We start from the raw sequence: 144,179 nt of genomic DNA, 5'->3' as shown, positions 1-144,179 counted from the left end.
TTCTTTCATGTTTATGATATAAACTGAGAAAAGCAAATGCTCTTCCACAAAGCATACATTTATGATGTCCATCTCCACTGTGCATTAACACGTGATTTCAAAAGCCTGTGAGAGAATTGAAGGTTTTTCCACATTCCTTACAATCATTGGGTTTCTTTCCAGTGGGAGACCTTTCATATGTTCCAAAAGAGTGCTGATAACTGAAGGCTTTCTCATATTGCTTATGTGTATATGGCTTTTGTCTACATTCCTCATAGTCAGATGGTTTGTGTGCAGTGTCAGCTCCAATGAGCCTATTAGAAGAAGAATGATCAACGGAGACTTTTCCAAACACACTGCTTTCACATGGTTTTACTCTAGGAGGATTTTTCTTGTTCACCGTGTCATCTGGAACCTGGTTGAGAGTTTCTCCACACTGACTACACTCTTTACTTTCAAAGACTCTCTCCTCAATAAGACTTCTTAGTTTTCTCCTGGGATTTTTACACTGATTTTCAATGTTCTGATCTTTCCATTTTTTTCCTATAGCTGCCAGGTTCCTGAAGGTTTCCTGCATCACATCTTGTAGAGATTCTTCTGGAAAGGACCCAGCAAAGCCCATTCCTCCAGGGTGAAGTTCACAGCCACATCCTCAAAGGTCACTGAGTCCATTTCTCGGCCTCTAGGAATCCCAGCATCCTGTCTATGGTGCTTGTGACCAGTGCAGGTCACAGGGTAGATGACAAGGTGACAGAAGCTGTGGTGAAGGAACTTGTGGCCTCTTGGAGCTGCGAAGATGGAACCGCAAGCACAGCAGGTGTGACCCACACTGCAGGGGAGAGAGGTTGAAGGTCCCAGATTGGTTTTGACAGAATGACTAGGCTCATCTTACACAGTATGGTCAAGAATTTCATCTAGAAAAACAAGAACTAATGTTCTGTGAAATTTCAGTGAGATATTTAAATTTAGGAACATTATAGCAATCTAAAGAATCAATAGTTATTTTGATCACATTTTATAGGTTTGTAAGAGAAGAGACTGTTTCTTATCTACCTTCCCCTTAGACCTCAAGCTCCTTGATGTCAGGTAATCTATCTTATTCCTGGTTTGGTCTCCTGGACCTTGAACATCGCCTAATGCATAGTAGATGCATAACAAGTATTTGTTGAATAAGAAAATGAATGAATGAATTAGTACATGGATGAACAGCTCATAATAAAATTATTCTATTTTCATTCTCTTAATTTATACTGTGGTGTGATGAGCCATCAAAGTCTTTGAAAACTTAATGCAAATCTTAGTTTTTCATAACTCTCTATATTGAGCAAGTGAGAAGATGTGCACTTTTCCATCACGCATGCATACATGTTTGCCCACACTGACAAAGAACATGGATAACTCATTGTATTGGAGGGAAAAATCAATCAGGAGTGTTTGTTTTCACTGCAAACATCACCAGGAACAAGACTGTTGCTGTGCATTTACTGATGAAATGTTTAAGGGGCAGCTGTAGATAATTTGAGTCTGTGCTTCCAGATCACAGAACTCTGCAGTCACTTAAGAGACAGCAACACTGTTTGTTTCTGTTTGTTTTAATCTCACACTAGAGCTTTCCTTGCTCCAGTGTCATTTTAATATTATTTCCTTACCAAGGTCATCAGTGAAAACCACCTGGTGTTGGGGTCAAAGATTAATCACAGGCAGAGCTTTCATTTGGGTGGAGGTGAGCATGGCTACTATGAACTTTGCAGATTATCTGCTATAGAACAAAAAGCACTGGTTTAGGCATTGGGAATGTATTATTTATTTATCTTTTGCTGCCTAACAAATTATCCCCCAAATTAGCATCTTAATACAAAATGTATTTATTATCTCAAATATCTGTGAGTTAGGAATATGGACAAGGCTTCACTGGGTCCTTTGGCTAAGGGTCTCTCACAGGGTCACAAACAAGGTATTGGCTGTGACTACAGTCATCTTAAAGATTGATGGCTTCTAAGCTCACTCACATGGTTGTTGGCAGGATTCCTTTCTTCATGGGCTGTTGGACTGAGGGCCTCAGTTTCTCTCTGCATGTTGACCAGACACAGACCTCAGTTTCTTGCCACATTGGTCTCTGTGCCACAAGGCCGAATCAGAAGAATGAGGACAAGTGGTTAGAGGAGGAAGAAAAGAGACATTTTATTACCTTGTTGGCAAACAAGGAGAATGGAGACTCCTATCTGAAATGCCATCATCCTAACAATAAGCAGAAATACAGAGCTTTTAAAGGATGGGTTCTCAGCTTCAGGCAACTACTGTTCAACTATAGTTAATGGTGCTGACAGTCCCATCTCTGCTGAAGACAATCTCTCAGTGACCTCTACCCAGGACCTCCCTTTACCAGGTCTGTGATGAGCCTTCTCCTTTAGCTCAAATAACAAAAGACTCACCCTGCCCCTCCCAACCACTGGCCTGAGGCAGGGATGCAGGCTTTAGTCCCCAAAAAGGAGTGGAGGAGAAAATATTTTTTGCTGTTTTTTCAGGCCATTCCCTTTGTTACATATTTACATTTCTCTAAGAGTCTACTCAGTTCTCCTTTGACTTCTGTCTAGCTTCCCCTCAACTCGTGTCTTTTACTTACTCAGTTTTCTGCTTTCTCACTATTTTAATTTGTCATGGTCCTTTGTGACCTGGATCCTACCTTCTGACATTTCCTATATGCATCCTTTCAACAATTGATGTATTGCTTTATCCCTCAGTGTAAATTCCTGAGAAAGACAATTTTTTTTTTTATTTCGGCATATTATAGGGGTACAGATTTTAAGGTTTCAACAAATGCCCTTTCCCCCCAATTGTATTGCTCCAGATCATCTTTTCATGTCAGGTTTTTTGGGAGGTGCAGAGGATCAAGACAGGCTGACTGTAAGTGATTGTATACTCATCCTCTAGTGTTTTCAATACCTTATATGTGAAGGAACAAATCCAAGGACTATTTCTGGTGGGTCCAAAATGCTTCTACTTCCATCTTAGCCTTTTCCTTCTTTCTTATTGATAAACAATAGTGCACAATGAGATAAAAATCTGGAGTAGGGTACAAATATATGATCTGTGTCCTAAACTGTATAATAAAGACAGGAATCCAAACAGGAGGAAAACTTAATTCAAGTGTCTTGAGTGATTTGTTCTATTGATGAATTTTGAAAACTATGACTTTCTGACCTCCCCCATCTCACCCCACCCTGAAGTATAGTGAGCAGAGAATCATCTGAATTACATTCAGTGAGGTTTCAGTTGATTTCAAATGTTGATTGATTTCAGCTAAATTGAAACTTTTGCTAAGTCTCTGTTGACTTCCCAGCTTACCGTGCAAGTCACAGCAGAGAACACAGGTCGCTGAGAACATATTCACTTTATTCTGGAGTAAGGATGGAGAGTGCCTCTAGCCATACATGCGCGCACGCGCACACACACGCATGCATGGGCACATCTGTTTTTGTATTTCCCTATTTTTGTTGAAAATAGTCCTAGCCTACAACGTAATTTCATTGATGTGTTACCTTGGTAATTAAATGAAAATTCATTGATCCTTTTCTCATCCTTGCTTGTTGATATTTATTTTCTTTTTAAAATCCCCTCAGGCTTTGTTTCTTTCAGAAAATCTTTTGCGACTTGTTTCCATAGTTGGACTGATAACCGATTATCAATTATTGATTACAAATTGATTATTTGCTTTGAGAGCCCAAAGAGAGTTGAATATTTTAAAATACAGTCTCTTTATTTCACAGGGCTCTTGATTTTACAGTCTCTTTATTTACAGGGAATTTTACTGAGGCTTGGTAAAACTAAGTGGCTTGCCCAACATCATGGAGCTAGTTGGAGTCCATATTTTCTCATTATAGATTTAAAGACCTATATACCTTAATTAATCACTTAACAAGGTATTATTGAATATCTCCTCTCTTCTCAATTTTAGTTTATAACCTATTAAGGAGCTATGATATAGCAATGGAAATTAAAAATAATTTTTATTTTTTTAACCAAAAGTGCTACTTTGGCCCTCAAATATGTAGGGCTTAGATTTCACAACAAGATCTCCCACTGTGGTAGTCACGGGTATCCACTGATCAGATGTCCAAAGTTCTACTGTGGTTCTTCAATCACATTGAAATATATCTTCTTGCTATTGTTGGGGTGCAGGGAATGATACCCCAAAGTATGGTGCTTTGACATGCTGAACACTTTGAATTAAAAGAAATTGGGGGCCTTAGAAGCTGCCTCAGAACCAAAGACTTTTGAACCTCTTTTTCCTTCTCTCCCTCCTCCTCTCAAGCACAAGGAGGAACTCTCTCTAGAATTTCCTTATCACTAAGGAGATTTCTTTTTAAAAGAAATGTAACTGTCTTAAGACACCCTCCCTAGGAATCTCATCAAATAACAACAGGAAGATTAATCACTAAAGAGGAGAAGAGACTACAAGTCATTACCACTCTCAGATAGACTTTTAATCTACTCTTCTGAGGGCAGTTCCAAAAGATTACCTGGAGACTTTAACTACATAAGAAGACAACCTTTGTTCACAGGGCAATTCCACCCTAACACCTCCCTGTAACTTGCCTGTCCCATTTAGTTTCCTAAGAAAATTGTTTACAAGGTAATATCTGCCTCCAAGGGTCTAAAAATCATTAACTACCACTCTAAAATTGCCTATAGCCCCCCTCCCATTTCCCTCTTCCCTATGAAGAGGGTATTCAGGACTCAACTGTCTATCCCTTTTTAAGTCTCATATTGGCATGATTCCCATGTTCTTGTGCATGTTAATAAATTTGTATACGTTCCCTCCTGTTAATCTTTCTATTGTCTGTTTGTTCAAACCTACAGAGGGAAAGTTTGAACTTCCCTACTACTTAAGCTAGTTCACCATAACCTATTGCTTCTATCCCATCTTCTTCTCAAGACAGCTTAGACTCCTTGCTCTGAAATAAAACATGTCCTACCCCCTTTGCACCTGTATTCATGCTGTTCCCATCCTCTCTTTTCCACTTGCCAAAGACATTTATAATGCATCTCAGGATCCTTTGTTTCATTCCAGCATCTTCCATCTACTGTAGTCTGCAGTGATCTCCTTTTACTTGGAGCTTCCATAATAGGCAGAATGTTTCTTTCACCCATGCTTTCTACTACTTTAAAATCATATATGGGTATAAGCCTTGTCTCTAACTAAACAAGAGGCTCCTTGAGGGCAATAGTGATAATAGTTTCTATTGTGATTCTCATGACTCTTGGCATAAAAAGCTGAATTTGATAATAATTAGAAGACTCTTATAAGGTTTAGTTTGAGGTGACAGAATAGCAGAGATATATTGAATTTGCCCTGTGGTACAAGACAGGATAACTAGGAAATTGAGTTTATGAAACATTATTCATTCATTCATTCTTTCACATGTTCATTGACCCTCTGTTATATTCTAGGTACTGATCTTACTCTATGAATAAAGGATATCCTTCTTAATGCTTACAATTGCACCAGAAAAAATAAGTCCATGTAATTTTGGATGGATAATGTTTCTACATATTATAAAAATTTCTTTTTTATCTTCTTTTTATTATTCCACAAAAAGCCCAAATCTGTAAAGAAATTTTTCTTTTTTAATTCCCATTTTCTGCCTATTCAATTAGATAGGCAACTGTGTTTTCATTTTTGGGGGTGATATATGAGAAGGGTTGAAAAACAGAAGTAGTCCACATACTTTTCTGACTTTAATTTCCAAGAGGCTAACTTTTTAGGATCTCCATGACATCCTCAGGATATCCTAGTGAGTTATTAGAGAAGATAAAGAGAAGCTTACTTATATTCAGGATTTTACTTATATTCAGAGTTTTGGAAAAGCATAGGGAAGAGAGGTTCTCTTTTCTCACAGACTAGAAATTTATTGTCCTGGGGTTGGGAAAACAAATAAGAAAGAGAGCCTAAGGATCTTGGAATAGCTTAAATCTACAACCTGCTTCCTGGCCATTCTGTGAGCATGACCCCAAAGCTGATTGGCTCAATGGTGCATTTTAAAGACGAAATAGAAAACTATGCCCCTGTTCCAATGGTAATGTTGTCTGAGATGAGGAATGACTTCGCAGGAGCCTTCATGGATCATGACTGAAGATCACATGGTCATTTTAAGCCCTTCTTACTACCTGCCTCCAGTCAATGTTTTGTCCCCAGACATGAGAAGCCTGATACAACATTGAGGAGAAAGTAGGGAACTACAGGAAGTGCAGAGGCTTAGTAATCTGTTAACCTGTTTGAATAAGGATTTGGAGTCAGAAATTAAATTGAAGTAAAAAAAAAATAAAAAGTGATAATTTGTGTACACTTAAGACCGTGGATAGAAGTATATTTCTGCTTTGTACATTAGTGTCACATTACCATCTGTCTTAGTTCATTCTGTGTTCTATAAAGGAACACCTAAGGCTGTGTAATTTATTAAAAAAAATATTCTGCTGGTTGGAAAGTTCATGATTGGGCATCTGCATCTGGTGAGGGCCCTAGGCTGCTTCTACTGACCGGGGAAGGTTAAGAAGTGCCTGTATGTGCAGAGATCACATGGTGAGAGAGGAAGCAAGAGAAAGAGAGGTACAAAGGTACTAGGGTCTTTTTAACAACTAGGTCTCCTGGGAACTAATAGAATGAGAACTTACCCTCCAGGGAAGGCATTCATGAGGGATCTGACCTCTTGACCTGAACATCTCTCACTAGGCCCCACTTCCCAACACTGCCACACTGGAGATTAAATTTCAACATGAGATTTGGTGAAGACAAACAAACCATATGCAAACCATAGCACCATCTGATAAAATGTTCCCTTTGGGAAGCCCAGATAATTAAAACAAATGTCTCCAGTTGTAATCTGGACAATTGTAGCATAAAGAAATATTATTAAAAACTTTAAAATCTACTCCATTTTGGACATTATATAACTTGTCCACTATACTCCAATATCGACAATGTCCTCAATGAACCTTCCTTCAAATATCACTTGAGAACCTGTCACCAAAACAACCAAAGCAAAGAAAGAAAACAATTAAAAAATCTGCTGAAAGCAAAACTTGTTAAAAAATCAGATTTACTCATTTCACAGTAAGTGATGATGGCCAGCCTAGGGAGGAAACTTCCTTCAATTAGTTGACACATTCTTTTTGTTGCTTTGAGAGATGTTCTAGAGGGTATTGTGATATAGGGTTTTATTTGTTCCCTATAAAATCCCTCACTTTTGGACATGTTTACAAATAAATTTTTAATCCAGTTGTTTAAAATTAGTGATTGATTGGCTAAGTCCATTTTTCTCTCTTGCTGAGTGGTAGCCCCACGTCTACACACTACACTAGATATGAGAGGGTTCACTTAGCATGCCCATGGCAAGGTAACCAGAATTGAGAACTCTTGTACATGGCTGCCTATCCCATTTGGAAAGCCCAGGATATGAATGTGTTTAGGACATGTGTGGAAGAAAATTTACCTTTTTGTTTTTGCACACCAGCCATTCCTATCAACACTGTGTTCTTCAGTCAAGCATCCTAAGGAAAAAAGTCCTACAGGTCAACTATCAGAAGTCAAAGGAGAACATATTTATCAAGTGGAGCAAGATCTGTTTTTAGCTAATAATTATGTCATCACTAGTCCTTACATCAAATACCTGAACTTTTGTACCAATACCACACTGTTTTGGTTGTGATAGCCTTGTAATATAGCTTGAAGTCTGTGATGCCTCTAGATTTGTTCTTTTTGCTTAAGATTGCTTTGGCTATTTGGGCTCTTTTCTGGTTGCAAACAAAGTGTAGAATTATTATTTCTAAATCTCTGAAGTATGACATTGGTAATTTGATGGGGATTGCATTGAATTTGGAAATCACTCTGGATAGTATGGACATTTTAACAATGTTGATTCTACCTATACATGAGCATCATGTGTTTTTCCATTTGTTTGCATCCTCTGCAATTTCTTTCCTCAGAGTTTCATAGTTTTTCTTATAGAGATCTTTCACCTCCTGGGTTAAGTATATTCTTAGGTATTTTATTTTCTTTGTAGCTATTGTGAATGGTATTGAGTCTTTTATTTGACTCACAGCTTTACTGTTATTAGTAGTTATTAATATATAGAAATGCTACTGATTTATGTACATTAATTCTCTGTCCTGAGATTGTGCTGAATTTATCAATTCCAGGAGACTGTTGGTGGAATCATTCAGGTTTCATAGATACAAGATAATATCATCAGTGAAGAGTGATAGTTTGACCTCCTCTCTCCCCATTTGGATACCCTTAATTTCTTTCTCTTGCCTGATTGCTCTGGCTAGGACTTTCAGCACTATGTTGAATAGAAGTGATAATAGTGAACAGAACAGAGGACCCAAATATAAAACTATCTACCTACAACAAACTGATCTTTGACAAAGCAGACAATAATGCACACTGTGGAAAAGAAACCCTATTCAATAAATAGTGCTGGGAAAATTGGATAGCCACATGCAGAAGAATGAAACATGACCCCTACCTCACACCACTCATAAAAATTAATTGAAGATGAATAAAAGACTTACATATAAGGCCTGAAACCATAAGAATTCTAGAAGAAAATGTAGGAAAAACTCTTCTATTGGCCTAAGCAAAGAATTTATGACTAAGACCCCAATGGCAAATACGGCAACAACAAAAATTAATAAATGTGATTCGGTTAAACTAAAAAGCATCTGCACAGCTAAGAAAACAATCAACAGAGCAAATAGGCAATCTACAAAAAGAGAGAGAATATTCACAACCTATACATCCAATACAGAGCTAATATCCAGAATTTACAAAGACCTCAAGCAAATCAGCAAGAAAAAAATAAACAACCCTATTAAAAAGTGGGCAAAAGACACGAACAGAAGCATCTCAAAAGAAGAAAGACAAATAGTCAACAAACATTTGAAAAAATGCTCAATGTCACTAACCATCAGGGAAATGCAAATTAAAACCCCAATAAGATATCACCTCATCCCAGTTAGAATGACTTTTATTAAAAAGTTCAAAAACAATAGATACTGGCATGGATGCAGAGAGAAAGGAATTCTTATACACTGTTGGTGGGATGGCAAATTAGTACAACCCCTATGGGAAACAAAATGGAGATTCCTCAAAGAACTAAAAGTAGAACTACCATTTGATCAATCCCACTATTGGGTATCTACCCAAAGGAAAAGAAGACTTTTCATCAAAAAGACACCTGAGCTAGAATGTTTATTGCAGCACAATTCACAGTTGCAAAGATATGGAATCAACCCAAGTACCCATCAATTCATGAGTGGATTAAAAAAATGTGGTATATGTATACTATGGAGTAGTACTTAGCCATAGAAAAGATGAATTAATACCTCTTGCAATAATGAAACTGGAAACCATTCTCCTAAGTGAAGTATCTCAATAACAGAACACCACATGCACTCACTATTAAATTGGAACTAACCCATGAACACACATCTACACAGAGGGAAGTGAAACTCAGTGGAAATCAAGTAGGGGGGGTAGAAGGAGGGAAGGGGAGAAAACCTACCTAATGTGTTCAATGAACACTACTTGGGTGATGGGCACACCTATAGCTGGGACTCAAGCATTACAAAAGCAATCTATGTAACCTAAAACATTTGTATCCCCTTAGTATTTGGAAATAAAAAAACAAAATACCTGAACTTATCCAGTGTATATAGAAACTGCTTTGCTAAATATCATTTTTACTCCAAAGGAAGGATTTACATGGTAAGCTTGAGTGAATATTCTCTAATGTGAGTAGAATTGGCTGTCATAGTGACAAGAGAAGGAAAATTTACATTTTTAAAAAGCCATTTTGAAATTTCATTATGCATGTAGAATTTATTTTTCCCTTAACCTCTCCTCAATGGAAAGATGAAACTTATTCAGTCTCTTATTGATACTATGGTTGAGTTGCTAAATATGAGTATTTAATTTGTAACTTATAAACCCCTTGTTGGCATTTTAGTCCCTCAAAAGGGCTTCTTGCTACTCTAATAAGATTTTGTTCTTACCTCTTCCCCCAGCCACTCCACCTCCCAATCAGTATGTATTTCTTTTGTATTGGTATTAATACAATCTAAGGGAAAGTGTGCACAATGATATCTAAGAAAATTGAGTAAAGTTTTGAAGACTGTTTTTGCTTCTATTTGGACCTAAGACAACAAAAACAAAAGTATTTTTAAATTGGAAAACATTGATTGTAAAAGGAAAGCATACTGCCTCAGGCCAGAGTACGGAAACACACACACACCCACACACACACAGGCACACACACATATACTCATAAACCTGAATGGATGACCATTGTTTCATGCCCCTGCAAACCATACTTTCTGGCCTGAATGCTTGAGTAGTTTGCCATTTTCTCACAGGTTTGGTATCTCCATATTGTGGTTACAGCTCATAAGCGTGGTTTGTAATGTAATTTTCTCCAAATTTATATTGGTGAAACCAACTGCCCAGAAAAATATGAGTTAATTTCGGGGCTATAATCCAATATTGGAATGTTAATGGCATTGAAGAGCTTCTAATCCTTCCAAATGAGGTCATGACGTATCAGAGCTAATAGGCCATCTTGAAAAGATCCCAAGAACCAGGTCTCTGGGCAATGGTTTCCAAACTAGATAGCATCCATTCAGGATATTTTCCATCTCAATTTAGGAAACAAATGAATAATTGTTATTTTGAAAGAAGACATCACACTTGAGCATTCTGAGGATTATATATTTTAAGGGACTACTAATTACTACCACTTGCTTTTTAATCCTCAAATATGTCTATTGTGATCTTTGCTGGTTTTTAAAAAGTATCAACATATTTAATAAGGTGCACTGATCATACATGTAAATTTTTATGAATCAGATCAAAATATAGAAGATTTCTAGTACCCTGCAAGGCTACCTCATACCCCTTCCCAGTAAAGGCCCCCTCCCCAGAGATAATCAGGATTCTATCAGCTATCAGTATTAATTAGCTTTGCCTGTGTATGAGCTTCATATAAAGAAAATTATACACTATGTGCTATTTTAGGTCTGGTTTCTTCCACTCATCATTAAGTTTGTGAGAGCCATCATGTCTCTGCATGTTGTTGTAGTTCATTCTCTTTTTATTGTTGTATATTATTCTATTATATAAATATACCACAATGTATTAATATATATCTTTCTGCTTATTGATAGGCATTTGGGTTGTTTCAAGTTTTGGCTATTATGAATAAGGCTACTATAAACAAGTTTGTACACGTCTTTGGAACACAGACATGCATTCACTTTTCTTGGTTATATACCTAGGAGTTGAATTGCTGAATCATGTTTATCTTAAGTAGATGCTTATTTAGGTTAAGTATATGAGATCTATGTTTTAAAGTGGCTTTACCAATTTACACTCCCACCAGTAATATATATGAATTTTTCAGTTGCTTCACATCCTTGCCATCATTTGGTATTATCAATCTTATTAATTTTGGCCCTCTGTCAGTGTGTTGTAATATCTTATTGTGGTTTAAGTTTGCCTTTTCGTGATGATTAAAGAAGTTGTGCACCTTTTCATGTGCTAATAGACTATTTGAATATTCTTTTTGTAAAGTGCCTGTTCAAGTCTTTTGCACATTTCTAAATTTAGTTATTTGTCTTTTTTGTATTTATTTGTAGGGGTTCTTTATATATTCTGGGTATTAGTCATTTTTTTTTTGCATACTTAAAAATGTTTCTCCATCTGTGGCTTGCCTTTTTACTAACTTAAAGATGTCTATTGATGAACAGAAGTTCTTAATTTTAGTGAAGTCAAATTTATCAATCTTTTTTAGTACCATTTTAAAGAAAAATTTGAACCTTTTCTAGTTTCACTCATTGGCCAACAAAAAAATATAAGAATTGAATCTAGCATTATTATTGATGTGGACAATGAGAAAACTTTAAAATGTTATAAAACCAATGACTAGAATTTAAAAGGCTTTCAACATAAAATGTTGGTGAGTATGTGGAATAGCTAAAAGTCTCATTGCTGGTGGGAGTGTAAAATAGTCCATTTGTTGGTTTCTTAGAAAGTTAATCTTATACCTACCCCATGACCCCAAATTTCTACTTCTAAGTATTTACTTAGGAGAAACGAAAACACATGTACATGAAGAATCTTGTATAAGAATGTTTATAACAACTTTGTCTATAATAGCCCCAAATTAAAAATAACCCAAATATTCATCAATAGATTAGATATGCAAATTATGGTATATTCTATTCATACAATAGAATAATGCTGAGCAATAAAAAATAATGAATTACTGATACAAACAATGACATGGATGAATCTCGGAAACATTATGCTAAGGGAAAGCTTCCAGACACAGAGAATATGTTACATAATTTCGTATATATGAAGTTGTAAAACTTGCAAATTAATATATGGTAATAGAAATCAGAGCAAGCTGACAACTTTTAGTGCTAGCAAATATTGTTCTTACAGAGAAAACACTACAGAGTTGATGAACAAACAATGTAGGGGGAAAACCTATATCATCTGAAAGACAAACCCAAATCCTATGGTCAGGCAGCTTCACTTTCTATTTGAGGACATCAAGATGGCAACTTTTATTATTAGCGCCCCAGGAAATATAAACCATGTGTGTCTGTGTTACATGCTTTATTCTCCGGCACACAAGGGCATTTGGAAGGTTTTGGCTCGTAGGAAACAAGGCAGTGTGGCTGTTGGGGAGGTGACAGTCAGTCGAAAGGATGAAAGGACTGGAATGGAGGTACACCCCAAGATGAAAGGAAGGAGGAAGGTCCCCTCTACTACCCAAGGGAAAGTCCAATTGTAAAGGGCTTCCAAAGCTAGAATGCAAATTCTGAGAACTGTCTTATGTGGTTTTATACATTCTCTCTCACCACTTACCGACAACCATTGCTATGGCATAGATTAATCCGCACTTTATTGATCATTGTGAGCATGTACCATTGTGTGACCTCTGGACTGCTGAATTTCAGGATTCAGCTTTCATTGATGCTGGTTTCTTATTCCTTAGTCTAATTAGGACCAAGTCTTAGGGCACCATATTTTGATCTATTCTAGGTATCGCTGCAGATGGAATTATTTCCATGTTATGAGGAAATGGAAAACTAAGGCAGGAAAAACATGGTATCTGTGTTTTCCACTGCAATGTGGAAGATCCTTTGGGAGGCCTAAGGCCCACTGTTAGCATCTTTGAGATACTTTGTCTTTTCCTATGAGGTTATGTAGGAGAGGTGGGCATGGAGACTTATTCATCCAAAAGGTGAGACTCAGAAACATCAGCTGAAGGATAAGAAAACTGAGCAAGTGCATACACTGTTAGTGGGAATGTAAATTAGTATAGTCATTATGGAAAACAGTATGGAGACTCCTCAAAAAATTGAAAAGAATCTGCACGCCCATGTTTTTTGTAGCACTACAGACAATAGCCAAAATATGGCATTAACGTTAAGTATTCATCAATGGATGAATGGTTAAGGAAAATATGGTGTGTATATACACAATGAAATACTATACAGCTATAAAAAGGGATGAAATCCTATTTACAGCAACATAGATGGAACTGGAGGACATTATGTAAGTGAAATAAGCCAGGCACAGAAAGACAAATACTGCATGTTCTCAGTCATATGTGGGAGCTACAAAAAAATATGAACTCATGGAGATAAAGAATAGAATAATGGTTGCCAGAAGCTGGGAAGGGTAGTGGGGGTGGATATTGAGAGGATGGTTAAGGGGTACAAAATACCAGTAGATAGAAGTAATGAGATCTAGTGTTAATTAGCACATTAGGAAAACCATAGTTAACAACAATTTATTGTATATTTCAAAAACACAATGAAAACAGTGAAATTGGAATGTTCCTAACAGAGAAATGATGAATGCTTGAGGTGATAGATATTCCAATTGCCCTTATTTGATCATTATACATTGTATGCTTGTATCAAAATATCACATGTACTCCATAAATATGTAAAACTATTATGGATCAATTTTTTAAAAGAAACTATAATAACTAGAAAAAAAGAAAACTGAGCAAGTATTAAATCTCTCTAATGCCCAGGAGTTGGCCTGGTCCTATCAGCTAATCCTTGGTGTTGCTGGGAGCTAGCCTGGCACTCACAGCTAGGCCATGGTGTTCTCCTATTGAGCATAAACAATCTCACAGAGCACCAGCTTCACATAATCCCACTCTGTGACCATAATGGATCAAATGGATCTTACAAAGTAAGATCACCTTGTAATCACATCTAAATACAAACAAAAACAAGAGCATCGTCCAAACCCCAAAAATGACAAAACAGCCCCTTATTTGGGCTCATATAAGACAAAATAGCTGCTTTATTAATGACAGCTTTAGCATCATGCTAGCCTTCTCTCCTTTAGATAAGATTTAGTAAGATACCCAATCAAAGAATTGTCCCCATTTTCCGACAGCATCTCTAATCCAGAATAAAGTCCTGCTTCATGAACTTTTCCCCAAATCACCAACTACAAGTCTAAATACTAATCCTTTCTAACACCGTCTACTGAGATGCTCTACGGTTTCCCATCATGTTTGTGCACTCTCATTGTAATAAGTCAATAAAGGCAACTGGGTTTTACTATAGGTGTGCTCCTAGTGATCTCTACGCTGGAGGATATTAATAGAAGTATAAAGAAACTGAGTGTAATTTCTAAGACCATGATCACACCTTGGGGACAGTCTGAACACAGGTTAGTGCCAAAAACCAATTATGAGCTACTTACTGAGACTTCTTATACCTCAATCATTTTTAGCCTGGTCTCTTTGCTACTAGAAAGGGAAACAAACAAAACTTGTGTACATCCTGTAGAAGCCTTTCATTGACTATGCGCCTGTTTTAACTAAAGATGCCCAGGGGAGTCAGTCTTTAGTGGGTCTGAGAGGTTAGATATCCTTGTCAAAAACTGAAGCTCATGGATTCTGGAGAAGGACAAGTAGAATCACCCCAGGGGTTACTGATGTAACAGAAAAAAAATGTAAGAGAAAGATAGAAGGAGGCTGAGTCCTAGAATCCCTGCCTAACGTTTACACCAGGAGAAAATGCTACCTGTGCCTGAACCCTCTTCCCAGACCAGACATACAAATACCAAACTTCCTACAATGATTCTTGGTGAGCAGATAAGATACATTCCCAAGGCTCTAGATAGTTTTGTGAAGACATTGTCCTTTTGATAGGGCATTTACACTTAAAGCTACTATGTGGTAGTTAAAAATAAGGTTCTATAGTTAGAAATACCTATAATAAATATAAACCTAAAATAGTTTAAATCTGAGCTCCATCACTTACAAGTTCTTGATCTTGGGAGAGTTCCTACCTCTTTGTGCTTCAATTTAACAGAGACTCTGTAGGGTTTTGTGTTTGTGTTTGGCATGTGGTAAGCTTTCAATAAATGGTAGCTATTGTTTATATAATTGGTCTATATTTGGAAACACAATGATGTCACCTTTTCCTAGTATTTGAATATTTGTTTTAGGAGAGTTTTACATAAATGTCAAACATACAGAGTTACATGTGTACATATACACTCAAATACATATGTATACATATCCATACACATATACAGGTAAACACTTGTATTCATGGATTTTTCATGGATACTGGTCCTTAGGTGGTTAAATGTTATCAAATTATAGGGCTTGGCTTAGCTCTGGGATGAATACAAACCTGTAAAGGGCTAACGGTGACTTTGTAAATTTCCAAATCTTAACGATGATAAATTTTGCTTGGATTTTCCTGAACTATTTCCCTAAGCTTAGGTAGTTTGCTCCCTTGAATAATTTGACAGCTCCTCTTGTCATTTTACATTTTCCCACTAATTCTTAAGCTAGAAGTTATCATGATTACAAGTGCCAGCCCTCCCCAACAGTGCTTTGGCTACATGGGTCCCAAAGAATATTTAAGTATTGTAAATTCATTCCTCTCCAAAGGGGGATCTGTCTGAAAGAAGTTCCAATAAGCTATAACTCCAAAGGCCACATAGGGATAATGTTTTTCATTAAAAATAGTTTGGAATGACTGCTCATAGTTTATAGTGCTGTTTCAAAGGGGAAAATCAGGGAAACCACCTAACACAAGAGGAAATGTGATGGAGGATAAGTCGGAGTGAAAAAAGACAATAACTTTAATCAATTGTGGTTCTAAAATAGCTTGTATTTATATTTGTGAATTTGTGAAATATATATGACCATATGAATCATTGTGAGGGCCCCTCTTGGGGTCTTGGAAAGAGCCAATGCAAGCGTGGGGCCCTGAAACTTAAGCTTCTTTAGTAATACTGCCTATATCCAACTCTGCCAAACACAGATAGCTGCAGTTGCGGTTATCACTTGTTGATCCAAAGGAATGGCTCTCTAGTGGCACTGACTGGTGGGGGAGCAGGTTTAGAAGTCCCTTTCCAGGTGGTCGGCATGGATTGTGTCTATCTTATTAGCTGAATCCCCAGGGCCAGTATAATGCCTTTCACAGAAGAGGTGCTCAGTAAACATGTGCTGTATGAAGGAAGAAACTATGAATTCCACCCCCAGGGTGACAGGGATAGTGAATTTCAATGGCTTATTGAGTAAGGGATAAATGATACTGAGAATGCGCATAGCACTAAAGTTTACATGTATCTAAGTTTTCATGTATATAAGAGGTTGGTAAACCACAGCTCATGGATTGGCAGGTCAAATCTAGCCTGCTGTCTCATTCTGTAAATTAAGTTTTATGGAAACACAGCCATGCTCACTTGTTTACCTATTGTCTGGATTGTTTTTCTGCTACAGTAGCAGAGATGAGTAGCTGTAACAGAAATCACAAACTAGGATGTTTACTATCTGGCCCTTTATAGGAACAGTTTGTTAAGTCGATGTGTATTGTGACATTTTCATTTTGAGCCTCATTTCATTCCTGTGAGGGAGGTAAGTCAGGTCTTACTGTCTCCACTTGACAGTTGAAAAAAACCAAGACGCAGAGAGGCTCAATGTCTTTGTCTGGTTAGTTGTATATCAAGTAAAGAGTTGGAGTTGAACTTAAGTGCTGGGACTGGTTTGGGTGTACCACAAAGTAGGCTGCTAAACTACTTATAAATGGGCTCATGTCGTGAACTTTTAGAAATGGAAAGCAATTCTCTGAGGAGATCAGTAAATGAAACAAGCCCCAGAGTCTCTACTAAGGCTTTTGGGCAAATGTTCTAGGAGCTCGCATATCCCTCAGGCCTTACCACTTTAGTCTATTCCAGCCAACTTCCAACTGCCAATGTCTACATTTCTTTAAGTGGAAGGCCACTCTACTCTTATATGGGGCAGGCTGGAATTTCCCGGAAACAATACTCCCAGGAGAGGCTAATGACTGACAGAAGTTGGTATATAAACACCCCACCTTCCCTGCTCCTTGGGTTAAAAAAACAAAAAACAAAACAAAAAAAAAACTCAAGGCATAGGTTTTACACCATTTCTCCAAGTTTCCCTGTAGGATTAAGCTCTGGTTGCCCACAGTGGAAACTGGCTTGATCATCTTTATTGGCTACCTTTTCTCCCTTTTCACATTTCCCCACTCCGCACCTCCCAAATAAACTACTTGCCCTGTTCTCTCAGATTGTGCATCTGGGGAAACCCAAGCAAAGACAGGTTTGGATAAACGAAAGCACTTGCAGAGAAGACCAAATATTTGGCCATCTGCTAGTAGCTCAGTGTGCTGTTTCAAAGGGAAGGATGAGTCTTTCGGATGGGGTTAATCTCTTGCGATTCATTCTATTAACCCAACTACTAGTTTGCTAATGAGGGCTCACTTTTCCTGCAATCACTGGTCCTGGAATAAGCTCACCTGCCATGCGGGGAGGGAAGTGTGCGTCAGCCAAGACGCACATGGCTGCTGTTGCTGAGGCGGAAAATACTTCAGTGTCATCAATCAATGCCTTCCCCCGCTCTCAGCCGAAGGGCAATTAGTGTTACTCGGGATGAAAACTAATATAAGGCTGTGGATGAATGGGTTATTGAAGAGACTATCAAATCAGCCTGGCTGTTAGAAGTGACCAGAGGCAGTGGGAGTGCTCCTTGTCTGGGCTGGGCAACAGCTGGTGTAGAGCAGCACTCTGTCTCAGGCTTGCAAGAGGTCATTCTGCTGATGGGAAGATTAGTTATTTTTACTATTTCCTCCCTTGTGGGCTATCCTCTCACCAGACTCAGCAAATAGGGTGCACTTACTCACATGGTTGCGGCCATGTTTTCTTTTATCAAAGCAAGAAAATAGAATCCCTTCGACATAGTCACAATATTTTTTGCAAGCTTTTTGCTTTTATCCCTACCTTTGGCTGTCTCTCACATTGTCTATATTTCTCCCCCAGCCCTGCCTCATCTCTTTATCTCTGCCTCTGTCTGCTTCTGTCCCTCTTCCCTTCCTCTCTTCCAGCCCCTATCTCCCCACCTTGTTTTTCTGTCTGTTTCTTTCTTTCCTTATCCTCATTTCTCTCTTCCCCTGCCCCCCTTCCTCTGCTCTTGTTCTTCTTTTGGTCCTTGGAATATTATCTCATGTTCTGACATTCTTTAAAGTAGGTTCATTTATTGACTCCTTGATATATCCCCCAAAGAGAAGCAGTTATAGTTAAAAATCTTTCTATGTCATTTATGACCAAATAACCCAACATAAAATCAGTGAGATTCATTTTCAAGTAAAATTCCCTTTGGGGCTTTAAAAGCCTGACTCCTAAATTTCCCCAGCTAAGGAAACTGTCTGCTTCTCTGTCTTTAAACATTACCGAGGCAGCAGGGTAGCACAAAGTTTAGCCACCCTTTAGAAATAGGCTCCAAGTGTTGTCGGTTGCTCTGTTTGCCTAGAGAGGTAGGAGAAAAAGTGCTATAGTGTGAAGGGCAACTGCTGCTCACTTCTACCTGGGGCTGTGGTTTATTGACTGTAGTTCCTAGTGGGCCTCTAAAAGGAGAGAGGACATAGGCAGCTTTCATACCAGAATGGAGCCAAGATGACCACAGACTTAGTGACTAGATCTGAGATATCCCTGATATCATCACAGGACTGAGACCCAGAACTTTCAAAGAATTCCTGGTCTTGTATCATCAGCCCAGAGTCTGAAGTACCGTGTTTCCCTGAAAATAAGACAGGGTCTTATATTTATTTTTCCTCGAGAAGACAGCCTAGGGCTTATTTTCAGGGGATGTGTTATTTTCCCCTCAAAGCCTCAGCTTGCAGCACACACAGGATGGCTGGGACCTGACAGGGAGAGCTGACCTTGTTGGTGGGGCTGCCCGCACCTTTCCGGTCACCTCTGGGATAGTAGCTGTCACCATGGGGCAGATGAGAAGGGCTGCTTGTCTTCTTTACCGCTCCGTGACCAAATGCATGGGTTGTGCACATGCGCTGTGTAGCCACGCCCATCGCTAGGTCTTATTTTCGGGGTAGGGCTTCTCTTGCGCAAATGCTTAGAAATCCTGCTAGGGCTTATTTTATGGGGGGGGTCTTATTTTCGGGGAAACATGGTAGTAAAAACCTACTGGAAAGCAGTCACAGCAGGACAGATAGAGAACTCTCTCTCAAAGACTCAAAATGATCTTGCAAACTAAAATTCCAAGGAAAGTGAATAATTGTGTGTTGACAGTTGACAAAATCACCAACCAAAACCACAACTTCACTCAGGATGAAATTAAAATAATTTGTAAAAATTTTTAAAAGACTGGGTCAAAAGTACGCCTAAAAGGGTACACACTTACACGGTGGGTTCAGTGTGCACCACCTGGAGGCTGGGCACGCTTGAAGCTCTGGCATAGCGGGGTGGGGGGGGAGGGGCAAGATATGTAACCCTAACAATATTTGTACCCACAGAATATGAGATTAAAAAAAAAAGTACGCCTAAGATGATAGGTGCAACAACTAAGTTTTCATAATATAAACAAGAAATTATAAAACAAAGTAGAAAAAGGGTGGGTAGATAGGAAAGGAAACAAAACAAAACAGAATGAAAAATGTAGCTACTGGAGTTAGAGTATCAGATAAAATAAACTGAAATCTAGATGCATTTGAATAGAATTTTCATGAATTGGAAAACAATCTTGAAGAAGTCTAGAATATAGCACATGGCTACTGATACCAAATATGAAAGAACAATTCCAATTAAGATAGGTTGTGAAATATACAGGCATAATGTGAATTCCATGGGGAAAAAGAGAGGGGGAAGTTGAAGAGGCGATATTTAAAAAAATATGGATGAAAATTTTTCATAATTAACAAGAGATGTGAGTCTTCAGACCAAATGCACTTTGAGACTGAGCAGGATAAATAAAATTATACCTACCTTTAGACATATTGCAGCAGGAAGGAAGAGCAGCAAGTATAAAGAGAAAATATCTTGAAAGCTGCTAAATAAAAAAGACAGATATGAAGGAACAATTAGAAAAAGAACAGACTTCTCATTAACTATAGTTGCCAGGTAACAAAGGAATAACATATTCAAACTAGAGATTTATATGCATATAGATGTTTATTCAAGAGTGAGGGAAAATAAAAATATTTCCAGATTTACAAAGGCTGTATTTATGACTCATCAACTCTTGTTGAAAGAAATATTAAGCTATGTACACTATCAAGAAGAGAAGTGAACACGGGAATGCTTAAGATGTGTGAAATAACAATGTACAAATAAATTGATAAAGCATGCCAGTAAGCTCAATTAATGACTAAAAAACTAATTATTTTGTATAAATAAGAGTTTAAGTTTCAAAGCAACAATAAAATGATGAGGGTTGTTCAATGCATAGAGCATGCTAAAACCTCTGTCATTACAAGGAAGATAAGTAAAACTGAATAACTTTGTGTGGCTTAGAAAATTTTATGCATAAATATGTTTTTAAAAGTTGACGAGTGACCTCTAAAAAATAGAAAAAGATAAGTCCAAATACAAAATAATAAAAATAAATATAGGTTAGTTAAATATACCCAGCAAAATTCATAAACTATCAGATTGGATTAAAAACAAAAACCAAATCTGCTACCTTAATTTATAAGAAAAACTCCTAAAACAAAACCTTACCTAATGGGTTAAAATAAAGGTCTGGAAGAAAGTACATCCGATCAATATTAATCAAATTAAAACTTGGATAATAATACATGAAATAGAATTTAATTAGAAATTATCAATAGAAATATAGAGACAGATTATATCAACAAAAGTAAAATCCACCAGAAATAATAGAAAAGAAAAAAAAGAAACTCCTTAATCTGATAAAAGCTCTGTTAAAAACCTACAATAAACATTACATCTATTAGTTCTTATTATTGTATACTGTAGTACATAAAAATTGTGTATTAACATACATACAAATTAAACATATATAAAACATGTGCAAAGTAAAGAATATATTTTTAAAAGAGAATTTAACATCATTCTTAAAAGTAATCCTGCTATTTATCAATGTCATACAACCTGCATATACAGTCATTTGACTCATTGTGCTGTTCAGAGGTATTTGATACAGATAAGGTGTTTGATTTTCACAAAAACCTACAGGGTAGCTCAAAATTACTTTAAGGAAACATGGGCTGAACTTTTTCACTTTGCAAATCTCAACAGCATCTTCTTTCCGTATGATTATCTACTGGTAAATAGATTTTTCTAATTATTTTAAAAATTAATTATTATCTAGTTGACAGGTAAATTATTATTTGTTTACCGCAACACCAAAGACATTTTTGGAATGAAAGACATCACATATAAAATTAATAAGTGAGTGGCCTAATGGGAGATTTTTGTAACATCAAAAACTAGAGTCGAGGGATTAACATGTACAACATACAAGGAAATCATGCAAATCAATAAGAAAAAGAAAGGGGAAAGAGAAAAATGGGCAATTTATATGAAAAGGCAAGTCACAGAAAGATTCTAAATGAGCAAACAAGAATAAAAAAATGCTCTACCTCAGAGAATGCAAAGTAAAAGAACAATACATCTTATTCTCATTTTATTGTCAAAAAAGTAAGAAGTCAGAAAACACCAAGTGTTTGTGAAGAGGTGAGGAAATAGAAACACCCATACACTGGTGGCAGGAGTTTACACTGGTGCAGCTATTGTGGACAAAATTGTTGGAATTCTAAGAGAAATTAGGAATATTTTTGATGAACTACCAATCCCCCTCCTCTATATAGAATGTAGGTACAGCCTCATACAGACCCATTATAGTATAAGAGTAAACTTATTCATTGGAGCATGGCTTAGAAAAACAGGGAGTTGGAGGCAACCTAGCTATCCATCAATCGGAGAATGAATACATTTTAAAATGCATACTATTCAGGATTTAGAAGCCATTGCATTGTGGAAAGATCTTAAAAATATATTCTCAAGTTAAAAGAAAAAGAAACAGATGAGATCTATAAGATAATATAATTGTATAAATTTAAATACACACATTTCGTGGTTTGCACAGATGCATATGTGTCAAAGGAGATATAACCAGCACATTCAAGTGGGTTTCTGGTTGGAGTAGAGATGGAGCCATGGGGCTGCTGATTCGTAATGAGAAAAAATAAAACAAAACAAGAGAATGACCATGTATCATCATCTCATGGCGATACTATTCCCTGGTCTGGGGAATGAAAGAACTTAAATTCTATATCTGGAATTAAAAGAAAAGTGATTGATTTTTGTTGTCAGCCTTCATTCTTATCGAACTCTTTTATTAATGCCATTAATTATTCATTACAATGTCTTAATTTTTTAAGAAAACATTCATGTTAATTGGGCTCAGCTTTAATATTGTCCCCTCTTTCCATATATAACTTATTTTTCCTGTCTTATTAAATGGCCTTGCACTTTCATAATGTGTTTTAAAATATTTAAATTCTGAGAAAACAACAGTTCTGTGCTAAAGAACTCTCTCTGTGTTGTCACTAACCCTCTTAAGATAAATTCTTCTAGCACAGGCTACTCAGGGAATGATAGAGTTTTAACTTAGAACCCATTATAAGCACATTATATTGATGACACAGAGTTCACACTGTGTATCCATTAAATGAGTCTATAAATGCTGCTAATAGAGCTGCAAGACATTTAAGTTTGAAGATATTGTTTGACTGATCTAGTTTATCCATCATTGCAGAGAAGGAAGGCTGAGGTTCAGAGAGGGTAAACAACCTGCCTGATGACACATAGCTGTCGTTGTAGAGTCAGGACTAGAGCCATCCAGCACCCTTTACGTCTATCCTCCTTGAACAGGCAGAGGTACATTTACCATAAAGCTACTGAAACTCAAGCTTCAGGGCCTCTTGCTTGCCTCTCCCCCATCCCTAGCAATACATGAGCAATGTCGTGACATGGTCATAGTTTTTTGTGAAATCTGCAAAAGTAAGATATTTTAAACAGAATCAGTTAGGAGTACTCTTTCCATTCTGACTTTCTCTCCATCACACTTCCCCATCATGTTAGGGAGCAGTGGAGTGGCCAAGGATATTGCATATTTGTAATTTCATGTTATTTTTCTTAAAGAAGCCCCTACAAAGCTTGAATCCACCCTCCCTTCATTTATATGTTAATACTACCTGTCATTGATTGAGTGTTCCATGACCATTCCTGAGCCTTGCTCTTAATCCAGGAATTTGAACATACTAACAACTTACTTCAACACTGTGCTTTGCTCTCTCCCATCTGCCTCTCCCTCGTAGATTGCCACTATATTAATTTTGTGTTTATTGTTCCTTTGTTTTTTTGTGTTGTTTTGAAACATACATGTTATATGCTTTAACATAGATATATGTTTTGGCTTGCAATGAACTTTGTGAAGGCATATTGTACTTTATTTGGTCTTCACCTAACATACTGTGAGCATCTGTGGTTCAATCATTTTCACTGCTGTTTAATATTCCATTGTGTGAATGTATCATAATTGGTTTACCCATTCTCCTGTCAATGGGCATTTGGGTTGTTTCAAATTTTTTGATATTTTGAACAGGGCTGCTATAAACATTTTTATATGTATTTTTGGATAACTATGTGCAAGAGTTTTCTTTGGGTACATACTTAGGAGTAGAATTGCTGGTTCATAGAGTTTGAAAATGTTCAACGTTATGATATAATGTTATGTTTTCCAAATTATGTGGACTAATATACAATATATGACAGATGGATTAATAAGAGACTCATTGTTACACCTCCTTTTCAACACTTAATATTGTTAAGCTCCCTATTTTTCCCAATCATATGGGTATAGAATGGTATCTTCTTGCAGTCTGACTTTCCATTTCTTAATTACTAGTTAAGTTACTCATCTCTTCATGTCATTTGGAATTCTTATAATAATCTTGTAAGTTAGAGATTGTTACTACAATATGATAGATATAGAAAACGTGACACAGAAAGGTTAAGTAACATATCCAAGGTCATTCAGCTAGTAAGTGGTGGATCAAAGATGCAAACCTAGTGTAATCAAAATACTCAATACCTACAATTCTGTTATATTAACTACCCTATTTCATTCCTACAGAGTGTGTGGAATAAGAATCTTGGAGAAGTTGCTGCTCTGGATCTTGCAAGATTGACAGCCCAATCATGGTGAAGGCTTTCTTTCCACAAATTTGAATTAGTAGCCATCAATCCACCAAGGCTAATGTCTTTGCCCTTTGAGTATTTGAATTTATCAAAACAAGTCATTGCAGAAGTGAAATGACCTAATCTATGTACTCCTCTGGGTTTCTGAAGTGGGTACATTATTCTGTTTGCTTGGTGATGAATTCTTGGACTAATACTTAAATCATCCCATAAATACAGAGTGAAGCTGAGGGACCAGGAGACATAGAACTAAGAAAAAGTTGGCTTTAAAGTGTCATTGTCTGAATCATTACTCTAGCAGGAAAGAGGAAAAGATGTCATATCGTATTACAAAGATGCCCAGAATATGCAATTAAGCTAATTACTATAGTTTTTATTATTTTCTTTAAATTAGGACCTCCTCCACCCTGGACTCCAGTATCCTCCCTCCAACCCAAGGAGTGACTTGACTGGGGAGGGTGGTGTTGGATCACCAGTCCTGTCTGTTTCTTCCCTGGGCTGCTCCCAAGGAGCCAGAGTCCACTCACTCTGTGAGACACCTTGAAAGGGAGCTGTCATGGGACAGGCAATCTTCATCTATCTCTTTGCCTCAGGGACATAGGAATAGAGCAAACGAATGCTACAAATGCCCATCCTGGGCATTGATGTTTGAATGATGGGAAAAGACAACAACTGCAACCTTGTAATTTTGGATGTAAAAAATATCATAGCTTTAAGGTGTCTTGCATCTCCTCAGTCCAGGTAGCTTTCAACAACCAGGCAAGGGATAAAGGATGGGTTCCTTTAAGAAAAGTTTGAAAATAAAGATATCTGCACCTTTACCTTGGAATCTCTGGAAAGGGAAGTTCACAGGTTTTTGGACAACTTGGCTGTGGGCAGCTAGAAAGACAGGAAGGAAAGCACATTTCATTTTGAAAAAAATAACAGCTTTAATATAATTCATATGCCATAAAATTTACCTTTTAGAAGTGTATGCACAGTTTCCAGGATATTCCCAGAACTGTGTAACCATCATCACTATCTAATTTTAGAACATCTTAATTGCCTCAAAAGAAGCCCTGTACCCATTAGAAATCACTTGTATATTCTAGATACAAGTCCTTTATCAGATATATAATTTGCAAATATTTTTCCCATTCTATGCGTTGTCTTTTCATTTTCTTAATATTATCTTTGAAGTATAGAAGATTTTCATTTTTATAAAGCCCAATTTATATACTTTTGCTTTTGTCACTTATACTTTTGGTGTCATATCTAAGAAACCATTGTCTAATCCAAGGTCATGAAGATTTACTTCTGTGTTTTCTTGTAATAGTTCTATAGTTTCATCTCTTATATTTAGGTCTATGATCCATTTTGAGTTAATTTTTGTATATGATGTGAGTTAGGGTTCCAAATTCAGTCTTTTGCATGTGAATATCCAATTGACCTAGCACCATTTGCTGAAAAGACTACTCTTTTCCCCATTTAATTTTCTTGGCATCCTTGTTGAAAATGGATTGACCACAAATATAATGGTTAATTTGTAGACTCTCAATTCTGTTTCACTTATCTATATGTCTATCCATATGTGAATATCACACTGTCTTGATTACTATAACTTTGTAGTAAGTCTTTTGTTAAATTCATTCCAAAGTATTTTATTGATACTATTGTAAGTTGTGTTCTTTTTATAATTTCACTTTTGGATTGTTTATTGCTAGTGTATAGAAGTGGTCTACAGCCATACCACCCTGAATGTGCCCAATTTTGTCTGATCTCAAAAGCTAAGCAGGGTCGGGCCTGATTAGTACTTGGATGGGAAAAATACAGTTGGTTTTTGCATATTGATCTTGTAGCCTGCAACCTTACTGAACTCATTCATTAGTTCTAATAATTTTTTGTGAATTTCTTACAATTTTCTATATACAAGATTATATCATCTGCTAATAGAGATAGCTTTACATTTTCCTTTCCGATCTGGATTATATGTTTCTTTTCCTTGCTTAACTGCTTTGGCTAGGACCTCCAGTACAAGGTTCACTAGAAGTGGCAAGAACAGACATCCTTGTATTGTTTCTGATCTTAAGCAGAAATTTCACTGGTAAGTATGATTTTACTGTCAGTGATTTTAAAAATGCCTTTGATTAGCTCAAGAAAGTTCTCTTCCATTCCTAGTTTGTTGAGTATGTTTATTATGAAAGAGTGTTAGATTTTTGTCAAATGGAGATGACCATGTGTTTTTTGTCCTTCATTCTATTAATATAATGTCTGAAATTGATTTTCACATATTACACCAAGCTTGCATTCCTGGAATAGATTAGATTTGGTCATGGTATATAATCCATTTTATATGTTGCTAGATTTAGTTTGCTAGTATTTTGTTGGTATTTTTGCATCTATATTTACTTGGGATATTGGTCTACAGTTTTCTTTTTCTTTTCTTGTGATGTCTTTGTCTGGTTTTAGTATTAGGACCTTATAGAATGCATTGTGAAGTGTTCCTTCTTCTATTTTTTGGAAGAATCTGTGAAGAATTGGCATTACTTTTTCTTTAAGTGTTTGGTAGTATTCGCCAGTAAAGATGTCCAAGCTTCACTGTAGGAAGTTTCTATACTTACTATTTCAATCTCTTTACTTATTATAGGAATAAAAGGAAAATAAAAGGGAATAAAAGGAAATTGATCAGTTGCATATTAGCAATCTAAAAAAGTGGCAACAAAATTTGCTATGAACATCTCTTTTTTGGTAGTAGCTAATCTTTTTCTTTATAATTATTTTCTTCTTTTGGGAGTAGGTAATACATGTGTATGTGTGTGTGTATATATATATATACATAATATTTTAAAAATGAAAATGTGAAAAGTAAGACTCCCTCATACCCTAGCCCTCCAGATCAGACCTGGTCCTCTCACAACCACATCATCATTGCTTTATAGGTTTTGCCAGACAGAGTTTCTTCTATGTTGGTTTTTCTCAATGCTATCAGACTCAAAAGCTATAGAAAAACAAATTTAATCCCTTTTTAACTGTTCTGAAATGAAATTCACAGAAAATATAAGTTTTGATCCAAATAAATAAAAATATAAATTCAATATACAGTCCTAACTATGGTACATAAGAGAAATGAAAATAATTTACAATAAAATGTTTTTTAAAATATGTAAATGGGCATCAATGCACTAGAAGACACAATGAAGTAATCAGATTCTTGCACCTATATTTGAAGGATTTAAGAGAAATAAGACAGCATTCAACTGAATATTTTTTATGCTCTTTTTATCTTTTACATTTTGTAATAAGGGGTAGATAAATATTTGTATTAATACATATACCTAGAATATATGCCATGTATATACACTGTGAATGAGACACCTAGAAGTGAGAGATGTGTATATTGGCCAACCAAGTACAAAGAACAATTTGTCATCAGTGATGGGATTTTCTGAGATACTCAACAACTAAATATAGTCAAATAAAATCCAGTACAGTATTTCCTCATTTTAAATAGTAATTGCATTTCTGTAAAAGTTAGTGTAAAAAATACTTTTTGTTCATATACAAAATAGAATTAGAGTCTAGGTGGAATTTAAAGGTCTTGCAGGATGTGGGACATTAGTATCCTTCAATTTGGAAAAACAAAATGTCCCCGAATCCAAACAATTTGGATAAAAAGAAATTGCCCCCAGAGTGCAGGACGGTCCTATTTGTCAACAGCTGTTCAATGAGCATACAGTTGTATACCTCTCTAACAAGACAGCACATGAGACTGTTCCTGTTTGGAGGCTCTGGCTTAAATCCCAAGGCTGAAAATGCTGTATGACAGAGGCCCATGCATTTTAGAAAGACTTGCAAAGAGGTGACAAAACTAGGTCAGCAGTCATCAACTCCAACAGCCCCTAGAAGCCAGAGATGTATTAGAGGGATCCATCACAAAACTTACACTTTTTGAATTTGTTTTTAAATTTTTATTTTATTTTTTTAGGCTAGTCAAGTGAAACAGTGGGAGTGGAGAGGCAGTAAAGGAAATCTGTAGCTGGCTGTGACCAATTAGTTAGTTGTAAACACCACTGCACTCAGACCAGCCCAGAAAACTTACAGAAGCAAAGATTTCTGTTTCATTTCCTCTCTCATGCCCATAGGGGTGGGAAAGATAGGGTTCTTCCTCAACCACATTCCAAGTGAGGAGGCTTCAAAAGCAGCAGTATTTCCTGGAGAGGAGACTAGCATCATAACTCATTGGTTGGATGGGTTTAAAAGGCAGAGTTGTGGGCCCTGGAGCCACCACAGGAGCTGAGAGAGTTCTAGGGGAAGCTTGATATATGTCTCCTGGAATTGGGAGGCATCCAAATTAGTGCCTGCAGAGCAAAAAAAAAAAAAAAAAATCATCTAAGGAAAGTCAAAGGTGGGAAGGGACTGGCCAAGCCTGCAGTTGCCAGAGAAGGAGTGGAAAGCAATGGGAGTGGCTCACTCTTCCATTTTGGGAGAAAGAGTCTTCCCATGACCTCAATGGACTCTATGGAAAGCAGATGGGTTTGAGTTATCCTGATAGGACCTGCCCAATATTTTGCTATCTCAATAAGAAATTCAGCAATGAATAACCCTGGATTATTATTTTAAACATGTGCCAGTATATCTACAGGGTAAATTCCTCAAACTAGAATCCCTAGATCAAGCAGTATGTGAATTTTGATATAACTGCCAAATTATTCTCCTTAGGGGTATTATAGTTTATACTTGTAAGAGGTTCCTGTTTCCCCACATCCTCAATGACATAAGTGTTATCAAACCATGTTTATCTTTACCAATCTAATAGGTGGAAAATCTTATCTTGAGTAGTTTAGTTTGTGTTTCCTGAGTTATAAATAAAAGTTAAGCATCTTTTCATACTTTTAAAAGACATTTGCTTCTGGGTTTTGTATGTGTGTGTGTGTGAACATTCTATGTGTCTATGATAGTTAGATTATTGTTCAGCCAGTACTCACTTCCTTACCCTTCCCAGTAGAAAAGAAGGATATTCCCCTGACCCACTGATGCTGGTTTGCCCATGTAACTTGCTTTGGCCAATAAAATGTTAGCAGACGTGTCACGAGCAAAAGCTTGAACACATACCTATGTAGTTGCATTCACCCCCTTGCTATTGCCATGAGAATAATATGTCTCAAGGAGCCTACTGTTCACAGAAGATGGCTAAATACAGAGGTTCGAGCTGTCCCAGCCAACCCCCAGACCTGCAGCCTAAAACAGATACGTCACATTTCTTTTCACTACTCCAAGAGATATCTCAGGCAATAAAAAGAGGACTCTGTGCACAAACTACTAGTTTGAAATACATAGCCAGAGCAATAAGAATATCAAAATAAATGGGGGGTATGAAAAAATAGACTTTTTTTTTTGAGACAGTGTCTCTCTCTGTCGCCCTGGGTAGAGTGCAGTGGCGTCACTGTAGCTCACTGCAACCTCCAGCTCCTGGGCTCAAGCCATCCTTCTGCCTCAGCCTCCCTGGTAGCTGGGACTACAGGCATGAGCCGCTACAATGCCTGGCTGGTTTTCTTTCTTTCTTTCTTTCTTTCTTTCTTTCTTTCTTTCTTTCTTTCTTTCTTTCTTTCTTTCTTTCTTTCTTTCTTTCTTTCTTTCTTTCTTCTTTCTTTCTCTTTCTTTCTTTCTTTCTTTCTTTCTTTCTTTCTTTCTTTCTTTCTTTCTTTCTTTCTTTCTTTCTTTCTTTCTTTCTTTCTTCTTTCTTTCTTTCTTTCTTTCTTTCTTTCTTTCTTTCTTTCTTTCTTTCTTTCTTTCTTTCTTTCTTTCTTTCTTTCTTTCTTTCTCTTTCTTTCTTTCTTTTCTTTCTTTCTTTTTGGTAGATATGATCTCACTCTTGCTCAGGCTGGTCTCAAACTCCTGAGCTCAAGCGATCCTCCCGCCTCAACCCCCCAGAGTGCTAGGATTATAGGCACAAGCCACCGCGCCCCTCCCTCTTGTTAATTTTTTCATACAAACTTTAGATTCAGCTTGTATATTTCCCCCAAAAGTCCATGGAATTTTTATTGAAATTCTATTAAATTTTTAGATTAATTTATGGAGAACCAACATTTTTATAATATTGAGTCATTCTATCTAAGAATATGGTATATATTTCTTTTGTCCCTTAAAATCCTTTTTTTTTTCTTTATATAAATTTTGCACATTTCTTATTAAGCTTATTTCTTGGTATTTAATTATTTTTTTGGCCATTTGGCTATTGTAATTGTCCAGTGTATCTTGTAATTGCCTGTTATTTATTTGCATGAAAGCTATTGTTTTTTGTATATTAATTTTATACCTAGAAATGTACTAACATTCCTTATTATTTGTAATAGTTTTTTTAGTTCATTCTGTTGGGTTTTCTAGCAAAAAGATATCATTTTATCTATGAATAATGATGACTTGCCCCTCTCTTTTCCAATTTTTATGCTTTTTGATTTATTTCTCTAATTGTTTTGGCTAAATTTTTAAAAAATTAAATAGTAAGGATAATCAAAACTATCCTTGTCTTGTCTTGCTTTTAATGGGGATGCTGCTAGCATTTTTCCATAAATCATCATACTGATTTTTTTGGTTACATTTTATCAGGATAAGGAAGTAAATTCATCAGTTTGTAGTTTTTTAATAATTCATCTTAAATTGTTGACGGATGTTGCATTTTATCAAATGCCTTCTCAGATTCTATAGAAAGTATTATATGTCCTTTTTTGATTTGTCAACCTTCCAATCTCCAGCTTACATAGTCTTTTAAACAAATTTGTACAGTCCCACATTTATAAGGTAGAGTCAAACAGCATAGTCTCTAAGGAATTAGCTTCCAGCTCCTACTGTTACCCACTCCTATCACAGATATGGCTGTCAGCCTAAACATACCCATGGTCTGTTCCACAGTTCCCATCCTCCTGGATAGAGAATTCCCTGAATAAGACTCCCTGTGTCACTTTATCTTTATTTATCATCCTCTGGAATTCTGTTCTCTGATGTCCACAATCCTAAAGCTGCTGCCATCCTTTTATACCATCATCTACTCATTTCATGGTGGGAAATGCTTATTCATGAGTATTTGCCCTTCCTTTGAAAAGCAGGATGTTTGTGGTGGCTTTACACTGTGCTTTCCATAATTCCCTTCTCTGTGTGGTACAGGTTAGGGATGTCCACAATAGGAAGTTGCATGAGATGTAGAAGGCGGAAGTGAAGCAGCAGCTATGTTTACATGCCACTGTAGAGTGCCCGGCAGGTTGTCACCAATCCACTGGCTCACCTTGTCAACCACAGGGCAGTGCCTGGACACCCAGCTCATCCAACTCCTGACAAGTTCCCTGACAAGTTCTGAGGCAAGTGCATGTATAGTGCCACAGCAAAACCAGCTTTTCCTGAAGGTTACCCATGGCATTGAGGCTGGAGGTGGTGAGAGATGCATGTTCTAGCTTGGTTTTGCTTGCATCCGTGCCTGCCTCTCTTCCAACTGCTGGTCTAGGTGACCTATAGTTACTTCTGGCTTAACACTAGATGCAGAAACAGCAGCCTTGCCAGAACCACTCTACTACCCCCCAAAAGGCATGAGACTAATCCCTGTAAGAAATCCTGCAATCTACATCATGAGTCGTGTTTCTGCTGCTCTGACTGAACCCTGACTGGCTCAGATTCTCTTCTAAAGATTATTTCATTTCTCCTTATTAATGACCTCAGGAAGTCTACTGGTACAGTATTATTTGGTACAGAATCATCAAAATTTTATATATTTTGTGCCATAAGTTAAACATTGATATTAAAATGTGACTGAATCATGTTGAGGAGACTCTCTTTGTTTCTCAGGTGCTAGTGAATTATTTTTTCTGAGGGAAAGTGGTCTCCTGAGTGGAAGCCACTGAAATTGTTGGTGATGCATATTGATTCAGTAACTCCAATAATCAGATTTCAGTGAAATTACTAAATGGCTGCCCAGGGAGACCCTTGGTCAAATTCCCTCTTGTGGGAGTTTAAATTATTCTGAATTGCTGTTATTTGTCTTAACACTCGATACACAATTAGTGATTTTTCCACTCTTGTGGGAAACAAATGGGACTGGAAGACAGGACTGTTTTCTCTTGTACTTAACTAAGTCACACTGTGCACGTGTCCCCAAAGACAGTTTATATGTATTGCAATGAATGAAACATGTTCTGCTGAAATATCCCTGTGGAAGTTTTCTCTCAGGCCAGGGATGATGCCAGTTTGATGTACTGTTGTTGTTTTTACATTAGATAGGGACCTAACAGTTAGATCTTCCTCCCATGAGGTAACAGAATTGCATTTGACTGATAATATAGCCCATGCTTTCTGCTCAAAGGAGCTCAAAGGGGGCTGTAGTCTCATAGAACGGCAATGAAAATTACTCTTTGAAACTACACTGAGCAGAGAGAGAAGAGAGGTAAGCCCACAGGAAGTTGTGACCACAAACTAGATCACTGGCAGCCCAAATTCACAGTTCTTGGGTATTTGACAAAATCTGAAACCAATAATCTAGTAGTTTTAAACAGGTTTGGTAAGTGCCCACAGCTGACAGACAGAAGCAAAAGCCAATTCTTTCTACATTAGGAAATATATTCCAAATCTCCAAGGATTCCAGCAAATAAATTTTTTGAAGAATACAAGCAACAGCTATTCTTCTTTTTTTCCTTTTTTATTTCAGCATATTATGGGGATACAAATGCTTAGGTTACGTATATTATGAGTAAAGAAATAATGAAAAATGCTAGAAATTATGGTACCATGAGTGAGAATCAGCAGGAAAAAATAAGAGCAAGAAGAAACAGACCTATGAAGATTTCACAGATTAGTCACAGAATATAAAATAGATAATAATTACTATATTTTAAAAAATAATGATTAATTAAAAAATGCATGCAGGAAACAAAAAACTGGAAAATGGCCAAGCAGATTTGAAATAGAGCTTCTGAAACTTAAATAACTCACAAGAGATGTTTAATAGAAATTAGACTTATCTGAAGCAAAAAATTAATAAACTGGAAGATTTATCTGAAGAAATTAACCAGAATATATCAGAGAAAGACAAACACAAGGAAAACATGAAGGAAAGGTTAAAAGACATGGAAAACAGTGTGAGAAGACTAATTCGCATCTAATCAGAATTACAGGTGACAAAGAGAACAACAAATGGACACAGGTAATATTTGAATACACAGTATAAGAAAATAAAATCACAAGACTACCTCATTCCACAACACAGATACAAAATATTGAATAAGAAGTGCTGGATTTGATCCAGAACCACAAGATTGTCTTAGTATTTAGAAATCAATCATTGTAATTTACTACGTTAACAAGAAAACATTGAAATATCATATGTTGACTTACTAGATGCACAAATGGCATTTTTTAAAAATTCATAATTTAAAAAAATTACCCTGAATCTTTAAAACAAATTAGAATGGGAAGGAGCTACCTTAACATGATAAGAGCACCTATTATGTTAAAACATGAAATTGCTGTTTTTGTAACTCAAAAATGGTCAAACGTCACCAATTTTATATCTTTCAAACCAATACAAAAGTTACAATGAACATCATAGTCAATGGGGACAACCTAAATGCCTATCCTCCTTCCCTTTGAGTTCAGATACAAGGTGAGAGGCTCACTCATTACTTCTTTTCAACATCATGCTGATGTCCTGGTCATTCAGTAAGGCAAGGAAAAGAAGCATAAGAAAAAGGATTGGAAAAGAAGAAACAAAATATCATTATTCACATGGGGATGTAATTACATTTATAGAAAACCTAAGCCATGTACAATGAAACTCAGTGAGTTTAGTAAGATTACTTCATTTTATGTAAATATACTCAATCTATCTCTCTAATCAACTAACCTTATCAAACTCTCTTCCTGTGTCCTCCTATTTTTAACTAACAAAAAGAAATGCTATACATGTTTATATATATGTTGCTATATATGTTTTATACATATTGCTATATATGTATTGTATACATATTTGTTACATTTCTTTTAATCAATAATTTTTTTAAAATGGGGAAGGGATGGGATTCTTATGTATAGTAGTATCAAAAATACATGTACCTCAGCCAGGCGTAGTGGCTCATGCCTGTAATCCTAGCACTCTGGGAGGCTGAGGCAGGAGGACTACTTGAGCTCAGGAGTTTGAGACCAGCCTGAGCAAGAGCAAGACCCCATCTCTACTAAAACTAGAAAAAAATTAGCCGGGCCTGGTGGCGCATGCCTGTAGTCCCAGCTACTCGGGAGGCTGAGGCAGGAGGATCCCTTGAGCCCAGGAGTTTGAGGTTCCTGTGAGCTAGGCTGACACCATGGCACTCTAGCCCGGGCAACAGAGTGAGACTCTGTCTCAAAAAAAAAAATTTTTTTCAAAAGTATATGTACCTCGAATTAAATCCAACAAATGGTGTCGTATACATTATAAAACTTTAGTGAAAACTATTAAAAGAGACACATCATTAGAGAGATATGCCACATTTATGGACTGAAAAACTCAGTATTATCAAGGTATAAAGTCTTCTCAAATTGATTTTTAGTTTAATTCATAGCCATCAAAACTCTAACAATTTTGGAAATTGACAAACTGATTATAAAATTTATGTGAAAGAATATAAAGGGCCAAGAAAGGAAAGAAAGTTTTGCAGAAGAGCAAGATGGAGGACTTACCCTCCCAGATAGCAGGGCTTACTATAAAGCTATAGTGATTGACAATGCAGCATTGGCTCAGGGCTAGACAAACCAATGGAATCAGAGAGAGTCCAGAAACACGTGCATGTATGTGGATTCTCAGTACAAAACTGGAGGCTCATCAGATCACTGGGGAGAGGACAGATTTTTTAGTAATTGGTGTTGAATATGGATAAAGGAGAAATGTTGTACATTTTTTATAACTTACCCAAAGATTCATTCCAGTTGAATTAAAGAACTAATGTTGAATCTTTAAAATTAAAGATGTCTTTAAAACTCACCATAAAAATTATGAAAAGACAAGCCAGATAGTATGATATTTATAAAACATATTAACTCTGTGACGATTATATCCAGAAAAATACAAAGAATTTATAGAAAATGAATAAGGCAAAAAGTAAACAACCTAACAGAAAAATGAATATAGATTTTAAACAGACATCACACGGAGGCGGATATCCAAATGAGCAATGAACTAATGGAAAGGCCACCAACCTCATTAGTAAACAGGGAAATGCAAACTGGAACCCCAGTGAGACATCACCACACATCTCAGGGCCTCTGTTTGAAGGAAACTCTTCCTCCTCCCTTATTCTCCTCCCAATCTTAGTTCTCAGTCTTCATTGGGCCGATTCTTGAGTATTTGTGGGTATGTTGATCAAGTCCACTTATCTTTGCCTTTTTTGTGCCTGTTGGGTTGATTTAAAGAGTGATGTGACAAGTTCTCTCTCCTGGGAAAAGACATTTCATAGAGTATCTGCTTTCCTTGGCCTCTTAAAGGGATTCCACTCTAGTGAATACTGATGTTAACATATTCATATCAGCCTGGGAGGAATTTACCCTTTCTTCTCTTTGCTCTTGTGACCTTCATAAGATTCTGCGTGTGAAACACCTACAGGAAGTCGTGGTGATGGATGGAGCTCTCTGCGGCCCCTGGAGAGTGCTATGTGACCTTGCACTGCTCTTGCTCTGGGAAGCACCCTCAAAATCAGGAGACGAGGAGAATGAGGACTCTTCCGCCACTGCTGCAGTGGCCTGCGCCCCTTTAAGACCCTGGGACTAATCTCAGGCCTGGCAGTGTTTCTCAAAATCATGTAGCTTACTCTTCTGACCTTGAGGCATAATGACTGTGCTCAGGGACAGCAGGCAGGAGTGTGGCAGGAGGGCACAGGATGCAGGCATCTGGAGGAAGACAAGAGGGCGTGAGCCCCTTTAGTAGGGAAATACCACTGTGGCTTTAAGAAGGCCTCTGGGCAAGTGTCCTTGAGGACACTGCTCTAAGACCCCACATAACTCAGTTCTCCTGGTCAGCCTGTCCCCTGAAGACCCTGTGGAGGAAGTTAGAGTGTGCCTTACACTTTAGCCTACCAGCCCTGCCTACGGTTGCCTAGGGCGACAGCAAGAGCTGGTAGTGGGGACCCTCTCTTCTGGGGTGGGCGACCTCTTAGTTGACATTCAGCACCATCATAACTATTGACAGGGCCTGGGCCATTTCCGTTTGCTGTGCTGAAGTGGACACCTCAAACTTGGCCCCCACTTCCCTGGGATCCCCCAAAATGAAGGGAAGGGGCTTCTCAGTCCACCACCTCTGCCAGTAGGCATCCAACGTTGACACCTCCGTGGGCATATGCTCTATCCTGAGCTGGTTAGAGGGCCCTCTACTGGCCTGAATCCAAAAGCCTCTGAACAAGGCCGTCATCTCCTTGTCTCCTTAGAAAGGGAATCTGGGGCTTACTGCATCTGGCTACCCCAGCCTGGGGCCCCCAAAACTGACAAGGAGTCGGGATCTGCACCCACCTTTGGCAGAGCCCCACCTCCTTTTGGAGAGAGGTCCCCTAGTCAGCACTTGGCTTCCTCACTAGACTCCAGTGAGGGCCCAGGTCTCCTACCTCTGTAGAAGCCCACAGACTAAAGCCCTCACCTCTCTGAGACCTGCCAGACAGAAGTCAACACAGAGCTGTGTCCACCCTCCCAGGGCTGAGAGGAGGCACGGAGCACTGGGCAGTCCCTTTGATTATGGGTGGACCAGTCCCTTCAGTCACCTAGATAGCTGACCAGTCCTGGAACTCTATCCTCCACTTTCCTGACTCCATGGGCCTCAGATCAAGGTCTTCACCTTCCTGAAACCTCTAAGGGAAAGTCGCAGTGAGCCACACCTGGCCAAGATTGTATAGGGCCTTGCAGGGCTATCTACAAGGGTGGGACTGTATGCTATCTGGGCAGGGGCCCAGGGCAGGTGTGGGCTGTCAGCTACAAAGTCCCGTGATCTATTCCTTCACTTCCCAGCCAGACTTAGCTTCTGATGTCACTTTGCTTCTAGCACATTAACTTGCTACAGGCAAGGGACCTAGTAGGATCATTTTGTGAGCCCCTGATATTTTGAGGTGATCTGACATTGTATGCATATATAGACTATCACATTGTCACCAAATAGTCTCTTTTTCGGGGGCACAAGCTCACACCTGTAATCCTATCACTCTGGGAGGCCCAGGTGAGAGGATCCCTTGAGGTCAGGAGTTTGAGATCAGTCTGAGCAACACCGAGACCCCTGTCTCTACTAAAATTAGAAAAATTTAGGAATGTGTGGTAACACACCTTTGTAGTCCAAGAGTAGCTACAAGTCCTCAGAGGAGGCTGAGGCTGGAGGATCGCTTGAGCCCATTAGTTGGAAGTTGCAGTGAGCTATGATGATGCTACTGCACTCTAGCCTGAGTGACAGAAGAAGACCCTGTCTCAAGAAAAAAAGTCTTTTTTTTCCATACTACAATTAATTTTGATATTCTTACTGCTCTGGCTATGTATTCCAAAGCAGTAGTTTGTTCACAGAGTCCCCTTTTTATTAGTTGAGATATCTCTTGGAGTAGTGAAAAGAAATGTGAATCATCACACACCAGATCTGCCTGAGGCCAGCAGAAGTAGGGGAGTGTGGGCTTTAGACAGACTCAGACCCCAGGGCTAACACCGGCCCTGCCACAAGACACCAGTGTAAATTCAGGCATGGGGCTAATTCTGCCAGGCTAAGAATCTTCAACTGGTGAAGCAGATTTGATGAGCCCTGTCTTCTAGGACTGATGCGTGTATGCAATGTGTGCTGCGAACTCTGTACAGTGAGGGGAAAAAAGAGAGATTTTTTTTCAATGCCAGTTATTTAGTATGATTATTTGGACCCCAGATAATACCATGCACCACCCTGGGATATTTTTTTTTTAATCCAGGAGACGTTAGAGAATATGCAATGTCCTAGGACAAAGAAAACCAAATGAGGAAAAATACTGCTTGGCAAATCAAATGAAGTAATCATTCCCCACTAGATGATCATTCCTTTCATGTAGGTGTGAAGTAGACTTCTCCAGCTGGATGCACCATGAAGCTCCTAGGTCTGTCAAGGACCAACATCTTTCCTCCCCCCCACCTACCCTTGCATTTAACCCATCCTTATTTTCATTCGTTTTACCACCACCAAAAACCCAGTCCTTGTTTAGAGATTGCCACATTATGTAGAATACCTAATTGGGGTTAATTAGGGTTCCCTTTTAGTGGAGTGCTCCAGCTCCGCCAGGCCAGGGCCAAAAGGGCCAGCCCACTGGCTGCTGAGCACCCTACCACAAGAATACTCCCTGTAGTATTCTTATTCGTGGCAGGGAGCTTCTTATTCTCACACTCTCCCTGACACAAAGTGTGCACAGCACTTATTTAGTGCACTGTGTTCACCTGCACAGGCAGTGCAGAGCACAGGAGTTCTTGCAATCCTGCCCCAGGGAGGGATTTCTCCCTGTTCTACCACATCCCTAAGGAACTGTTAGGAGCAGTTTGCCATTGTAGGTGTAGTCTCTCCACTCTTTGACAGCCACCAGCTGGGGGCCTGGGCGCCCCCCTCACCATTTGAACATCCTCATGTAGCCCCACATGCAGGCTAATTTAAACTTCCCTCCCACTGAGGCACTGACTGGCAGCTTCCCAAGATCCAGCCTGCCTTGTCCCAGGGCATTGACACAGGCCTGCTTCTATCTGGAATATCCTCTCTCCTCACCACTTCCTTTTATTGTCCTTTACTTCTTACAGTGTATCTCCCCATGTAGTTGGTATGATAGTGGCTCCTGGATTTTAAAATGTTATTGGCAGGGGCTGGGTCTGCTTTGTATACACATTCCCAGAACAAGCATGAAGCCTTTCAGACAGCAGATTCTTAATTGATGTTTGGGGAACGAAGGAGCCAGTGAACCAGAGTTCTCATCAATACCGATTTATTTTCTCCTACATTCCTGAATAAGCTAAGAAAATCCTGGTTTATGTTATCCTTTAATTTTAACAAAAGACAAAACTAAAAGGAATAAGAAAAAATAAGAATTGGCAACCTTTTATTTATTTTTTCAGCATCTCAAGACTCCAGCTATTTCACTGTGGGGTTCTTTCACATTTTAAAGCAAATCCCTATTCCAGTGCTTTTTTTTTTTCTTCTGCTACATTACAATGAAAGGATTTTCATTTTGTTTTACGAAATACAAAACTATTACACAAACTTGAAAAACAGCAATAATTGTGTGATCCATGCCATTCATAAACTTAGATTTTGAATGTAAACCTCTTTAAAGGGAACACACTGGAAAAGCAGGATGAAAAGATAAACCTACAAGTTATATATTAATAAAAGGAACAAAAATGAAGATATATATTGTGCTGTCTCCAGCCCCATCTCACCCCCTATTAGCTAGAATGTTGACAGGCCTTTCCAACTTGAAAGTGAAGGCTGCCTCGGATCTCCCTAGGGTTGGGAGGAACTCCCAGAGGTGGCCCTGGCGCCAACTCTGGTTTGGGATGGCCCTTCCTCATCTTTCAAAGCCTCCTCATTTGGGGACTGGAAGGTTCTGGGAACGGTTTTAATGACCTTGGCCAAAAACTCTAGGACTTTCGTCATGCTGGTTTCAGCATGGGCCTTAGAACCCCACAGAAACTCATAGCATGGAGGATCACTGTTGGGCACCAGTCGGTATTCCAGATACTTCTCCTGCACCAAATCTTTGGTGATCAGCTTCCTGGGCTCCCCATAGATGAAATGCTCCCTCCCTTCATATAGCCCCAAGTCATTCAGGAATTCCCATATCTCTTCCTCAGAGGCACGGTCGCCATTCATGAAGATCAGGCTCAGAAGAGGCATCAGGAGCCCGTTCTTGGGGAAGCCGTCTTCGCTCATGCCCGTGTCGCTGGAAAGGTGCAGCTTGCTGACGAGCTCAAAGGAGCGACCTCTGGGGTCGACCTCCTTTAGATCAAGGCCAAACACCAGCTCCAGGCGCAAAGTGGTTTTCCGGAGGATTTCGGGGAAGTGCTCCTTGTACCTCTTGGTGACAATCTTCAGCATGTCAGCCTTCATGATGGGCTCTTTCATTTTATACTTTTCCAGCAGAAACTGCACCAACACGCCCACCTTCTTGGCCAGGGGGTCTTTCGTTGAGCTCTCAGAGGAGGGCAGGACGCCGCTTGGACGTTCCCCATCTTGGCCCTGGGCACCTTGCTCAGCCCGGGTGCCTGAAACAGCTGCAGCAGAAGAGCAGGTGGCTTGGGCACTCTCCGACTTCCCAGGAATGCCTGCGGCAGCGGCGCTCTGGGAAGCACCCTCACTAACAGCAGAGGAGGAGGATGGGGCCTCTTCTCCCCCTGCTGCAATGGCTTCAGCAGCCTCGAGACCTTGGGGTTCACCTCGAGCCTGGCGGCGTTTCTCACGGGCCCGGAGCTTACTCTTGTGACCACGAGGCATGATGATGGCAGGCGAGAGGGCACAGGATATGGACACCTGGAAGGAAAGGAGCAGAGAGTGACAGCCCCTTCAGCAAGGAGTTACCACCTGGGCTTTAACCACTTTGGTACGGGCCGCGAAACCTTGCCCACAGCCGGCACTCATAGTCCGCAAGACAGTTTGTGCTGTGCATTGACGACGAATCTGTTTTCCTCTTGTGTGATGAAGAGAGCTTTAAAGCACTGAAAGCTTGTTTTACTTTACAGGCAGCTTTACTTGTAATGTAAATCAGAATAGTTAATATATACATATATGTTTTCATTACGTTATTTTTAAATGTTCCAATTTTATTTTGATAAATGAAAAATTAGAAAAGTCATATCACGGCTGCCGGCTAAAGTCGCTGTGCACGTTCATCTGTGGCTATTGACTATAGTCAACGTTCTTACCAAAGTGGTTAAGAAGGGCCTGTGCGGGTGTCCTTGAGGACACTACTCCAGGACCCTGCAGGACTCGCTTTCTCCCAGCCAGCCTGTGCTCTGAAGACCCTGTGGAGCAAGTTGGAGTGTGCCCTGGGCTGCAGCCTGCCGGCCCTGCCTGGTACCACTCTTCTCCCACCAAGTTCCTCCTTCTCTGTTTCCTCTACAGACAGATTGGGGGGGGGGCCTCTGCCTGACATCTATGTCTGGGGCCTCCGGGGCTGAAATTGGAAGGGATTCTGAGGTGCCCCTGCAGGGTGGCACCCACACTCTTCTCAGGGTCCTCACTGTGACTCCCGGCCAAGCCTGTAAATCACCCTCTGCTCAACTGAGGCCCTCCCATCAGGTCAGGGTCCTCACCTTCCTGAGACCGCCCCCCAAAGCAAAAGCAAGCATGAGTCACCTCCAGCCATCCCTCTTCATGGCCTCCCCTGGATTGGTGCAGGGTGCAGACATTCTGTGTTGGCCCCACCGTTCAGTTATCTGGTGCATGAGGATCCCCTCAGTTCTCAGAATCCTAACTGTGGCTCCTGGCAAGAGCTTAGAAACCTCCACCAGCGGACTTTAGGCTGCGTCACCATCTCCCTGAGATGCCCTGGGAGGAAATGAGTGCTACTCGTCACGTCAAAGTGCCCAGGTCTCCCACATAGGACAGTAGGGGTGGGCTCTATGTCGACCACACACATCTCATTCAGTGTCTCACCTTGACCCCTATTAGGAAATGAGCCTCTTCCCTCTCACCAATGGGGCTTCACCCATTAGTGCAAGGGATCCAATTGTCTGAGACACCACTGTCCTGTCAGGAAATGAGAGGCCACCTCAGCTCTGCCCACGGCTTCCCAGGGCTAACAGCAGAGGTGAGACTTTGTGCAGCCTCCTCTGTTCCTGACTGGTTGTTTTCCTCATGCAGGATTTTTACTTTCACTCCCAACAGGGCCTGTGACACTCCTGTCTGGTGACCTGGAGCTAACAGTCCTTAAACCAGAGCCCTTATCTATTGAAACCTTGCAGGCTGAAGTCAGCGGGCACCTGAGCCTGTCAGCTCTGACCTGGCCTCCCTGGGGTGAGGCTTGGTGTAGCCCTCTCCACTGGGGGCTGAGTGGCCCTCATTTCCTAAATCAAGATCTTCACCCTCTGGCCGAGCACCTTGGCTATCATCTGTAATCATAGCACTCTGCAAGGCTGAGGCAGAAGGATCCTTTGAGATCAGGAGTTCAAGACCAGCCTGAGTAAGAGTGAGACCACATCACTACCAAAAAGTAGAAAAAAAAAGAGTAAACTGGGCTTGGTGGCTGGTGCCTGTAGTCCCAGTTACTTGAGAGGCTGAGACAAGAGGATTGCTGAAAACTAGGAGGTTGAGGTTGCTGTGAGTTATGCTGACCTCAAGGCACTCTAGCCCGGAAAACAGGGTGAGAATCTGTCTCAGGAAAAAAGAGAGAGAGAGAGAGAGAGAGAGAGAGAGAGATATCTTCACCTTGATCCCTGACCACTCCTTGGACTCCATACTCAACTGACCTGAAACTACGTCCATGACAACAAAGTCCTTGCTTAAATGGGACCTGAATGTGCAAGATGGTTGGGCGTGGTGGCTCACTCCTCTTATCCTAGCACTCTGGAAGGCCGAGGCGGGAGGATTGCTAGAGCTCAGGAGTTTGAGACCAGCCTGAGCAACAGCAGACACTGTACTAAAAATACAAAAATTAGCGGGCCATGGCAGTGTGTGCCTGTAGTCCCAGCTACTCGGGAAGCTGAGGCAGGAGGATTGCTTGAGCCCAGGAGTTTGAGGTTGCTGTGAGCTAGGCTGACGCCACAGCACTGGACTCAAGCCAACAGAGTGAAACTCTGTCTCAAAAAAAAAAAAAAAGAATTGGAAATTTAGGGTAAGCCACATCCCATCAAGGCCGTTTAGCGTCTAAACGGCATAACGGAAGAGGGGGGACTCCATGGCACCCCACTGTTCCCCACCAGGGTTCTGAATTCGACTTATGGCAGGACTTTCAACCGCGCACTTAACTGACCTAGGCACTCCGCCCAGACCAATGCCCTCATTCTGCAAGCTGCTACAGGGAGTCAGGGCTCCGCAGCTGGAGGCAGGAGCCCCACCAGTCGCTACCCGCGCCCAGGGCTCCCCGGTTCTCACAGCAGGCCCGGCTCTGGTGGCCCCTCTTCTGGGGGGTCCCCTTGTTAGCATTCGGGCTTCCTCACTTCTACTGGGGCCTAGGTCTCCCTCCCTCTCCCTCTGAAGAACTGCAGCCACACTTTTATTCCCAGCCCCGCTCCCCGGAGCCCGGAACCCGCGGGGAGAAGTCAGCATCACAGCTCCGTGGCCGCCCTGGGCTGGGGTCGGGGAAGGGAGCGCCGGGTGCGGGGCGACCCCCTTGGTTATCTGCAAGTTGTCCCTCAGTCCACATTCAGGGTTCTTACCTGAACACCTGGTCAGTCCTGAATTCTAGCAGCCCAAGCTCCCACGCTCCTCCGACCCAGCTCCACCACCAAGCTCCTGGCCTTCCAGAAACTTCCAAGGCGGAAGTCAGGGTACGCCACTTCCGGCCAATGTGGGGGGCAGGGGGCGGGGACTGGGGGGCGGGGGCGGGGATTGGAGGGAGAGGGAGCTGACAGCAGGGCTGCAGGGGCGGGGCTCTGATCCCCAGTCTTCTGGGAAGAGAGTCTCCTATTGGTCCTTACGTGAGCTCCAGGTGGGGCCCCAGCCTCTGTCCCCAGAACCCCGGCTGTTCCCTTTAGACGGACTCACCCAGCTCCCCTCAGTACACCTTCCGGGCAGAGATAAGGGGATCCTGAGCTGGGAGTTCTGCTTGGCCTCACTGGAATAAGAACAGAGCCCTCACAATGGATGACCCTTTCTGCTGCTGGCGGTTCCCTCATGTCACTGGAGTCCTCACCGTGACTCCCGTTGGTTCTTGGGTCTCCAGGTTCTACGGAACGTGGACCACCCCTCTAGACCAAGCGGCTCCTCTCCGTCAGACCCTCCAGGCGGAAGTGAGGGGCACCTCCACCTGACAACTCTGCCGGGGACTCCCAGATCATAGGACGGGGAGCTTGGGCCTCTGTGGTGCTCCCTCCGTTCTCCTGTGGTTGGTTCTCTCGTTCCTGCCTGAACTTCTTCACCTTGATACCTGGCTAGTCCTGGGACTCTACCTGAGCAGACCCCCTGAGCTGTTTCCCTCAAATCAAGGTCCTCACTTTCTTGGGACCACAGAGTTGGATTTAGGATAAGCCAAACCCAGCCATGACTGTTCCAGATCTCCAAGGGCTGTCAGCCAGGGCAGGACTCTGTGGGACCCCACTGTTCTGGCGCCATCCTTCCCTCATTCTTCCTTCAGGGTCAGCACCTTGATATATGCGAGAGGCTAACAGCCCTTCCTCTGCTCACTTGAATTTGCCCTCCTTACATCAAGTCTCCTGTGCTCATGGGAACCCTGAGGGATAATTGTGGGGCTGCCCAGGTTAAAAGCCCGGCCTCTCACCATCTAAGTCTGACAGCAGCCACCGGCTAGTTTCATGGGACCCACTTTATTTTAGGATATTGGTCCCCTAAGCCTTTTTTCATGGGGCTCCACAGCCTGCTTCCTGTCTCTTTCATTCATGGCTTCCTGGCAAATGCCACGTGGCTGCCAAATGCCACGTGCCTGCCATGTCTTGAGCAGTTTCCCTACTGCAAACCTCCCAGACAATGGTTCCTTGCCTCAGGAGTGAAGGGCGAGGAGGCAGTTATAGCTCAAGGCAGAGGCCCGGGGCAGGTGTTGGGCTGTCAGAGACAAAGGCAGCAGTTCTGTTCCTTCTCCTCTCTGGCCAGACGTGGCTTCTGATAGAATTTTCATTCTAATATTACTAGATTGATCTACAGGGAAGAGAGGAGCCATATGATTTTGTGCCCCTGATCTTTTCAGGTGAGCTGACATCGCATATGTAAACCATCATGTGGTCACCAAGTATTGTCTCTTTCTTTTCCATATTCGTATGTCTCACTTATTTTTGTATTCTCATTACTCTGGCTATGCATTCCAAAGCAGTAGTTTGTGCACAGAGTCCTCTTCTTATTGCCTGAGATACCTCTTGGAGTATTAAAAAGAAATTTGAATTATAACACACCAGATCTGCCTCAGGCCAGTACAAGTGGGGCAGTCTGGGCTTTAGACAGACTCAAATCCCAGCGCTAACACCAGTCCTGCCACAAGCCAGCACTGTAAACTCAGGCACGGGGGCAAATTCTGCAGGCTCAGGGTCTTCAATTGCTGAAGCTGAATTCATAAGTCCTGTCTTCTAGGACTTTGTGTGTATGCAATGTGTGCTCTGAACCCAGTACAGTGAGGGGAATGAAGAGAGATTTTTAAAATGGAACTTATTTAGTATGATTATTTCGACCCCAGACAATACCATGCATCACACTGGGATTTTTTTAATCCAGGAGACATTAGAGAATATGCAATGTCCTAGGACAAAGAAAACCAAATGAGGAAAAATAGTGCTTACCAAATCAAATGAAGTAATCATTCCCCACTAGATGATCATTCCTTTCATGTAGGTGTGAAGTAGACTTCTCAGCTGGATGCACTATGAAGCTCCTAGAAGGTGTGTCAAAGACCAACTCCTTTCCTCCCCCCCTTGCATTTAACCTATACCTATTTTCATTCATTTTACCACCACCTAAAACCCAGGCCTTGTTTAGAGATTACCACATTATGTAGAATACCTAATTTGGATTAATTTGGGTTCCCTTTTAATGCAGTGCTCCAGCCCCGCCAGGCCAGGGTAAAGAGGGCCAGCCCACTAGCTGCTGAGCACTCTATCACAAGAATACTCCCTGTAGTATTCTTATTCGTGGCAGGGAGCTTCTTATTCTCACAAACTCCCTGACACAAAGTGTGCACAGCACTTACTTAGTGCACTGTGTTCACCTGCACGGGGAGTGCAGAGCACAGGAGTTCTTGCAATCCTGCCCCAGGGAGGGATTTCTCCCTGGTCTACCAATCCCTAAGGAACTGTTAGGAGCAGTTTGCCATTGTAGGTGTAGTCTCTCCACTCTGACAGCCACCAGCTGGGGGCCTGGGCGCCCCCCTCACCATTTGAACATCCTCATGTAGCCCCACATGCAGGCTAATTTAAACTTCCCTCCCACTGAGGCACTGACTGGCAGCTTCCCAAGATCCAGCCTGCCTTGTCCCAGGGTATTGACACAGGGCTGTTACTATTGGAATATCATCTCACCTCACCCCTTCCTTTTATTGTCCTTTATTAGTCACAGTGTATCTCCCCATGTAGTTGGTATGATAGTTACTCTTGGATTCTAAAATATTATTGGCAGGGGCTGGGTCTGCTTTGTCTACACATTCCCAGAACAAGCATGAAGCCTTTCAGACAGCAGATTCTCAATTCATGTCTGGGGACGAAAGAGCTAGTGAACCGCAGTTCTCATTGATGACGATTTAATTTTTCCTACATTCCTGAGTTACCTACCCAAATCCCACTGTACGTTATCCTTTAATTTTAACAAAAGACAAGACTAAAAAGAATAAGAAAAAACAAGAATTGGCCACCTTTTATTTCTTTTTTACCATCTTATGACTCTAGCTATTTCACTGTGGGGTTCTTTCACATTTTAAACCAAATCCCTATTTCAGTGCTAGTTTTTCTTGTGCTAGAATACAATCATAGGAAGGATGTTCAATTTGTTTTACAAAATACAAAACTATTATGCAAACTTGATAAACAGCAATAACTGTGTGATCCATGCCATTTTTAAACATAGATTGTGAATCTCAATCTCTATAAAGGGAACATACTGGAAAAGTAGGAACAAAAGATAAATCTACAAGTTATATGTGAAAAACAGGAACAAAAAAAGACACATATTGTGCAGTCTCCACCCCCTATTAGCTAGAACGTCGACAGCCCTTTTGAACTTGAAAGTGAAGGCTGCCTCGGACTTCCCTAGGGCTGGGAGGAGCTCCCAGGTGTGGCCCCGTCGGGGGCGCTGGCCTGGGCAGAGGCGCCAGCCCTGGCGCCAACTCTGGTTTGGGATCGCTCTTCCTCATCTTTCAAAGCCTCCTCATACTGGGACTGGAAGGTACTGGGAACGGTTTTAGTGACCTTCGCCAGAAACTCTAGGACTTTCATCTTGCTGGTTTCAGCATGGGCCTTAGAACCCCACAGGAACTCATAGCATGGAGGATCACTGTCGGGCACCAGTCGGTACTCCAGATACTTCTCCTGCACAAAATTTTTGGTGATGAGCTTCCTGGGCTCCCCGTAGATGAAGTGCTCCCTCCCATCATGCAGCCCCAACACATTCAGGAATTCCCATATCTCTTCCTCAGAGGCACGGTCGCCATTCATGAAGATCACGCTCAGAAGAGGCATCAGGAGCCCGTTCTTGGGGAAGCTGTCTTCGGTCTGGCTCCTGTCGCTGGAAAGGTGCAGCTTGCTGACGAGCTCAAAGGAGCGACCTCTGGGATCCACCTCCTTCAGCTGAAGGCCGAACACCAGCTCCATGCGCAAAGTGGTTTTCCGGAGGATTTCGGGGAAGTGCTCCCTGTACCTCTTGGTGACAATCTTCAGCATGTCAGCCTTCGTAATGGGCTCTTTCATTTTATACTTTTGCAGCACGAATTGCACCAACATGCTCACCTTCTTGGCCAGGGGGTCTTTCGTCGACCTCTCAGAGGAGCGCGAGACCCTGGAGGAGCTTGGGCGTTCCCCATCTTGGCCCTGGGCACCTTGCTCAGCCCGGGTGCCTGAAACAGCTGCAGCAGAAGAGCAGGTGGCTCGGGCTCTCCGAGACTTCCGAGGATTCCCTGCAGCAGGGGCGCTCCGGGAAGCACCCTCACTAACAGCAGAGGAGGAGGATGGGGCCTCTTCTCCCCCTGCTGCAATGGCTTCAGCAGCCCCGAGACCTTGGGGTTCACCTCGAGCCTGGCGGCGTTTCTCACGGGCCCGGAGCTTACTCTTGTGACCACGAGGCATGATGACGGCAGGCGAGAGGGTACAGGATACGGGCACCTGGAAGGAAAGGAGCAGAGAGTGACAGCCCCTTCAGCAAGAAGATACCGCCTGCGCTTTAGGAAGGGCCTGTGCGGGTGTCCTTGAGGACACTACTCAGGACTCCCCTTCTCCTGGCCAGCCTGTGCTCTGAAGACCCTGTGGAGCAAGTTGGAGTGTGCCTTGGGCTGCAGCCTGCCGGCCCTGCCTGGCACCACTCTTCTCCCACCAAGTTCCTCCTTCTCTGTTTCCTCTACAGACAGATTGGGGGGGCCTCTGCCTGACATCTATGTCTGGGGCCTCTGGGGCTGAAATTGGAAGGGATTCTGAGGTGCCCCTGCTAATATGGGCAGGGTGGTACCCACACTCTTCTCAGGATCTTCACTGTGACTCCCGGCCCAGCCTATAAATCACCCTCTGCTCAACTGAGGCTCTCCCATCAGGTCAGGGTCCTCACCTTCCTGAGACCCCCCCCCCCAATGGAAAAACAAGCATGAGTCACCTCCAGCCATCCCTGTTCATGGCCTCCCTGGATTGGTGTAGGGTGAAGACATTCTGTGCTGGCCCCACCGTTCAGTTATGGGGTGCATGAGGACCCTCTCAGTTCTCAGAATCCTAACTGTGACTCCTGGCAAGAGCTTAGAAACCTCCACCAGCGGACTTAAGGCTGCGTCACCATCTCCCTGAGATGCTCTGGGCAGAAATGAGTGCTACTCGTCATGTCAAAGTGCCCAGGTCTCCCACGTGGGATAGTAGGGGGGCTCTATGTGGACCACACACATCTCATTCAGTGTCTCACCTTGATCGCTATTAGGAACTACTGTTTTTCCCAGAAAACAAGAGGTACCCATAAAATAAGGCCTAGCATGATTTCTAAGCATTTGCACAATAGAAGCCCTACCCAGAAAATAAGACCTAGTGTGAAGCCTCAGGCTAAATGCTTTCTTTTAGCTTATGTATATTGCTTGTTTTTAGGAAGCTGTTTTGAGAGGGCTGATCCCAGTAAATTTTAGGATGATACAAAAGGGCAAGCGCATGGGCACAAGGGGCCAACCAATCAATGTAAAGGGCAAGCGTGTGGACAGGTTATGCACCTAGGGTATAAAGGGCTCCGTTCTACAGTGCGCGGGGTCTCTGTCCCAATAGAGGCCGCCGTATTGGTGCTCTGGGACTTAGACCCTAGCTCGAGCTAGTCAATAAAACTTCTTTTGATGATTTCAGCCTCAGTGACCCTGTCTCTTTGTTCTGTGGTCCTACGGCTTCCCGCTCTAACATTTGGGGGCTTGTCCAGGATCTCGCAGACCTCTGAACAAAATTCAGGACTGAGGGAAGAGTAAATAGAGACTAGGTTTTCTGGAGTACCCCGAGTAGTCAGGGCCACAAATGACCTAGGCGGACGCGCTGGTGGGTTGTTAGTCGGGGTCGAAAGGAGACGTCCTCCGACCCTGGGAAATCCCTACGGCTGACCTAGGAGCTGGAGGCTCAGACAGAAGGGAGTCGGGGAAGAAGTCCAGACTAGATTGGTAATTGTTTGTGTCTTTCATGTTTGTCTGTGTTGTTTGGAATCCTTGGTTGAATGTTCGTGTTGTCCTCTGTCATTGATAACCTTTTTTTCCCCCTTGAATGGCTCATAAGAACCAATCACAAGGGAAGCTAAAACAGGATCTGACCGAGGCCAAGTGTTGCTGCCCATTTTTGTGAGAAGCAGCAGCAGTGGGCAGTAAGGGAAAGAGAGACTGCCGGTGACACCCTCGACAGCAGCGTCTAATCAGACCAATTAATTTTACTTGTTTTCTTAGATCTTCCAGGTGTACCTCGTATCCCTCCCCTCCACAGGCATGGGACAGACCCGGTCAACACCCTTGTCCATCTTGGTAGGCCATTTTAAGGATGTGAGGGCAAGGGCACATAATCTTTCCCTGGAGGTAAAGAAAGGAAAGTTCATCACCCTTTGCGAGGCAGAGTGGCTGACCGTTGGGGTGTGATGGCCACGGGAAGGGTCATTCGACACCTCACTCATTGAAAAGGTAAAGGAGGTAGTCTTCGGCCATCACGGCCATCCGGACCAGATCCCCTATATCATAGTTTGGCAGGATCTGGTCCAGGATCCGCCATCATGGCTAAAGACAATTCGGCCCGCCCCTAGGGAAAAGGCCAAAATTATGGTAACAAAAGGAGCAAGAAAAAAGGAGGGGCAAAAGCCACAACCCACCAGATTACCCTCTGAGGGGTCACCCCCCCCCCGCCGGATTCCAATCATTCCAATCTATATCCGGACCTTGTAGATTTGCAGTGGAATTCGCCCCCACCCTACACTCCTGAGGCGGCTCCACCGGCCCAGGGTGCTGTGGGGCTTCCGGTAGAGGGCGCGGGGCCTCCGGTAAAAGGCCCAGCCTATGGCACCCAGCAGCGAACTGGTCGGACTCCAGATCCAGAGCCAATAAAGGCCGCTCCCTTTACGGGCAGAGGGACCCCCTGGGGCGGATGGAGAACAGGCGTATCAATACTTGCCCTTCTCCACTATCGATCTCTACAATTGGAAATCCCAAAATGCAAATATTTCTGATAATCTGAGGGATTTAATTAACCTTTTAGATTCTGTCCTTTTCACTCACCAGCCCACTCGGGATGACTGCCAACAGTTGCTTTAAGGTTCTTTTTACAACTGAGGAAAGAGAGAATTCAAGGAGAAGCACGGAAGCTGGTCCCAGGGGAAGACGGCAGACCCACCATCAACCCATGGGTCATCGACCAAACCTTCCCACTCAAACGACCACCCTGGGGCTATAATGAGGCTGAAGGTAGGGAGTGTGTCCGGGTCTACCGCCAGACTCTGATGGCCGGTCTCCGGGCAGCGGCACAAAAGCCAAGAAATTTGGCTAAGGTAGGAGATGCCCATTAGGGGCCTGAGGAAAGTCCGGCAGCTTACCTAGAGAGAATTATGGAAGCCTTTCGGCAGTACACTCCGATAGATCCTGCTAGCTGCTGGGGGTGGAGGGTCAGCTAGGGGCAAGAGGCAGAAAGCAATCCTGAAGAGGAAGGCTAGAGAAGGATCAATGCACCAACTGCAAAGAGCATGGACATTGGGCTAGAGACTGCCCCAAGAAGAAGGGGGGACGGCACAGGCACGGATCCCCTGAAAAGGTCATGCTGATGGGACTGGTGGAGGATGAGTAGGGAGAACGGGGCTTGGTCCCCCTCCCCGAGCCCAGGGTAACTTTACAAGTGGAAGGGAGCCCAGTCAGTTTCCTGGTAGACACAGGGGCAGAACATTCGAGGGGGCAACTGGATCTAAGCCCTACTGATGAACTACCCGGTGAAAGTCAGACTTGAGTTCAGGGCAAGTGAGTCATGCCTTCATGGTCATTCCAGAATGCCCTACCCCATTATTAGGAAGAGACATACTCACGCAGGTGCTAGGACCTTGGAGGTGACCAGTAGCGTACCTGTCCAAAAAGCTAGATCCAGTAGCAGCAGCATGGCCAGCGTGCTTGCGAATCACCGCGGCTACTGCCTTATTGGTCAAAGACACCGATAAGCTCACCTTGAGTCAGCATTTGCAGATTACCACCCCTCATGCCATAGAGGGGATCCTGAAGCAGCCACCAGGACGATGGATTACAAATTCGAGGCTGACTCACTACCAGGGGTTTCTGTTGGATACTCCTCGCATTGAGTTCCAGACTTCTGCCATCCTGAATCTGGCCACCCTTCCTTCTGCCAGATCCCAAGCCCAAAACGCCCAAGCATAGCTGCCTCGAAATCCTGGCCGAGACCCAGATGGCCCAGAAAGACCTAAAAGACGGCCCTCTTCCAAACAGCGACCTGACCTGGTTTACCGACGGGAGCAGCTTCGTCAGAGACGGACACAGGTACTCGGGGGCGGCCATAGTAGATGAGCAAGGCAAGCTTGTCAACACGCCTTCCACAGGGCACCTAGGCCCAGAAGGCAGAACTGGTAGCATTGACAGAAGCCCTCTGCCGGGCCCAAGGAAAGAGGCTGACGGTATACACCGACAGTCGCTATGCCTTTGGGACAGCACACATACATGGGGCTCTCTATAAAGAGAGAGGTGTTTCCTCATGGCGGAGGGCAGAAAAATCAAACATAAGCCTGAAATACTTCAGCTGCTAGAAGCCATTTTGTTGCCAAAAGCAGTAGTCCACATTCCGGGACACCAGAAGAGGGACTCTCTTGAAGCCCGGGGCAACCGGGCTGCAGACGCTGAGGCAAAAAGGGCTGCGGGGGAACCAGCACTAACGGATGTTCTATATTTGAGCTTGTCACCTCCTGGGATGGAAAAGATGCCCCCCCAACTGGATTATTCCAGCACGGACATAAACTGGGCCAAAGAAAAACTGCATGCGACACAGAGTAAGGACGGCTGGTTCCAAGATAGAGAGCACCGCGTAGTAGTTCCTGAGACCCTGGGGAACCACTTATTGGACACTTGCACCAGAGAACACATCTCGGGGGAAAAAAAAAAAAAGGAGATGCTACAGTTGCTGGACACTGCACAACTCAGATTCAAATCACAAGGAAAGATAGCAGAAGACGTTGTCCGGAACTGCTGCGTCTGCCAGGTCATGCAGCCGGGGAGGATCAGAGGGACCCATGCAGGTACCAGGGAGCGAGGGAGGCAACCAGAATTATTTTGGGAAATAGACTTCACAGATGTAAGACCAGGAATATATGGGTACAGATATTTGTTGGTCATGGCAGACACCTTCTCAGGGTGGGAGGAAGCTTTTCCTACTAAAGGAGAGACTGCCCTAACAGTAGCAAAGAAAATATTGGAAGAAATAATTCCCAGGTACGGGCTGCCGGAGAGCATAGGGTCTGACAATGGGCCAGCCTGCACAAGTCAAGTCAGTCAAGGGCTAGCCCGGGCACTGGGGGCGGATTGGAAGTTACATTGTGCATATAATCCCCAGAGCTCAGGGCAGGTAGAAAGAATGAACAGAACCCTAAAGGAGACTTTGACTAAATCGGTCCTAGAGACTGGCGGGGACTGGGTGACCCTCCTTCCCTTCGCCCTGTTCCGAGCCCGGAACACCCCATACTATTTAGGCTTAACCCCCTTTGAGATTGTGTACGGTACCCCTCCACCTGTAATCCCCAAGATGAGCTCTGAGGCTCTCCCAGAGCACCCTAGAGAGGTACTGCAGGCTGTGCAGGCTCTGCAACGTGTCCACAGCCAAGTATGGCCGGCCCTCCAGGCCATACCAGACAACTGGGCCAAGAAGCGAGAGTAATAAACACTCGCATCACCATCATCAGCCAGGGGACTGGGTATGGGTGAAACGGCATAACAGTAAAACCCTAGAGCCTAAATGGAAAGGACCCTTTCAAATAATTCTTGTTACCCCCACTGCACTTAAGGTTGACAGAGTGGCAACTTGGATATACCACTCCCATGTGAGACCTGCCAGTGAGGACGACCAGGAGTGGCAGCAGGACCAGTGGAAGGCAACAGGGGACCCGAAAAACCCATTAAAGACCAGACTGACCCGCGTGACAGCCGCAGGCCAGAGCTCTGCCAGGAAAAAGGGTTAGATGGGACTGCTGACTCAAATCTTCGTCAGACTGCTGGTCATCCTTCTGGGACTTGGACTTGGGGTTGTGGCTCCTAAGGACTGGACTAAACTGCAAAGATGTGCCCTGGTAACTTTTTTTTTTTTTGCTACATAGGCTGTTTGTGGGCGTATTGTTCCTGGAAAGGGTCTCGACAGCTGTACACCTGGTAGCCAGACCTATATTTCAATCTAGAAAGAATTAGCCCTCTAGAAGGAGAAGGGGAAAAGTGGGGGCAGTACCAGAGGCGAGTGTCCATGAGCCAGAATGGGTTTTATGCATGTCCAGGGTTTAGAACAGGGGAGATGAGCCGCCCACGTGGGGGGATCTAGTCTCTCTACTGTGCAGACTAGAGGTGTGTGACCACCAATGATAGAAAGTGGAGATGGCAGGTACAACCTCTTTTTATCAAAATGTCTTATGTCCAGCCATGCTCACGAACCAGGTATGCCCCTAACTGTAACCTGATGTGTGTGAGGTTCACAGATAAAGAGAGCCTTTTACAACAATAACCTTGGCCACTCTTTTTGGCCTGGGGGCAATAGGAGCAGGGACAGGTATCTCATCCTTGGCAATGCAACATAAGGGGTTCAATAGCTTAAGGACCGCAATAGATAAAGACACAGCCAGAATAGAGGAGTCCATCTCCCATTTAGAAAAATCCCTAACTTCACTGTCTGAGGTGGTGCTGCAGAACTAGAGGGGGCTGGACTTAGTATTCATCCAGCAGGGGGGGCTATGTGCGGCCCTAGGAGAAGAGTGCTGCTTCGATTCAGACCATACTGGGGTAGTTAGAGAGTCTATGTTTAAGGTCAGGGAGGGACTTGCACGACGGAAAGGAGAGCGTGAACAACAACAAGAATGGTTGGAATCATGGTTTAATAGCTCCCCTTGGTTAACTACATTGTTGTCCACACTATTAGGCCCACTCATTGTGCTCCTCCTAATTCTCACTTTGGGACCATGTGTATTAAATAGGTTAATAGCTTTCATTAAAGAGCAGATAAGTACTGTTCAATTAATGGTATTGGGGCAGCAATATCAAAGCCCTGGGCGTGACTGTGTAGAGATGCAAGAGGTTAGAGACCCCGAAGAGGAGCAAGAATGCTCATAAGGACCAAAAGAAGGGGGGAATGTGAAGCCTCAGGCTAAGTGCTTTCTTTTAGCTTATGTATATTGCTTGTTTTTAGGAAGTTGGTTTGAGCGGGCTGATCCCAGTAAATTTTAGGATGAAACAAAAGGGCAAGCGCATGGGCACAAGGGGCCAACCAATCAATGTAAAGGGCAAGCGCGTGGACAGGTTATGCACCTAGGGTATAAAGGGCTCCGTTCTACAGTGCCAGGGTCTCTGTCCCAATAGAGGCCGCCGTATTGTTGCTCTGGGACTTAGACCCTAGCTCGAGCTAGTCAATAAAACTCCTTTTGATGATTTCAGCCTCAGTGGCCCTGTCTCTTTGTTCTGTGGTCCTACGGTTTCCCGCGCTAACACTAGTGTTGGGCGTGGCTGTGCCGCGTATCTTCACAACCCGTGCATTTCGTCGCCGAGCAGTGAAGACAAGGAGCCCTTCTCATCTGCCCCATGAGAGCTCTGTTGCTCAACTTGAGAGATTGGGGCCAACGGTTCTAAAGGAAATAGACTCGCAAGAAATTCAGGATGGAATTCGGGGTTTGGAGAGTTATGATTATGTTCCAGAAGAAAACGACTTAACTATATTTGCATAAATGTAGATTGTTGTACTGTACTTAAAAAAAATAACACATCCCCTGAAAATAAGTCCTAGGGTGTCTTCTTGAGGAAAAATAAATATAAGACCCTGTCTTATTTTCGGGGTAAGATGGTAAGCCTCTTCCCTCTGACCAATGGGGCTTCACCCATTAGTGCAAGGGTCTGAGACACCACTGTCCTGTCAGGAAATGAGAGGCCACCTCAGCTCTGCCCACGGCTTCCCAGGGCTAACAGCAGAGGTGAGACTTTGTGCAGCCTCCTCTGTTCCTGAGTGGTTGTTTTCCTCATGCAGGATTTTTACTTTCACTCCCAACAGACCCTGTGACACTTCTGTCTGCTGACCTGAGGCAAACAGTTCTTAAACCAAAGCCTTTATCTATTGAAACCCTGCAGGCTGAAGTCAGCGGGCACCTGAGCCTGTCAGCTCTGACCTGGCCTCCCTGGGGTGAGGCTTGGTGCAGCCCTCTCCACTGGGGGCTGAGTGGCCCCCATTTCCTAAATCAGAATCTTTACCTTCTGGCCGAGCACCGTGGCTCATGTCTATAATCCTAGCACTTGGGAAGCCGAGTAGGGAGGTTCCTCTGAGCTCAGGAGTTTGACACCAGCCTAAGAAAGAGTGAGGCCCCGTCTCTACCAAAAAGTAGAAAAAAAGAATAAGCCAGGCTTGGTGGCTTGTTTCTGTAGTCCCTGTTACTTGGGAGGGAGGAGGCAGGAGGATCGCAGGAGCGAGGAGTTTGAGGTGGTTGTGAGCTAGGCTGACGCCACAGCACTCTAGCTGGGGCAACAGGGTGAGAAACTCTCTCAGAAAAAAACAAATAAAGAAACAGAAAACATGTTCACCTTGATCCCTGACCACTCCTGGGACTCCATCCTCAACTGACTTGAGACTACATCCTTGACAACAAGGTCCTTCCTTAAATGGGACCTGAAGAGGTGGAAGTTGGCCTGGCGAGTTGGCTCACAGCCTATAATCCTAGCACTATGGGAGGTCGAGGCAGGAGTTTACTTGAGGTCAGGAGTTCGAGACCAGCCTGATCAAGACCTAGACACTGTCTCTACTAAAAATACAAAAATTAATCAACCATGGTAGCATGCGCCTATAGTTTCGGATACTGCGGAGGCTGAGGCAGGAGGATCGCTTGAGCCCAGGAGTTTAAGGTTGCTGTGAGCTAGGCTGATGCTCCAGCACTGGACTCAAGCCAACAGAGTGAAACTCTGTCTCAAAAAAAAAAAAAAAAAAAGAATTGGAAATTTAGGGTAAGCCACATCCCCTCAAGGCCGTTTAGCGTCTAAAAGGCACGACGGAGGAGGGGGGACTCCATGGCACCCCACTGTTCCCCACCAGAGTTCTGAATTCGACTTATGGCAGGACTTTCAACCGCGCACTTAACTGACCTAGGCACTCCGCCCAGACCAATGCCCTCATTCTGCAAGCTGCTACAGGGAGTCAGGGCTCCGCAGCTGGAGGCAGGAACCCCACCAGTCGCTACCCGCGCCCAGGGCTCCCCGGTTCTCACAGCAGGCCCGGCTCTGGTGGCCCCTCTTCTGGGGGGTCCCCTTGTTAGCATTCGGGCTTCCTCACTTCTACTGGGGCCTAGGTCTCCCTCCCTCTCCCTCTGAAGAACTGCAGCCACACTTTTATTCCCAGCCCCGCTCCCCGGAGCCCGGAACCCGCGGGGAGAAGTCAGCATCACAGCTCCGTGGCCGCCCTGGGCTGGGGTCGGGGAAGGGAGCGCCGGGTGCGGGGCGACCCCCTTGGTTATCTGCAAGTTGTCCCTCAGTCCACATTCAGGGTTCTTACCTGGACACCTGGTCAGTCCTGAATTCTAGCAGCCCGAGCTCCCACGCTCCTCTGACCACGCTGTTCCGCCAAGCTCCTCGCCTTCCAGAAACTTCCAAGGCGGAAGTCAGGGTACGCCACTTCCGGCCAATGTGGGGGGGCAGAGGGCGGGGACTGGGCGTCGGGGCCGGGATTGGAGGGGTAAGGGACCTCCTGGGGCTGACAGCAGGGCTGCAGGGGCGGGTCTTGGGTCTGCTGTCTTTGGGGAAGGGATCCTCTTATTGGTACTCAGGGTCCCTACCGTGCTGGTCTCGCGAGACCTCCTGTATTCTGGGATATGGGTCCCCTAAGCCCTACTCCATGGGGCTCCACAGCCTGCTTCCTATCTCTTTCATCCAGGGCTTCCTGGAAAATGCCACATGCCTGCCATCTCTTGAGCAGTTTCCCTACTGCAAACCTCCCAGACAATGGTTCCTTGATTCAAGAGTGATGGGAGAGGAAGAAGTTATAGCTCAAGGCAGAGGCCCAGAGGAGGTGCTGGGCTGTCAGAGAGAAAGCCAGCTGTTCTGTTCATTCTCCTCACCAGCCAGACCTGGCCTCTGATGGAACTTTCATTCTAATATTAATAGATTGAGCTACAGGAAGAGCGGAGCCATATGATCTTGTGCCCCTCATTTTTCAGATGATCTGACATCGCATATCTACACGATCATGTGGTCGCCAGGATTGTCTCTTTCTTTCCCATATTCATATCTCTCATTTATTTTCGTATTCTTATTGCTCTGGCTATGTATTCCAAAGCAGTAGTTTGTGCACAGAATCCTCTTTTTATTGCCTGAGATACGTCTTGGAGTATTGAAAAGAAATGTGAATTATAACACACCAGATCTGCCTCAGGCCAGCAGAAGTGGGGGAGTGTGGGCTTTAGTCAGACTCAGACCCCCGCGCTAACACCAGCCCTGCCACAAGCCAGCACTGTAAACTCAGGCACTGGGGCAAATTCTGTGAGGTTCAGGGTCTTCAACTGGCGAAGCAGATTTGATAAGCCCTGTTTTCTAGGACTGATGTGTGTATGCAATTTATGCTCTGAACTCAGTACAGTGAGGGGAAAGAAGAGAGATTTTTTAAATGGAAGTTATTTAGTATAATTATTTGGACCCCAGACAAGACCATCCACCACACTGGGATTTTTTTTTTAATCCAGCAGACGTTAGACAATATGCAATGTCCTAGGACAAAGAAAACCAAATGAGGAAAAATAATGCTTACCAAATCAAACACAGTAATCATTCCCCACTAGATGATCGTTCATTTCATGCAGGTGTGAAGTAGACTTCCCCGGCTGGATGCACCATGAAGCTCCTAGAAAGTGTGTCAAGGACCAACTCCTCCCCACCACCGGCCCTTGCATTTAACCCATCCCTATTTTCATTCATTTTACCACCACCTAAAACCTAGTCCTTGTTTAGAGATTGCCACATTATGTAGAATACCTAATTGGGGTTACTTTGGGTTCCCTTTCAATGGAGTGCTCCAGCTCTGCAAGGCCAGGGCAAAGAGGGCCAGCCCACTAGCTGCTAAGCACCCTACCTCAAGAATACTCCCTGCAGTATTCTTGTTCGAGGCAGGGAGCTTCTTATTCTCACAAACTCCCTGACACAAAGTGTGCACAGCACTTACTTAGTGCACTGTGTTCACCTGCACAGGGAGTGCAGAGCACAGGAGTTCTTGCAATCCTGCCCCAGGGAGGGATTTCTCCCTGGTCTACCAATCCCTAAGGAACTGTCAGGAGCAGTTTGCCACTGTAGGTGTAGTCTCTCCACTCTGACAACCACCAGTTGGGGGCCTGGGCGCCCCCCTCACCATTTGAACATCCTCATGTAGCCCCACATGCAGGCTAATTTAAACTTCCCTCCCACTGAGGCACTGACTGGCAGCTTCCCAAGATCCAGCCTGCCTTGTCCCAGGGCATTGACACAGGGCTGCTTCTATTTGGAGTATCCTCCCTCCTCACCCCTTCCATTTATTGTTCTTTATGTCTTACAGTGTATCTACCCATGTAGTTGGTATGATAGCTACTCTTGTATTCTAAAATGTTATTGGCAGGAGCTGGGTCTGCTTTGTCTACACATTCCCAGAACAAGCATGAAGCCTTTCAGACAGCAGATTCTCAATTCATGTTTGGGGAGTGAAAAAGCCAGTCAAAACGAGTTCTCATTGATGACGATTTAATTTCCTCTACATTCCGGAGTAAGTTAAGCAAATCCTGGTGTACATTATGTTTAATTTTAACAAAAGACAAGACTAAAAAGAATAAGAAAAAACAAGAATTGGCCACCTTTTATTTCTTTTTTACCATCTTATGACTCTAGCTATTTCACTGTGGGGTTCTTTCACATTTTAAACCAAATCCCTATTTCAGTGCTAGTTTTTCTTGTGTTAGATTACAATCATAGGAAGGATGTTCAATCTGTTTTACAAAATACAAAACTATTATGCGAACTTGATAAACAGCAATAACTGTGTGATCCATGCCATTTTTAAACTTAGATTGTGAATCTCAATCTCTTTAAAGGGAACATACTGGAAAAGTAGGAATAAAAGATAAATCTACAAGTTATATGTGAAAAACAGGAACAAAAAAAGACACATATTGTGCAGTCTCCACCCCCTATTAGCTAGAACGTCGACAGCCCTTTTGAACTTGAAAGTGAAGGCTGCCTCGGACTTCCCTAGGGCTGGGAGGAGCTCCCAGGTGTGGCCCCGTCGGGGGCGCTGGCCTGGGCAGAGGCGCCAGCCCTGGCGCCAACTCTGGTTTGGGATCGCTCTTCCTCATCTTTCAAAGCCTCCTCATACTGGGACTGGAAGGTACTGGGAACGGTTTTAGTGACCTTCGCCAGAAACTCTAGGACTTTCATCTTGCTGGTTTCAGCATGGGCCTTAGAACCCCACAGGAACTCATAGCATGGAGGATCACTGTCGGGCACCAGTCGGTACTCCAGATACTTCTCCTGCACAAAATTTTTGGTGATGAGCTTCCTGGGCTCCCCGTAGATGAAGTGCTCCCTCCCATCATGCAGCCCCAACACATTCAGGAATTCCCATATCTCTTCCTCAGAGGCACGGTCGCCATTCATGAAGATCACGCTCAGAAGAGGCATCAGGAGCCCGTTCTTGGGGAAGCTGTCTTCGGTCTGGCTCCTGTCGCTGGAAAGGTGCAGCTTGCTGACGAGCTCAAAGGAGCGACCTCTGGGATCCACCTCCTTCAGCTGAAGGCCGAACACCAGCTCCATGCGCAAAGTGGTTTTCCGGAGGATTTCGGGGAAGTGCTCCCTGTACCTCTTGGTGACAATCTTCAGCATGTCAGCCTTCGTAATGGGCTCTTTCATTTTATACTTTTGCAGCACGAATTGCACCAACATGCTCACCTTCTTGGCCAGGGGGTCTTTCGTCGACCTCTCAGAGGAGCGCGAGACCCTGGAGGAGCTTGGGCGTTCCCCATCTTGGCCCTGGGCACCTTGCTCAGCCCGGGTGCCTGAAACAGCTGCAGCAGAAGAGCAGGTGGCTCGGGCTCTCCGAGACTTCCGAGGATTCCCTGCAGCAGGGGCGCTCCGGGAAGCACCCTCACTAACAGCAGAGGAGGAGGATGGGGCCTCTTCTCCCCCTGCTGCAATGGCTTCAGCAGCCCCGAGACCTTGGGGTTCACCTCGAGCCTGGCGGCGTTTCTCACGGGCCCGGAGCTTACTCTTGTGACCACGAGGCATGATGACGGCAGGCAAGAGGTCACAGGATACGGGCACCTGGAAGGAAAGGAGCAGAGAGTGACAGCCCCTTCAGCAAGGAGTTACCACCTGGACTTTAGGAAGGGCCTGTGCGGGTGTCCTTGAGGACACTACTCAGGACTCCCCTTCTCCTGGCCAGCCTGTGCTCTGAAGACCCTGTGGAGCAAGTTGGAGTGTGCCTTGGGCTGCAGCCTGCCGGCCCTGCCTGGTACCACTCTTCTCCCACCAAGTTCCTCCTTCTCTGTTTCCTCTACAGACAGATTGAGGGGCCTCTGCCTGATATCTATGTCTGGGGCCTCCGGGGCTGAAATTGGAAGGGATTCTGAGGTGCCCCTGCTAATATGGGCAGGGTGGTACCCACACTCTTCTCAGGGTCCTCACTGTGACTCCCGGTCCAGCCTGTAAATCACCCTCTGCTCAACTGAGGCTCTCCCATCAGGTCAGGGGCTTCACCTTCCTGAGACCCCCCCCCATGGAAAAACAAGCATGAGTCACCTCCAGCCATCCCTGTTCATGGCCTCCCTGGATTGGTGTAGGGTGCAGACATTCTGTGTTGGCCCCACGGTTCAGTTATGGGGTGCATGAGAATCCCTTCAGTCCTCAGAATCCTAACTATGACTCCTGGTAAGAGCTTAAAAACCTCAATCATTGGATTGAGAGCGGAAGATGGCAAATTAGGGCTGACCTCCTGGCTCTCTGCTCTCAGTGTGGGAACTGAAGAAAGCAGACAACCACACTCGAGTGATCTGCACTTAACGGGATCAGCTCTGCAAGCCTGCAGAGATAGACCGGGATACAGAAAAAAAATGGGGCAATAATTTAAGGTGAATCAAAAAAGTCTTCCGCAAAGCCCGGGGAGTCGGAAACATACAACATGGAGGGGGTACATCCGCTGCACCGAATGGCTTGTTGGCTGAGGCACTGGTTATGACTTGTACAGGGAGACAATCCCTCCCCCACTGAACCCCACACCCACGCAGACAGGAAATTTCCTAAAGTTGGTGGGAAGTGGTAGCACGGGCAGACGAGCTGCGTGGAGTAGAGTCTGGAGCAGGCAACATTTTGAACTCCCCTGAGCACTCTGCCAAGTCAGTTTCCGGTGGGGGAGTGCCCGAACCCATCGGTGGCTTCTCAGATCAGGACACTTCGAGGACCAGAAAGGGAGGAATCTATCTTAAAGAAGGCTTCATCTTTGGATATCGCTGAGGCTTTGGCTCATGCTGGGCAGACAGAGAGCAGAGCTCTGCATCTAAACTGTTGTGTCTGTGCGAGTTGGGGAAGTAGTGAGCTCAGTGGCAGTTTGGAGACAGCTCGCCAAACCAGGCCCAGCTTTGCGCAGGGCAGGGGCCTTCCATGTTAGTGCTCGGAGGGTGTGCTGCCGCCACTCCGCAGCTTGGAAACGCTGTGGAGGATTGCTTTGAAAGCGGTCTCAGACCTGCCCTCTGCCCTAACCCAGCTGAACGGTCAGGCTTCTGTAAGAGGGAAATAAGGACAGAAATCTGTCTCTTCCTCCAACTCTGCCCTGGGTCTCCCCTTTCCTACAGCTAGGACTTGGATGCTGAGTTTAAAGGGGTGGAAAGGGGAGAATGGTGTTTTGTGCGGCTGTCTTGCAAGATTAGACTTGGGTGGTCTCCCACTGCATTCAGCCATTTGCGATCTGTGCCCAGAGAGCAGAGCCTGTCTGGGCAAGGCGGATTTACGAAGGAGGCTGCTCTTCCAGATGTAACCTAGGGAGACGTTACCACCCACACCCTCCTACGACTTGGACTCCAGTGCTTTGTGCCAAAGAGTCTGACTCCACCCCTGGGTGGAGTTAAGAAAAAGACTGTTCAACCCAAAACCTGTGTCTCAAGACTGTTACCTCCGCTGCCCTTCCACCTTCCCGCTGGCAGCTGTAAGGCAGTTCTAGAAGCTTCTCAGCACAGCCTTTCAAGCTGAGTCCCGTCTTTACCCCTTTACTGTGGCCTGATAGCTGGTGTCTCCAGCCAAAGGGGAAGCCACATTCCTGGGAATTGCCGAGGGGTGAGGGAATCTGGTGTTTGGGCTGAGATCTGCCGGGGTTGAAGATGACCCTTGGAGGCGACCAGGCCACTGGGGTTTCATGTGGAAGGGACTGACCCCATCCCAGCAGGGGCCACGTGGCATAGCAGGTCTCTTTCTGGTCTGGGACCCTCAGTGGCCTCGGGAAGGTCTTCTCCAGCAGGCCTCAGATTTAGCCCACATACCAACTTGATAATCCCTGCCCTTGGAGAGGTAGGGGAAGGAGAGTAAGCATGTCTTGGCCACATAGCCCTAGGAAGTGCCTTTCCCTCAGGATGGTGGGTTATCTTCTCCTCTGACAGGGCAGACTCCCCCCTTGGGGGATGGGAAAAATGAGAAAAGACATTTCCTAGTCTGGGACTTACTGAAATCTCACTTATTGCCTCCCCCACCAGCCCACCAAACCAGACTCTGCCCCAGAAGGTCAGGAGAAAGGAGAAAAGTCGCTTTCCCTGTAGGACTAGCTTGAATATGTGGGTCCTTGGAATTAAGCAGAAGGGAACAGAGTGATTTTTACATACAGCTGGTTGGTCTTCATCATCTGATAAGTTCAGAACACAGGGGCTTGCCCTTGGCACCCAGACTGTTGCCAATGTATGGGCTTGTGGTTCTGGAAAGAAAATCTTGACCATAGTCCTTAGCATTTGCACCAATGGACTCTCCCCACCAGGAGCTCCTCCGAAAGTGTGACAAAAGATCTCTGAATAACATGTTAACAGCTCCCCCCTAGCTACAGATAAAGCATCCTCTGAAGTATTCTCTCTTAGGCTCACTGATACCTGATGCTACTTTCAACCCTCTTAAAGTAGTTACAGGCCTCTAGGAACCCTTGGGAGTGGCAGGATATTCCCTAAAGACTGAGATACCTGTATATCCTATTTGGAGGCTTAGAGCACAATACAAAGGTCTTGGAATACCTTGATAATTGACTCCTTTTCACAAACCACAGATAACAAAAGAGAGAGTAAACTCAGAGCCTAACACAGTGCCTCCCACTTCAACCTAGTGGTTGATAGCGGCCTCAATCTCACAAGAGTGATCTAACCCCTGGGTGTCTAAGCAAGGGGCCCAAACCTACTAAACTCTGTATACAGAAGGTGAATACATCAGGTCAAAGATAACCCAAGAGGCTCAAAGTCCTCTAAGAGGATACAGAACCAGAGAACATATTCCCCAGCTCTTCCAATGATAATTCCTTTGGAACCCCAGATTTTAGCTCATAATCCAGTCCCAGCACCTCCGGTCCTCTACAAAGCATCCATATGAGAAAGAACCAGCGAAAGATCACAGGAAACAGTAAGGATCAGAGAGAAGAGTCACCTCCAAAAGAAAATACTCAATCTCCACCAACTGACACCAATATATATGATATCATTAAACTGACAGAAGAATAATTCCAAATATGGATTGTTAGAAAACTCAATGGAATTGAAGAGAAAATAGAATCCCAACATAGAGAAACCACAAGAACAATTCAGGAAATGAATGAAAAATTCTCCAAAGAAATTGAAATAATACAGAAAAACCAAACAGAAATCTGGCAATGAATGAAACATTCAAGGAACTCCATAATACAGTGGAAAGCCTCAAGAACAGGATAGATCATGCAGACGAAAGAATCTCAGAGCTTGAAGATTATGCCTATGAAGCATGGGATTATGTAAAAAACCCGAATCTCAGATTGATTGGGATTCCAGAAGGAGGAAGAGGAACATTCACAAGGGTTGGAAAACTTATTTCATGGAATACTGGAGGAAAATATGCTGGGCCTTGGCCATAAATCTTGATATCTAAATACAAGAAGAACACAGAACTCCTGGAAGACTCAAAGTGAAAAGGTAATCATCTCGCCATGTGATTATTAGGCTGACCAAAGTAAACGTGAAAGAAGCAATCCCCTGTGCAGCGAGATGAAAAAAACAAATAACCTATAAAGGAAAGCCTATCAGACTAACGGTAGACTTCTCATCTGAAACCTTACAAGTCAGGAGGGATCGGGTGCCTATCCTTAATCTTCTAAAACAGAATAAAGCCCAAGAATTCTTTATCTAGCAAAATTAAGTTTCATCTATGAGGGAGAAATAAAGTCCTTCTCAGACAAGAAATCACTGAAGGAATTTGCAAAGACCAGACCAGCCCTACAAGGAAGTTCTCAGACCTGCCTTCCACACTGAACAGGGCAATACACATTCCTAAAAGTAAAATCTTCAAAGAATTAAAGGCTAGATCTTGAACTGCATGATGCTCAAGGAGTAAGAGCAACAGGACTTCACCTAACACTATAAATGGAAATCTTCCTCCAATTTCAATCCTCTCAATAAATATAAATGGTTTAAACTGTCCTCTGAAGAGGCACAGATTGGCAGAGTGGATAAAAATCCACAAGCCTAGTATCTGCTGTCTACAGGAAACACATCTAACTCACAAAGATGCCTTTCAGCTGAAGGTCAAGGGATGGAAAACTATCATCCAGGCAAATGGAAGTCAAAAGAAAGCAGGGGTAGCTATACTATTTGCAAATAACATAAGCTTTGAAATACCAAAAGTAAAAAAGGGTAAAGATAGCCATTTTATAATGGTGAAAGGGAAGATCCAACAAGAAGATTTAACAATTCTTAATATTTATGCAGCCAATGCAGGAGCACCCAATTACATAAAGCAAACCTTGTCTGATCTAAATACCATGTTAAACAATACTGCCATAGCAGCAGGGGACTTCAACAGTCCACTGAGTGAGCTACATAGATCCTCCAAACAGAAAATAGTAGAGAAATAATAGGCTTAAATAAAGCGCTTGATCAAAAAGGTCTGACAGATCTCTACAAACATTCCACCCAAATAAAATTGAGTTTACATTCTTCTCAGCAGCCCATGGATCTTTCTCCAAAATTGATCACATATTAGGCCACAAAGCAGATCTCAAAAAATTCAAGAAAATAAAAATAATACCATGTGTCTTCTCTGATCATAATGGTATGAAATTAGAGTTCAATTCCTATAGAAACACTCAACACTTCACAAAGTGATGGAAACTAAACAATCTATTATTGAAGAATTATTGGGTCAAGCAGGAAATTCAGAGGGAAATCAAGAGTTTCTTTGAACAAAATGATAACAGAGACTCATGTTACCAAAACCTGTGGGATACAGCAAAAGCATACCTGAGAGGAAAACTAATAGCAATAAACATGCACATCCAAAAAACAGAAAGATTAGATACTGAAAACCTAAAGAATAGACTCAAGGAATTGGAAAAAGAGCAAACCAATTCCAATCCTAGTAGAAGAAAAGAAATAACTAAGATCAAAGCAGAACTAAATGAAATGGAGAACAAGAGAATTACACAAAAGATCAACAAAACCAGAAGCTGATTTTTCGAAAAGATAAACAAAATTGATAGCCCTCTTGCTAGACTGACAAGAGCTCAAAGGGGAAAGGACTCTAATAAACTCAGTAAGAAATGAAAAAGGAGAGGTCACAACAGACATCACAGAAATACAAAACATTATGTTTGACCACTATAAAAAATTATATGCCCAAAAATTACATAATGAGGAAGAAATGGACAAATTCCTGGATTCATACAACCTCCCTAAGTTCACTCAGGAGGTAACATATTTCCTGAATAGACCAATATCAAGCTCAGAAATTGGAGCAGTAATTAATAACCTCCCCAAATGGAAAAGTCCTGGACCTGATGGCTATACTTCAGAGTTTTACCAAACATACAAAGATGAACTCATACCTATACTACAGAAATTATTCCACAACATTGAGAAGGATGGTATCCTTCCTAACTCATTCTACGAAACCAATACCACCTTGACACCAAAACCAGGAAAGGACGCAACTAAAAAAGAAAATTACAGACCAATATCCCTCATGAATACAGATGCAAAAATCCTCAACAAAATTTTAGCAAATAGAATTCAGCAGGACATTAAAAAAATAATTCAAGATACGCAGAAGATGGCGGATGAGAAACACCTCCAGACAGAGTGTCTCTGCAGAAAAGACAGATTCTAGCAGAAATTAGAAGAAAGAAGCAAGAAGACGAGCCTACATCAGATGAGGGTCGGAAGGAGGAGTACCTGAGACCACGGGAGACTCCACAGGGGAGGTCACGGAGGAGAACTGGAAGCTGGGACCACAAGAGCAGCCCGGAGACCAGCGGGAAGTGTAGGTGGCTTGGCCGTTTCCCTTCCCCTGCATCCCGGACTGCTGGTGGGCTCCCCAGCGAGTGGAGAGACCTGCGGACACCAGCCCAGCGACAGTCGCTGCCAGTGAGCGGTAAGCCAGTAGTGGACATGGCACCAGGTTCCCAACTCCCTCGGGGCATCTCCGTGTGCACAGACCCGAGCCGCGGGGCAGGCGCCATATTGCCTCCTCCTCCCCTCCCCTGACCCTACCTGCGGCTGCCCAGAGAGACAGAGAGACAATATAGCCACCAGCCGGAGGCACCTACAGGGAATGGGACCTTCCCTTTTGGGACCCTACACCTGACTAAGGGGAACTCAGACTGTGAGCTCTCTACCCGCCAGCCCTCCCAGGTGCTGCTGGCATGGTGATCCCAGGAGAACGGGGCAGACCCTGGGGTTCAGAGACATAGACCCAGCGTGGGCTCCCTGTGGGTGAATTGAGACTGGCACTGCTCTCCCTGGTGGGGATACAGTTTGAACTCTGGGACCCAGAGGTCAGACCTGCAGATCGCATCCCGTGCACCGAGGCCTCGCATTGCCCGGGGCACAGAAGGGATGTTTGTGAACAGCCTACTGAGGTGTGTGTGCCTTCAGGGGCAGATCAGCGTCCTAGAGGGCAACCCTCCCCCCAAAGGGAGGCCGTGCGCCCAGCCCAGGTGGCGTTCCTGCGCAGGGAACCTCACCGCCAGCAGCACAGCCAGGGAAGGCCTGGTGGCATGTGGTCTGGCCTGCTGGCAGAGACCCAGGAGTAGCCGCGGAGCTGGGGATGGTGGAAAGAAGCCAGGCCCGCTCCAGACTGCGAGTCTCAGACAGCCCCACCTCCACGCGCAGACTCTCTGGCTGAGCGGGGCCATTCCAGCCCCTCCCTGTCAGCTTTGCCTGGAAGCAGAGAACAGAACTTTGACCCCTGGTAACGACATTGGTGGTGCCTGAGGGCAGGCTTACCGAACCCAGCTCCACCCAGACTCTCTCCTAGACTAGCCCTCACTGAAGGGGAGAAAAGGACACACCTGGAAGTCCCAGGGTCCCACCTACCACCTGAGGCACTAGAGTGCCTCCCTACAGGAACAAGAGCTGATAACAGGACATAAAAGCAACAGCGTAGCCTGTTCCTCCAAGTAAGCGCCACCTACTGACAGGGACGGCATCCTGCACACCTTTTTCACGACACCTACTGACTCATTATACAGGGAGTGGTCGAATCTCATCCACAGACACCACCTATCTGCTCAGAAACTAAACGAGGTGTGTGAATACCCAAACAAAAACCTAAAGGAAAGAAACAACAACTGATCCACATGGGAAGAAATCAGCGAAGGAACTCAGGAAATATGAAGAACCAAACGGAAAACACACCCCCAAAGAGGAGCCCCAGCCCCCTAGAAATGGGCACCAACCAAAATCAGGCAACCAAAATGACAGAAGAGGAATTTCGTATGAAGATCATAAGAACACTCACCGACCTGCAAGAACAACTCAATAACCAACACAGAGAAACCACAAAAAGCCTCCAGGATCTGGAAAAAAAGTTCACTAAAGAAATAGACACAATGAAGAAAAGTTTAACCGAACTCCTGGAAATGAAGAATCAATTCAGGGAACTGCAAAACACAGTGGAAAATCTCAAGAACAGGGTAGATCAAACAGAAGAAAGAATCTCAGAGCTTGAAGATAACACCCTCCAATTAAATAAATCAGTCACAGAAATAGAGCAGAGAAACAAGAGAAAAGAGCAAAGCCTACAAGAGATGTGGGATTATGTGAAGAAACCTAATGTGAGGGTCATAGGGTTACCAGAAGGAGAAGAAGACAACACTCAAGGGTTGGACAAGCTATTTGAAAATATAATAGAAGAAAATTTCCCAGGCCTTGCTCAAAATCTCGATATACAAGTTCAAAAAGCTCAGAGGACCCCTGGGAGATTCAACGCAAACAGGAAGACGTCACGACATGCAGTCATCAGACTGACCAAAATATCAACTAAAGAGGCCCTTCTAAGAGCTGTAAGACAAAAGAAGCAAGTAACATACAAGAGAAAGCCAATTCGAATAACATCAGACTTCTCTAGTGAGACTTTACAAGCAAGGAGAGACTGGGGCCCCATTCTCACTCTTTTGAAACACAACAATGCCCAGCCTAGAATCTTATTCCCTGCAAAACTAAGCTTCGTATGTGAAGGAGAAAAAAAGACATTCTCAGTCAAGCAAAGGCTCAGAGAATTCACCAACAAGACCAGCCCTACAAGAAGTACTCAAAACAGCGTTATGCACGGAACATCATAATAATAACCCACGAATGTAAAAACAACCAAAACCCAAAGATTAAAGGCCAGATATTACAATGGCTCAAGACAGAAATCATAGCAACAGCATCCAACCCAACAGAATGAACAGTAATCTAGCTTACCTATCAGTTCTCTCAATAAATGTGAATGGCTTAAACTCTCCACTCAAGAGACATAGGCTGGCTGAATGGATAAGAAAATACAGGCCAAGTCTATGCTGTCTTCAGGAAACACATCTAACCTGCAAGGATGCATATAGACTAAAACTAAAAGGGTGGAGATCAGTATTCCAAGCAAATAGAAGCCAAAAGAAGGCTGGCGTGGCAGTTCTAATTTCAGACGATTTAGTTTTTAAACCAACAAAAGTAGTGAAAGACAAAGACGGTCATTATATAATGGTGAACGGCACACTTCAACAAGAAGAGATAACAATTTTAAATATATATGCACCCAACTTAGGTGCACCCAGATTCATAAAGCAAACCTTACTGGAGCTAAGCAAATGGATTAATAGCAACTCCATAATCACCAGACATTTCAACACCCCACTGACGGCACGAGACAGATCCTCCAAACAGAAAATTAATAAAGAAATACTGGACTTAAACAAAACTCTAGAACAATTGGGTCTGACTGACATTTACAGGACATTCTACCCCAAATCCACTGCATATACGTTCTTCTCATCAGCACATGGGACATTCTCTAAGATTGACCATATCGTAGGACACAAAGTAAGCCTCAAGAAATTTTAAAAAATAGAAATCATACCATGGATCTTCTCAAATCACAGTGGAATAATAGTAGAAATCAACCCTAACAGAAACTCACATTTCTACACAAAAACGTGGAAATTAAACAACCTCCTACTAAATGATTACTTCATAAATGAAGAAATCAAGACGGAAATAAAAAAATTCTAGGAACAAAATGACAATGGAGAGACAAGTTATCAAATCCTCTGGGACACAGCTAAAGCAGTTCTGAGAGGAAAGTTTATCTCCATAAATGCCTATAACCAAAAGTCAAAAAGATCACAAATAGACAATCTAATGAAATGACTCAAAGAGCTGGAAAAAGAAGAATAGACCATCCCCAAACCCAGCAGAAGAAGTGAAATCAACAAGATCAAATCAGAACTAAACGAAATTGAAAACAGGGAAGCTATTCAGGAGATTAACAAAACAAAAAGTTGGTTCTTTGAAAAAATAAACAAAATTGACATGCCACTGGCTAAGCTAACGAAAAGTAGAAAAGAAAAATCTTCTAATAAGCTCCATCAGGAACAAAAAAGGAGATATCACAACTGATCCCAAAGAGATACAAGATATAATTTATGAGTACTACAAAAATCTTTATTCACACAAATTGGAAAATGTGGAGGAAATGGACAAATTTCTAGAAACACACAGCCTCCCTAGGCTCAATCAGGAAGAAATAGATTCCCTGAACAGACCAATCTCAAGAGCTGAAATAGAAACAGCAATTAAAAATCTCCCTAAAAAGAAAAGTCCCGGTCCAGATGGCTTCACACCCGAATTTTACCACACTTACAAAGAACTAGTACCTATCTTGCAGAAACTATTCCACAACATCGAGAAGAACGGAAACCTCCCCAACACCTTTTACGAAGCGAATATTACTCTGATACCAAAACCAGGAAAGGATGCAACAAAAAAAGAAAACTACAGATCAATATCCCTAATGAATATAGACGCAAAAATTTTCAACAAAATCTTACCTAACTGAATCCAGAGGCTTATCAAAAAAATAATCCACCACGACCAAGTGGGCTTTATCCCAGGGACGCAGGGATGGTTCAAGATACGTAAATCTATAAATGCAATTCACCACATAAACAGAAGCAAAAACAAAGAGCACATGATTCTTTCAGTAGATGCAGAAAAAGCTTTTGACAAAATTCAACACCCTTTCATGACACGAACACTTAAGAAAATAGGCATAAAAGGGACATACCTAAAAATGATACAAACCATATATGACAGACCCATAGCCAACATCATACTGAATGGGGAAAAACTGAAAGCATTCCCACTTAGAGCTGGAACCAGACAAGGCTGCCCACTATCTCCACTTCTATTCAACATAGTGCTGGAAGTCCTGACTACAGCAATCAGACAGGAAAGTGGAATTAAAGGTATCCAAATAGGGGCAGAAGAGATCAAACTTTCACTGTTTGCTGATGATATGATATTATATCTAGAAAACCCCAAAGATTCAACCAAGAAACTCCTGGAACTGATCAATGAATTTAGTAAAGTCTCAGGATACAAAATCAATACACAGAAATCAGAGGCATTCATATACACCAACAACAATCAAATTGAGAACCAAATTAAAGACTCAATACCCTTCACAATAGCAACAAAGAAATTAAAGTACCTAGGAGTATACTTAACCAAGGAGGTAAAAGACCTCTACAGGGAAAACTATGAAACACTGAGGAAGGAAATAGCAGAGGATGTAAACAGATTGTAAAGGATGTAAAATGGATTTCCAGAGATGGAAATCCATTCCATGCTCATGGATCGGCAGACTCAACATCATTAAATTGTCTATACTACCCAAACTGATCTACAGATTCAATGCAATACCTATTAAAATCCCATCAGCATTTTTCACAGATATAGAAAAAATAATTTTACGCTTTGTATGGAACCAAAGAAGACCCCGAATATCAAGAGCAATTCTAGGCAACAAAAACAAAATGGGTGGTATTAATATGCCAGATATCAAACTATACTACAAAACTGTAGTAATTAAAACAATCTGGTATTGGCACAAAAATGGAAATATTGACCAGTGGAACAGATCTGAGAATCCTGATATAAAACCATCCTCATATAGCCATCTAATCTTTGACAAAGCAGACAAAAACATACGCTGGGGAAAAGAATCCCTTTTCAATAAATGATGCTGGGAAAGCTGGATAGCCACTTGTAGAAGGCTAAAGCAGGACCCACACCTTTCACCTCTCACAAAAATCAACTCACGCTGGATAACAGACTTAAACCTAAGGTATGAAACTATTAGAATTCTAGAGGAAAATGTTGGAAACACTCTCCTAGACATCGGCCTAGACAAAGAATTTATGAAGAAGTCCCCAAAGGCAATCAAAGCAGCAACAAAAATAAATAAATGGGACATGATCAAACTACAAAGCTTCTGCACAACCAAAGAAACAGTCATGAAAGTAGACAACCTAGAGAATGGGAGAAAATCTTTGCATCCTACGTATCCGATAAAGGGCTGATAACTAGAACATACTTAGAACTCACGAAAATCAGGAAGAAAAAATCAAATAACCCCATTAAAAAGTGGGCAAAGGACTTGAACAGAAACTTTTCTAAAGAAGACAGAAGAATGGCCAACAAACATATGAAAAAATGCTCAACATCTCTAATCATCAGGGAAATGCAAATCAAAACCACAATGAGATATCACTTAACCCCAGTGAGAATGGCCTTTATCAAAAAGTCTCCAAATAACAAATGCTGGCGTGGATGCGGAGACAGAGGAACACTCCTACGCTGCTGCTGGGACTGCAAACTAGTTCAACCTCTGTGGAAAGCAATATGGAGATACCTTAAAGCGATACAAGTGGATCTACCATTTGATCCAGCAATCCCATTGCTGGGCATCTACCCAAAAGATCCAATGACACTCTACAAAAAAGACACCTGCACTCGAATGTTTATAGCAGCACAATTCATAATTGCAAGGCTGTGGAAACAGCCCAAGTGCCCGTCAATCCAAGAATGGATTAATAAAATGTGGTATATGTATACCATGGAGTACTATTCAGCTCTAAGAAACAACGGTGATATAGCACATCTTATATTTTCCTGGTTAGAGCTGGAACCCATACTTCTAAGTGAAGTATCCCAAGAATGGAAAAACAAGCACCACATATATTCACCAGCAAACTGGTATTAACTGAGTAGCACCTAAGTGGTCACATAGATACTACAGTAATAGGGTATTGGGCAGGGGGGGGGGCGGGCATATACATACATAATGAGTTGAGATGTGCACCATCTGGGGGATGGTCATGCTGGAAACTCAGACTTGTGGGGGGAGAGGGGAAAGGGCATTTATTGAAACCTTAAAATCTGTACCCCCATAATATACCAAAATAAAAAAAAAAAAGAAAAGAAAAATAATTCACCATGACCAGGTGGGCTTTATTCCAGGGATGCAAGGCTGGTTCAACATACACAAGTCTATAAATGCAATTCGCCTCATAAGTAAAAACAAGAACAAAGACCATATGATTCTCTCAATAGATGCAGAAAAAGCATTTGACAAAGTCCAACATACCTTTATGATAAAAACTCTTAACAAAATAGGCATAGGCAGCTCATATCGTAAAATGATCAAATCCATTTATGACAATCCCACAGCCAATATCATACTGAATAGGGAAAAACTGAAACCATTCCCACTTCAAACCAGAACTAGACAAGGATGCCCACTATCTCCTCTTCTATGCAACTTAGTGCTTGAAGTCTTAGCTATAGCAATCAGGCAAGAGAGGGATATTAAGGGCATCCAAGTGGGTGCAGATGAGATCAAACTCTCTCTCTTTGCGGATGATATATTATACCTAGAAAACCCTGTGGATTCGTCCAAGAGACTCCTAGATTTGATAAATAAATTAGGTAAAGTCTCCGGTTACAAAATCAATATACACAAATAAGAGGCATTCATATATGCCAAGAACCATCAAGCCGAAACTTAAATCAAATACACAATACCTTCTACTATAGCTCAAAAGAAAATTAAATCTCTAGGAATATATTTAATGAAAGATACAAAAGACAAGGAGAACTATGAAATGCTAAAAAAAAGAAATTGCAGAAGATGTAAACAGATGGAAAAATATACCTTGTTCATGGATTGGTAGAATCAATATCATTAAAATGTCAATATTACCTAAAGTCATCTACAGAATTAATGCAATCCCCATCAAAGTACTACCATCATTCTCTACAGATCTAGAAAAAATAATTCTTTGCTTTGTATGGAACCAGGAAAAAATGTGTATAGCCAAAGCAATCTTAAGTAAAAAGAATAAACTAAGAGGCATCAGTCTTCCTGACTTCAAGCTGTACTATAAAGCAATAATAATTAAATCAGCCTGTTACTGGCACAAGAACAGAAGCATCGATATTTGGAATACGACTGAGATTCCAGAGATGAAATGATCTGTATATGGTAACCTAATCTTCGATAAAGCAGACAAAAATATACATTGGGGAAAAGAATCTCTCTTCAAAAAGTGGTGCTGGGAAAACTGGATAGCTACATGCAGAAGAATGAATCAGGATCCCTACCTCTCACCTCTCACAAAAATCCACACAAGATGAATAACAGACTTAAACCTAAGGCATGAAACCTTAAGAATCTTAGAAGAAGATGTTGGGAAAACCTTTTCAGACATTGACCTAGGCAAAGAATTCTTGAAGAAGACCCCCAAAGCAATCACTACAGCAACAAAAATAAATAAATGGGATCTGATCAAATTAAAAAGCTTCTGCTCAGCCAAGGAAACAATCATTAGAGCAAATAGACAACCTAAAGAATGGGAGAAAATATTTGCTCTCTACACTTCCAATAAAGGTCTGATAACAAGAACCTATCTAAAACTCAAAAGAATTAACAAGAAAATCAAACAACCCCATCAAGAAATGGCCAACAGAAATGAACAGAAAGTTTTCCAAATAAGACAGAATAATGGCCTGCAAACATATAAAGAAAAATGCTCAACACCTCTAATCACTAGAGAATCAAAACACTAGCAAATCAAAACCATAATGAGATATCACCTAACCCCAGTGAGACTGGCTTTTATCAAGAAATCTCAAAACAACAAAGGCTGGCGAGGATGTGGAGAGACAGGAACACTCTTACCCTGCCGGTGAGACTGCAAATTAGTGCAACTTTTGTGGAAAACAATTTGGAGATGCCTCAAAGAGCTAAAAATAGAAATACCATACGACCCAGAAATATCATTATTAAGCATCTATCCAAAAGAGCATAAGGCATTCTATTATAAAGACATCTGCACCTGAATGTTTACGGCAGCACAATTCACTATTCCAAGGACATGGAAACAACCAAGTGCCCATCAATTCATGAGTGGATTATTAAAATTTGTTATATGTTTATAATGGAATATTACTCAATTCTAAGAAACGACAGTGAGCTAGCACTGCTTTTATTATCCTGGATTAAGCTTAAGCCCATTATCCAAAGTGAGGTGACACAAGATCAGAAAAATGGGCTCCACATGTACTCGCCATCGAATTGGTACTGACCGATTATCACTATGGTGCTCAAAGGGTGGTGGTGTTCACCAGGGATTCGGAGGTTGGGGGGGTGGTGTTCACCAGGGATCTGAGGGATGTGATGAGCAGTGGGGGAGGGGAAGGGCATATCTCTAACTCTTGCTAGGGAGAGGCAAAGATATAAAATGTAACCAAAATGTTAAAAAAACAAAAACATTTATCAGGTGTCCGGCAGGTGGGAGGGGGGAGGTGGGGATGGTTACATACATACATACATAAAAAGTGCGATGTGCACTGTCTGGGGGATGGACAGGCTTGCAGCTCTGAATAGAGGGGTAAGGGGAGGCAAGTGCAATGTACGCAACCTTAACATTTCTAACCCCATATTATGCTGGGGAAAAGAAAAAAAACTCCATCAACGGACTAAAGGCGGGGTCATCATCTCCCTGAGATGCCCTGGGAGGAAATGAGTGCTACTCGTCACGTCAAAGCGCCCGGGTCTCCCACATGGGACAGTAGGAGTGGGCTCTATGTGGACCACACACATCTCATTCAGTGTCTCACCTTGACCCCTATTAGGAAATAAGCCTCTTCCCTCTGACCAATGGGGCTTCACCCATCAGTGCAAAGGATCCAATTGTCTGAGACACCACTGTCCTGTCAGGAAATGAGAGGCCACCTCAGCTCTGCCCACGGCTTCCCAGGGCTAACAGCAGAGGTGAGACTTTGTGCAGCCTCCTCTGTTCCTGAGTGGTTGTTTTCCTCATGCAGGATTTTTACTTTCACTCCCAACAGGGCCTGTGACACTCCTGTCTGGTGACCTGGAGCAAACAGTCCTTAAACCAGAGCCCTTATCTAGTGAAACCCTGCAGGCTGAAGTCAGCGGGCACCTGAGCCTGTCAGCTCTGACCTGGCCTCCCTGGGGTGAGGCTTGTTGCAGCCCTCTCCACTGGGGGCTGAGTGGCCCCCATTTCCTAAATCAGGATCTTCACCTGGATCGCTGACCACTCCTGGGACTCCATCCTCAACTGACCTGAAACTACATCCTTGACAAGGTCCCTGCTTAAATGGGACCTGAAGGTGAAAGTTGGTTGGGGGCAGTGGCTCAAGCCTGTAATCCTAGCACTCTGGGAGGCTGAGGCGGGAAGATTGCTAGAGTTCAGTAGTTTGAGACCAGCCTGAGCAACAGCAGACACTGTCTGTACTAAAAATACAAAAATTGGCCGGCCATGGCACTATGTGCCTGTAGCCCCAGCTACTCGGGAGGCTGAGGCAGGAGGATCGCTTGAGCCCAGGAGTTTAAGGTTGCTGTGAGCTAGGCTGATGCCCCAGCACTGGACTCAAGCCAACAGAGTGAAACTCTGTCTCAAAAAAAAAAAAAAAAAAAAAAAGAATTGGAAGTTCAGGGTAAGCCACATCCCCTCAAGGCCGTTTAGCGTCTAAACGGCACGACGGAGGAGGGGGGACTCTATGGCACCCCACTGTTCCCCACCAGAGTTCTGAATTCGACTTATGGCAGGACTTTCAACCGCGCACTTAACTGACCTAGGCACTCCGCCCAGACCAATGCCCTCATTCTGCAAGCTGCTACAGGGAGTCAGGGCTCCGCAGCTGGAGGCAGGAGCCCCACCAGTCGCTACCCGCGCCCAGGGCTCCCCGGTTCTCACAGCAGGCCCGGCTCTGGTGGCCCCTCTTCTGGGGGGTCCCCTTGTTAGCATTCGGGCTTCCTCACTTCTACTGGGGCCTAGGTCTCCCTCCCTCTCCCTCTGAAGAACTGCAGCCACACTTTTATTCCCAGCCCCGCTCCCCGGAGCCCGGAACCCGCGGGGAGAAGTCAGCATCACAGCTCCGTGGCCGCCCTGGGCTGGGGTCGGGGAAGGGAGCGCCGGGTGCGGGGCGACCCCCTTGGTTATCTGCAAGTTGTCCCTCAGTCCACATTCAGGGTTCTTACCTGGACACCTGGTCAGTCCTGAATTCTAGCAGCCCGAGCTCCCACGCTCCTCTGACCACGCTGTTCCGCCAAGCTCCTCGCCTTCCAGAAACTTCCAAGGCGGAAGTCAGGGTACGCCACTTCCGGCCAATGTGGGGGGGCAGAGGGCGGGGACTGGGCGTCGGGGCCGGGATTGGAGGGGTAAGGGACCTCCTGGGGCTGACAGCAGGGCTGCAGGGGCGGGTCTTGGGTCTGCTGTCTTTGGGGAAGGGATCCTCTTATTGGTACTCAGGGTCCCTACCGTGCTGGTCTCGCGAGACCTCCTGTATTCGGGATATGGGTCCCCTAAGCCCTACTCCATGGGGCTCCACAGCCTGCTTCCTGTCTTCTTTCATCCAGGGCTTCCTGGAAAATGCCACATGCCTGCCATCTCTTGAGCAGTTTCCCTACTGCAAACCTCCCAGACAATGGTTCCTTGATTCAAGAGTGATGGGAGAGGAAGAAGTTATAGCTCAAGGCAGAGGCCCAGAGGAGGTGCTGGGCTGTCAGAGAGAAAGCCAGCTGTTCTGTTCATTCTCCTCACCAGCCAGACCTGGCCTCTGATGGAACTTTCATTCTAATATTAATAGATTGAGCTACAGGAAGAGCGGAGCCATATGATCTTGTGCCCCTCATTTTTCAGGTGATCTGGCAACGCATATCTACACGATCATGTGGTCGCCAGGATTGTCTCTTTCCCATATTCATATCTCTCATTTATTTTCGTATTCTTATTGCTCTGGCTATTGCTCCAAACCATAGTTTGTGCAAAGAATCCTCTTTTTATTGCCTGAGATACGTCTTGGAGTATTGAAAAGAAATGTGAATTATAACACACCAGATCTGCCTCAGGCCAGCAGAAGTGGGGGAGTGTGGGCTTTAGACAGACTCAGATCCCAGCGCTAACACCAGCCCTGCCACAAGCCAGCACTGTAAACTCAGGCACTGGGGCAAATTCTGTGAGGTTCAGGGTCTTCAACTGGCGAAGCAGATTTGATAAGCCCTGTTTTCTAGGACTGATGCGTGTATGCAATGTGTGCTGTGAACTCAGTACAGTGAGGGCAAAAAAGAGAGATTTTTTTAAATGCAAGTTATTTAGTATGATTATTTGGACCCCAGACAATACCATGCACCACATTGGGATTTATTTTAAATCCAGGAGACGTTAGAGAATATGCAATGACCTAGGACAAAGAAAATCAAATGAGTAAAAATAGTGCTTACCAAATCAAACACAGTAATCATTCCCCACTAGATGATCGTTCCTTTCATGCAGGTGTGAAGTAGACTTCCCCGGCTGGATGCACCATGAAGCTCCTGGAAGGTGTGTCAAGGACCAACTCCTTCCCCCCCCCCACCTGCCCTTGAATTTAACCCATGCCTATTTTCATTCATTTTACGACCACCTAAAATCTAGTCCTTGTTTAGAGATTGCCACATTATGTAGAATACCTAATTGGGGTTAATTTGGGTTCCCTTTCAATGGAGTGTTCCAGCTCCGCCAGCCAGGGTAAAGAGGGCCAGCCCACTAGCTGCTAAGCACCCTACCTCAAGAATACTCCGTGCAGTATTCTTATTCGTGGCAGGGTGCTTCTTATTCTAAGAAACTCCCTGACAGAGAGTGTGGACAGCACTTTTTTAGTGCACTGTGTTCACCTGTGTTCGGGGAACGCAAAGGAGGAAGCATGGAGGGGTGCGGGGGCAGAGCACAGGAGTTCTTACAATCCTGCCCCAGGGAGGAATTTCTCCCTCGTCTACCACATCATTAAGGAAGTGTTAGGAGCAGTTTGCCATTGTAGGTGTAGTCTTTCCACTCTGACAGCCACCAGCTGGGGGCCTGGGCGCCCCCTTCACCATTTCAACATCCTCATGTAGCCCCACATGCAGGCTAATTTAAACTTCCCTCCCACTGAGGCACTGACTGGCAGCTTCCCAAGATCCAGCCTGCCTTGTCCCAGGGCATTGACACAGGGCTGCTTCTATCTGGAATATCCTCTCTCCTCACCACTTCCTTTTATTGTCCTTTACTTCTTACAGTGTATCTCCCCATGTAGTTGGTATGATAGTGGCTCCTGGATTTTAAAATGTTATTGGCAGGGGCTGGGTCTGCTTTGTATACACATTCCCAGAACAAGCATGAAGCCTTTCAGACAGCAGATTCTTAATTGATGTTTGGGGAACGAAGGAGCCAGTGAACCAGAGTTCTCATCAATATCGATTTATTTTCTCCTACATTCATGAATAAGCTAAGAAAATCCTGGTTTACGTTATCCTTTAATTTTAACAAAAGACAAAACTAAAAGGAATAAGAAAAAATAAGAATTGGCAACCTTTTATTTATTTTTTCAGCATCTCAAGACTCCAGCTATTTCACTGTGGGGTTCTTTCACATTTTAAAGCAAATCCCTATTCCAGTGCTTTTTTTTTTTCTTCTGCTACATTACAATGAAAGGATTTTCATTTTGTTTTACGAAATACAAAACTATTACACAAACTTGAAAAACAGCAATAATTGTGTGATCCATGCCATTCATAAACTTAGATTTTGAATGTAAACCTCTTTAAAGGGAACACACTGGAAAAGCAGGATGAAAAGATAAACCTACAAGTTATATATTAATAAAAGGAACAAAAATGAAGATATATATTGTGCTGTCTCCAGCCCCATCTCACCCCCTATTAGCTAGAATGTTGACAGGCCTTTCCAACTTGAAAGTGAAGGCTGCCTCGGATCTCCCTAGGGTTGGGAGGAACTCCCAGAGGTGGCCCTGGCGCCAACTCTGGTTTGGGATGGCCCTTCCTCATCTTTCAAAGCCTCCTCATTTGGGGACTGGAAGGTTCTGGGAACGGTTTTAATGACCTTGGCCAAAAACTCTAGGACTTTCGTCATGCTGGTTTCAGCATGGGCCTTAGAACCCCACAGAAACTCATAGCATGGAGGATCACTGTTGGGCACCAGTCGGTATTCCAGATACTTCTCCTGCACCAAATCTTTGGTGATCAGCTTCCTGGGCTCCCCATAGATGAAATGCTCCCTCCCTTCATACAGCCCCAAGTCATTCAGGAATTCCCATATCTCTTCCTCAGAGGCACGGTCGCCATTCATGAAGATCAGGCTCAGAAGAGGCATCAGGAGCCCGTTCTTGGGGAAGCCGTCTTCGCTCATGCCCGTGTCGCTGGAAAGGTGCAGCTTGCTGACGAGCTCAAAGGAGCGACCTCTGGGGTCGACCTCCTTTAGATCAAGGCCAAACACCAGCTCCAGGCGCAAAGTGGTTTTCCGGAGGATTTCGGGGAAGTGCTCCTTGTACCTCTTGGTGATAATCTTCAGCATGTCAGCCTTCATGATGGGCTCTTTCATTTTATACTTTTCCAGCAGAAACTGCACCAACACGCCCACCTTCTTGGCCAGGGGGTCTTTCGTTGAGCTCTCAGAGGAGGGCAGGACGCCGCTTGGACATTCCCCATCTTGGCCCTGGGCACCTTGCTCAGCCCGGGTGCCTGAAACAGCTGCAGCAGAAGAGCAGGTGGCTTGGGCACTCTCCGACTTCCCAGGAATGCCTGCGGCAGCGGCGCTCTGGGAAGCACCCTCACTAACAGCAGAGGAGGAGGATGGGGCCTCTTCTCCCCCTGCTGCAATGGCTTCAGCAGCCTCGAGACCTTGGGGTTCACCTCGAGCCTGGCGGCGTTTCTCACGGGCCCGGAGCTTACTCTTGTGACCACGAGGCATGATGATGGCAGGCGAGAGGGCACAGGATATGGGCACCTGGAAGGAGAGGAGCAGAGAGTGACAGCCCCTTCAGCAAGGAGTTACCACCTGGACTTTAGGAAGGGCCTGTGTGGGTGTCCTTGAGGACACTACTCAGGACTCCCCTTCTCCTGGCCAGCCTGTGCTCTGAAGACCCTGTGGAGCAAGTTGGAGTGTGCCTTGGGCTGCAGCCTGCCGGCCCCGCCTGGCACCACTCTTCTCCCACCAAGTTCCTCCTTCTCTGTTTCCTCTACAGACAGATTGGGGGGGCCTCTGGCTGACATCTATGTCTGGGGCCTCCGGGGCTGAAATTGGAAGGGATTCTGAGGTGCCCCTGCCTATATGCAGGGGGTGGTACCCACACTCTTCTCAGGGACCTGTGACTTCTGGCCCAGCCTGTAAATCACCCTCTGCTCAACTGAGGCCCCTCCCATCAGGTCAGGGTCTTCACCTTCCTGAGACCTGCCAACCCCAAAGCAAAAGCAAGCCTAAGTCACCTCCAGCCATCCCTCTTCATGGCCTCCCCTGGATTGGTGCAGGGTGCAGACATTCTGTGTTGGCCCCACGGTTCAGTTATGGGGTGCATGAGGATCCCCTCAGTTCTCAGAATCCTAACTGTGGCTCCTGGCAAGAGCTTAGAAACCTCCACCAGCGGACTTTAGGCTGCGTCATCATCTCCCTGAGATGCCCTGGGAGGAAATGAGTGCTACTCGTCACGTCAAAGTGCCCGGGTCTCCCACATGGGACAGTAGGAGTGGGCCCTATGTGGACCACACACATCTCATTCAGTGTCTCACCTTGACCCCTATTAGGAAATAAGCCTCTTCCCTCTGACCAATGGGGCTTCACCCATTAGTGCAAGGGTCTGAGACACCACTGTCCTGTCAGGAAATGAGAGGCCACCTCAGCTCTGCCCACGGCTTCCCAGGGCTAACAGCAGAGGTGAGACTTTGTGCAGCCTCCTCTGTTCTGGAGTGGTTGTTTTCCTCATGCAGGATTTTTACTTTCACTCCCAACAGAGCCTGTGACACCGCTGTCTGCTGACCTGGGGCAAACAGTCCTTAAACCAGAGCCCTTATCTAGTGAAACCCTGCAGGCTGAAGTCAGCGGGCACCTGAGCCTGTCAGCTCTGACCTGGCCTCCCTGGGGTGAGGCTTGTTGCAGCCCTCTCCACTGGGGGCTGAGTGGCCCCCATTTCCTAAATCAGGATCTTCACCCTCTGGCCAAGCACAGTGGCCCATGCCTGTAATCCTAGCACTTGTGAGGTCAAGGTGGGAGAATTGATTGAGCTCAGGAGTTCGCAACTAGCCTGAATAAGAGCGAGACCCCATCTCTACCAAAAACTAGAAAAAACAATTAGCCTTGCTTGGTGGCTCTTGCCTGTAGTCCCTGTCACTTTGGAGGCTGAGGCAGGAGGATTGCTTGAGCCCAGGAGTTTGAGATTGTTGTGAGCTAGCCTGATGCCAGGGCACTGGACTCAAGCCAACAGAGTGAAACTCTGTTTCAAAAAAAAAAAAAAAAGGCATGTTAATAAAACTTTCACTTAACTAGTTGCTAGTCTGATCAGGGCATAAAATAAATCGCGATTCACGTTCACAAACTTTCCTCTGTAGCCACCAATATTTCATGTGCCAACAAATACAATCTTCCTAATCTTAAGCTTTTTATTACCATCTCGACAAACACATTCATTCAAGCTGAGTTATATTCACACCAGATGGATACCAATAGCAAAAGCACAGGAGGATTTGCAGTTTGGGGATGTCTTTGATGCCTTGTCCCTCAATATGTAGGACTATGCGGAAACATTGAACAGGTAGCCGAATCAGTTATTATTAACATCTTTACAGTAAAAGCCCACCTTACTGTCTGATACAAACCGTTCTAATTACAACCCATTTTAGATCGTCTTTTCCATCTTATATTTTGCCATATCATTCACATTATTTAGCCTGTTTTTCACACCTGCATAGCAATCTGTAATGTAAAACTGTGGAATCTTCATAGATATTTCTAATACACAATCTTAGTTGTCATAAACTGTTATTAATTATGAATCATTCTGAGATGTCAGAGGTTCAAAGCTCAACCAATTCCCTAACAAATATTTCTGCTTCAGTAGATAAATCATACTTTTTGAATCTTAGAGTGCTTTGTTGTTTGTTGCTGTTGGGTCATTTGTTTTTTCATTTTTTGTTTTTATCAGTAGTCTTATGTTAGCACTGAGTAAGTTTTAATTGTCTCATTAGCCAATCAAATATTAATGACTATCGGGGTCTGGTTTTTTTTTAACGTGTCATTGTGCATCCTATTAAATTTTGATCAGGGTTTCAACAATGACTGCAGTGGGTTTTGGAAACAGACTTATCATTATTGATTTGAGGTTTCCCAGAGATATAGTTCACAGTTAACCGTTGAGCTCTAATACAACTGACCATTTAAAACTGAACAACAGTTTATTGTTTTGTAACAATGTCAGTTGTTAAACCTTGACATTTCAATTAAAACATGAATTGTAGTTATAACTCAATGCAAATTCAACAGTTTTATTTAGAGTTAAATTATTTTAAAATAAGTTTATTTAATGAAAAGAAAAGATATTGGAAGTTCAGGGTAAGCCACATCCCCTCAAGGCCGTTTAGCGTCTAAACGGCATAACGGAAGAGGGGGGACTCCATGGCACCCCACTGTTCCCCACCAGGGTTCTGAATTCGACTTATGGCAGGACTTTCAACCGCGCACTTAACTGACCTAGGCACTCCGCCCAGACCAATGCCCTCATTCTGCAAGCTGCTACAGGGAGTCAGGGCTCCGCAGCTGGAGGCAGGAACCCCACCAGTCGCTACCCGCGCCCAGGGCTCCCCGGTTCTCACAGCAGGCCCGGCTCTGGTGGCCCCTCTTCTGGGGGGTCCCCTTGTTAGCATTCGGGCTTCCTCACTTCTACTGGGGCCTAGGTCTCCCTCCCTCTCCCTCTGAAGAACTGCAGCCACACTTTTATTCCCAGCCCCGCTCCCCGGAGCCCGGAACCCGCGGGGAGAAGTCAGCATCACAGCTCCGTGGCCGCCCTGGGCTGGGGTCGGGGAAGGGAGCGCCGGGTGCGGGGCGACCCCCTTGGTTATCTGCAAGTTGTCCCTTCAGTCCACATTCAGGGTTCTTACCTGGACACCTGGTCAGTCCTGAATTCTAGCAGCCTGAGCTCCCACGCTCCTCCGACCCAGCTCCGCCACCAAGCTCCTGGCCTTCCAGAAACTTCCAAGGCGGAAGTCAGGGTACGCCACTTCCGGCCAATGTGGGGGGCAGGGGGCGGGGACTGGGGGGCGGGGGCGGGGATTGGAGGGAGAGGGAGCTGACAGCAGGGCTGCAGGGGCGGGGCTCTGATCCCCAGTCTTCTGGGAAGAGAGTCTCCTATTGGTCCTTACGTGAGCTCCAGGTGGGGCCCCAGCCTCTGTCCCCAGAACCCCGGCTGTTCCCTTTAGACGGACTCACCCAGCTCCCCTCAGTACACCTTCCGGGCAGAGATAAGGGGATCCTGAGCTGGGAGTTCTGCTTGGCCTCACTGGAATAAGAACAGAGCCCTCACAATGGGTGACCCTTTCTGCTGCTGGCGGTTCCCTCATGTCACTGGAGTCCTCACCGTGACTCCCGTTGGTTCTTGGGTCTCCAGCTTCTACGGAACGTGGACCACCCCTCTAGACCAAGCGGCTCCTCTCCGTCAGACCCTCCAGGCGGAAGTGAGGGGCACCTCCACCTGACAACTCTGCCGGGAACTCCCAGATCATAGGACGGGGAGCTTGGGCCTCTGTGGTGCTCCCTCCGTTCTCCTGTGGTTGGTTCTCTCGTTCCTGCCTGAACTTCTTCACCTTGATACCTGGCTAGTCCTGGGACTCTACCTGAGCAGACCCCCTGAGCTGTTTCCCTCAAATCAAGGTCCTCACTTTCTTGGGACCACAGAGTTGGATTTAGGATGAGCCAAACCCAGCCATGACTGTTCCAGATCTCCAAGGGCTGTCAGCCAGGGCAGGACTCTGTGGGACCCCACTGTTCTGGCGCCGTCCTTCCCTCATTCTTCCTTCAGGGTCAGCACCTTGATATATATTAGAGTATTCGGAGATATTGGTCCCCTAAGACCTACTCCATGGGGCACCGTATCTTGCTTCCCGTCTCTTTCATTCAGGGCTTCCTGGCAAATGCCACATGCCTTTAATCTCCTGAGCAGTTTCCCTACTGCAAACCTCCCAGACAATGGTTCCTTGCCTCGGGAGTGACGGTCAAGGAGGAAGTTATAGCTCATGTCAGAGACCCGAGGCAGGTGTCAGGCTATCAGAGACAAAGCCAGCTGTTCTGTTCCTTCTCCTCACCAGCCAGACTTGGCCTCTGACAGAACTTTCATTCTAATATTAATAGATTGATCTGCAGGGAAGAGCAGAGCCATATGATTTTGTGCCCCTGATCTTTTCAGGTGATTTGACATCGCATGTGTAGACGATCACGAGGTCACTGAGTATTGTCTCTTTCTTTTCCATATTCATGTCTCTCATTTATTTTTGTATTCTTATTGCTCTGGCTATGTATTCCAAACTAGTAGTTTGTGCCGTGTCTTTCTTCTTATCACCTGAGATATAATTTCGAGTAAGAAAAAGAAAAGTGAATGAAGAGACACAAGGTCTGTCTCAGGCTGGGGTAAGTGACACAGTGTGGAAGTAGTTTTATTTTAAATATGAAATACTTGAGGACTGTTGGTGGGAAAGTTTATTTTGTCTTTTCATGGCTTTTTGCAACATATTTCCTAATTAAAATTAGCCCCTGTGGCAAGTTTGGCTGCTCACAGTGATATACATTGAGGAGCTCCCGGAAGGTTTGCCTGTGTTTGGTTACAGGCTAGAGAGGCCATGGTTCCTTTCCCTCTTGTCCGGAGTGGGCATGATTTTTTAATAATGGTGATGTATGTCAAATAATGTTGGTGCTGGTAATCTGTGCATCCATGCACAAATGATGGTTGTTTGTTCGATAGTTCTATTGGGCATGATAAGCAAGGGAAATATTAATATTTGCCTAAAAGGCAGAATTGATGAACCCTGACTCTTCCTGCATCACTTTGGCTACCCATGCTCTAGGCTGTGATTGTGAGAAACTGACCACATAGAGGTCCACAAAGGGAATATTGTGGTTTTCTCCCCTTCGTTCAGGGACTGTAATAGACAAAAGGAAAGAATGAAAGAAGGAAGGAAGGAAGGAAGGAAGGAAGGAAGGAAGGAAGGAAGGAAGGTTGGTTGGTTTTTAAATAAGAAAAGGTCCCTGGCCCTAAGAAGCTTTATTAGTGTCATGCAGGGGATAGCAAACAATGGCTTTCAGGTGAAATATAGCCTACCACTTTTTTAAAAAAAGAAAATACAGATTTATTATAACACAGCCACAATTGTTCACTTACATATTTTCTATGGGGGCTTTCATGCTACAACAGCAGAGTCAAGTTGTGAGGCAGAGACCGTATGTCCTGCAATGCCTCAAATATTTACTGTCTGGCCCTTTATAGAAAATGTTTGCCAATCCCTGATCTAGTGGGAGAGATCAGCATTTACAGACATAAATATAATTCAAAGCAGGACAGGATAAAAGACAGGACCTATGTAGCAAGCGCTGTGTGAGCATGGGAAAGAGGGAGGGCTGCAAGGACAAAGAACATTGGAGCTGGGCTTTGAGGAATGGGTTGGATTCAGGCCAACTGAGAGACAAGAGGACATTTCAGGTGAAGTGGCCCTCAACTCTGCTCATTACAATCATGTGGGGAGCTTTGAAATAGGGATGCCTGGTTGCTGCCTCCTAGAGATTCTGACTCAGCTGTTCAGGGGCAGCACCTAGGCACCAAGAGTTTTAAAAGGTTCACAGGTGATTCTCAGGGTGGCCCAGGTTGAGAAATGCTGGGCCAAGGAAGTGTCAGGGAATAATTAGGAACAAGGGGTGAATGGCAGGAATCCCTGAGTGCAGGGCAAAGGGATAGTACAGTGGGAGATGAGCTTGGGAAGTGGGGAGTCAACATCCAGACCAGAGAAAAATTGGATTTTGTCTCAGGAAATGGGACCACTAATAGATTGTGGACATTATAGCAACATGCTCAGAGGTGTATATAAGAGAGCATAATCTAGAAAAAAATGTGAGAAATGAAAGTAAAAGCTTGTTAGGGGTTATTTGCAAGAGCTTAAGCAAAACAAGGAGCATATCTGCTCTAGGATGGTGACGTGTGGCTAGGCAGATTCAAGAGGGAGGAGAGGGTTAAAATGATAGCAACTGGGGCATGGTATGGGCACCAGTCCATCAGAATGGTCTCCACTATCCAGTCCTGGAGGCTCCTGCTCTGGGGACATGACCCTTCTGTTTCTGAGTCAGGAGAAATGCAGGGTCCTGGAGGAGAAGTTGAGGCTACAGCAAGGCACTTGGGCACTTGGACCAGTGCTGTTTGCTGAATGTAACCCTTGGGAGGTAGACTCTTAAAGCTGAGACATTTGGGAGGGACTTTTATAGACCTTGGGCACTAGTTGGCTGGGAGTGATCTGAGTCGAAGGATCCAGAGATGATAGTCAGGTTTTGAATTTAGATGGTTGGGGAATTTTGGACAGCCATTAGAAGGCAAGGGGGACACAAAAAGAGGTGAAAGATCTTTAGAGAGATTTGTTCTCCTCCTTCTGATGAATGGGACCTCGCCTATTAATGCAGGAAATCCAGCTCTCTGAGACACCAGCCACCCTTCAGGAAATGACTTCAGCTCTGGGAAGAGTGATGTGCTTTTAGAAATTCATTTTTTAAAAATATTCATCATGATTCAGTCCATATTCAAGTGACAGAAGTTTCTACTTTGGTGTCATTTTCTTCACAAGATGTTATCCTGTCTCTCTTATATTAGAAGCCATTGCTTATCAGTGCCGAGCCCAGGAACAGGAAGGGTTTCTGCCTGGTGTGCTACAACATTGTCCTGCGTGGATTTGCCTTCCTTCTGGCTGAAGGGACTGATGAATCTCTGCTCACTTTATCCACATCCTCTCTAAGCCACTTAGTTTTCATTTTCCCAAACTCTGATGACTGTGTGGAGCTACAAATCATGACACTTTTCTTTAACTTCCTCATTTGTGAAATGAGGGGGTGTATCTGGGCATTCTCTGGGGTGTCTTCGATCTCTAATAATATATACTTCTAAGAGAATATTAAATTCGCTACATGACAGTCTGCATTATAAAGCTTTCTTTTCTGACACAGTAGGCAGCATGCTTACAAAGAGGGGATCCAGATTTTCTAATAGGAAAAATCACTTGGGCTTTCGGTGGAGCTCTGAGCAATTAACATGGACCAGCCTTAAATGTCAATTTGGCCTTTTATGGCTTGAATAGCTCAAAGATTTGAGTATACCTATCTTCCCATGTAATCTAGGAAAACTAGAGATACAGGGTCTACTTCAGACACAATTATGAATGATCACATTTAGGTATTTAAAGTGTTAATACTTTTAGAAAGCATTTACAATTTAATCATGGACTGTACATGCCATACATACAGTGTATGGCAGGGGAAGTGGCAAGATATCTGGAGAATGGAAGGGTTTCTCCCAACATGACTTCATGGTGGTGGCTGCACACAGCCCTGCACTCAGGGGTTCCCTTGGTGTGATTGTCAGAGTGTCCCTGGTATTACCTGGGGTACAGGGAGCTTGGACAGCCTCTATTGGTACACACTGTAGCTGTGTCATTTCTTTGTTATCAGCCTCCTTTATTCATACCTTTGTGACTGTGGGATTTCTTTTGTTGCTTGTGTTTGCTGTTGAACACTTCAGATATTCCCAAAGACTTGATCACTGGCTAAGTCATTGTGTAGACTTCATATAAGTGGGGTTGGTGACAAAGGGAGAAAGAATTTGCCTCCCAACAATTGACCCTGCAGGAATGGATAAAACAGTTCATGAACTAAATGCCAACTGTCTTCACTGCCTTTGGAAATCCAACCTTAGAATCAATTACTCTTTCTTTGCAATATGCAGTCTCTTAGATGGAATGAAAGAAAAGTAGACTTCAGGTAAGGCAGTAGGCTAAGCATCCGGAACTTTCAGCTAGATTTTCTCACTTTGATTCATAATTTTTAAGAGTTTTCCCGCTCTCTGATGCCTAGGACTGTGCCAGAAAGCAGGAGCTCTCAAATTTTAGTATTCAAGTCCTAAAGAGAGAAATTTAAAATAACTGTCAAATTTATAAAAGCATATACTCTTTGTTTCTGCAATTCCACATTTAGGACTTTTTCCTACAGCAACACTTGCTCATGCATGAGATTGTATATATTATTCATTGCAACATGGTTGGCAATAGCAAAATATTGGAAACTAGATTTTCATCAGTGGGGGACTGGGTGGATAAGTTAGGGGATGCCATGCAGGCATAAAAAGGAATGAAGAAGCACTTCAGTGGTCCCCTCTTACTTGTGGAGGATACATTCCAAAAACCTCTTATTTTTCTTAGTTTTGGATCATAGCTGTCCTTGGGTAACCGACACAGCAGAAAGCAAAACTTCACATAAGGGGGGACTACTGTATGGAAAGATCTTCAAGATATGGTATGCAGTGAAGTAAACGAGGAGCAAACAATGTATATGCTACCGTTTCTGTAACATGGTGGTGGGAAGCAGGAAGACACAGATTTGTGCTTATTTGCATATGTGTAAAAATGTCTAGTAGTATAAATTACTAGACTAATAAATAGTCTAGTAAGAAACTAATAACATAACAATGGTCACCCATTGGAGGAGGTAGTGGGTACTGAGAACTATGAAGACAGGTGCTATAGTTTGGATGTTTGTCCCCTTCAAATATCATGTTGAAATTTGGTCCCCAATGTTGGAGGTGCAGGCCCAGGGAGGTGTTTGGGTCATGGGGGCAGGTTCCTCGTGAATTTAGATTAATGCCCTCCCTATGGGGAGAGTGAATGCATTCTCTGCTCTGTTAGTTCCCTCAAGAGCTGGTTGTTAAGAAGAGCCTGACACCTCCACCCTCTCTCTCTTGCTCCCTCTCTAGCCATGTGATCTGCACACACATGAAAGCTCTCTTTCATGTTCTGCATGAGTGGAAGCAGCCTGAGGCCCTCATCAGAAGCAGATGCTGGTGCTATGCTTCTTATACAGCCTGCAGAACTGTGACCTATATAAACCTCTTTTCTGTTCTTTATAAATTACCCAGCCTTAGGTATTTCTTTATAGCAACACAAATGGACTAAGAGGACAGGGGACAGCAGTAGCTGAGTAACTTCTCACTGGATACCATTCTATGCTTTTGATTTTGAACCACCAGAATGGCTAACTTATTCAAAGGATAGATATATATTTTTAAAATTGAATAAAACAAATAAAAAACTCTAGTTCTGAAGAATCACCTGGGGTGCTTATTTTAAAATGCAGATTTTTAGGCCAGATCCCAGATGTTCCAAGTCAATAGACAATTGGAGAATCTGCATTTTGCAACAAGCAGCCTGGCTGATTCTGATGTAGGTGGTCCAAGGAAGCAAGGAAGTGTGGGGCACACAGCCACAGACTGCATTCATGCAACAACTAGTTTTTTATTGAGCATTGGATACATACATCTGTCCATTTCATAAATTATGTTTTATTATATTAAGGAATAAAACCCATTTCTTATCTTCTACAACTTGAATATTCAGCTTACTGCACTGGATTTGACTTAATGTCATACAGACCATGTACATGTGATAGAAGCATTGGAAGCATTTCTTAAAAAATAACAATTCAATCAAAGAGCACGCTTTATAGATAGAGTTTTACATGGTCACAGAGTTAAGTTTGCACATTTAAAAGGATCTGAATCATTCATATTAATATTGTGAATTTTTTTATAAATAATTCATTTGTCCAAGGGGTCTAGGCAAAGCCAAACCATGACATTATTTACACTAAATACCACACCTGGAACTTGTTCTGAGTTATTTAACACAGAGTACATTTTTTCAATGCAATAAATATTTACAGTTAATAATAACAGGTACAATTATAACTTCTTACAAAATATTAGTCAATATTTAAAATGAAACAAAATGACATTAAAGAAGTTTGTGCCATGTATTTTTACAAATCACTGAATTGACTGTTTCAACAAATTTTATTACCCCAAACCCTACTGACTTAAATGCAAGAAAATTCATGTTTGAAACAGGAAAGCCCAGATTACAGAAAATAAAATGTAAAGAAAACCAGTTTTATTTTCTTAATGTTGTACATGTATTATTAATCTCAATAGCTAAAATTGAAGCAAAATGGTGAAAAATTTGGATTCACAATGGCCTAAATTATATAATGTACCTTAAACATTGAAGTTCTGAGTTATACTAGTATTTTTAGGTTTACCATAAAATTATGTGAGTCCTTTCATGTCATTATATGACTCTGGGAGTAAATTTAAATTTGGGAAAAAAGGAAAACAATATTATCTTCTAGAAATAAGAGCTCAGAGAGGGCAGAAAGACAGTAGTGTCTGGGTTTATAACAGGGTACCTAGGGCTAGGCACTCAGATACCTAAGTCTGTATCTTGGTTCCTTACCTGGTCCTTTAGTTCAGTAGTTTCAGAAAGAAATTAATTGGCCAACTAATATATATAGAAAAAATTAGCCGGGCATGGTGGCACATGCCTGTAGTCCCAGCTACTCGGGAGGCTGAGGCAGGAGGATTGCTTGAGCCCAGGAGTTTGAGGTTGCTGTGAGCCAGGCTGACGCCATGGCACTCACACTAGCCTGGGCAACAAAGCGAGACTCTGTCTCAAAAGAAAAAAAAAAAAGTGCTTTGTGGACCATGAATACTAGGTAAATGCAAAGTATTTTTAAAATTAATGATGGACATGATTCCATGGCAATATTCTAACTCAAAGTTCTTCCAGCTGGCGTTAATGCTTGTCCTCCCCACCCTCCATCTAACAAAGGGTGTCTTTGACAATCAAAGTCATAGTAAGAGATTGGGAGATATTCAAGTTGTTCTGTTTGTGTTTGTGGGGAGTGTCCAGGTGGAGGCTGGGAGAAGTGACTATCCAGTTACAGAAAAAAAGTAAAGCTTGTTACAGCTTGGTTTCACACACAAAGGCTGGTCCCATGAGAGTGAAGTGTTCCTTTGTTTTCAGGTGTCAATCCATTTCATGAATATTTGGCCAAAAATTAAACATATGTGCAAAATGTGCTCCATCTCTCCCAGAAACCCAGGGCTAATTCTAAGCTACTCTCTAACAACAGCTCCCTCCTGGAGTGGATGTGAAGAGCAACAGTGGCATAAAGTCAGCTTCGTAGGGCAATGGTTTCTAGCTGGTTTCTGGGAAAAGTGACTTGGCTATCTTTTAGTGCACTTACAAGGATGCCATCCAATGTGTACTTCCCAAACAAAGCTAATCTCTATCACCAGAAACCATTTGATGTGTGAAGAGACAAACCAATAACCGACTGCTACTTTTGGCATAAATGAAGACTTTATAACCCAAGTATGCTCGTGTGCTACAGTCAAGTTCATTTGCTTCTGTTCAATGTGCATTTTCATGACAAAAGGAGCTTGGTTCATTTGTAGGAGTCTCAAAACAGTTTATTTACCTAAGGGTTCTTCATCCTCCAAGATGAAGCTGAATTGTTTACCAGGCAAGGAGGGAAACCTAAGGCTTGTTAATGAGGCAGAAGGCAGGTTCAGTGGGGGAGCGAGAGCAGCCAGAAAAACAGGGCTTAGCAATCCACATTTATGGGGAATCATCAAATGAACAACAGGGAGGGGCCTTGTCTGCACTAAGGAGGGAGGATCATCTCACTTAAGAATATCACTCCCAATGGCAGCTGCACCTTTTCTGCCAGCAGCAGCCTTTGGTGGGAAGACTGCTTTGTTTATTGCTTAATCTATCACTGTTGAGCTGCCTGCCTCAGGGAGGCTCAATTTAAGATAGATTGAAAGGTAGTGTCTGTCAATTGAATAAACACAGATGGTTTTCCAGGGCAAAAATTGATTTTTTTTTTTCTCGCCAAAGACATAAGCACTAAACATGATTATCTTTGGAAGCCAGGTGTGAAATGTCTCACCTCTAGCCCCTGCTACACTCTGCCCTGGCAGAGGAGGGGGGGGGTTGGGTCTCTCTCATGTGATTTTAGGTTCTTGAGGTGGAATAAAAATTTGACTTCCCTAGAGAAGGGCCCGGCTAAGTCCTTTCCAGTAAGAAGGTCTGAGTCAACCCATTAGTTGATTAACCATTTAACCTGTCCTTGGTCACTGGCCAGCAAAGCCTTTCTCCCAACCTTTCATTCAAGAGTTTCAAAGAAGTAATAAGATTTGCTTAAGGACACACAGCTACACCTAGACCTCTGTCTCCTCACTCTTTGTCCAGAAGGTAGGAGGGAGACCACACACAATCTATGCCATGATGTTAACTGAAGAAGACATAAAGACGAGTCCTGCTCCCAAAATGTCTTTGGAAGCAGGTGGATCAGAGGTGCTTGAACGAGTGTCATGCAGGTACCCAGAATGCTGTACATGTTAGCAACTAACTTGGCATGGAGTCATTTATATTCAAGAGTTTGGAAGAAAGCCAAGGGCAAAATTGTGGAATAGTAGTTCAAGATAACAGGTGCATGGAAGTTGAAGAAGGGTGGATAGGAAGAGTATAATGAGAGATTGAGCAATATGTTTTCTTATGTCTCTTTCAGCTCTAACTCCAAAACATAGCAAATTCATGGAACATCATTCATGCAAATTATTCCAAAAAGCCTCTGGAAGCAATAGAATGGACTGTATCCTTTCATACCGCTAATGTGAACATAAGTATAGAATAGTGGTTGAAGGATTTCCGGGGGGGGGGGGGGGGGTTGTTGCAAGGGTAGCAGAATTGGGGTAGGGGTGAACAAGCGGGCTACAGGAATGCTATAGAGAGAATGAGAAACGATGAAGAGACTCAGGAAATTCTAGTGATAGACGGGACCTTAGCACCATCTTCTCAGTCTGGAGATGAAAAAATGAGTCTAGATAAGGGAAATTGATAACCAAAGTCATATAGCTACAGGCGGAGTTCGGTTGTCAAGCTAGAAATTTTGGTTCTTTCCGCTACACTGTTTGTCTTGCTTTTCAACACATTAACTGCCATGTGAGTTGTATTTAATTCATGCTAATTCTGAGCCCAGGGCCTTATGAAGCATATGTAACTCACATGTTTCTTTACATTTGGAGCCACGTGAACTATTTTTCAAGTTGCATATAACTCATGTGCAGGAAACAATAAAAAATAACAAATTTTTCATTAAATTAGGAAGGATCATTTTGTTTTCAAAGTTTTTTATTCTATTTTTGTAACAAAACACAGTGGCCCCAAGGAAAAGTATTTTTTCTAATGTAGCAGTCAATGTGTTAAACTGTGCAATGTTGGCTGGGCACGGTGGCTCACACTTGTAATCCTAGCACTCTGGGAGGCCCAGGTAGAAGGATCGCTTGAGATCAGGAGTTAGAGACCAGCCTGAGCAAGAGTGAGACCCCCATCTCTATTAAAATCAGAAAAAATTAGCCAGGTGTGGTAGCACACGCCTGTAGTCCCAGCTACTTGGGAGGCTGAGGCAGGAGGATCACTAGAGCCCAGGAGTTTGAGGTTGCAGTGAGCTATGATGATGCCACTGCACTCTAGCCAGGGCGACAGAGCAAAACTCTGTCTCAAAAAAATAAAATGAACTGTGCAATGTAATTACGGACTATCAGGAAAGCAGGTGTGTCCAGTACATAAGAGCATAAAGCAAGTAGAAGAGGGTTCCCTCCAGCTAAAACAAGTGTAAACACAGATCTTTACAACTGTCTTGGTTCTAGCTCCTAAAGCTCTGCACAACGAGCACTTCCTCATACCAAGAGACAAAAATGTGCATGCGGATAAAAAGAGCCAACTATTTCTGTCTCACCTGGCTAGAGAAAACTTGAACTAAAATTGCCTTAGGATATAAGCGATGCACATTAGGGCACATTTACAGAATTTGGATTTATCTGAAAGTGGTTTAACATATTTGCAATTGGCCTTTCTTTGAGTCAACAAAAAACTGGATTCAGAGTTTCTAAAGTAAGGTAGTCAAATCTTTTTAGAGCCAATTATACTCTCTTAGAAAAAGAAAAAGATTTCAGTCCAGTCTTTTTCTGCATATGGGCTCTTTCATAAATACTGTTCTCAAGTAGAAATAAATCTGTAGCTGTTTTTCAATCAGTTCTTAAAGTTAAGACCCCTGCAACTTTCTTATACATATTCTAACAGAAATACATACTACTGAAATTTTGTTCATTTCCTTCCATGAACTTTAGGAGAAACATACATTAAATACAAACATATTTCTATTTCCTCTCAGACATTATCCCTTCTTTTTTATATTGAAACTACTGCTTCAATGTAGCAAAGATGGTTAAATCTAAGTAAATATACTTGGCTCAAAACCTGCATACCAAGAATAAATATCATACTTTATGCATTTATTTATAAATATCTGATAAATTGACAGGATGATCCTTTTTTCCTCCCAGTGGATTTCTCTTCTATGGTTGAACAGCACCCTGGGTGGTTTAAATTGAGTAAATAAGACTTCCATTGAGTGAGAATTCAGAGCATAAGATATTCCTCCACAGCCGCACATGGATCTTTATATACATGTCAATGTGTTTGGTTGTATTTTTGCCTTAAAGTTATGTATTGAGTGTTTATCCTATGTCCTCAGTAACATCTTTTTTTTTTTTTTTAAAAAATCAATGTTTAGGCCGGGCGCTGTGGCTCACGCCTGTAATCCTAGCTCTTGGGAGGCCGAGGCGGGCGGATTGCTCAAGGTCAGGAGTTCAAAACCAGCCTGAGCGAGACCCCGTCTCTACTATAAATAGAAAGAAATTAATTGGCCAACTGATATATATATATAAAAAAAAAATTAGCCGGGCATGGTGGCGCATGCCTGTAGTCCCAGCTACCCGGGAGGCTGAGGCAGAAGGATCACTGGAGCCCAGGAGTTTGAGGTTGCTGTGAGCTAGGCTGACGCCACGGCACTCACTCTAGCCCGGGCAACAAAGTGAGACTCTGTCTCAAAAAAAAAAAAAAAAAAAAAAAAAAAAAAAAAAAAAAATCAATGTTTAGGGAATTGTTTTATATTAAACTGGCTTCCAGTGTTATCAGTTTGGAGACTGCCCCTCCTGCATGGAGCTGTATCATAGGGTTAACTTTTCATCTTAGGGGTGTAAATAAAAGTTGTTCCTTGGTTCTTGTATTACAGATATTCCTGAAAAGGGGGTATTTTTAAAGCACTAGCATCTGCTTAAAGAAATGACAAGGTGAAGCCTTTCACAAAGTCCACATTCAATGTATGATTTCTCTGTTATATAAGTCTGGTTGTTCAGAAAGTTTTTATGACTTAATTGGTCACAACTGTGTATCAAGGTTTGATGCTTAAAATAATAATTTCCTATTTGTTCCCTTTTCTAAAAGCTATACATCAGAAAAAGCATTCCCAAGTTGAAATGGAAAACATCAGCCTGGTGGCTGACTTTGAAACATAGTAGCGATCCATGTGCGTCTCTCCCCACCCACCTGAGACCACTCATGCACATTCTGAAGGGTCTTTGGAGGGCCCAGAGACAACAACAGATGTGGGCGTTCCTGACCAGCCATAAAGCAAAACCAAGAGCCTCTCGGGAGGCAAAGTCAAGGGTCAGTCTAGACGTACCCCTCATGACAGATATTCCCATTGATGAGGCTAAAGGTGGCCACCGAGGGGTTGGTACTCTTGAAGGAGGTCATGCAGGTGGTACTTCTGCCAGTGCTGTGAGACCGGGTGATCAGGCCAGGACGGCAACAGAGGAGCTGGGTGTTGAACTGTTTCCTGAAACTCTTGCTCAGCAGGTAGAGGGCAAAGGGATTCACACAGGAGTTGGTGAAGGCCAGAAGGCGGGCACAGATGCTGGTGACAAAGTGGAGCATGGAGGTGTCTACCTCGGAGTAGTGGTAGGAGCGGTACAGGTAGATGACGTGGTTGGGGAGCCAGCAGAAGGCAAAGAGGCCCACAAACACCAGCACCGTTTTGGCAAGTCGCTTCCGGGATTCGATCTAAGGAGAGAGTGACATGGAGAGAGACAGAGGGACCAAGGGACAGTGCCAGAGAAACACAGAGAGACAAAGATTCAGACAGAGAGACAGGGGAAAACAATTAGGGAAACAGATGGGCTCACAAAGCCACAGAAAAAGAGTTCAATGGAAACGGCCAAGAGACAGTCATATAAAATGAGAGAAAAACAATAGAAACAGACAAAGAAAAAAAAGAGTCAGAAACACAAAGATGGACAAGCCAGGAAGCAGAAACACAAGAGGCAGAATAGAGTTAGAACACGCCACTGAGAACAGATCCTTAAACAAAGTTGATTACATGTTTGAATGGATCGCACGGTGACATTCTAGTAGGTGCCCTCTTTCTCCTCAGGAGACCATTGGTGCAGTCTATTAGCCATACGACTTCATGTCTTTCTTTGCTCCACAGTTAATACTTTCTTATTCTTATTCCTTCTGATGCAGCCAGCTTTATTCTTCCTCATTGATCAAACCAAGATAACTCATTATTATTATTATTATTATTATTGTTTTTAATCTCAACTTATTTCTGGACTACATAGGAACAGTCTTAAACAAAAAGGTCTGAGCATCTCCTTTTGCTCCCAACTCCCTCTTCTACCTCAAGGGGAAACAGGTTTCTCATTAAAGAGTTTGGGGTATAATGGATGTTTGCTACTGAGAGGTCTTTCAAGTAGGGAGATGGTTTCAGCTGAAAACTGCCACTCTTCCCCATAAAGGGTGAGGCCTCCAAGTGAGTCAGCTATACATTTCAACGGGATGGGGAATCTTTCTGCTTTTCTGTAATAAATGCCACATAATCTACATCTGGGCTAGAAGGCAAGAACTGACAAGGAGGAGCAAGCTAGAGCCTTTGGTTTCCACCATTCACACCTCAAGGATGAAATTATGGGAGGCTATGGGGGATGGGGGAGGGAGTCTGACCATATGGGGGCATCCTGCATGCTGGGCACTATGCTCTCTCTCTTATAATCCTCCAATGAGTAGACTTACAATATAAGGATTATTAGTCTATATCATAGATAAGGAAATTGAGACTCAGAGAGAGTAAGCAAGTAAGTCATGATGCCTGGATTTGAGCCCAAATCACTGTAAGCCTATCCTAATCAAACTACTTCTTTTTCTTCAATTGACCTCATTTTCCTGCCTTCTTTGCTTTGTCTCTACGTGGTAACCCTAGCCAAACAATGTGATTGGAGTTTAAAGAAGTTACATCTTATGAGCCTCAATGCTTTAATTATATATATATTTTAAAAAACAAACCTTTTCAGATATTTCTCAAAAAGAAACACACTTCGAATCTTTCTGGTTCTCAACACCTCCCTAACTTAGATCTTTAACAAGACAGCAAGATTATAAAGAACACCTGAATTCCTGCGTTTCCGTGGCTAAGAGTTTCCATTTAGCATCTGGCCACAGATCACTCACCTCCTCTAATTGCAGAATCAAATGACATAGCCACATAAATATTGTACTTGTCAGTGGAGTCCCAAAGAAATGCAAGGGACCAAATCCCCAAGGAGGAAATGAATCAGTCCTGAGCACCCACCTGCTTCTTGACATGTATGTTCCCTTCCACAGGAAGATTGTAAGCACTTTGGATCAGATTTTTGGCAATGAAGTAGTAGTAGACGGATATGATCGACAGTGGGATGATGTAGAAGACCAGAAAAGAAGCCATGGAGTGGATTTTGGGGTGCAGCTCATTAGAGTGTGGGTATGGAGCACAGCTAATGAAGGTCCGGTTGGTGCTTTCCTCGTGGAAGGGATGGAGGTCAGAAAACACGGCCTCCGGGATGGCCAGCAGCATGGAGATGACCCAGATCAAGGCGGCTTTGAGGCAGATCTTCATCAGAGCATGAGAGGCCTGGATATCCATTGGCCGGACAATGGCTTTGTACCTGGGACAGGAAAGAAGGAGCCCCATCAGTTTCCTAATGTTATTCTGAATGTCAAGGCCAGGACTAGGGTGAGGCAAGTAAGGCACCTGGGGTGCAATATTTAAGGAGGTACTCACTCTCAGGCTCATGGCGGTGCCGACTTTGAGCTCAAATGACCCTGACCGTGAGTGACTCCTTCACTTTGCACCCTAAGCCACCCTGCTTCCCTCACCCTAACTCAGCCTTGAAGGATGCCTTCGCGTTTCTCCAGAAGTATCATTCTGCCCATGTTCTCTTTATTTACTCTTAATTTAGAGCTGATTTTTTTAAAAAAGTCATTATTTTTTACATTGACAAGAATTGGGTATATTGTGTACAACGTGATGTTTTGAAATATGTATACACTGTGGAATGGCTAGATCAAACTAATTAGCATATGTATTAGCTCACATACTTAACATTTTTTGTGATAAGAACACTTAAAATCAACTCTCCTATTGATTTTCAAGAATACAATATGCTGTTATTAACTATAGTCACCATGTTGTACAATTCACACTCTCTCTTGATTTTAAAAATACCTCTCAGAAAAGCTGAAGCTCCTTTTGTTTGTCTTCTTAAATCATAGAAATTAATAACAAAGGATGTTGTTGTTTAAAGAAGGACACAGGGACAAGGAGGTGGGTGTTGTTTTTTTGGCAAGCCCTTCATTTTGAGTATTCAAATACAGTTCACAGAACTTTAAGTCATTGAGGGTTTTAAATATGCCTCTTCTCCCTTTCAAAGGATACAAAATGAACGGTCCACTGAGAAAGTTATACCTGGGAGGGTCCCTGTAATTGTCAAATTGATGATCTTTTCCCTTGCCCTCCTGTTCTCTTTCAGCCTTATCTTTTCTTGAAATATTTAGGTTCTTCCTGGTTTGTGAGCTATTTGTGCCCCTGTCTTGGGTTGAGTGCTCTGGGAGGCAGAGCCTGAGATGAAGTAAGGCGTATAAAAGTTTCACCGTAGAGAGTAATAACTGTGAAAGGAAAAAGGGGAGGAAGCCGGATTGGGCGGAGGGAGCTGTCAGATCTTAATGTAGACCTGACAAGGTCTACACCAGCAAGGATGACTAAGCATCCTGCTGTGCCTGGAACTTTTCCAGTTTTAGAACTGCAAGTCTGACATTCTAGGAAAACCCTCAATCCTAGCAAACTGGGACAGCTACACAAGCCCAGTGGGAAGCTCATGAGCAAAGACTGTCCAATGGAGGAGTTTTGTTTTAGGTTGAAATGGCCAGGCCTTTGTATAATCACTGAGTGGCCCCAGTCATTGGCTGAGGCCACTCCAAGAAGAGTGTGATCTCTCACTCGCTGCCTGGCTCAGTCACTGGGCAGGAACCAGCCAAGAGAGCATGACCACAGCTTGAAAGCTGAAGTGGATCCTAAAGGAGCTGATGGCTGGAGGCTTCAGCTAACCACACTCCCTGCAAGTGGGAGAGTCTCTTCTTCAAGGGAGGTCTGAGCAACACATCTCCATGTCTGCCACACTCCCCATACAATGCCTAGCACAGTAGGCCACAAGACAAGGGCAAGACCATCTTGTGTGCACTTGTTTGAGAACCCACTAGGGGGTGAGCCTCTGGTGGGCAAAGAGTATGTCTTTTTCCATCTTGGCATCTGCCAGTACTGTGATTTGCACACATTCTACAGAGGTTTGTTCAATTGAATATGAGCTGCTATAGTGTGGAAGTTGATATGAGTTGGGACCAACTAACTGTGATGGTGTTCATTGCTGAAAATGCTGTGTTTTAACTGGCTTCAACCTATGATGCTCTTTTATATCATGACTTCAGTGAGGGGAAATGCTTATTTCTACTTGTTTCCATGTTGATTAGACCTCCATTGAGTTACTGCTCTAGGCTGCACCCTGACTCCTCACTCACTTTCCTCCTCCCACCAGGGAAAGGGGAGTAAGTTATTAAGTGGTGAGTTTGGGAAAATGAACCTGGCTTGTGTATTGGGCTCTGGGAAGCCTATAGTTGTCTAATTGTCCCTGTCTGGAGGAATGGCATGTCTAATACAGGAGATGAGAGAGTGTCTGCAAGTTCATTATTGGTCTAGACCTAAGTCATATCCCCCAAACAGCTTTATCAGACATAGAAGCAATCATTTTTATCATCGTCTGTCTGATTTCTTTATCTAGCTCTCCATGCCCAACTCAGGTAGGGAAGGCAGGGCTATTATTTATTGGACACCCTCATACCCCAACACTCTAGAACAACACTATAGTCCTCCTGCTCCAGTGCACGTGGGTTTGCTTTCATTTTATTTTATTTTATTTTATTTTATCTTATTTTATTTTATTGAGACAGAGTCTCACTTTGTTGCCCAGGCTAGAGTGAGTGCTGGGGCATCAGCCTAGCTCACAGCAACCTCAAACTCCTGGGGCTCAAGCAATCCTACTGCCTCAGCCTCCCGAGTAGCTGGGACTACAGGCATGCGCCACCACGTCCGGCTAATTTTTTCTATATATATTAGTTGGCCAATTAATTTCTTTCTATTTATAGTAGAGACGGGGTCTCGCTCTTGCTCAGGCTGGTTTCAAACTCCTGACCTCTAGCAATCCGTCCGCCTTGGCCTCCCAGAGTGCTAGGATTATAGGCGTGAGCCACCACGCCCGGCCTGCTTTCATTTTAAACAATTACAAAAAACATACAAAAATTTGAAAGAAAGTTGTATTTTCCTGTGGTATCTTCTTTATTCAGTAGCCACTTCAAACATTTTTATTCCTAGTTTATAATGCAGGCAAGAAATTCATGTCTTTAATTAAAAGTATGTGACTATCTTTAGCCAAAGATATAAATGACTAAAGATATCTCTAATAAGTTTTTTAGAGATGAAATGGTAACTATGACTTCTATCTCCATTTTCTGGCAGATAGCAGTGATAATTACTATTAACTCTCTAAGTAATGGTGATGCGCTCAGTCAGAAACGAGAGCGAATGGCTTGCCTCCTTCTCTCTTGGAAATCTTGTGTTCCTACGTACAAAATGCTATGGGAACTATTGAGCTGCTATTTCAAATTCACATAAAATGTTATATAAAAACACTTCTTTTATAGTTTTGCCAGAAAAATAACGTGGATCTAAATCTAATTAAGCCTCCAAATTTATGTACCAGTTTTTAGGAAAAATGGGGATATAAGAACCTGCTAAATGATACTATAAGGATACAATCAAATTCTGAATTGGAAAATGCTAGAAGAACGATGACCCCATTTTTTAAACAAACAAATGGCATAGAAAAGCCGGGAGGGGCTGGGTGTGGTGGATCACACCTGAAATCCTAGCATTTTGGGAGGATCACTGAGGCCAGGAGTTCAAGACCAGTCTGGACCACATAACAAGACCACACCTCTGAAAATTTTGTAAATTAGCCGGTATGGTCATGTGTGCCTGTAGTCCCAGCTACTCAGGAGGCTGAGAGGCAGGAGGATCACTTGAGCTCAGGAGCTCGAGGCTGCAGTGAGCTATGATTGTGCCATGCTACTGCTCTCCAGTCAAGTAATAATAGAGTGATACTCTGTCTGTAACAACAACAACAAAAAAAGGCAAGGAAACTCATTACAGATTTACTGAAATGTGTAAGACATGTCAACCAAATGCAACGTGCGGACTCCTTTTGGATTTTGATTCAAACCAAACAACTGTAAGAATATATTTTTGAGACTATTGAAGAAAATCAAACATCAATGTAGCATTGGTAATATCAAGGAATTGTATTCAGTGTAGTGAGTGTGATAATGGTATTGTGGTTATGTGTTTCCTAAAAGACCTTGTTTATTAAAGATACATGCTAAAATATTTACCAGTGAAATCATATAATATCTAGATTTGCTTTAAAATATCGACATATTCATATATCACTTATGCAATTAAATATAAATAAAATGCATTGAAAATAATTTTCTGTTATGGAATACTCATAACATATCAAGGAAATGAAAGAAATCCCATTTACTAAGCTCTTGCCTTGTGCCAAGCAGAGAAGGGCATCTACACATTCTCATTTATGTTTCAGACAATCCCAAAAAGTAGGTGTTATTATCCCCTTTCTACAGGTGGGAAATTGAAGCTCAGATAGTTTAAGAGGTTGTGCAGCCAACATTCAATTTAGATCCAATGCTTTTCAGAACACCATAGTTCTTTGAGAAGAAAGCTTTGAGTAAATCCTTCCAGGAGGCAGAAAACAGACCAAACATTTCTCAAATGTACATAGAGCATACCAAATGTTCCCTGCAAGTCTGATGGTTCCGTATAACATAAAATGTATCGGTATATTTCCTCTTCTAGCTTACACTGTTCTGCCCAGAGCTCCCAGTTCAGGGAGACACCACTGACTGTTTCCTGTTTAGAAGTGATGGCTGGTTGAACTGAAGTGGATACCTGATCTACACCAGCCAATGACCTGCCTGGCTAGATACTAAACAATCCCTTTTTCTCTTAGGCATTTAACCTGAAAAATAGAGAGAATGTAGGTAGTCAATGATAGATGCTGGAAACAAAAAGTTTGATGTCAAGGAAAAGATCAGGGCAGCTATGTTTTAACCATGTACAAGATGAATAAGCAGAGTAGATGGGATTGAGAGAAAAGGAATGAATGAGACAAACATAAGAGGAGAAGTTGAGATGATGTGGCCCTAAGTCATACAGAGGATATGATTTCTGGCCCAAGAACTACTTTTGAATGTACAAGAAATCTCCCATTATAATCTTGCAATACTCACATCCTCTTTTCACTTGAGTTAGAGTGGCTTCTGTTCTTTGCTAATAAAAGAGCCTTATCTAGAACAATTAAGATATGATGGCCATTTAAAGTCATCACCAGATTTATTTCCAGGATCATTTAGCATAGATCATCCCCCACTTGCATAGATCATGCCCTCTGAAAGAATGAGCTGTCAACTTTAATAGTACTCAAGAGACAGAGTAGTCTACACCCCATTCCTAAACTCTCCGTTTCTTTCCTGCTTCCCTCCTTTCTTCATACCCAATCCCAGAGTCTCCATTCGTCTAAATTCAGTCCTTCCAAATGTCAGCTCAAATATCATCTTGAAGCTTTTGCTGACCAATCCAGGCCTTAATGATTCCCATCCTTTCTCCCTACCTGTCTGACTTTTATGATAGGATTATCAACTCCTCTCATTTTCTGCTTACTATGCACTATTTTGGATTGTTTGCTAGCTTTCTATGGGTGGGAAAGTCTTTTCAACCTGACTTTTCCTTGAATTTCCTGAGGTCAGAAGCTTACATCTTCTCTTCTCTTCTTTCTGTATCACTAAATATGCTCCAGGTCCCTTGCTCTGCAAATCACTTATTTCAAAGTAGGGACTCAGCAAATACTTGCCAATTAATTGATGATTAATATGTGACTTGCAGATATGTCTCTTATTTCCAACTTCTCACAAATGAGAGAGAGAGAAGATTCACTTTTATACACTAGTCAGTAAGAATCATTCTTCTATAGACTAACAAATTCACTCCTCTGATAACAAGGGGCTCAAGATTATTGTTTCTCACTTCTGAAAACAGCTGTGCTTCATTTTTCTTATGCAAACATTGGAAAGGTCAAAAAACGTTCTCTGTAATAAGATTAATGTGTTAAATAGATTCTTGGCAAGTAGAAGTAGCTGGCTCCCACACTCAGAGTTGGAAAGCTTTGCCCACGGAAAGGTATGTCTTTTATTTAAATATGGGCAGTTTATTTATTTTTAAGGATCCAGCATTTCAGTCCTTATTTGTCTATAATCACCTACTGAAGTCTGTAGTAATTGTTGAACTACAATATTCTTAAAACTCTATTATAATCCAAATGTATACTATGTGGGGAAGACTGAGGTAAAGAAAACTAAATGAACTGAATGGTCTCTGGGGTAACTGACACATTGCCTGATTTAAATTAGAATCCTACCTAATAAGATTTGACAAAGCTATTAAACATCAGCTTTATTTTCTCCTGAGAATAGCACCAAGAATTTTTCTAAAGAAATGTAAGACAATTATTAGCTGGCTTGTAAAATGACTATAGCCCAGAGCAATGGATCTTTTCTCTCTTCGAGCTATTACTCTGCAAATGGAGAACTTACTGGTCCTTGGTGCCCATCCAACTATTATCTTTAAGTATGTAACTGATTGCAGTCCTACTTTTCTGTTTTATTTTTGTTTTCTGTCTTTCTTTTCTTTTAAATAATTCCAATGCTCCTTTTCACCCCCTCTTAATATACTCTAGTTTCCTCTGGGCTCCAACATAGATCTGGGATCAGAAAGATCTGGTTACTAATGGTGAGTCTGTCAACTAATTCTATGGTCTTGGATAAATTCCATTTGTCTATTTTTGCTTTTGGTGCATTTACTTATAAAGTCTTAGTCATGAATTCTTTGCCTAGCCCAATATCCATAAGAGTTTTTTTCCTAGATTTTCTTCTAGAATGTTTATAGTTTTAGGTTTTACATTTAAGTGTTTAATCCATCTTGAGTTAATTTTTGTATATGGTGAGAGATAGGGATACAGTTTCATTCTTTTGCATATGGCTATCCCTTTTTCCTAGTACCATTTTTTGAAGAGGATGTCCTTTCCCCAGTGTATACCTTTTTTTTTTTTTTGGTCTGCTTTGTAGAAGATCAGTTGGTGGTAGGTATGTGGCTTTATTTTTAGGTTCCCTATTCTGCTTTATTCGTCTGTGTCTATTTACACCAGTACCATGTTGTTGTGGTTACTATAGCCTTATAGAATAATTTGAAGTCAGATAATGTGATGCCTCCAGCTTTGTTCTTTTTGTGTAGAATTGCTTTGGCCATTTGGGCTCTTCTTTGGTTCCACATGAATTTTAGGATAATTTGTGCTAATTTTGTGAAAAATGACATTGATATTTTGATAGGAATTGCACTGAATCTGTGGATCGCCTTGGGCAGTACCATCATTTTAACGATATTGATTCTTCCAATCCATGAGCATGAAGCAGCGCGTTGGTGGTTCAGTGGCAGAATTCTCGCCTCCTAATCCATAAGCATGGGTTGTTTTCCCATTTGTTTGTGTTATCTACAGTTTCTTTCATCAGTGTTTTATAGTTTTCCTTGTAGAGATCTTTCACCTCTTTGGTTAAATATATTCCTAAGTATTTTATTTTTTTGTAGTTATCGTAAATAGGATTGACTTCTTGATTTTGTTCACAGTTTGTTATTGGTGTATAGAAATGCTAATAATTTTTGTATGTTGATCTAGTATCCTGAAACTTTACTAAATTCATTTATTAAATCTAGGAGTCTTTTGGCAGAGTCTTTAGAGTTTTCTAGGTATTAGATCATATTATCAGCAAACAGAGATAATTTGAATTCCTCTTTTCTAGTTTGGATACCTTTCATTTATTTCTTTTACCTTTATTAGTAGTAAGCTCTTTGTCATCAGAAAAACACACTATAATAAACACACATTTTATAAACACACATTTATAAAAACACACTATAATTATAATATGTTCAATGTATCATATCTGATGAGAGCCTATACCAGGAACCAGGGAAGTGCTTCCTACATTATATTCATATTATTCTTTGGGGCTTGTAACTTTAATATCATCTATCATCTGTGGAGTTTTGGTCTGTTTTGTCTGAGCAGGGATATTTGTAAGCCACTTGCCCATTTGAGGAGGTTAGTTGACTTAAAACTCGACCATACACAAACACACATTAGTCTGCAATGCCTTGCCATAAGCTGCAAGTGTAGAGAATAGTAAAGGTGCTCTTGTTGAGCCCCCTACATGGTAAGATGCCCACTCTTGCTGTCTGAGCTACACATGATAAGGAATCCTCTAATATGGAGTCAGTGGGGGGGGGGGTGAGCCTCAATTTGGATACTACTACATATTATTAATGTTTAATTCATCCTTATATTTAAATAAAAATCAATATAAACAGAGGTTTTGGTACTTTTCTCCCTTATTTGTTAGAGCAGGCCACACCTCTCCAGGAGCATGTGAATTCTACTTTGGAGACCATTGTCCCAGAGGACACTTCGCAGAAAATTTGGCTAAGGCTTCAGGGAGCTTTCTAGTGGTTTGCAGCAGAGATCTTCCTGCCTCAGAAGGAAGCAAGCTTTAAACCTAGGCAAAGGAGTTAGATCATGTTCCATGTTACAAAGTGTAATCACACCTTTCTTTTAATTTTTCTCATTTACTTCAGAGAGATCATAGATCCAGGCAGGACTGCCCCTCAGTAAAATCTTGAAGTTATCTCTTTGAGAGTGACAATTTCCTCTCCATCATGTCTTCTCCCTATAGGCACTCACTGTCCCCCTGAGAGTAAACTCTGCTTTGTGGAGGGGAGCAGATATCAGTCATTGCTCTGTAGTATGGATTGAAGTCAGTGTGATCACCTTCATGTATATAAAGTCCTACCTCTGATCGCGGAAGGAAGGCTCTGTTTCCCGACAAAGGAATTTTTTTTTATTACCCCGTCAAGTGGAGAACAACACATTTGAGGGACAAGGGCTGCAGACAGCCACACTTCTTCTACATATTTACATTTTTCCAAAATCTCACTTTGCAGATATCATGTGGGAATTTCTTTCTTACATAGATTACAGGGGGATATGACCATTCTGTACCTGGGTTTCAACTAAATTGATCCTGTCAACAATAACAGCCACCATCACCATAATGGCTGAAACGTATTGGATACTTACTATGGATCATGTAACTATGCTATGAGCTTTGTTTAAATTATCACTTTTTATCCTTGCAACAACCCTACGTGGCAGGTACTAATATTATTGCAGCAGAGACAGAAATGGAGCCCATGCAGGCTGTCCCATGAGCCTATCACCAGGCCATACAGCTTTCTATCATGATGGTCCTGTGGTTGACCAGGCAACCTGGGCTTTCTGGTATTTGGAAATAAGGAAGAAAACCAATAAAATCATCAGATTATTAATTTTGTTTTCTATCCACTCTATGGTGAAAGCAATGTTCCTAGACATAAAATTCCTATTCTTCCCTGAGTCTGCTATACTGAATCTGCTACATTTTTCATCCCCATATACATACCCTGCAGTTCCCTGGTGGCCTGAGGCCTACAGTAGGCTCTGGGATCTTTTATATATTCAGAAGGCTCAGGGTGCCAAAAGGGGCCATCTGAGTGAGACTTGGGAGCCAAGGTGAAAAATGGCATCAGGGAAGGACTAGAAACCACAGGCTGAAATGAGACTAGAGCCACTGACACTTGGGAAGGTTTTAGAAGTAGAAATCTTGATTCTGGCACATGAGGGAAGTAGAAGCTTAGGGATAAAATGGAAAGAGAGATGCAGTCAGTTGCTGGATATCTTATGGCATTTTCACATAAGGAATTGGGCAACTATTGACCCTTGGGTCAAAAATGAGTTTCACCAGGGTGATCCAATTTCCAAGTTCAATGTTAATCCTATAAGGGAGCCTGTCAAAAAGGGTATACACAGGATGAAATATTACAGTTGCCAGTGGATATGTTTAAAATGACAAAGAAAAGTAGTAACCTGGTTAAATTTCAGTAGGTGCGCAAACATCCTGGCACAAGTTGTTCATAGGCCGTTCCCCAAAACGGCCCCGTTATGCAGGGAAGAACATATATTTAAAACTCGTTAGACTTTTTCAGCAATTTATGAGCCAAAAAGTTTGAAGAATATTTATAAATCTCATTTGCAAACTGTAGTTAGACACGACCTGCAATTACTCTACTGTGTAGCATAGAAGATACACAGAGAAGTGGGGAAAATCACAAAGACAAATGGAAGGTATAATAGACTCTGGGTCATAAATTGTCTTCATAAATTGTCATTCACACCCAAACAGACTCTGAGGCAAGGATTTAGGTGCAAGTAATTCATTTGAGAAGTGATTCCAAGAAGCACAGGGAGGGAGAAGAGAATTGAGACAGGGAAGGAATGGAAGCCAATAAAGGACACCACTGTGGGCAACTGGAGCACATTATTGCTGGGGACCCCTGGGAGACCACAATAGTCCATTCCAGAACTGTGCCACCAAAGGATGAGAAGGTTGTAGTGTTTACCTACCTACCTCCCTCTTTGGCTGAGAATTGTTCTGTGGTGTTAATTCTGGGGCATTCTATCCTGCCTCAAACCTTCCCTTGGCCAGAGATCACCCTTGGCCAGAGAAACACAGGAAGTCCAGGTCTATAAGTGACCTCCAGGGTGCACCAGGGGATATGGATGCCACCACTATGTACATTCTTCTGATCCAGTCAGTTTATCAAACATATATATATATGTACATATATATATATATAATGAAATATCAGAGACAATTTCCAGTATTTAAATATATTTCAAATTGAGGATAAAAATAGAATTTCCAGATTATCTCAATAAAATGCATTTTTTTTTTCCCAGAATAAGAACCAGTAAAGCTCAAAAATACCGTCATGGCATATGAGTCATTGTGTCTAATTATAGAAATTTAACAGCACGTTTATATAAATGTTTATTTATATTTAAATAAACATTTGTGAGAGGTTTTATAAATGGTGACTCAACTGTGTAGCTGCTTGGGTTCCCTGGCACAGGAGGTTGACCCCGGCAGTGTTGGGGAGGCATTGTCATGTGGAAAAGGAGCCCAAGACAGGGAGAGAGGGCCTGGCTGAAGACTGGGAGCCCTGTACTCTACTTCCACTTCCACAATTAGCTACTTTTGTGAAGGCATGTTGTCTCAGCTTCTTTTTATTTTTTGTTATTTAACAAAAAGTTACCTAGCACTTAACTGTGTGCCTGGCATAATTCTCAACATTTTTCAAGAATTAGGCTGGGCGCGGTGGCTTACGCCTGTAATCCTAGCACTCTGGGAGGCCGAGGCAGGTGGATTGCTCGAGGTCAGGAATTCGAAACCAGCCTGAGCAAGAGTGAGACCCTCATCTCTACTAAAAAAAAAAAAAAAAAATAGAAAGAAATTAATTGGCCAACTAAAAATATATAGAAAAAAATTAGCCAGGCATGGTGGCACATGCCTGTAGTCCCAGCTACTCGGGAGGCTGAGGCAGGAGGATTGCTTGAGCCCAGGAGTTTGAGGTTGCTGTGAGCTAGGATGACGCCACAGCACTCTAGCCCGAGCAACAGAGTAAGACTCTGTCTCAAAAAAAAAAAATTAAAAAAAGAATTAGAGGAAACTTTCCCTCCACCCCTACCTAATAGTACTAGAAGGTAGGTATTACTATTGCCATCCTTTTTTTTCCCCCACAGATGAAGAAACTAAGGCACAGAGAGGTTAAATAACTTGTGCAAGGTCACACAGCTAGCAAGTGGCCGAGCTGGGATTTGAACAGGGGTCATCTGGCTCCTGAGTCCAGGCTTTAAACCATGAGATTTTTTTTTTTTTTTTTTTTTTTTTTTGAGACAGAGTCTCGCTTGTTGCCCAGGCTAGAGTGAGTGCCATGGCGTCAGCCTAGCTCACAGCAACCTCAAACTCCTGGGCTCAAGTAATCCTTCTGCCTCAGCCTCCCGAGTAGCTGGGACTACAGGCATGTGCCACCATGCCCGGCTAATTTTTATATATATATATTAGTTGGCCAATTAATTTCTTTCTATTTATAGTAGAGACAGGGTCCCACTCTTGCTCAGGCTGGTTTCCAACTCCTGACCTCGAGCAATCCGCCCGCCTCGGCCTCCCAGAGAGCTAGGATTACAGGCGTGAGCCACCACGCCCGGCCTAAACCATGAGATTTTAATGTCTCCATTTTCTTCATCTGTGAAACAGAACTAATGATACCAACCTTACTTACTATGATGAGGAGCTAAATGAGACATTTCAAAAGCACTTTGAAAAACAGAAAGCACTATCTAAATAAAAGGTTATTGTTACATTTCCTGAAAAGGAAAGACAGTTCTCTAGAATCTCAACTGGTCAAGATTTCCACAAGAACCTCTCTGCTCCATTATGAACATAAGTAGCAGTCACGCTAATCGTACACTCACTCTTTTGACTAGGAATTCTAACACTTCATAACGTAGTCAACATTTCATCATTACAAAAATTACAACAGTCCTCTGATATATTAAAACTAGATACTCTATCCCTGTTTTAAATATTAGGAAACTGAGGCTTATAGAGTAATTTGCTCAAAGTCACATAGCTGCCAATAGGAAGGACCAGGACTGAAACTCAGATGTCTCTTCAAATGCAATGCTTTTGAATTTATCCCCACTATGAATAATGCTCAATTAAATGTGACCCCCCAAAAAATATTAAAAACAAAACAAAAGAAAGCAAACAAAGAAAAATGAAATAAAGAAAAGAAAGAAGGGAGTTAGTGTTTAATGAGTATAGAGCTTCAGTTTGGGAAGATGAAGAAAGTTCTGGAGATGAATGGTGGTGATGGTTGTACAACACTGTGAATGTACTTAATGCCACTGAACTGTACACTTAAAAATGGTTAAAATGGTAAATTTTGTTATGTATATTTTCACAATAAAATTTTAAAAAGAAAGAAAACAGAGCAAGGAAGGAAGAGAAGAAAGAAATAGTTTATAAGCTTGTCATCATACAACTTTAGGGGTATCTTAAGAATGAACTGAAATAGTTGCTCTGAATCAGCAAAAATATCAACAAGGAAGATGGATGAGAGGCAGTTAGTTAATTTGAAGGACTTTTTCAGTTAAAAAAAAAGTTATTATAAAAGGACAAAGAGCTCCTTGTAAAAATTTAGACAGTAGAGAATTCTAAAAACAAGAAAAAGATCATCTGTAAGTCTTACATGTGATATTTTGATATATTTCTTTCAAATTTTTCCTTTGTCTTTTGTACAGAATGGAGAGCATACAATTCTATATCTTGTTTTATGATCTATGGCATAAGCATTTCCCAGCCTCACACAGATGCCCATGACCTCTCTAGCCAGCAGGCAGTGCTCTGCAGATGGCAGCAAACCCCTCTGGGCACCACGACCTTTCCAGGAACCCTGGTGGTCACTAGAGGGCAATGTGCCTGCTTTCACGGGTTCTTCCTACCATCAGCTCCGGTGCAACAAACACATCATGCTTAAATGAAGCAAAGCACACCCCACTCCCCCCAAAGTAACACATCTGGCAATACAAACCATACCTTAAGCACCTGCTTTTGCACGGTCCCATACTATGTACAAAAGAGTTTAAAGAAATATACACCCTGAACACTCAGTGACATTTTCACTCATTCCAGCCTGGAAATTAAGAGGGTCAATAGAGCCTGGGTCACAGGACTGTCAATCTCTTAAGAGTAGGGTCTATGGTTTGTGAATTTCCCACCTACTTTATTAATTGAATAAATAAATGACTAAAACTAAAAATCTACAACTATCCATCCAATTTGTCTGGCCTGTAATGGCTTACTCTCAGAGAAGGAAATGGGTTCAAGATGCTCCAGATGACCCATCCCTCTCCTGCCATGCTCCCGACCAAACACTCCTCTCAAGCCCTCTTACCCTAAATCACTGTGGACACCATCTTCCCAGCCTTTTCCCAAGAATAGCCAAAATTCTTTCTATTTCTCTAACCATTTCTAGTCTAGAAGGATCACTGGGGTAACTGAGGAGGTGATTTTCCCAGAGCCCAATTCCCCTTTTTAACATTTTTAAAGCAACTGGCTCACATGAGTCTATGATGAAAAGACCTTAGAGGCAAGCAGCACCATACATGAGGGTGAAGCATTTAAAGGAACTGGTGAGAAGCACAGCACCTGTTTACATCTTCCCCAGTGAATAGTAGGTCCTACCCTCATATCCACTACCTATGGAAGTTGGAATCCAGCTAAACCTTGATTTAAAACCCACTCATTTTCTTTATTTAAACAACTGTTAGCATCACAGAGGACTCAGGGCTTGCTGGAAAAAACACTAGGCTTAAAGACTTTGGCTTGACTCTCAATTTTACTGTTTCTAATCATGTGATGTAGAACCCTCATTTCACTATTCTAAAAACAGGGGTAATGATAGGGATTCCTGATAATCCAAAAAGCCAATGTTCATGATATGACAGTACCTCATAATCCTAAAGCATCACACAGACGTATGATTCTTATTCATAATGTTCCCTAGGAAGTCTGTCCTGGCTAACTGGAAAGGGGTCTTAGATTCCCTGAGGTCTCACTCCATTGAAATAGGAAACTCTCACTGCTAAATAACCACCCTAGAAAACATGCACACTCTATATCACGGACAGTAAACTAAGACCCACTGACCAAATCTGGTCCTTTGCCTATTTCTGTATGATCTGTGAGCTAAGAATAGCCATTTAAAAAAATGGTGATCTGGTATCTCTTGTAACAACCTGGATGGAACTGGAGACCATTCTTCTAAGTGACATAGCACAAAAATGGAAAAACAAGCACCACATGAACTTAATACTAAATTGGAACTCATCAATCAACACTTATGTGCATGTATGGAAATCAAGTAGGTGGGGCAGGGAGAGGATGTGTAAATTCACACCTAATGGGTACAATGCACACTATCTGGGTGAAGGGCACACTTATAACTTTAAATCAAACTGTATGAAAGCAAATTATGTAACCAAAACGTATGTACCGCCATAAATATTCTGAAATAAAAAAATAAAAAGAATAGATTTTACATTTTTAAATGGTTGAGAAACAAATGAAAAGAAGAAGAATATATTTTGTGACATGTGAAAATTTCATGAAATTCAAATTTCAGTGTCCATAAACAAAGCTTTATTGGACCAGAGCCACACTCATTTGTTCTCGCATTGTCTATGGCAGATTTCACCCTCCAGAGGCAGAATTGAGTGGTTGCAACAGAGACTGTATGGCCCACCAAACCAAAAATGTTTACTATCTGGCCCTTTACAGAAAAAAATTTGCCAACTCCTGGCCTATGTGCACTGAATGTGTGAACGTGGCTAATCTTTCTGATGTTCTCTGCCTGTCCATACCAAAGCTGCTGGTTCCTTCTTTAAACACAGGTAAGCCCATCTTCCATCTCATACGGCACTGCCTGCTAGACTTCCTAATTTGTGATAATGAAGATAATAGGTCACTGACCCCTGTCGTTGGTCTTCCAGTACTAAGCACTCATTGCTCAGGATGCTAAGTCAACCTATGAACACATGTAAGTACTAACTTGTCATCTCAGGCTGTGCTTGGCACTATGGATATAAAAGTCTTTGGACACTGGGGATTTAAAATATGGTTGGGGAAGCAAAATATACCCAGGAAAAGCCCTTCACGAACTATACAAGGATAGTTACATGTGCCTTTGTGAAGAATTCTTAGAATAGATGATGCTAGGTTAGCATAGAAAGTGCTGTTGTTATCCTAGTACAGACAAATGCATACATGTCTAATTACAAATCTCTTTTCTATGTAACTGTGGAATATAAAACTTAGAGGTCATCAGTGTCATTTACTTAACTTTAAAGAAGAGGAAACTGGATCCCAGAGAGGTCCCACAGTTACCTGAGAACCAAGACTAGACCCGGGTCTCTTGATCCCCAAGTTAGAGGAGATTTTTATATTTGACTGTAGTACTTTAGATTCTCAGGTCTTTTTAAAGCACAAGTAAAGAAGACTTACAACTAAATGTTGACTGCTCTAGTCTTCATCCAGCAGTACACATATTCCTTAAATCATCATCATTTTACCGCTATTGACAGTCTAAGAAAGAAATTATGCCAAGTTCTGATTTTTCTGTTCTTCTGTGATGTTTCCAGTTATTTAAAGTTGAAGGGGGAGAAGAAAGATAACAGAATTCTTAAAAATCTGTTCTGATCACCATTTGGTTAAAAACAAAGAAGCATTTTTCATATGTCCTCATAGAGTAACTACTGTGACTTTATTTTTATATAATTTTCTATTGTTTTAAAATTGTATTTAAGGTATTTCTCATAAAACAGGCCAGCTACCGGTATAAAATTGCCTAACTCAATTAAAAAACAACCACCACCAAAGAAAAAAAAAGAAACTTTGAAAAGCTTCAAGTTAACCTGTAATTATTCTATTTGTATGTAGATAGCATAAAGAAAGAAGTTTTGTATTTTTCTCCTATTTCTTTCCCATGTAACCTTTAACTACCACCACTGGCCAATTGATCTGAGTACAATACAAAAAAAAAAAAAAAATGGGGGAAAAGGAGAGAGAGAGACAGACAGAGAAGAAAAAGAAAGAAAAAGTAATAAAGAAGTAGAGTTTAAAGAAATGTACCTTAGGAACATTCTGGCTCTTTCCTTCCCATGAAATTTCAGCTGTTATCAATCACTGCATAACGAAATGTCGTCTCTAGCTCCTGCTTATTGGGGCTAAGAGTCCTGGCTTAGTTTAAAGATCCCGGAGGCTTTGATGTACCTAAATGCTTGGGCAGTGTCCACTGCTGCAGGCATCAGCTGAGATTCCTGACTTACTCACTTTGAGGTTAGCCAGAACTCACTTCTCTGACTCAAAATTGCAGAGACAATTTGATGCTCCAAATGCTGATCCCACAAGCCAGAATAGGTAGTTCTGAACTCTTCTTTTAAGAAACTGAGATGTGTGTAGTTTTTAGGGCAGCAGACCAGGTCTTTAAGAGAAGTAGAATAGGATGTTCCCCTTCTGATAACAGCAAACTAGCTTGTTAACTGACCAACAATCCTGAAATGAAAAGTTAGAAAAATCTCTTTGAAAACATCAGAGAAAGAACAAGGTAATAAGGATTTGAGGAGCCAAAATCCTGGAGAGAAAGGGTGTGCAATGAGATAAAGCTGTGATTCAGCTCATTTTCCCCTTAAATGCATTTACCAAATTTCAAGCAGGAGCAGAGAAACTGAGAGCTGAGCAGAACTTCTAGCAGTTTGAAGGTGAAGGAGGATAATAAGTGGAGTCCAGGGACAACTAAGGAGAGAAGTCCAGCTTAACACCCCAGGCCTTTTAGTTGAGATGTCCAAAAGGGTAACCCTAGTGTAAGAGAGAACTAAAATAGATCCACTTTCCCAAAGACCAAAGACCAGCCTCTAATCTGCTCAATCCTTGATTGGGTCAGATATAATGCCACTTCCTCACTGCCTGTAAGAAGCAAAAGCTAATCTTTTCTGGAAAATAATGCTATCCAGAGCCTCAAATTATCTACAATTCTTCATATACAAAATCAGACATTCAAACAAAAATTGCCTGGAATACCAGGAGACAAAACAAAATGGCCAGAAAAAAACAAGTGAAATAAAAATACATAATAGAAACATATTTGTAGAAGTTCCACATAGTAGAATTACCAGAAAGGTATTTTAAAATATACTGGGACTAAATTGAGAAATTAGATTACAAGATGGAACCAAATGGAAATTCTAGTGTTGCAATATACAATAGCTGAAATTAAGAATTAAATGGAAGCTCCAGAAGCAGACTAAACACAACTGAAGAGAGGATTAGTGAACTGAAAATGGCCAAACTGAAAAACAATGAGAAAAAAGGCTAGAAAATACAGAAAAGAGACTAGGAAATGTATGGAACATGGTGAAATGGAATTACGTTTAAAATACTTCTCAGTACCAGATGTCTGATCCCAATATGAAATTGCTTGCCTTGATAAAAGCAAAAACAACCAAATGGGAAAAACACTTGAAAAGCTTAAAGTCAACCTGTAGTTCTTCTATTTATATGTAGTCAGTATAAAGAAGAAGAGGAAAGAGAGAATGGGGCAGAAGCAATATTTGAAGTTGTCATGGTTGAGAATTTTCCAAAACTGACTAAAATCTTCAGGCTACAGACTTAAGAAACACTATGAACCCCAAGCAGGGAAAATACAAAGAAAACCACACCTAAGTGCATCATAGTAATACTGCTGAAAATCAAAGATAAAGAGAAAAATCTTAAAATCAGTCCAAGAGAAAAAAATCAATACTGTTAAAGGAGCAACAATAAAACTGACATCTGACTTAAGAGGAGAAGTCAGAGGAAAATGAATGGCAACTTCAAAGTGCTGAAAGGTAAGAATTTTCAGCCTAGAATTCTATGCCCAGTAAAAATGTCCTCCCAAAAGTACATGAAAGAAAGACATTTTCAGACAAACAAAAACTAAGAAAATGTATCCCCGTTAAACTTATACCACATGAAATATTGAAGGGAGTTCTTTGAGGAGAAGTAAAGTGATCTCAGATGAAGCCACAGAGATGCAGGAAGGAATGGAGAACAACAGAAGAGGTAAATAAGTGGGTAAATTTAAATCCAAAGGTAAATGCGTGAGTGAATGTAAAGTAGGTATGGACAATAAAAATAATGGCGTGCAGGTTTTAAAATATAAAGAGAATTATTTATTAATAAAAAAATATAGAATCACAATAACCAAAAAAATAAAGACAAGAGGGAATTTAAAATGAAATTAAACTATCCTATTATCCTTGCATTGTCCAAGAAATGGGAAAGTTCTAATTTGTAGTAGATTCTAATAAGTCAAGGACACATGTGAACTCTAGGATAGCCCTTAAAAAATATTAAAAAGAGCTTGTATAATTAACAAATTCATAGAAAGGGAAAATAGAATAATGAAAATATTTAATTAATTTAAAAGAGAGCAAGAAGGGAGAGAAAAAAGATTACATAACAGGTAATTTAAAAGAGCGCAATCCAAATATATGAGTAGAATCAAGTTTATCCATGGCTGTGTTTATGGGCAGAAACCTGTAGCCAAATTACAAATAGCAAATATATTTGTGTAAAGTCCCTCATGTTATACATACCCACAAAATACTAACATTGATGAAGATAACACAAAACTCATAATGTGAAGACATTGATGGTGAATAGGCTAATAAATGCTATCAACTAAGGGAGTACTTAAGATTACTCAGGCACAAGAAAACTTGAAATGCCATGGATTTTTTATAGGTCAGATATGAAAGAAACTTGATAGTGGTTTTCTCAAATTTGATAATAATTCTAAACATATATATGGCATTGCCAATAGTAAGTTATGAAGCTGAAAGAAACTTTTCTAATCTCTCATTAAGAAAAAGGCAATTTTAATCAACCATGCTAGAAGACTGACTTATCCTTGTATTTTCTTTATAGAAATGGACATTACCAAATTATGGTCATTTTAAAAGGAGACAAATGGGGATTGAAGCCAAAATATTTAAGAAAACAAGTATGATAGAGGCATCTCAAGTAGTTATGTATGTAATAAATAATGTTCTTTTTATAGATTTTAGGATGTTTGTGGATTTTATCAGCTTATTTAAATTTGTAACTTATTGTGATTTCTAAATCTAATATATGATTTTTAAAGGTTTTAAAACATTTACTTCTCTACTGAATTTTGTATTTATAATTTTATGTGGTTTTTCTTTAAAAGCACCCCTTGAATGGTCCCCATAAAACCTGGATAAACTCTTGTCATCTACAATTGGAACCATTGTGCTATCTATTGCAGTCACCCTGTTAACCATGAAAGAAAATGAGCAACATGACCCACAGATCATAATCCAGTATTCCCAGTTCACCCAGTGGGACCTACTAGAATTCGTTCATTCCTTTATTCTTTCCTTCATGCATCTATCCATTCATCAATTCAACAAACATTTATCAAGCACCTACTATAGGTTAGGTACTGTTCTAGTGTCAGGGAATATATCAATGAACAAGATAGCTTCCCACTTTTTTGGAGCTTAGATTCTAGTGGTAGCAGACAGACAGTAAAGAAACAAATGAATAAAATCATTCTCAAGAAAAATAATACTGGATGATCTTTACTCAAGAGAAATGAAGACATACGTCCATATAAAAACTATACATGAGCCGGGCCCGGTGGCTCACGCCTGTAATCCTAGCACTCTGGGAGGCTGAGGCGGGCGGATAGCTCGAGCTCAGGAGTTCAAAACCAGCCTGAGCAAGAGCGAGACCCCGTCTCTACTATAAATAGAAAGAAATTAATTGGACAACTAATATATATAGAAAAAATTAGCCGGGCATGGTGGCGCATGCCTGTAGTCCCAGCTACTTGGGAGGCTAAGGCAGCAGGATTGCTTGAGCCCAGGAGTCTGAGGTTGCTGTGAGCTAGGCTGACGCCACGGCACTCACTCTAGCCTGGGCAACAAAGGGAGACTCTGTCTCAAAAAAAAAAAAAAAACTATACATGAATATTTATGGCAGCTTTATTCATACTCACTCAAAACCCAAAACAACCCTAATGCCCAACTAGAGAATGGATAAACACAAATGGTATATCCAATACAGTGGAATACTACTCAGCAATAAAAAGGAATCACTGATATGTACAACAACATAAGTTGAAAGAAGACAGACTCAAACAGCTACATACTGTATTATATCATTCATAGGACATTCTGAAAAAGATCAGTGGTTGCCAGGAGCTGGGGGTGAAGGAAAGAGGTAGACTACAAAGGAACGTGAGAGAATTTTGGGGACTGATGGAAATGTTCTCTATCTTGATTGCCGAGGTAGTAGTCTGTGACTGTATAAATTTGCTAAAATTGATATAAATGTACATCTAAATATTTACTGTACATAAATTAATTTAACACCTCGATGAACTTAAAAAGAGAATCTAGGTGATGGGATAGTGTTGGCCATTTCTTTATATTGAGTGGCCAAGAAAGACACAGGAAATGATGTGCAATATGTAGATTGAACTTATTCAAAATACCCTGTTCTATTACTAAGAGGTTGAAAAAAAGAGGAATGGAGAAAAACTTTTTTTCTTTTACTCTGAAAAAAACATACGCTTTAATTAAGAGAGAATTTATGCAAACCCCACACACTAGAAAGATATACAAAAATGCAAATGTAGCCTATTTTCAAAGGATTTTATTGACAGGAACAGCTCAAAAACCTCACCAGGGAACCTTTTTGAGCTCTGCTCCATGTTTCATGATCAAGTTTGTGCTTTTTTTCTTTTTTCTTTTTTTTTTTGGCTCCATGCATATTAAGTTGCCAAAAGCGATACTTAATCACATAAAAGCCTGACACTTTAAGAGACAACGTGTGAGACACAAGGTCAAAGTTCTTTACTGCCCTTTCCCTCTTCCACAGCTCTCCAGTTGAAGGATCCTTGCTGGGAAAACGAGCTTCCCCAGCACCTGCCCTCTCCCCACCCCCAGAGTCTGCTGGCAGCTGCGGTAATCCCATTGCTGTGGAGAGACTCGAGTTGAGTTTCCTTCCAGAGACCCAGCATGTGCTTCAGAAAAATCAAGCTCTAGAGAAGTTATGAACTTGCAGCTCATGTAAACCGTTCTGACAGACAGACTTTCTTGTGAAGCATTTCTGGAAGATACTTTACAAGAAATTAATTATCTTTTGTCTTGTGAAAAAGGGCGCCAATCTCCTCGGAATCAATGAAGCTGGGCTTCTAGAACAGTAGAGGAGCCTCTGGAATCACTGTGGCGACCCCCCTTAGAAGGAGACCACCCTGGAGTCACTCAGGGTATCTTCCTTCAGAAAGGCAAGGTTTGCAGTCAGTAGTTCCTGCTGTCCAGAGCAGGGAAGTAGAATTAGACTCTTGTGTGTTTTTTGTTTTTTGTAAATTGAAAACTTTATATTAACTCCAGTATGTAAAGAAATATAATGTTGCACCTATACACATGATGGATTATCCTTTAAAATTCATTTTTTATTTTTATCAAAGCAATGTATCTACATTATTTAAATGAAACAGCATTAAAAAGCAAATGTTGAAAAACTGCAACATCTATCCCCTCCCCCTGTTTTCTTTTCTTTGTTTTTTACTTGTACAAGTTTATGGAGTACATGTGCAATTTTGTTACATGCATAGATTGCATAGTGATCAAATCAGGGCTTTTAGGGTATCCATTGCCCAAATAATGTACATTGTACCCATTACCCAGTTTCTCCTCATCCTCCAGACTCTATGTTTTGGTGGTTTCTGAAGAAATGTTTCCAGTTCCCCTGAAGAAACTAAGACTTGGAATGATGAGAGCAATGTTCTTTCTAGTCTGACTCTGCTCTGAATTTGTTGTGACAAACTTAAATCCCATCACCTCTTTTGGTCTCTGTGTCAAACAAGGATTTGAACTTTAAGATGACTTCTACTTCTAGCTGCTAGACTTTATCATTTTGTCACTGCTCAAGTGACATTAACGAAGCCGTATTTCTTGTCCTCTTACTAGATGCAAGGTAGATCCGAGTGTTGTAGAAGTCACAGACCCTGTGGAGCTTCCCATATGATTAAGGAGGTAGAAAACATATCTGTAAAAAGGATCTAGTAGTGTAAGGCAGGATAGATTCAGTGTGTAATGAACAACATAGGCAAAAACATCTTGGGAAAGGGAAAAATCAATGAAAGCAAAAGATCAAGGAATGCTTCACAGAAGAGAAAGGACTTGAACTGTGCCTTGGAGGACTGATAGGATTTGAGCAGATGGAGAGAGTAGGGCCCAGCTATTAGAGAAGGGGAAATAAGGTCAGAGAGGGGAGAGAGGGGAGAAGTCTGGTGGCACATGTGGGATACAATGAGAAAGGTTTGTTCTGGCAAGTCTTGAGATAGGAGGATATAAAAATAGACTAGCAGACAAAAGAGAGCCCACAAAAAAGAATGGAAGGAGGGGCTGGGCATGGTGGCTCATGCCTGTAATCCTAACATTCTGGGAGGCTTGCTGGCTCTGGGATTGCATGAGCTCAGGAGTTCAAGACCAGCCTGAGCAAGAGCAAGACCCCTATCTCTACTAAAAATAGAAAAATCAGGTGAGTGTTGTGGTGCACATCTTATAATCCCAGCTACTGGGGAGGCTGAGGCAGAAGGATCACTTGAACCCAAGAGTTGGAAGTTGCAGTGAGCTATGATGACACCACTGCACTCTACCCAGGGCAACGGAGTGAGACTCTGTCAAAAAAAAGGAAGGAAGGATCAGACAGAAGTTCATAATGCAGACCTGGAAAGTTGGCCCCTCATACATTCTTCTCAGGACATCTCAAAACCTCATCAATGGGATGCCTAAATTCCCCAAACCTGTGACTGGAGATTGTATTGGGCTGCCTAATTTCTTCCCTCTTCATCTGTGAGTGTCTTCCAATAGAAGATATTTCACAGGCAGGAAGAGACTGTGTAGCTGGGAATTCCTGATACCTTCTATGAGAGAGAGAAGCAAGCACATGTCATGGGAAAGAGATTTGGAACCCCAGGCACACAGCAAACTCTTTTCTGCCCTGTCCAATAGAACCCCGAAATGATGGGATTATTCTGTATTTGTGCTGTCCAATAAAGTAGCCACTAGCCACATATGGCTACTGAGCACTTAACATATAGCTGGTCTGGCCAAGGAATTGAATTTTCACTTTTATTTAAGTCAAATTTAAATGTAAATAGCCACATGTGGTTAGTGGCTACCATTTTTGGACCACGCAGCTCTAGATGTCTGCAAAGGCTGGAAACCACATTATCTCAGAAATTCCTTGCAACAAATTCCAAGAATCTATACTTCAAAAAGTTTGCACACATGTAATACTTTCCTGTTTCTTTCCACATTCCAAATCACAAGGAAACTTATAACTAGCCTTTCCATAGAATCAAAGAAGAATCACATTACAGTGGAACTGCCATATCCATTTGTCCTTAGGGATCCATTCTGCCAGCTCCATTCTAGCAGAAATTACACTGAAGTGAGCATAATATAACTTGGCCATCATATGCTGGCAACATTAAATCCAGCGCCAAAATTTTATACTTACTGGAAAAGAAAACACAACTATCCTTACCGTTTTCCTATTGAGGGTTCAATTTAGGTCTTAAATTCCATTTACATAAATTGAGGTACCTAGCATAGAGGTAGACATCTAGTAGGAATAACCAGTATGTAAAAAATGTATACATCTGTCCAACTGTTCACCCATCTAGTCACCCATCTGTTCACCATCCACCCATCTACCCACCCATTCACCCAATGCAACCACCCACCAACCCAGCTATCTACCCATCTACCCATCCATCCACTCATCTGTTTATCCCTGAAGTCTATTTACTGACTCACAAAAAATAGCTTTTCTCTCATTTACCCAGGTAATGAGAACTTAATAGAGAGGAACAGATAAGAAGCAGGTGACTTACATGATACAAATTTAAGAGTATGTTTTCAGATGAATCCCCAAAAGGCAGAACAGTAATAATCATCATGAGAATAGTATGCATTAATTAACTAAACATAATTAGTCAATATTTTTTGATCGTCCATTTAGCACAAGGAACCTGTGGGGCACTGTGAAGATACAAAAATATATCAGAAATTCTGCCCTCAACATTCTTAATAATATACCTAAAAATTAAAAGCAATTAATATAGGGGAGGCTAAAAAAATGACAAGTGAAACACTTCCAAATAGCAAGATGAAATATGTCACAAAATAATTCATGCCTCAGATAATAAGTCTCATGTTTACAAGAGGGTCAGGAAATTTGGACTAGAATGGACCAACTTAGGGCTTTCAGGAGGAGGCTTGAGTCAGATTCTAAATGACAAGCAAGATGATAGATAAAAATCATAAGATTTTAGAACTTGGAGGGACCATAGAAATCACCTGACTGAGCTCCATCATTCTATAAATGATAAAAACATGATCAGAGAGTTAAATGACTTGGTCCAACTTGCTTACATGGGTAATAATGGCAGGAAAAATTTCTAAATTGCAGGTTTGTTGGTGCCCACTCCAAGCCTAGACACCACATGGGATGAGGAGTACAGTTTTATATGTAGGAAGGGAGAAAGCATTCAGGAGAGTGGGTAGAACATGGCACGAGCAAGGAAGCAGAGTCACACGTCAGTGCAACCACCGTGTATGAGTACATCAGTGCATGTAAGAACAGAAAGCTTGGAGGAGAGGGAAGATATGGACCAATATTCAAGGTGTTTGAATGAGATCCTGCAATTGGTCAGCCATGCGAATCCCCAGAATTCTGGTTTGGGGGACTGCCTTAAAATCTCCCTTTCAAATGATGGCACCAGTATAAACTTTTCTAGAAAACTGTTATTCTTTTCATATTGACAAAGACTCAAGTTCCCCTGAGGAAGAGGAGGACTATACGGAAGGAGTGTTGGAAGGAGGACTGGCATTGCTGGTCAGGCTGTAGGGGACAGGGATGGATTATCATTACTATGTGTCCCACTCATATCTCAGAAACCCTGACTCAGTAGATTCAGGATAGAGCCTAGGAATCTGTATATTTTTAAAGCTCCCCTACGATTCTGATGATCATTCATTTCTTTTCCGGTTCACTCTTTTACCACCCTTTCTAATACAGACAACCACCTTGGAAAACCAACAATATATGCTAAATATATGCCCCATGACCCAGCAATTCACTCCCAGGCATATACTCAAGAGAAATAAACATTTAGACATGAGGATAAAAGAAAAAATTTAAAAATAGAGATAAATACACACTTATGTTCCCCCAAAGACGTGAATAGCCTGTCCAGAGTAGGTTATTCTCAATCCCAAACTGGAAACAACCTAATGTGCATCAGTATTAGAAGGGATAAACAAACTGAGGTATATTCATACAACAGAACACTACATACAATTAAAAAGAACAAACCACCGTTCTGTGCACCAGCATGGATGAATATCCATGAAATAATGACAAGCATAAGAAGACAGACACATATGATGCCATTTATATGAGATTAAAGAACTGGCAAAAATAATCTATGGTGAATGAAATCAGAATAGTGATTGCCTCTGTATGGGAGATAGTAACTAGGAGGAGGTATAAAAGAAACTCTGGGAGTTGCTAGAACTGTTCTATATTTCCATCTAGGTAGTGTTTATGCAGTTACATAGACATATGCAAAAATACATTGAGCCATTACTTGTTGAGTTTACTGTGTATAGAGATTACGCCTTACAGAGAGAAAAAAATACAGTATATATATTTGCTCTGCCAACCTCATGGAATTGTTATAAGAATCCTATAGCTTTTAAAAATGAGATAAATAGAAAAGTGCAGTCTTATATTGTTTAACTAGCTCAATGCCCATCCTTCCTGTTGAAATTAGCTAGATGCACTATGTGTGAGTCCAGTGATCCATCAGCTTTTTTAAGTCTTAGTAAAACACAAAAGCTTAGTTATAGGGGATCTTCTAGTAAATTCTGAACTTGAGAAGGACAAGCAGTAACTATAAACTTACTGAGAACACACTGGAGCTGCCAAAGGGTGCAATTCGGAAAGCAAAAAGCTTTCCCTTTCTCCTGCTGGTGAACTTGGTCTGCTTTAAAACTTCAGAGAAGAGTTCCCTGCAGCTGCATCTTTATATTCCATGCCCTCACTTTCCTTTCTGTTTTCCTCCCCAACAAGACAGTAAACACCATCTGTACCACTGCACTCACCAACCCGGAAACCAAAATCTCTCCTTCCCATCAAGAAAATTATCCTCATCCTGAAGTGCCCTGGGCCATTGGTAATAAGCCATAGACCTTCTGCCAGCTCCAAAGTTTGCCAGCCACAAATCAACACATGCAACTGTCTGTGGCCATTTGGTATCCCGTGGGCAAATGTGCAGGGTAGGAGCAAGCTGAAGGTTCGTGGAGGAATGGAGAAACCCTGTTCTGTTGGTGCAATGTGTAAGCCTTGTTTCTGGGACATTACTTGTCAATCTTTGAAAATGTCGTATGTGCTGAGCAGTGTACTTCAGGCAGCTAAGTATAAACACATGTCTACAAATATTGATAACACTATCTTTATTTGTGCATTACTCAACAAAGCCAGATCACCTGAGGACTGTGTGTTCCTCTACAAAATGCGAATCCAGCACCACATGTGTTAAAATGTGGGATATTTTCTTCGGAGTATAAACTTTCAAGATCTGCTTCTCTGTCTTTTCCGGCACCCTCTCAAATCCTTAGATATCTTTAACACATAACATACAGTTAATTTTAAGATAAAAGTTTATAGTCTCTGGTCCATTGCACCAATTTTTCTTAATTTGGCCATATGGTCTATGCTGCTTCTGAAAGTCTATTCATTACCGTGTCCAGTTTCCAGAGCACAGAAGAACATAAGATATGTTCAATGATTTGTGTGAACAACCTGCAGATATTTCCTGACTTGTTCATTCAAGCAAGTGTTTTCTACATGACAGATGCTTGATAAATGTTCAAAGAATGAATATGAATTTTTAAGGATGAGTAAATGTAAACTTTTATCCAATGTGCTCACACAAGAAACGCAGTTCACAAATATGTATATTTCCCAACATAAAACACTGTACTAAACTCCCTCTCCCTCCCCACAAAAATGCCCCAAAAGGCATGGTATACAGAAGTACATGAATAAAGATATTAAAATTAGAAGTCAACCTTGAATGGAGCTTTCTCCAGGAAAAAAAAAAATCCAGATAATGCTTGGTTTCCTTTGAGAAAGATTTAGAAAAACCAGTACACAACTTGTTCAGTCACAGAGCATCAAATACAAAATTAGCTGTGAGAAAAGTTAAACTGAGGAAAATAAATTTCAGAGAAATGGGGCTTATTTTCTCCTCTCGGTTATTTCTGAAAGAATATTTGGAAGAAGAAATTCAGTAGGACTTTCCTGTTCTCTGATGGTTTTTAAATTGCTCCTAAAAAAAACATTAACCTAAGGTTTAAACTCTATTGGCTATGATTGTCTTCCTCACCAGTCAATGAATTTTGCAGGGAGGGAGAAATTAGGAAAAGGCAATGTTAAATCGATTGTCTCCAGAAAACACACCTCGGTCTTATGCTTAGAGGTATTTTTGTTCTCATTTGTTTCCTTCTGTTCCCACCATTCACTCACTTTTCTTTCTTAAACCAATATGTCAAACTCAAGAAGCAATCCCCAGAACAAAAACATGCCTAGAAGGGAATCTGAGTTTGAGTAAAAGTTCCCTTTGTGCAAACAGCTCCATCTGTCCCTGTCCTGACATGGCAGGTCATTTACCGAGGCATTTACCACCCTCAGAGAGCATGTAACTGTTAGCCAGCACTTACCTGTCCGCCGAGAGCGCGGTGAGCGTGAAGACAGACACCCCCACAGAGGTAAGCTGTATAAAGGGGATCAGTTTGCAGCCAATCCTGCCAAACAGCCATCTGTCGGCCAGGTACCTGCTGGCATCCACGGGAACGCACGTTACCAGGAGGAGCAGGTCTCCCAAAGCCAGGCTGGAAATGAACAGGTTCGGGACGTTTCGCATGGACTTGACCGTACAGAAGATCTTGATCAAAGTGATGTTGCCAACGAGGCCTATCAGAATGATAACCCCATAAATTGCAGGGATGACATAGAAGATTCCCGGGTGGAACGAGTCGTCGTTCGTGGGGAAATCCACACTGTCATTGGAGATGTTGCAGTGCACGAAATGGTCCACTTCCAAGTTCAGAAGGAAACAATCACTTAGAGCCATCTCTAGAGGTTTTTTTTCCAGACTGAAAAGTGTCTTTAGATGCTGTTTCTTAACTTTTGATTTTGTAGTTGGGTGAAGATGAAGACGAGATCTACGCTGGGCTCTTTATCTTCTTTAATAAAAACACTCTGAGTACATATATGCTACAGTATTCAAAATTGTCTGTCGCTATTTTGACGCTGGTCCTTCACATGACCAGTGCAATAGAACTCTAAATTCAATAAGTTAACAACAACAAAAACTCAGCCACAAAAAAGCTTAGAATTAAACCCAGTCTGCATCAGCTCTCTCTACCTCCATCCCAGTCTGAGTCTCCCTGGCTGCAATGTACTAAGAACTTTTGGCCTGCTATTTTCACACAGCATTTCCTGTCTTTCCTGATATTTTGAACCTGAAGGTTTAAAGTGGGTAGAAAAAAACTGCACTGAGAAATCCTCAAATCCTATAGGCAGGATGCTTTGCACGTCACCGGCTTCACCAACAAACGGCAGCTCTGCTGAGCTGAGGCTCTAAAGAGGAACTAAGTTACTTATAGACAGAGAATGCCAGCCCCCTACTGGACACTTCAGTCACTGTCCAGTCGCTTGCTTTCTCCAAACGAGAATCAAACAAGCAGACCACACAGTTCCTACGTGGCTGAACAGATACCTTTGGCTTCTCATGTAAGCAGGCACCACCTGGGGTAGGTATTTAGTAAATGTTGCCAGCACTCTGCAAAGGCATTGGAAATCTTTCTGATACTATCCCCATGAATCCAGATGGGACTCGTATCCCATTTTCTCATCTTTTCCAATACATAAGAATGACGTGTTAAGGTTGTCATAAAATGAGGTCTGTCTTGGAATTAAATGCACGCAGATGCACAGCATGTCTGCGAGTGAGCTGTCCCTGTCAGTCTTCCCACTGCCTCTTTAAGCAGGGACTGCTCCTGAGAAACACATGCACAGGACTCACACCTTAAACCTTCAGCAACTGACATCTGGAAAAACCAGAAGCACAAAGCACACATGCAAATCCTGTAGATTTGCCAAGCTATTCCTGTTCCCTTTACCGGGGAGAAATTAAATAGGGATCTGGCTGTATTCTGAACCTTCAGAGATCAATAGTCTTCCAGAAAAATGAGTCTTTTCTTTTTTTCTTTTATGATGTTCTTTTCTCATCTGATCCAAAAATCACATGAATTGGCATTTTGATGCAGTTATTTGCAATTTTTTATTGAATGCCTGCCACATTTTATAGCAAATTTCCTCTTAAGCCCTGAATAAGAAATAAAGAACTAGAAAAGAGTTACAGATGCAATACTGAGGAATTGGGCAGTGGAAAGAAATAAGTTATAGTTGAAGAAGTGCGAGGAAAGGCTTAATTGAGGAATCACTATTAGAATTAGGCTTAGATCGTTAGCCAACAACTAATAAATACATTATAAGGATGTGCCTTTAAGATTTCCATGGAGCCAGCTCTTCCAGTCCATGACAGGAAGCCAGTAACTAACAGGGATTGCTATTAAAGGTCTCGTTTTGGGGGGGGATCCACAAGGAATAAAGAAACTTGCACTTTTTTTTTTTTTTGAGACAGAGTCTCACTTTGTTGCCCAGGCTAGAGTGAGTGCCATGGTATCAGCCTAGCTCACAGCAACCTCAACTCCTGGGCTCAAGCAATCCTGCTGCCTCAGTCTTCCGAGTAGCTGGGACTACAGGCATGTGCCACCATGCCCGGCTAATTTTTTCTATATATATTAGTTGGCCAATTAATTTCTTTCTATTTATAGTAGAGATGGGGGTCTCGCTCTTGCTCAGGCTGGTTTCGAACTCCTGACCTTGAGCGATCCACCTGCCTCGGCCTCCCAGAGTGCTAGGATTACAGGAGTGAGCCACCGCGCCGGGCTGAAACTTGCACTTATAACCATTCCAGAGCCCACCAAGAAAGCCTCCAAGTGTGTTGTTCATGGACATTTGCAGTGGCAACTTACAACACTGAGGCTGCTGCCATGCTCCTTCCGTAAATATGAAAGGCTCAGCACTGTTCCCAGCCAGCACTAGGGAGACTGACGCAGCATGGCTAGAGGTGGAAGCGCTTCTCAGCGAAGATCTGTATCAACAGTAGCAAGTAAATAGCCATGAGCCTACTGCTGTTGCTTAGTTGCTAGCAGTATAGCTTAATGACACAGCACATGGACTCTGTGTTTCAATCCTGGCTCCCTCGTTTATTACCTTGGTGAGTTACTTAGTATCTTAAGGTTCAAGTTCCTCATCTGCAGAGTGGGGATAATTTGTGAAGTTAAATGAAATGATTTATGTTAAGACTATATAGTTTTTTTTAGCACATAGTAAGTGTTCAATTAATATTAGATATTATTATTATTATTTTGGGATTGAGGGGGAAAGACTTACTTTGGAAAAACCTAATAAGCTCAGAAGAGCAATTGACGTCAGATGGGTAGGCAAGGGGTTCCACTCATATGAGTGAATCAGCAACTCCTCTATCCACTTGGAAGAAATTTTTCCAATATATCCCAGTAGCCAGGCGCTGTGCAAGAGGGTGAGAAGAGTAACATGAAGATATGCACTCTCACAGCTCTTTAGACCCCCTTGCCCTCTCTGAAATGAAGCAACTACCATTTCTCCAGAAAAAGTAATATTTGATCTTAAAGGTCGAGTATTTGGCAGGGCCTTTTGAATGGAGAAAATGGCACGTACCTAGAATAGAGGCATACAGGAAAAAGCATGGCATTGAGCAGGGGGCAGTTATGAGTCCAGAAAGATTATCAGATTGGAAGACAGGGGGCCGGGAAAGAACAGTGTGAAATGCAGGTAGAAAGAGCCGGGTTTGGGTGTGATTGGGATATATCTTGTATTCTTGCTAAGAAGTTTGGTCTAGAGGGCATATTATTGGTTCAAGAAGAGGACTTCTGGATGTCGCTTCCTTTTATTTCTTTAGACACCCCCGTGTACTGAGTCAGCCTCACTTTCTTAAATCCAATCGGGCAACTGATGTTCCCTTACATGTAAGTTAAGCGGATGCTGATAGATATTGATTTCTCACAGCTGGTGTTAGCATGATGTGTTCCACGGCACTATAGAAGGTTCTGGTGGTATTTTAGGAGCAAAGGTATATTGAGGCTTGACACCTAATATTTTCTGGGATCAAGGATTCTTTAAAAAGCTCATTAGAGAATTTTGATGTCATTTCAACTAATTAGCTATAATGACTCTTTCCATCCCTACGATTATGTGTCACCTTCCGGCAGAGCACCAAACATACTCAGACATTTGCTTAGCTTTTTATTTAGGGGTGAGCACGAGGCACCTTTGACTTATGAAAATGACATGGAACAAATATAATACACAGTCCTTGTCCTTAGGGACTCCAGTTTCTGAATAGAAGTGGAGTGTGACTCAGCAAGCATCCTTTCTTATGTGTTGGGGCAGGAATGTCACTTCTATCTCAGTCAATACAGTCACATTTTCCATTCTTTCAGAAAAGTGGATTTTCTGTAGGACTTTAATATGAGGGCGGGGGTAGTGACTTGGTACAATTTGGGAGGATGAGTGAATTCGATGGGACCAAAGAGAGTGGAGACAAAGCCTCTTCCCACGGCTATGTGCATGGCCTTGTGTCTTCTGGTAGCTGGCATTCTCGGTAGCACGGCAATGCATGTATACAAGAAGATAACTTAATTATAGAGTGGGTAGAATTTGTAGGTGGTACCAGAGTAAAGAGAAGGGGATTATCTGGGTCTGTTTGAGGGATCGTCTACCTGAAACAAAAATTTGGAGTGGAATGAAAAATGAGAAATAAAGGAGATTGGATCTGCTGGGGAAGGCTTTGCATTTAAGGTTTCAGGTTTGACTTTAGCCTATAAGACGCTGGTTCTTAAGAAATCATCAAGATTGCCTGCGATGCTTCATAACAATACAGATTCTGAGGCCCTACCCAGACCCACTGAACTGAAATCTCCAGGGATAGAATCCAAGAATCAGTATTTTTTCATGAGGTCCCCAGGGGATCTCGGCACTCTGCTATGCAGGGGACCAGTGATGCAGGCAGTGTGTAATCCAGAGATCACAACATGACAGTACTTGTTATTTCCCTTGTGCTGAGGGAGAGAGTAAGGAAGGAAGCACATTTGGGAGAATATTGCTATGGGCCCTTGCTACCCATAATGTACCCTTCCTTGAGCCAGCAGCATGAATATGGCCTGAGAGCAGGTTAGAAATGCAGAATCTCGGCTGGGCGCGGTGGCTCACGCCTGTAATCAATCCTAGCATTCTGGGAGGCCGAGGCAAGTGGATTACTCAAGGTCAGGAGTTCAAGACCAGCCTGAGCAAGAGCGAGACCCTGTCTCTACTATAAATACAAAGAAATTAATTGGCTAACTAAAATAAATATATATATATATATATATATATATATATATATATATATATATATAAATTAGCTGGGCATGGTGGTGCATGCCTGTAGTCCCAGCTGCTCGGGAGGCTGAGGCAGGAAGATTGCTTGAGCCCAGGAGTTTGAGGTTGCTGTGAGCTAAGCTGACACCACGACACTCTAGCCTAGGCAACAGAAGTGAGACTCTGTCTCAAAAAAAAAAAAAAAAAGAAAAGAAAAGAAAAAAAGAAATGCAGAATCTCAGGTACTACCCCAGACCTCCTGATAATCTGCATTCTAACAAGATTCCCCAGGGCATTCATGTGCACATTAAAACGTGAGACATGCTGATCTAGGCATTAGGCAAAGGTCAAGACATCAGGACACAAACCGGGAACAGATGGGAGACTGGAATCCCAAGTTCAGAATGAAGCCAGCAACTGGACTGACTCAAAGCTGAACTAGGAAGCACGGAATTGGGACTTTTTTTTTTTTTTTGAGACAGAGTCTCACTTTGTTGCCCAGGCTAGAGTGAGTGCCGTGGCATCAGCCTAGCTCACAGCAACCTCAAACTCCTGGGCTCAAGCAATCCTCCTGCCTCAGCCTCCCGAGTAGCTGAGGACTACAGCCATGCGCCACCATGCCCGGCTAATTTTTTTCTATATATATATATTAGTTGGCCAATTAATTTCTTTCCATTTATAGTAGAGACAGGGTCTTGCTCTTGCTTAGGCTGGTTTTGAACTCCTGACCTTGAACAATCCGCCTGCCTCGGCCTCCCAGAGTGCTAGGATTACAGGTGTGAGCCACAGCACCCAGCCAAATTGGGACTTTTTAATATCCCTGATAATGGCTGAGACTTGTCCCAGACTCCATGCTAGGTAAGCTGCTTTTGCCATAATCCAGGGCAAGAAATGTAGGGAATACAGGCCACAGAGATGCCCAAGATAGTGATGTATTATTATTTTTTTTTTTTTTTCAAGTTCATGACTCAGAATAAAGAGCAAGGGCAAGAGAGAAGCCACTCGGGAGGGAGAGACTGAATTTGGTTTTAGGTATATTGAGTTTGCTATATGAACAAGGGAATGTAAGAAAGTCAACAGAAATGAGAGGTGACATCTGGAGGCAGAGAGGTAAATAATTAAGAGGACTGGCTGAGAACTAGGGCACTGAATGCCAAATAGTTTAAATGTATAGTGAAAGAGTCACATGAGGAGAAGGTCATGTGGTGACAGTCAGTGGGGACTGAGCATCAGTTCAACATTCGATTTGTGACAGCACCGTGGAGAAGTGGCTCGAAAGATTGCCGTAACTCTTGCTTGAGAAGAATCAGAGATGTCAAATTTTAGTGCTGCAGCAGGAACAAAAGAGGCAGATGACTATATCCAGATCCTGTAATGCTGGCACCATTTCAAGTTCCCTTTTCTTTTTTCAACATTCTGTGACTTTTCATGGGGCTTGGAAACTTCAGAGAAAGATGGGGAGAGTCTTCTGGAAGAAAGAGACGAGTTTCATTTTGAGCCACGTGAAACTGCAAAAGTAAATGTAGATGCCCAGACAAAGCCTAAAGAGGAAGATCAAATCCTCAGTCAGATCGGAGGCTCAGAGAGTACCTGGTATGGTGGTTTTCAAATCTCTTCCTTCAAGAGATGCAGATTGATTCCTACCCATCCCCCCTGCATGTGAGCTATATTTAGTGACTCGCTCCTGACAATACAATGAGGCAGCAGGGACAGTGTGTATCCTCCAAGACTAGAAGATGACAGGTGTTATGGCATTCTCCTTGCACTCTCTCCTTGTATCACCTGCTCTGAAGGAAGTCAGCTGCCACCTCACGGACAGGTCCATATGTGAGGAACTGACACCTCTTGGCCACAGCTATGTGAGTGAGTCATTCTGTACGTGGATCCTCCAGCCCCAGTCAAGCCTTCAGATGACTGTGGCCCCAGCTGACATCCTGACTGCGGCCTCATGAGAGACCCTGAGCCAGAACCACCCAGGGAAGCTGCTCCTGAATTCCTGGCACCCAGCGACAGTGAGTTAATAAATGCTTGTTTCTTATAGCTGAATAGTATTCCACGGTACACATACACCACATTTTATTATATAGCACCTCTTATATTTTCCTGGATAGAGCTGAAACCCATTCTATTAAGTGAAATATCCCAAGAATGGAAAAATAAGCACCACATGTACTCACTGTTGCGGCAATGTGTACAGCTAGTGTTACAGCTCCTGATGGGGGACAGAACCGAGCGGCACATGAAGTGTCAGAGAACAGCCTTTATTCTTCCACAGCAGGCTCAGCACACCTAGTGTTACAGCTCTCTTTGCGCCTTCCAATTTTCTGACTCTTTCTGCTCCCCTTCCTTGTTCTCCTCCTGCTTTTATACCCTTGGTAGGGCTCAAAAAGCATCCAATCAACTACAAGCTTTAACATCCAATCAACAGCAAGATTTAACATCCAATCAACAGCAAGATTTAACATCCAATCAAAAACAGTGGGATTCAAAAATTACCCAATCAGGATCACGCAAGCAGTATGGCCGTAATCTAGGCGGCAGCACATGGGCCCGGCCGCATTTGGGCATGCAGGCCCCAGCAGCACTCGGGGCCCAGCCCCAGCAGCGTGCTCTTCAACTGGGCACGCGCAGCGCTGGCCTGCAGAGATGCGGAGCAATGGGGAGGTGGCAAGCGCCATGTCCCAGTGCCCGACATTTTCTGTATCATCACCAGCAAATTGGTATTAACGGATCAACACCTAAGTGGACATATAGAAATAACATTTATCAGGCGTTGGGCAGGTGGGATGGGGGAGGAGGGGATGGGTATATACAAACACAATGAGTGAGATGTGCAACATTTGGGGGATGGTCACGCTTGAGGCACTGCCGGGGGTGGGGGGTAAGGACAATATACGTAACCTTAACATTTGTACCCCCATAATATGCTGAAAAAAATAAATTAAAAAAATAACTAAAACAATGCTTGTTATTTTAATCCACTGTTTCATGCTCATTTGTTATGCAGCAGTAGATAATACCTGGTCAGTAAAAGGATGGAAAAGAGGAAGAAAGAAAACCACACACACAAAAAAAAAAAGACAAAAGAAAACAGAAAAGGAAAGTGCTAGAAACCTGAGTTGAACCTTGAGTGATCAGACAGGGTATGAGGGAAGGAAAGTATGGTTAAATCTAGAAAAGTTGTGCAGACTGAAATTCACTTGTCATCCAGTAATGCCAAAGTTTCTTATCTGGATAAAATATATATATTTTAAAATATATTATAAATGAGCTGAACTTTCTTGCTCAGCCACCATGTACCTGGAAATTAGACAATTTATATTCCATTTCCACATCTGCTCAGTGAGCTTGGACAAGTCAAATCAATTCGATGAACATTATTTGTCACTGAACTGTTCTGTGCTGTAGATTCTCCATTCATAAAGTACCAGGACATTTTCCCCTTGCCTGCACCCAGGACTACTTGATGAATTAGTACCACCCAGTAGCACTGAAGGCAAACAAGAGTGGCACCGTCCCTCTACCATCAGCCATTCCTTTCCAGCTTCTTCTTCTTTCCTGGGAAGGTCCAATCAGTGCAGCCCTAGACTCCCTGAAATACTCCCTGTATTATTTCTACCTCCAATAACAGATATCTGGCAAGACAACATGTTGCTGGGATGGATTCCTTTTTAAACATTGTATTTTTAAAAAATGTAGGTTTACAGAAAAGTTGCAAAGATAGTACAAAGAGTTCTTGTGTACCCTTCACCCAGCTTCCTCTGTTGCTAACATCTTCCAAAATGAAAACATCAGCATTGATACAATACTATTATCTAAGCTACAGACTTTATTCCGACTTCCCTGGTCTTTCCACTACTGTCATTTTCTGTTCCAGGGTTCAATCCAAGATGCCACAATGCATGTAACCAACACGATTCCTTAAGCTCCTTCAATCTGTGAACATTTCTCAGACTTTCCTGTTTTTTCTGACCTTGACACTTTCCAAGAGTGCTGGTCAGGTATTTCGTAGAATGTCTCTCCGTTTAGGTTTGCCTGGTATCTTTCCATGATTTGACTGGAGATATAAATTGTCAGGAGAAAAACCACAGGGGTAAGGCACCTTTCTCATCACTTCCTATCAGGGAGTATATATTAGCTTCTATTGTAACAATTGACTACGAATTTCGTGGCTTAAGAGAACAGGAATGTATTCTCTTACAATTCTGGAGGCCAGAAATTGGAAAAGAGGCTAGATTCAAGGTGTTGGTGGAGCAGGTTCCTTCTGGTGGCTCTAGGGAGAATTGTTCCTTGCTTCTTCCAGCTTCTGGTGGTTCCCAGCCTTCCTTGGTTTGTGGCCACATCACTCCAATCTCTGCTTCCGTCATCATTGTCTTCTCCTCATCTGTAGTCAAATCTTTCTCTGCCTCTCGCTTATAAGGACCCTTGTGACACACTGGGCCCACCTGGATAATCCAGGCCAATCTCTCCATCTCGAGATCCTTAATTTAATTGTGTCCGCAAAGTCCCTTTTGCCATAGGAGGGAACATATTTACAGGTTCAGATTGGGACCTGGATATCTTTGGGAGCCATTATTCAGCCTAGCACAGGGTACATGATTGTCCTCATGATTTATCAGTGGGGATGTTAACCTTGGTCACTTGGTTAAGGTGGTGTCTGCTAGGATTTTCCACTGTAAAGTTATGTTTGGGGTGATAGATTCCTTTTAATTACTAGAAATATGATTTTATTCACACCTAAATAAGTATTGGTGTTGATATTTTATAGCCATTCAACACCACTTATATTAAGTTCTTCTCCCTGCCAGATCCAGTTCTAGGTCCTGTAAATACAAAAATTAGTGAGCAATGGTCCCTACGCTCAAGGAGCTCATTGCCTAAGTAGGACAACATTTTCAATTTCTTTAAAGAAAGCTATTTTGTAAGCATACAAACAAGCATTCCCATTAAATAATCTGGACGCTGCTTCAGCAATGCCTTTGATTAGATAGTGGGTTTCAGGTCATATAAGAATCGAAACTCATGTTCTTACAGTTTCTGAAGTGTGATTGGACTTTCTGTGACTATTTTCCACTTTTATATGCTCTCTTGGATTCTTTTCTCAGAGGTGCATTATCATCTCTTGGGCAAACCAATAAAAATGCCATCAGGTTTCTCATGAGAAAGTCTGCCTTTTATTTTGTTTCCAGTCAGCTTTATGGGACAAAATAGCCGGGATGCACCCTCAGACTCTGGGTGCTCATGTAACTAAAGTGAATCCAAACCTCACATTTCACCTTTTGTCTTTGGCCTGTAAAATAACACACCATGTTCTTCTCTAAGGAAGATGCTAGAAAACAGGCTTATCCATAGATTTTTCTCCAAACGCCACTATGGCACTTCAAACTCAGAGTGGTTCCATGGGAACTCTTACTCAGTATAAAAACCCTGCTATTTTTACTGCTTGAAGGAAGCTCACCTTAAATTAACTCCAAGTCATGTCTGAAATATATATCCCCTACGACGTTCTTCAAGTCAAATACTCTTGAAATGGAACAGCTGAGAAATTCACAGGGAATTTATCATTCACATACTGTAGAATTCAAGCTTCCCCTTGCCCCACTACAAGATATCAGAAGCACAATTCTATTCAGATTGCTTATTAGCTGTCTGCCTTTAATGAAGTCACTTTTAAACTCTGTATGCTTCCATTTTTTTCATTAAAAAGGGATTTAAATGACACTAAAGTTTTCCTTCTCTATCTCACAGAGATTGTTGGAAAATTCAAAGAAGATAACAAATATGAAGGCATTTGAAAAGATATAAAGTCCTAAATAAAGTGACTGTAGTAAATCATTACAATTATTTTTTTGGTGTGATAACAGCACTGTAGTGATGTTTATAAAATTCCTTATCTTTTAAAATAGAGGTGAGCACACTTTTTCTTTAGGAGCCAAATAGTCAATATTTTAGGCTTTGTAGACCATAGGGTCCCTGGCTGGGACAACAGCCAATAGACAGTAGGTAAATGAATGGGTGTGGCTTTGTTCCAATAAACTTTATTTATAAAACAGGGGATTTGCCCACAGGCCAGAGTTTGCTGATTCTGTTTCAGAGAAACTTGCTGAAATATTTACAGATGAAATGGTATGACAGCCAGGATTTGCTTCAAATTTACACGGAAAGTGGAGAAGTGGGTAGGGGCAAAAATGAAACAGGATTGGCCCTGAGTTGATAACTGTTGAAGGTAGTGAAAAGTATGTGGAGCTTCATGTTATGCATCTATTTTTGTATATGTTATAAATTCCCCACCATATAAAGTTTTTACAATGTGAAAAAATATGATTTATTATTAACACGGTTAAATGCCCACCAAGTAACTATTCAACATATCTTGGAAGTCTTGGCTGCGTGGTTTAAAGTGAAGCTTCCCCAAAGATATGGTGGCATCATTCTGGTCACTCAGATATGTATTTCCTTTGTCACACATCAATCAATCCAGAGGTCCAAGACTGAAGCACCATGGAGTGCCCATGATTTGGGGTGGAATTGGTTGCAGAGTGGCCAGTGGGTTGTCAGCCTAGGGCAAATGCCTCTTAGATGCAGTGGGAAAATGGACCAATTTGCTCTTTTCACTGCCCGCCCCCATCCTTCCTCATTCCTCCCCATGGACATGTTAGTGTATTTTAAATTCTGCTTGTATCCCACAGAAGGGCAATAGACAGCCAAATAGATGATGAGTAGTACAGGATTTGTGGAAAGGGGTGAAGACAGGGGATATAATAATAGAGCCAATGTTGGTTCCAGATGCTTTATGTGTGTTCCTTCATGGAGTCCTTACAATCCCCCATGAGACAGGACTGTTTCTATCCCTTTTATAGATGAGGAAATGAGGCGCAGGGAGGGTAAGCAGCTTGCCTCAGTTACAGGCTAATACTGTGTTTCCCCCCAAATAAGACAGGGTCTTATATTTATTTTTCCTCAAGAAGACACCCTAGGGCTTATTTTCAGGGGATCTGTTACTGTTTTTTAAGTACAGTGCAACAATCTACGTTTATTAAAATATAGTTAAGTCGTCTTCTTCTGGAACATCATCATAACTCTCAAAACCCCGAATTCCATCCTGAATTTCTTGCGACTCTATTTCCTTTAGAACCGTTGGCCCCAATCTCTCATGTCGAGCACTAGAGCTCTCATGGGGCAGATGAGAAGGGCTGCTCGTCTTCTTTACCGCTCCACCACGAAATGCACGGGTTGTGCAGATGCGCTGCGTAGCCACGCCCAGCACTAGGTCTTATTTTCAGGGTAGGGCTTATATTGCACAAATGCTTAGAAATCCTGCTAGGGCTTATTTTATGGGTAGGTCTTATTTTCGGGGAAACACGGTGTGTCCCCATACTTGGGTGCTTAACCAGTAGGCCACACTGCCTCTCAAGTGATGATGGCTAGAACCAGAGACACGGCTGCACCTCAGAGTTCTCCTGGGAGGTGAAATGGACAAATAGGAAAAAGAAACAAAAGTAAGATTAAGTAGAAACTAGGGATAAAGAATTAGAGAGCTGAAAGACTTGTGGGAAAAAAAAACCAACATGAAGAGTTCAGCAGCTGTGACTTCTATTTCTACCTCGGCAATGGTATCTTGTGTTTTTTGGTTTTTGGGTTTTTTGCCTCTAGGGAAATAAACAGGATGCTCAGTTGCTGTCTCATGTCTCCAGTCACATTTCTTTAATATCAAAGTAATTTAAAATGTGGAGTAGAGAGAAGCAGAGACTCACAGGTTCCTAAAGATAACAGGACCTCAACTGTGCTTCCTTTTTCAATAAACATGAAACATCCTCCTGCAAACATGAAGCAAAGTATGCAACATTTTGCTGAAAACACTGCTAGGCTTCAGGGTGACTCTTAGCAACAATGAACATGCCCCCATTTCTTATGTCATGGCAAAGAGGCTTCTCCTAGGATTAGAGCAAGGCTTGAAACATTGTTTCTCATTTCCCTCTAGTGCACCCCACTCCCTGTCCTAACCCCACTTCTGCATCCCTTTGTCAACAGTGAGATTCCACCTTTCAAAATGAACAGCTAACCTGCTCTTTTGAGATTAGAGAGTCCTCACTATAGTCATCGGAAAACATCTATTCCTCTTCCTTCATTTGTAAAAACTCCCTTCGGACAATTATGATTGGCAATAGTCTTCCTTTTGGGGTTTTGTACCATTAGAATCAGTTACCAAAGTATATTTTCTTTCTTTAATGAAAGGCCTGAAAATGCAGGAACTCTGCCTTTGAGAAAAGATTGGCCAGACCCCCAAGCTGTGAGGCTGACTTAAGGGTGAGACCTCCTTATGTCTACAGCAAAGAGAGCCTGGTTGCCAAGCATACAAAAAATTTTAAAGTAGAAAGTTAATAACTCTGAGCAGGTTATAGTAGATGATGATGTGTATACGCTTCTGAGGCATTTTGTTTGAGACTCAGTGACTTCAAATGGTCAGGGAAGCAGAACTCAATAACTTTTTTAAAACTTTCAATTAAAAACAAGTAAAAACAATCAGAGCAGAAAAAGAATGAGGAGATGCTTTTGTTACTAAGCAACACAAATTGTATTCTGGATGAAAAATGCTTTTTGCCTTTTCCCAGAAACTAGGATTCATGAAAAGTAGCACTGAAATTTTTCCTTAGATATAGCTACTGCCAAGTCTAACCTGGGCACATTCACCCATTAAATTCTCACTCCAATATCCAGGTCTATTCAAGAATATATGTAGGAGTTAGAATTAGCATTTTCTGAGTATTCTCTATGTGCCAGGCACTATTTTAAATGCTTTATATCTCTTTGGATTTTGAACCTTATTAGGAAGGTACTATTATTAGTCCCATTTTATTTATTTTTTTTTTAAACCCAATTTGAGAATCTCATATTAGTCCCATTTTAAAGATGAGGAAACTGAGATCCAGAGAGGTTTTATAATTAACCCAAGATGACACAATTAGTCAATGCTAAAGCCTGGTGTTAAACTCAGGCAATCTGGCCAAGATTTCATGCTCTTAATACCATTCTAGTTTCATGGGATTTCTGGGTAACAATTCTTACTATCTAAAATCATATATTTTTCAGCTCTCAAATAGATCCCCTTCATAGCTGACACAACGGAGACCCAGAGAGATTAAGAGGCTGTCACAGTACAATATTTACTTTTATCTACATTCTTATTGTGTTTTTGTCATCCAGTTCCTACAACATGCACCATTTTCTAATCATATTATGGAGCTTCTGGAATGCAAAGACCATGTCTTATCTACCGTTACATAAACCTAATTTTAATAAATACTTCTCTTATAGACTGTGACAAATTGCAAAAACATCCACATACTCTTCCATCTTTGTATCCACACTTCCTTGAAATAAGACTTTGAAGTTCTTCCCATTAAAATGTAGAGGCCATCTCTCTATTTTGTCCTTCCTTTGCGATATTTTCCCCCAGTAAAATGCAGAAGTGCCCTTGCACCTGCTATGACCTAGATCTTAAGAATCCTAACATGCTTACATTTTGCCACTGCTTTCTGCATAAACACAGGCTAGATAGCCGGAGGATAAAAGACCACCTGAAGTAAGGGCAAGCTAGCACATGTGAGGTTATAAACATCAGACATCTCTCAGCTATGCCGATCACTAACTACAGATGTGTGACTGGGTCCAGCTGAGACTCACTGAGAAGAACCATCACCTAAGTCCAACCCAAAGTGTTGACTCACAGAATTGGAAACTAAATAAATGATTGCTATTTCAAGCCACTAAAAGATAGATAGATAGAGAGAGAGAGAGAGAAGGAAGAGAAGGAGAAATCAGGTCTCCTGTGAGCTTATGTATATCTCTTCTTCCACCCCCCCCATCCATGATGGTCTCTCATTTGACATGAGAGAATGTCAAAAACTGTCGTCTCTCATAGACATTTTTTTTTTGGGGGGGGGGGGGTGACAGAGTCTTGCTTTGTTGCCCAGGCTAGAGTGAGTGCCATGGTGTCAGACTAGCTCACAGCAACCTCAAACTCCTGAGCTCAAGCAACCCTGCTGCCTCAGCCTCCCGAGTAGCTGGGACTACAGGCATGCGCCACCATGCCCGGCTAATTTTTTCTATATATATTAGTTGGTCAATTAATTTCTTTCTCTTTATAGTAGAGATGAGGTCTTCCTCTTGCTCAGGCTGGTTTCGAACTCCTGACCTTGAGCAATCCACCTGCCTCGGCCTCCCAGAGTGTTAAGATTACAGGCATGAGCCACCGCACCCAGCCTCAGTAGACATTTCATCAGAGGAATGATGGTGTCCACAGAGAGGCACCACTCAGATCATCCATCAAGACAAAACATGTTGTTCAGCTGCAAAGAGTGCAGTTGGCTTCGAATCTCCAGTTGTCCAATACCTTCAAGATCCACCTTAACTTTCTAGCTGAGGCCACTTAACTTTCTAGCTGAGGCAGCCCTTATAGCCAAAGACTCACCATGGCAGGAGCACTAGGACTTGGTCATTTCTGCCCAATGAGGGACCCTTCTAATGGGCAACCTTTGCCCCAGAGCGTCCCATTGGGTTGGTGGAGACTTAGAGCTGTTTCGTGGTCCAAGGCTCTCTCTCCCTAGCCAATGCTGTTTCATCTCCTTTTCATTTTTCATAGGCATTACCAATGCAACATGTCTCTTTCTCACCTAATTCTGTTTCAGTTTCTGCTTTCCAGGGAGGACTCACCTGGTACAGGAACCAAATCTACTTTGTTGATACTTCTAACATTGAAAGTGGAGAAGAATAATCAAATTGAGAGGCCAATCATTTGAGCAATGTCTTTGCTTCTCTCTCTTGTCTTTCTTACATGTGAGCTCTCTCAGTATCAGTGGTCCCCAACTTAGGACGGTTCGACTTAACAATTTTTTTACTTTACCATTGTGCAAAAGTGATTTGCATTCAGTAGAAACCATGCTTCGAGTACCCATCCATACAACCATTCTGTTTTTCACTTTCAGTATTCAATAAATTACATGAGATATTCAACACTTGATTATAAAATAGGTTTTGTGTTAGATGATTTTGCCCAACTGTAGGCCAATGTTAATGTTCTGAGCACGTTTAAGGTAGGCTAGACTAAGCAATGATGTTTGATAGGTGTATCAAATGCATTTTCCATTTATGATATTTTCAGCCTACAATGGGTTTATTGTAGGCTGAAAACCATCAAAAGTCGAGCTTCTGTATTAAGATATAACTTTGTGTTTTCAAAAGCCTCCTCTATGAAGGTGATTCTCAAGTTACCATCCTCCCTTAGGAAATTCCTAAAACAATTAAAATGCAGTGAATTTAGCTGCACAAAAGTGCTTCTTCTTTATAGGTAGGCTCTTTTACTGACCTATAATTTTTTTCACATGCTGCTTGAACTGCCCTAAATATTCTTTCTCTCTCCTTCAGCTGGCAAATTTCTCATTGCTTAATGCCAAGCTCAAATGTCATTCATCTACAAAACCACCCTGGAATCCCCTGGGCAGAACTGTCCCACATATTAACACCACCACCACCAT

The 144,179-nt window shown here is 42.2% G+C and overlaps 4 protein-coding genes across 4 annotated transcripts; all 4 read right to left on the bottom strand.

Annotated features, from left to right (window-relative positions):
• Positions 1-39,526: 39,526 nt before the first annotated feature.
• On the bottom strand, positions 39,527-44,010 carry LOC142865906 (melanoma-associated antigen B1-like). The gene is made up of 2 exons (XM_075999441.1): positions 43,904-44,010; positions 39,527-41,057 (listed from the first exon to the last, which is right to left on the bottom strand). Exon 2 carries the CDS (start codon positions 41,019-41,021, stop codon positions 40,032-40,034), a length of 990 nt encoding a protein of 329 aa, XP_075855556.1. The 5' UTR covers positions 41,022-41,057; positions 43,904-44,010; the 3' UTR covers positions 39,527-40,031.
• Positions 44,011-47,267: 3,257 nt separating this feature from the next.
• On the bottom strand, positions 47,268-57,674 carry LOC142865905 (melanoma-associated antigen B4-like). The gene is made up of 2 exons (XM_075999440.1): positions 57,578-57,674; positions 47,268-48,496 (listed from the first exon to the last, which is right to left on the bottom strand). Exon 2 carries the CDS (start codon positions 48,458-48,460, stop codon positions 47,429-47,431), a length of 1,032 nt encoding a protein of 343 aa, XP_075855555.1. The 5' UTR covers positions 48,461-48,496; positions 57,578-57,674; the 3' UTR covers positions 47,268-47,428.
• Positions 57,675-80,439: 22,765 nt separating this feature from the next.
• Positions 80,440-85,151, bottom strand: LOC105882331 (melanoma-associated antigen B1). The gene is made up of 2 exons (XM_012784578.3): positions 85,045-85,151; positions 80,440-81,904 (listed from the first exon to the last, which is right to left on the bottom strand). The coding sequence occupies exon 2, from the start codon at positions 81,866-81,868 to the stop codon at positions 80,879-80,881; it is 990 nt and encodes a 329-aa protein (XP_012640032.2). The 5' UTR covers positions 81,869-81,904; positions 85,045-85,151; the 3' UTR covers positions 80,440-80,878.
• Positions 85,152-97,002: 11,851 nt separating this feature from the next.
• Positions 97,003-128,540, bottom strand: GRPR (gastrin releasing peptide receptor). Its single transcript, XM_012784745.2, has 3 exons — positions 127,839-128,540; positions 99,554-99,905; positions 97,003-97,986 (listed from the first exon to the last, which is right to left on the bottom strand). The coding sequence occupies exons 1-3, from the start codon at positions 128,249-128,251 to the stop codon at positions 97,597-97,599; spliced, it is 1,155 nt and encodes a 384-aa protein (XP_012640199.1). The 5' UTR covers positions 128,252-128,540; the 3' UTR covers positions 97,003-97,596.
• Positions 128,541-144,179: the final 15,639 nt, after the last annotated feature.

This window comes from Microcebus murinus, chromosome X (assembly GCF_040939455.1).
Source record: "Microcebus murinus isolate Inina chromosome X, M.murinus_Inina_mat1.0, whole genome shotgun sequence".
Classification (NCBI taxonomy): Eukaryota; Metazoa; Chordata; class Mammalia; order Primates; family Cheirogaleidae; genus Microcebus; species Microcebus murinus.
Note: the sequence above shows the minus strand (reverse complement) of the source record. Positions and strands in the feature narration are given on the sequence as shown.

What these genes read in the sequence shown, in the direction of transcription:
- LOC142865906 (XM_075999441.1), bottom strand. Translation starts at nt 41,021, where the DNA reads ATGCCTCGTGGTCACAAGAGTAAGCTCCGGGCCCGTGAGAAACGCCGC.
- LOC142865905 (XM_075999440.1), bottom strand. Translation starts at nt 48,460, where the DNA reads ATGCCTCGTGGTCACAAGAGTAAGCTCCGGGCCCGTGAGAAACGCCGC.
- LOC105882331 (XM_012784578.3), bottom strand. Translation starts at nt 81,868, where the DNA reads ATGCCTCGTGGTCACAAGAGTAAGCTCCGGGCCCGTGAGAAACGCCGC.
- GRPR (XM_012784745.2), bottom strand. Translation starts at nt 128,251, where the DNA reads ATGGCTCTAAGTGATTGTTTCCTTCTGAACTTGGAAGTGGACCATTTC. An exon ending in ACCGCGCTCTCGGCGGACAG is followed by an intron (nt 99,906 to 127,838) that starts GTAAGTGCTGGC and finishes TTCCTGTCCCAG; the next exon opens with GTACAAAGCCATTGTCCGGC. An exon ending in ACATACATGTCAAGAAGCAG is followed by an intron (nt 97,987 to 99,553) that starts GTGGGTGCTCAG and finishes CTCTCTCCTTAG; the next exon opens with ATCGAATCCCGGAAGCGACT.